Below are 127509 nucleotides of genomic sequence, written 5' to 3' on the forward strand. Positions count from 1 at the left end.
GGGGTGCGGGCCTGCCTCTCCCCCATCGCCCCCATCCTGCTCCCGATACCCCTTTCCCTGGAGATCTCGGGCAGGAGGGGCCGTGCTCCATCCCCACCCTGCTCCCCACCTGGGACCCCCAGTAAGGCCTCGTTGAGAATCATGTCCTGACTTGCAGCAGGGAGCCAGCCCGGGTGTCCTCCTTGCTGGCACTGAGTGCTGTTTCTCTCCAGGGGCCAGGTGTCTTCGGGCCGCCTGATCGTAAACACTAGGGTCTCACAGATAACCAGAGGGAAAGGTGCTTGAGCCACGAGAGGCACCAGGACCCCGAGGAAACCTCTGAGTCTTGTCTCCTATTCCAGCTCGTCCTGAGGCTCGAGTTCACCGTGTTGCTTACATTACTACTCTCTTCCTCTCTTCTGCAAGCAGGTGTGGGTGAAATATGCTTGTGGCATCAGATGTGCGCGCACTACGTGACCCCACTGTTTGTGGGCAGGGAGATCCAGGTCCCCAAAGTGAAGGTCACCCTGGAACCTAGGCCAAGTCAGCGGCAGCCATGGTTTGGAAGCCAAGCTGACGGCAATCCAGTTTACAGTGGACGGGATTAGCTTTAGCCCGTCCCACACCGTGATCTGATGAGAACATATTTATAAGAATGAAGTATGTCTCTAGGTCATTAGAAAGCACCCACCGTGAAATATAATATAAAATCAGCAGTAATTTTGGAAATGGTAACATGTCACGGAGGGATACTACATTGTGAGAAGTTTCTAGGGGCCAATGAGGAATCAAGAAGGAAAGTCAGAAAGAAGGAATGCGCAGATCTTCAGCCCCTCCGGGGGAGGGGAGCTCTATCTCTGGTGTGGCTATTGTCCCAGCCTGATGACTATTTCTTTCTTCAAGTTTCCTGACCCCTCCTGTGCCCCATGTACTGTGCTAGGTTCTGGAGCCCCTGCTGCTTCTCCAGCCTCCTTCTGTGCAGGGGCACACTGTGCACAGCACACCCTGGCCCGACTGGCCTTTCTGTTCCTTAAACAGTTGAACTCATCGCTGCCTCAGGGCCTTTGTACATGCTCTCCTCTTTCTGTCCAGGATGCGATTCCTTTCATCTTTTCACCCGTGGCTCCTTATCATATAGATCTCCACCCAAGTTACCTCTTTCTTAATGAATCTCGCTCACTCTGTACCCTGTTCTTATTTATTCTGCTTTATTTTCTTTACAGCTCTTGACCAGTCGCTGAAATTTTTATTTAGTTGTTTATCGTCTGGGACTCACGACCTGGGATGTAAGGTCCATGAGAACAGGAATTTTTGCTTGTCTTGTTCTCCGGTAGATCCTAAAAGCCATCCTAGAATAATGGCTCCTGGCACACAGTAAGTGGTCAGTAACTAGTCATTGATGAATCAAGTGCCACCACTCTCTCTTGAGCACCTCCTCGATGCCAGGCACTATGCAAGGCACGGTGGAACTGTAAGGAAATCGACAATTTCCTGTGCTGCCGGACATACTGGATTTCATCTCATCTTCACAAGTGCCTCGTTAGGAGGGAACTGATAACGTTTCCATACTGTAAACTAGAGAATGAAGTCCGTACATGTAGATAGGCTGCCGTAGTAGATGATATCATTGTTGCCAATTATTTGCTGCCTTAACTTGAAAGAGTTCCTACCTCCCTGCCCCAGTCACAGCAGGCCTGGCCAGGTGGCTTTCAAAAGTCATCCACCATGGTTCTTTCCCTCTGCCACGAGAGCATGTCCTGTTCCTTGAGGCTGGACCTCAGAAGGAGGATGGCTTGAATCAGCCTCGGCCGGCTGGCAGCTGATGCCCAACCCGAGGGAGAAATAACCTGTGGTGGTTGTAGGCCACTGGGAACCGGGGTTGTGTTACCACCGCAGAGCTTCGTGAGTGCTGGTCGATACCTTGGCTGTGAAAGTTTGGAGAAGGGAAAGCTTTCCCTTTAGCTAACCAGGGCACATCTCTGGCTAGCTCGAGGTGGCCTGAAGAAGAGATGGGAGGGGTTTATGAGACCAGGACGCTGGTGTCTTGTTTTCCTGTGCCCACCATGAAAGCAGGCATCTGGGAAAGTCATTTCATCTCCCCAAGCCTCGATTTCCCTGTCTGTAAGAGGGAGGATAAGGGCACCGCTGGGATTATTTTAAGGCTCAAACGAGCTAACGTGGGAGAGCGCTCAGCCCTCCGTAGAGGTTTGTTGCCTGAGTGAACGAATATACAAATGAATAAATAAACACTTGCAGTCTGGTGCCCAAGAATGATCTGGCTTATAAAACAGTCTCTTTTGATTTGGGTTATTACAAAAAGCGGTCTCCTCAGGGTTGAGCACTGCTGCGAAAGCTGATAAAGTGAGGGTTTCTGAGCCTGTGAAATCGAGGCAGTGGTGACCCCGGCAAGGGGCGGCCCTCGCACGAGTGTCATTCTGCAGTAGGCTCCGGCCTCTCCCACCCGAGGCAGGGGTAGAAGAGCGGGTGGCAGCTGGAGCCCCTGAAAAGAGAGAGGCAGGCTCGAGTGCCCCTGTTCTCTTCTGAATGCTGCTCCTCGGGATGCAGGCTCCCAGGAACAGGGCAATTGATTTCTGTATGGCAGACACAAAGGCCCACGCGACATGGGAGCTGGAGAGATGCTGCGACAGTCCATCAATGCTGGGCATGGTGTTTGACCTGCATCCTTTTCAAAGAAGGCAGCCCACCAGTCGGCTTGGTACCCCTTGGTGAATTCTGAAAACCCAGGCACTGAGAAATACTTCTTCTTGCCAATTAATTGAACCACAGATTCAGCTCAAGGAGCACATATTTGCTGCCATTGAATTGCCTGTGTAACAATGTCGGGTCAACCGACAATCCCAGGACTCGGTGAGATACACGGGAAAGGGGGAGATGGGCTAATATTTACTGAGCATCTACTACGTGCCAGAATCTTGTAGCCATATCTCCATTTGTAGTAACTGAGCGAGGTGGGTGCTATCGTGACACAGGGGAGGAACAGAGGCTTGGGAGTCCGAGTAGCAGGACTTGGGCTGCAGGGCCCAGAAGGGGCAGAGCCTGGACTCAGATCAGCATTGTCTGATCCCTGGAGCTGCGTTTCCCACTCTGCTGCTCCCCACCACCCTGCACAGCCACCCAATGGTTAAACGGTCATACAAGGGGGCTGGCTGCACATTCTGCTGCATCATTCTCTTGGGGCGGGACTGGATTGAGCCAGGTGGGTGCCTGGGGAAGGGGCTGCTTTTATTGAGATGTTTGTTCACATATGGGTAGATGAGAAGTTGTTGTGGGCTGAATTATATCCCCTAAAAATATGCTTTGGAGTCTTCGCCCCCAGGACCTCTGAATGTGACCTTATTTGGAAATAGGGCCTTTGCAGAGATAAGCACATGAAAATAAGGTCATTACAGTGGGCCCTAACCCAATATGATGTGTGTCCTTGCACAAAGGGGAAATTTGGACACAAACAGACATGCAAAAGGGGAGACATGTGAAGAGACACAGGGAAGTGGAGGGGGAGCACTGGAGGGAGGCTCTGTAAGCTAAGGAATGCCAAGGACTGTCGGGACCACTAGAAGCTGGGAGAGAGGCCTGGGAGGAACAGCCTCAGAAGGAACCAGCCCTGCCGACACCTTGAGCTCAGACTTCTGGCTTCCAGAACGGTGAGAGGATGCGTTTCTGTTATATTAAGCCACCAAGTTCATGGCACTTTGGTCTGGCGGCCCTAGGACACTAATATAGGGACCCAGGAGTGGCTTCAGCTTCCCCTATCTTGTCGGGGCATTCTGCTTAGACAGGCCACTTCCTCAGCAAAACCAAAGCCCTGCCACTTGAACAGCTTGACGTTCATCACGGGGCTTTGGTGACAACAGTGACACTGATATACCTCCTGGAATTCACCCCCACCCTGAGGGAGCTGTGCTGTAGGGGTGGGGGGGAGGGGGGACGTGAACCGATGCTCGGCCCGCAGGCTCTGCACAGGCTAGCTGTAGGGACAGAAGAGAGAGACCACAGAAAGACGCATGCTCACTCCTAACCCTGTCCTGTCCCTCGGATTATTATTAAAATCTCAAAATTAGGAATTTTAATTCATTGCTTATTAACATTCAAGCATCTCCATTTACTTAAGTTTTCCATGTGGTGAAGGCGAACGGCTGAGCAGCTGGAGGATCCCCCTTATGTTCCAATGTCAAACAGCAGAAGAGCACCTCGGTGGACCTCAGCACATTAGTCATTGAAATTCACCCTTTTCACGATCGTCATTTAGGTGTCTAGACAAAATCAGGACCAGAGCCACCCTCTCCTCCTTCAGCTCATCTCAGAAATGTGAGGTGGTCTGGTCTTTGTGTGATATTGTTTCCAATAACTAGCTTTTTAGGGGAAGGAGTGGAGATTAATGAGCCACATGAAAACACCAGTTTCCATATATTAGAGATGGTGAAATATGTTAATGGCTTAAATGAAACTAATCTATAAGATTAAGAATATAGAAGACAATTTTAAGGGCAGAGACTCCATACTGAGTTTTTGGCAGCTGATGAGAATCCTGAACCTTCCCTGTGTTTTAGGAAAGAGGCTGAAGGCGGCGTGGCCGGCCAGAGAGGATGCGTCTGGCATCAGAAACTTGGGGGAGGTGTCCCAGCCCTGCGGCTCAGCGCTGTGTGACCTTGAGCCCTGACTCAGCCTCTCTGAGGTCCCCATTTCTCCTCTGCCTTGCTCTCGGAAGCACTGTGAACAGAGACGCGTTCAAGGGCTTGCCAACTGTGAAGTGCTCCACGAACGGTAGGAAACGCAAGGCCAAGGGGATTTGAACAGCCTGAGCAGTGGAAACCCTCTGAGGTAACCAGGAAGCACAGCTTCCTAAAACACTCTAAAAGAGGAAACCTACAGGCCGCAGGGTGAGCTTTCCAGCCAATCCCTGCCCACATGGCAGGGGAGAGAACCTTCGGACTTTGTGTTCCTAAGCCGCCTGCCATTACTGTCCCCCCTTCAAAAGAGCGGTGACAACTGAGAAGCCACGTTGGCAGGGAGGCGCTCAGCTGCGCTTCTCAGCAGACAAGTAAGCTGGTGCGGATCTGGGACGGCTGTGCTCCGGGAAGGAGCGGAGCTCTGGAAGGCCACCTCCAGCCCTGTCCCATCCTCCCTGCGGGGTCCCATGGCCTCTGCAGACTCCTGTTTCTTTGTGGGCACACACGCGGATCTTGATGGGAGCGGTCGAGTCTCGTGTGTCTTCTGCAGGGGCCCTTTGCCTCTTGAATGTAGGGCATTTGGGTTTCAGGCTTCTTGACAGCTCCTCTTCTGGAGCCATGGCCTCTGTCACAGCTGCCAGGACGGAAAAGTGTGCCCGCTGGTACCTACCTGCAGTCCCGCGGGGCTCCACCGAGGCGGGCAGCCAGGGCTCCCAGCCTCCCTTGCAGACCTCCTACCCCTGCTCCCACCTCTTCAGCCTCACCTCAGCCTCTCAGTTATGTCCCATCCGCCTGCCTCCAAGAGCTCTTGAACTGCCGGCGGACGCCGTCTGCAGTGGGCCTGTCATGGACTTGCCCTTCCGCCCTCGCGACACAGACAGGCCAGGGAGCCACTTCCTTTCCCAGTCGCTCAGCTCGCTGGTCTCTGGGGGTCAGGTGCACCGAGGTTTTTTTCCCTCTGTTTGCTAGTTCCCTTAATCTCTGGAGTTTGTGCTTTTCAAGCTGGGTATTTATTCAGTGCTGTGTGACCTGTTTCTAGTTCCGTCCTTTCTATGTTTGTTGTTGTTGATTTTTGGAGAAATGGGGGCGGGGCATATGGGTGGAACAGGACCTGTTTAGGGTTAATTAAAACCAGATCTTCTGGGGGGTGGTGGCTGCTGTCTGGGACCCTTACACAGGGATGTGGAAGTAAAGCAAATACCCCATCTTTAGTGCCAGGGATGATGAAACTAATTGCACAGATACGTGACTAAGTGCCCCCACCACATTTTTTTTTTTTAAGAAATATGAACATATTACTGTTAGATGTAACCAAATTCAAAACAGATCTTTTCCTTGAGTTCTTGTTGGCTGTTTCTGGTTGCTCTGCGTGGTTTTCAAGTGCATATTCTACAGTCCAGGGCAGAGACCCGTGGTAGTAAGTGGAAGTTCACGGCTGCTAGGGAACAGTCCCCGCTTAAATCAGTGTGTGTGGCTCCATGACATTTCCCAGCTTTAAACAAATAAGAAAAAGAGAAATAGGGACAGTCTTTTCATGTCCAAACCGGCTCCTAACATGTTCTAGCTCTGCCCCAGCCTCCAGATGTGAGAGAAGGCAAGGGCCGGCTGGGGATGGGGGGGTGGAGGCAGATAGATCTTCAGAAACAGGCAAACCAACCAAGGAAGCTCCAGAGGGTCTGGGGTGGCAGCTTCGGCCACGCGATCCTCAGAGTCGGGGGGGTGACCAGCTGGAGAGCAGGATGTGAACGGGGAGGACAAGTGTGGAAGGCAGGGGTTCCAGCTGCCCCCAAAGCTGGGGACAGACAGGCTGGGCCTGCCATCTTCCCACTTTCCTGTCACAATCATTGGTGACACCGCCCACCTGGCTACCCTCACCTTGGACTGTGAGGCCCTGTGGCCACGTGGTGACACACACAAACTCGACACCAAGACAGACCAGGGCTCGAGGTGTCGCGTGGAGCCTTACTGCTTCCTGTGCGACTGTGGGCAAGTTCCTTAGCTTTTCTTAACTTAACTTCTGTTTTCTCATATGCAACGTGACAATACTAGAACCTTCCTGGTAGGGTTGTTGAGAGAATTAAAAAGTGCTTAGACCATTGTTAGCGTTCAATAAATGTCAACCATTATTAGTGTGGTTATTATATTACTATTAATAATAATAACAAACTAGAATTCTGGAGCTCATCCTTGATGCATTTCTCTCTCACGCCCTGTTTTTAATTAATCAGCACGTTCTAGAATGTCTACTTTCTGCATTTTGCTACTGGTGTTCTGTGTTATAGGAATGATGCAGTACACGGTATAGGGGACAAGTTTTCAATGCAGTGCAACTGAACACATAGATCATGATATTTTATAATGGAATTTCACTGTGTGAATGGCTGTGAACGCCTGAAGCCATAATTCTGCAATAATTACCATATCTTTGAGAACTTTCTGCACCATCAGTGAGAAAACAGAATTTGAAATTACCAAACAAAATCATCTTGAAAACCGGGTTTCTTCTGAGCCAATTTACTCTTTTCTAAGCCTGCCTGCTGATAAGAGGTGGTATATATATTCTGGCATAACAATAATATGCTTGGCCTCCTCAAATTACTTGTTCTGCAAGAAAGAAAAATCTCTCAATTCCACATATCTAAATCCTTTTATCACATCTCAGAATCCACTATATTAAGAATACAGTGAGACCTAGAAAAACAGTCCCCCATATCTGAGCATGTAACTGACTCACCAGGCTGTGCTCAGGACTCAGCTTCTCTTCAGAAGGAAGGCACACAAAGAAGACTCTCCTTGTACATCCAGAGCAAACCACTGTCACAACCATCCCATTTGTGAGGAAGATAAGTCACCAAGGTCTCAAAAAACAACAACAACGACAACAACAAAAAAAACCCCAAAAAACCCTATAAAGTCTATTTTTATCAGTTTGTGAATAGATTTTGGAAACCCCCAAATTTCTAGGACACTTCATGTTCAATAGGATCCATTTCCTTGTCATTCAGTCCTTTTCTGCTACTCAGTCGGTTAATACTACATAATACTAAGTAACCGTCACCGCGTCTCTGCATGAAGGGAAACCAAGGCACTCAAATCTCTGATCTACCAGCTTTGTCCAATCCTCAGTCTCACCTAGCTCCCCCTCCGGCTCCCAGCTTTTGTACCTGCTGTTCTCTCTGCCTAGAAAATTCTCTCTCTCCCCTCTCTTTGTTTGATGAACTCCTGCTTATCCTTCAGGATTCACTTTGTACTTCATTTTCTCCAGGAAGCACTCCCTGACCCTCACCTAAATCAGAGCTGGTTGTTCCTCTTTACCAGGCCCTCCCACACAATCCCCTGCTTCCTAAACTCTTAGGACTTACATATCACACTCTACCCACGAAACGGCAACTCTGAAGACAGGACTGCCCCCATCTTGTTCACCACTGTGTCCCCAGTGTCTAGCAAATTGCCTACTCATAGTAAGCGCTTAATAAATATCTAAAGGATGAACACATAAGTAATTTGACAATAGGTAAACTGTAAAATATTTTCATAACTGCCTTATAATAAAATCCTCAAGTCTCAAATAAAATACTTAATAGCATTTAATGACGTATTTTTAATCTGAGATAATTACGAAGTCAATCAGAATATACCCGTTCTTAATTTAAGCCAAGTTTGTTCTATTCATTTAATGGAGTTGGCTAAATAGAAACTCAAATAAGTGCTTGTTAATTATACTAATTAAAAAATGGTTGAATTAAAATATATGAGGCTACAAAAAACCTAGTTAAAATCTGAAGTTACTGGGTATGCAATGAGAGTGAATTAGAAATGAACCATCCTTTATGAGGAATTTAAGCCTGGGATTAACCTGGGTATTAGAGAGAAATTCAAGCTTCATTTACCTAACCACTATGGTGTTGCAATAGCACCAGGCACTTGGCAGAAGCAAAAACAAATTCTTGTATTAATCATATAAATACATTTTCAAGTGTCATGAGTAGCACATAGTCAAAGATAATCAGGTACACAAGGAAATAGAACATCATGAGCACAAATCAGCAGGGTAATAGATAACAAAAGCAGAAATATAAAAACTTGAGATGTTAAAATTATTACAGTTCAAATGCTGGGAAGTTAAGAAATATACTTCCACACTTCTTCATGAAGGAATTAGAATATTTTTTGAGCCAAAGGACACTGAAAATATTACATACCAATACTTGTGGTAAAATGGTGAAGCTACTTCAGAAAATAGTTTGGCAACTCCTCAAAAAGTTAAACATAAGAGTTACCATATGACCCAGAAATTCTACTCCTGGATATATATCCAAGAGAATGGAAAACATATGTTCACACAAATATTCATAGTAGCCAAGAAATGCAAACAACCTAAATGTCCCTCAACTGATGAATAGATAAACAAAATGTGGTATATCCATACAATGCAATATTATTCAGACATAAAAAGGAACGAAGAACTCATACATGCTACAACATACATGCTACAACATGATTGAGCCTCCAGAACATTATGCTAAGTGAAAGAAACCAGACACAAAAAGCCACAGATGATTCCATTTATATGAAATATCCAGAATAGGCAAATTCATGGAAACAGAAAGTAGATTAGGGGTTGCCAGGGGCTTGAAGGAGGGGAAAATGGGGAATGGCTGTTAATGAGTATGGGGTGTCTTTTTGTGGTGATGAAACAATTCTCGAATTAGATAGTAGTGATGGTTGTGCAACTCTGTGAATATACTAAAACCACTGAATTATATACCTTAAAAGGGTAAATTTTATGGTATGTGAATTATATCTCAATTTTAAATTTTGTGGGTTGCAGTAAAAGGAAATTTATAGCCTTAAATGCATATATTCTTGATAGTTTGCTGGTAAGAATGCTCTCTAGTTTACTTATTATTCTTACTAGTAAGAATTCTATACTAGTTTGCTTAATATTCTTACTAGTAAAGTTATGCTTGAAAATATGCAAGAAACCTGGACCTATGAAAAGTTTTTTTAAAAGAATATTTTAAAATATTTTAAAAGAACCAAGTAGAATTCTGGAAACAAAAAGAGGAATAACTGAATTAAAAACTGAATGGGAAGATTTAACAAAGGTTAGACACAGCTGAAGAGAGAACTGACTAACTGGAAGGTAGGTTGGAAAATCATCACCCCGATTCATGTAGTAAGTGTGTTGCAGTATTCTGTGGCCAAGTGTCAGGATATCTGAATCTGCCTTTCAAATGATTCAGCAACACATGTGTGTACCTATTTAACTGTCTACATAATAAAGATATAAACATGTTTAGCAAGAGAGGGAGATAAAGCAAACATTGTAGCATGTTAACTATTAGTGAATCTTGATGGAGATTTAGATTTCTATCAACTGTTATGTTCCAAAATTTAAAAACTAGCAAAAAGGTAGCACTTACAATAGCACAAAGATATCAAGCATGAAAGGATTAAGTCTTTAAAAAAGAAATAGAAGCCCTCTGTGGGGGAGATTATGAATCTACTGAAGAACACTAAGAGAAGACATAAATGAACATAGAGATATACCATGCCCATGGATCGGAAGACTAAATATAAAATTTATAAGACAAGACCCATAGAAACATACAGATATACCATGCTCCTAGATTAGAAGATTAAATTTATTTTAAAAAATTCCCTAAATTGAAGAATAAATTTAATGCAACTTCGATCAAAATCAAATAGAGCTTTGAATCACTATATTGTACACCTGAAAGTAATATTACACTGCATGTTAAGTAACTGGAATTTAAATAAAAACTTTTTAAAAAATCTAACAGGATTTGGGAAGAACTTGGAAAGGTGCTTCTGAAATGCATATAGAAGAGGAAAGGGCCAAGAAGAGAAAAACACCCTGGGCTTCTAAACACTACACACCATCGTTTTGTTCCTGCTTCAGTGGTAGCTCCTTCTCAGCCTCATTCATTGATTCCTCAACTTCTTCTTGATCTTCTTCTGTTAGAATGCCTCAGGGCTTAGGCTTTCAAATTCTCTCCACTATCACACTCACTCCTTTGGCAATTTTATCCAGTCTCATAGCTTTAAATAACCACAAATTACTAACCCCCAGCCTCCATTCCAGTCTAGATCTCTCTGACTCAACTCTCACATCCAGTTGTTTACTGGATATCTCCACCTGGGTTACCTAATAGATATCTGAGATTTTAACCTGTCTAAAACAGAATGCCTCCACATTTTCCCAATCTGAAACCTTCCTCATTCCAGTTGATAGCAAGTTCATCTTGAATTTCAACTACTCCATCCAATACCTTGGGTTTGGCTGTCACTCTTCTCTCTCATATATTTTATCCAACCTATCAGCAAATCCCTAAACAAATCACTTCTCATGTACCTTCACTATGCCTAACCTGGTTTGATCCACCATCAGCTCTTACCTGGGTAACTGCAATAGCCTTCTAATTGGCCTACCTGCCTCTCACCCCATGGCCCTGCATCCATCTCTCCCCCAAAGCCAGCATGATCATTTAGAGCCCTAAGATCATTTTTTGCCCTAAAACCTTGTCACAATTTTTATTTCATAGCGGAAAGGCCGAAATGTCTAACAATGGTCTTCTAGAACCTGTATCATCTGGCACTACTCCTTGCTCTTTCCTCCATGGCCTCAAATCTCCTACTAATCTCCCCTTTCCTCACTTCACCCCAGCCACAGTGACTTCCTTGCCCCTCCTCAAATATGCCAAACCTCCTCCCAGTTCAGTCTGCCCACTAACAGTTCCACTAGCAGTTCCGTCCGGTTCATAACCCAGTTTGCATGGTGAAAATCAGTTTTGGCGTGCGAGTGCACCCAGCATTAGAATATTTTTGAAAAAAAAAAAAAAAAGAATATTTTTGAAATGTCCCATATTTCTTCAAAATAATCAGGAATTATTTTAGCTTTTAGTTGGTAATTGTCGAAACTGAGTGATGGGTACACGGAGCCCTTGCACTGTCCTTTCAAATTAATATAAATCAGGAATAAAAGCATCTCTGGTGATTCTAATGTGCAGTAGGATTGAGAAGCACTGGTCTATGACCCCTAAACTAGATCATTTCCCCATAAATATAAAAATTGAGACATTTCTACTTGAAAGGCTGTCTTAACGAATTAAAAAAATACATATTAGATGAAAAATATCAAATTTATTTTCCAAATACAAGAAAAAAGTATGCATTTGAATTCACTTTGCAATATACATTAACAATAAAAACTGCTGTTCCGTGTCCTACTTGTCTCAACTTAACCCCTAACCAACGGTGGCAGCCACAAGAAGGGAAAGATGCTGGCCCTTGGTTTGGGGAATCTGAAACTTGGCATGAGACCATAGGAAACATCTAGCCAGGCTATGAAGGGCTTCCTACTGCCTGCTTATCCAAATGCTCTAGAATAGCCATTTGCAGTTTGTCTTCTCACAACTTCCACTAATGTTTAACATATTTTGAGGTAAAGTCCAAAGCGTGGAAGAATGAAATTTTCCTCAGTTTCAAAGGAACATTAGTTCATATCTAAGTCTGATAATATTATCAAAGGTGATACCTTTTCTCTTTAAAAAATAAACCAAATGAGATTATTGGTTTGAAAGAGATTTGTTAATAAGCCTGACAAGGAAAAATCAAACCACCACCCTATTTTTCCCATAATAATGAGAATCTATAGGAGGTTAACTTAGTCTTTGGGAAGTGGAACCACAGGAGTTCTACCAAAAATGGCTATGGAGCTTATTAGATGTGATCTGAGGTCCCCTCAGAAGACTGGGGAAGTGGTGAAGATTTGCTTAGTTGCGGACTATTCCCACTCATGCTCACCAGATGGCTATTGATGACATGAAGTTCCCGTATCACCATGCTCAGGTCTTCGTGTAGTTTGACTATGGCATTTTTCACCTCCCCGAGGAGAACCTTAATGGAATTGTTTCCTTCAGGCTCTTTCGGCAGACCTTCAGTTGTCTGAAAACTCAGACAGGACATAGAGGTGCAGTGGTCTACATGTGCGGTGGAAAACTCTGCCCAATTACTGCCAGAAGCAGGACTTGTCTGCTTCCTGGCAGACTCAGAGTTCTCTGGAAGACGTTCCAGGAGATTGAGGTTGTCATTTTCCTCCTCATCAGAAGACACTAGGCCCCTAAGAGCCAAGGGGTGATGAGCCCTGGCTGTCTTATCTTCATCCTTAAAGGAGGCAGAAGACTGTTGATGGGACAGAGTCCAGAAGGAAGGTCCCGCCAAAATCGGGTAGGAGAGGTGAACAGACTTCTCTGGAGAGGCTGAATCAGGAGGTGACACAGATAAAGTGGGAAAGGAGGATGTTCCTTCGGAGGTGGTTGAAACTAAAAGGTATAAACGGGAGAGAAAGTTTATGTAACATACAAATGAGAGTAATAGCTAAAATAATTTTACAATGTAAAGTCCTATGGGTAAGGTCTCAACATAAATATACTACTCATAATGTTATATGTTAAATATTCATAATAAGCCTAAATAAACCCAAAGCAGGAAGTGGAGAAAATCTGAAGATGTATCATATACCAATACCGCCATGGAAATGAAACTAACATAGAAATATCAATATTCGCCTTGACTCTGAACTGTGCCCAACATATTTTTACACTACACTTAACAGAGACGGCAGAAAAGTAAAGTATTACACCCTATTCTACTGGCTGGTGGCATTTTAAAAGTTGGCATTTAAGTGTGAGAAAGCTGTAACTTAGATTCCTTCGTCTTTTCTTTTTCTTCTACAAAGAATATTATGGCAAAATGAACAACCAACTACAAGTACCCAAAAGCTGTGAAACGAATCTCTTTCTCTAACTGCTCAAATACAGTTGAGACTGAACTCCAAACCACCTGAGACATGGAACATTTGAGTACACATATATAATTTTTTTTCACCAAGAAACAATAAATAAAATAAAAAGCATTTTAAACCTGTTTTCCGTAAAATTAAAAATATGATAACATTTTAACTCCATTTCAGGCAAAATCATACTCTCTTCTTTTTGCACTTCACTCTAACTCATTATTTCCCAGCCCATGCTCTGAGGAACACTGTGTTCCTTAAGATGTTAAAAGACGTTTTGTGAAAACAGGATTGTCGAGTCAGAGAAGACTGGGAAAATGCGTATTGTGCCTCTCTTTAAGAGATTAACAATGAACATTAGCACATTGAAAGTTCTGAGAAATCTACAGTAATTTATTCAAGTGGTTTCCAAACTTTCCTTGACACAGAACTGTTTCTTGTCTTGTAATAAGTATCTACACTCTTGCGTGTATTAGGTGGTACGCATGGTTCGAATGTCATCGCAGCCAACTATAGTTGTTACTTTAAAATAATAATTAAAAAAAAAAAGCTGAAGTCATAGAACAGGGAAATCAATGCTGATCCCTTAGCACACATGACTTATATATCATTTTATTTGCTTTACATCTGCATCTCCCTTTAAACTAAATTGAATCTCCTGTTAAAAAAAAAAAAAAAACATGGCTGGGGCAGGCGGCTTCTATTTTCTGCTTCAAAGCTCCCTGAGGCCCATCTCCAGCTTTTAGGAAAAATTCCAGTTACAAGACATTTCAGGGGTGATATGAGTATTCTCAGTCGATGCAGCAGCAGGACACGAAAAGGAAAACAGGAACTTCATCGGCACATGGTCGAGGCAAGAGGAGTGCACAGAAGAATCTAGGTCAGCCTTATCCCGACGTCTGTCCCTGGACTGAAAAGCGGGCATGATGGTGATGGGCATGCTAATGATGAGCGCCTCAACGCGCGTGCGTCCTAAGTCTGGGTGTGCGGTGTTTGGGTCACAGCTGTCACCTGACATGTCCCTGCCCCGTCCTCCTGTGTTGGTTCTCCTGTTTTCTATATCCCATGTCTCTTTCTTGGTGTACCCCCATTTTGGGGTAGCACATTCTCCAACAGTTCGCTGAAAAAGGATAACACAATTATGTTAGTCACATGGGCGTGATGTGATTAAGATAACCTGGTTAACTTTAACCTGGTTCCACTTGATGCTAGTGGTTCTCAAAGTGTGGTCCCCGGACACATTTGTTAGAAATGAGGTTCTTGGGCCCCATCACTCTAAACGAAATCAGAAATTGGGGTCGCGCCCAGGAAAGTGAGGTTCAGCAAGCCTCTGGGTGTTTCTGATGCCTGCCAAAGTCTGAGAATCACTGCTTTCTCCTCTCTGTCCACCTTTCTTTTGCTTTGCAGCTACAACTGCTGACTAACTGGCTTATCATTGTTTACAGTTTGGTAGCTTCCATTCACAGGCTTTTGCTCATAAAAAGCCACTTCATCTCTAATTGCTGCACACCAATTTACTTTTGTTTCCAAACACACCACAGCTGTAGCAGACACTTCAAGCTGCACTCCAGGACGCCTCTCCTGCCCATTTAGTTACCCTGCTCCTGCTCGCTTACTCCAGGAGGTATGTGACTATCTTGTTAACATTCATCCTTTTCATACAGTGTATCCACCAGGACTGAAATGCAGCAGATAAGCAGCAAGAAATGGCTGCATTTAAAAATGTCCCTGTGTGATAGATGCATGCCAATTAATGTTGCCCCTGCTTAAAGATAGCGCTGATAAAATTATTCCAAATGCTGATGTGTTAGCTCTAACTTTTTATACTCATGAAAAACATCAGACCAGTTAATTATTTCATTGTAACTTTAAATTTAAAAAGCATTTAGAAGAACTGCATTGCAAAAATATAATTACAAATGCATTTCTAGAAATATTTTTAAACTCTCCAGCTGTAGTTGTAAATTTTTGTTAGCAGCAGGTCCTTGGTCAACTAAACACTTCAAACTGCTCACTGTACAACAGAGGAACTTTTAGTTCTTTGTCCAATTCCTCCCTCTCAGTTTTCCTGATACATAATGACTGTCAGGTTAACAGTACACATGAATTAAAATATTCTGATTTTGTTCTGTGATATAAAAAGTAACATTTTACATAAACGTCCATAGCAAAATTATTCATAATAGCTAAAAAGTGGAAACCACTCAAATATCCATCAACTGATGAATGGATCAATAAAATGCGTTTCTCTCTACAGCGGAATATTACCCAGCCATAAGAAAGAGTGAAGTACTGATTCATGCGACAACATGGATGAATTCTGAAAACACTGTGTGAGGCAAAAGAAGCCAGACACAAAAGGCACATATTGTATGATTCCATGACATGAGATGTCCAGACTAGGCAAAAAGAGAAAGTAGATTACTGGTTGGGGGGGGAGGGGTGCTAGGGGGAGGGAGGAATGCGGAGTGACTGCTAATGGATGCAGGACTTCTTTGGGGTGATGAAAATGTTCTGGAATTAGTGGTCGTGATTGCACACCTCTGGGAATATACTAAAACCCACTAAATTGTACACTTTCATAGGGTCCATTTTCTGGTACATGAATTAGATCTCAGTTTTTAAAAACATAATATTTGAAAATTTACTTTAATGTCATTATTATAAATAAGCTACATGAAAGAAACGGATTTCGGAATAACATAGGATTAGAGAGAAATGCTAATGAGTCCACCTCTAATCACTAACACTAAATTGTTCTTGGGACGATTGGATTATTGGATCAATGATGACTTCTCTCTCGCTTACCTATCTATGAACTATAAATTTGGTTCACTGAATTTAAAAAATCACATCAGTGTGTCTTTTTGTCCGCAAGAAGGCAGGCAGGAGCTGAAGGGCCGGAGGAGCTGCCAGGGCCGCGTCTGGGGGCAGTGCAGGGGTGCCACTCTGACTTCCCTGCTGGGTCTGATGATACTCCTTCACCCTCCACTCTGTGTGCTGCTTCTGAACCAGCCCGACTGGGAGCTCAGGGTTAGCTGAGACTGTTTGCCGAGCTGTTTCCTACCATTCTCCCCATTTCTTTTTGGGAAATGTTCATTATTCTGGCTCTGAAGCCTTTTATAGACAAAAAGTTAAAGGGCGCACGCACGCACGCGTGTGTGTGTGTGTGTGTGTGTGTGTGTGATGTTTGGTTTCTTTCCTTAGCAAAGATGAACTGAGAAACAGCTCTACTGAACAACCACTACTGAAATCCAGAGTACAAAAATGGAATAAATGAGATATAAACAAAGGATGGAGCCAGTGAAAATGCTCACCACTATCCCAGCATGATAATGTATAGATTTTTTTTCCTCCCCCCAAATTAGAAAGTGAAGTCCTGCTCAGTCTAACACGCTTACCCGAACTGTGGCTCATGAATATAATGATTTGGCTTCTGTGCATCTACTAGCTCCCTTTTTCTTTTCAGTGTGCATGATAAACGATCTAATGACCTAAAGGAATAGTTTGACCTACAGGTAAATAACTTAAAATTTAAATGGAGGAGGAGGAGGAATGGACTGTTCTAGGAACAGAATTATTTAGCATCAAAAGGTCAAAGGAGGTGGCTGCAGCAAATCCGTCATTCAGTGAAAGTATCAGAATGAAAATATTAACCTGTATTTGGTGGCTGCCTTGGACAGCCCCCTGACCACTGAAATCTGCCACACTGTGAATGTGTAAATCGTTTTAAATTCACCCAGCTCTTTATCTCCAAAGAGTTTACACTACCAGGCCTGGACCCTTCATATACACAAATACTTCTTAAAACAATAAAATAGAAAAACAGAAAATAGATGCTGTCTTTTCTAGCCTCGATCATACAGCGTCCACTACGGATCATACAGTATCCGTAGGATACCAGCCTACCTCATCGTTTCCTGAATTCCTCCACCACGAGTCACCTTCAGCCATTCCTCTGAGCACTGCCTAGAACATGTCATCACTCAAGAACTGCCCTACTCTGAAATCTTGCTTTCCAAGATGACTTTTTCTCGATTACTTCCAGCCCTCTCGTTCTGTTTAATGCATCTATACTTTGGCCTCATTGAGCCAGTAGATCCAATAATCCTTTTATTCTCTCTCACTCCAACAATACCCACCTGACTCTCCTTTCCTGTCTAGTCTAGAATCCCATTATCCATCACTTGAACCACTTTCTTGCTCCATTCCCCCCGTCACCCCCTGCCACGTTCTCTGCTTTATCTGCTGCTAATTCCTAATCCAGGAGTCAGCAGACCTTTCCTGTAAAGAACCAGACTGTTAACTACTTTAGGCTTTATGGGACATACGGTCTCTACTGCAACTCCACTCTGCTGTGGTAGCACAAAAGCAAACAAAGATGACATGTAAACCAATTACTGTGGTTGTTCCAGTAAAACTTCACTTACGAAAACAGGGAGGGGACTCATTCCGCCCCAAAGCTATGGTTTGCAAGTTCCTGACCTAATCCTATTTCAATTCAAGTATCTACCTTTTTCATTCCTACCCCCAGGTGGCTCAGCACTATTGAAGAAAAGGATCCTGCAAATTGGGATTCCTACAAATTAACGGCTCCTGGCTCCTTTGTCAAATCAGTGTCTTACCGGCTCCTTCTTCCATTCTCTGGAGCGGCTATTCTAAATCCTACCGGCCCTTTCACTGCACTTCTACCACTCCAAACCCCTTGGTCTGGGCAGGTGACCTCAGACAATAAGATATGGAGGCCATGACATATAATGTGTGGTGCATGAAAGCTCAATACATCTTAATTATTAAAAACCACAAAACCCTTCTGTGACATCTGATACATCCTTTCCCCTCCTTCCGTACAGGCCCTCAGGATGAGGTGTTTTCTGTTCTGGATTCGAGCCCGCTTGGCCCCGGCCATGCTCCATCTCAGGCTAGCCCCACTCCCTCTCTCCCTTGCTCTTGTCTCCCAGCTCCCACTCCTGTTTCCTTCCAGGCAACAGCTCCCCTGCCGGGCTCCCTGCCTCAGTTTCACCCCCTCCACGACAATCCTCCACATTCCCTGACACAGTAATTTTTCTAAACACATTTGAAAAGCCACTTACCCGGCTTAACACCTTTAGTGACTTGCATCCTCTTCAAAATAAAGTCCAAGCTTCTTAACCTGGCCCACACAGCTCCTCATCATCTGTCCTGGCATAATTTTCCAGTGTTTTCTTCCATTATTTGTTCATGCACACGTTTCATCCCTGCTCTACTAGGCTGCTTTTAATTCACTTATTAAATATTGGGTACCTATTATGTCCAAGACACTGTGCCTGGTGCTGGGGATACAATAGTAAACAGGCAGACACGGTCCCTTCCCTCAGGAAGGGGCATTCCACTTGGGGGGTGGGGGTACATTAAACAATTCAATACATACGTAATTATATTGAATATAATTATATTGAATTACATAATAGAATTAAAATTAGACCATATGTGCTAGAAGGATACTTATAGGTACCAAGACAACATATAGTGGCAGGGGGATTTGAAATAATAGAGGGGGGTCAGGAAATCTTGCAGAAGGGCTCTCTGAGCTGACCCCTGAGGGATGAGTAGGAGGGATGAGGAAGGGGTGGATCAGAAGTATTCTGGTCTGAGGGAACAACAGTACAAAGGTGGCGAAGCAATTTGGTTTACTTGACAAAACAGAAAGAACACAGGTTGCTGGGAGAGGCAGAAGCTAGGCCGAGCAGGGTGTGGAAGGCTATTTGATCTCTAGGAACACAGTGAGAAGTCTGGGGTCTCAGTGGGGGAATTTAGTCCTCACGTCCTCTGGCTGTTCTGTGGAGAATGAATCGGAGCTCCTAGAATCTCTCTGGTCAGTCATAACTGTGCATTTTTCCTCAGCCTGGAATGCCCTTTCTGGAAGCATAGGAGTCTCCTCGTTCCTGAGAATAAAAGCAAGGAACTCCTGGGTACTTTTGGGAAATAACCAGAATGGATCTGGAGGGTTAGGAGGGGGCTGGGGGCCTAGAGCTCGAAAAGTGGAGCTAAAAATACGGACACTGGAGTAATAGCAAACTTTTCTATGGCACCTGCCTAGTACCAGATCCTACTCAGATCCGGTTCGTGTTTGTGGATTCATGGAACCCATCCAGCAGCTGCATGTGCCAGTGCCAGCCTGTTCCCATCCTGTAGATGAAGACGCTGATGCATATGGGTCACAAACCAGTGGCGGGGCTGAGATGATGAACCCCGGCTGTGTGACCCCAGAGCCTAAGCCGCTAACAATTCTGCAATTCATCACTCTCTGTGCTCTGTTGGAATATACACTCCATCTCCATGTTTTAAAACCCAAAATACAGTATGAAGATTTTTGCCTTAAACAGTCATATGCATTTAAAAAATTAGAATAAAAATCAAGTTTATATTTACCCACATATTTATCATTTCCAGTGCTCAGTTCCGCCCCCCCCCCCCCACCAAATGCACTGGGGTCTTCCCCTCCATGAATAGTTTGTCAGTCAAGGATTCAGGCAGAGTTTATAGACAGAATGTGGGGTGGGGCTCACCCCTTCCGAGTTTCCCTCCTTTTTGGGATTTCCTGCAGAACTGTCCAGCTCTTTTGCCAGTACTGAAGCTCTTTTTTTTTTTTAAAAGATTTTATTTATTTATTTGAGAACGAGAGAATGAGAGACAGAAAGCATGAGAGGGAAGAGGGTCAGAGGGAGAAGCAGACTCCCCGCTGAGCAGGGAGCCCGACGTGGGACTCGATCCCGGAACTCCAGGATCATGACCTGAGCCGAAGGCAGTCGCTTAACCAACTGAGCCACCCAGGCGCCCCGTGAAGCTCTCTTTTGATACCTCATATGACTGAAGTGTGCCCTCCCGGTCTTAACGTGGGCTACCGTATTTTTCATCTCTGGAACTCTCATTTCATTCTTTCTTTACAGATGATAGTATTCTGATGAAATTCTCCATCTTTCCCTCTGTGCTCCTGATCATATTAATCACAGTTATTTTAAAGTACCTATCTTATAGCGTCAGTATCTAGCTTATCTGTGGGTCTGTTTCTGCTGTCTGTTTTTCTCCTGGATTTTAAATGCCAAAAATTTTCCACGAAGTGACAGGAGCTCTTAAGAAAGGATTTCGTTGTCTTCTAGAAGACAGATGGGATACAAAGCAATGACATTGCTCTAGCTGGAGCTGGGTTGCCGCCTTTGTGAGGGCTAGTCTCGTTCTGGTTTGCCCTTCCCCCTAGACGGTAGTTCTGGTGCTTCGGGTGGGGCCTGTCGGCGGCCCCAGCTGAGAGCATGGAGTCCTTACCAGGGCCGCTACAACATGGCAGATCCTGAACTCTGACCTCTGTCTCCCAGCCCTAGGAGATGATCCAAATCTCTGCTTAGCGTGTTGGCCCCTTCGAAGCTGCTTCCCATGTAGTTTCTTGGCACCACATCCAGAACGTGTGCTGCTTTAGCAGGAGGCAGATGTTTCGGTAGGAAATTACACAAAGACTTTTCGGCTTTCTCCTCTGTGACTTCCTCTCCTCTGGAATATTGACTCCTGGAGTCCCTGCCACCTGGGAAGCCCCAAACTTCAAACCTAACTCCCAAGCTCAGTGAGACCGTGGAGAGTCCAGGCCTCTGACTTTCCCTCGGTTTCTATATCCTGCTCTGCTAACAGGCAAATGATCCACAGTGGGAAAACTGAGGTGAATGTGGGACCAACTAAAAGTAAACTAATTTCCTACTTTAGTCACATCACTTCTGACACCAAATGTATGGGTTTTACACACAAGGATTTCTCTCATTCTCTGTATGTGACACCAACTAGATGTCCTATAATTTAACTCCATTCTGACACTACCCAGAGTTAGTGCAGACCCCAGAGATTAAAAGCTCAATCCCTTAATCTCAAGACTCAAGTCTCAGGACTGCCCTCCACTTTAGATGCCAATCAAAAGTCTAGGCCTCCCGTATTTCTGACCTGCCGGCTATAAATTGAGGGATCCCATGATCCCTTCCTTGGGTCTGATAATTCACTACAATGGCTCATGGAACTTAGGAAAGTGCTTTACTTACTATTACTGGTTTATTATAAAGAATACAACTCAGAACAGCCAAATGGAAAGGATGCACAGGGCAAGGTATGGGGAAGGGGCCCAGAGCTTCCAAGCCTTCTCTGGGTATGCCACCCTCCCAGAAACTTCATGTGTGCACCAAACCTGGAAGCTGTCTAAACCCCACTGTCTAGGGCTTTTTATGGAGGTTCCATTACAGAGACATGATTGATCAAATCACTGGCCATGGGTGATTAATTCAACATACCTAGAGGTCAAGGCGTGGGGCTGAAAGTTCCAAACCTCTAACCACCTGATTGGTTACTCTGGCAAGCAGCCCCCAACCTCCAAGGGTTACCTCAGCGTAAACTCAGATATGGAAGAAGGGTCTTATTACAAATAACAAAAATATAACTCTTCTCACCCCTATCACTCAGGAAATTCCAAGGGTTTTAGGAGCTCTGTGCCAAGAGCTAGGGATGAAGACCAAATATGTATTTCTCATTATATCACAACATCACAGTCCTTTTCCGAAGGATCTTGACCCATTCCGTGTTTTCTATCTTGGCCGTTTTACAGGACTTCAAACCAGCTTTTAATAGTTTTCCAGCTTTAACCAGTATTTTTGGTGGGAGGTTAGAACAGTACTATCTACTTCATTATAAACAGAAGCAGGTCTTTCTTGCTAACTGGCTTTAGAGGAGCTTCTAGCTAATTTTTATAACTAAGTGTACTTAGTACACAGGCAGCGGCCAAAAACTATTTTCAATGATCTTTTGGGGGGTATTTGTGAAAGAAATGAAGTCAAAGTAACAACTTCCCAGGGGAACAGCCACGCACTGAAACCACCACACTCACCGTGACCAGTACTCAGTGGCTTCCACATTGGCAGTCTCTGCAGAAGAGTTAATTTGGTGACAAAACTAAGACTCTGTTTATTTTTAGGCTATTCGGTCCCCCCCAAGTTCTGGGAAGGGCAGCAAGGAGAATCTGCTATCATTCACTGACCTTACTAACACTGAGGTGAGTTTCTTTTTTTCTTTTTTAATTTTTTATTGTTATGTCAATCACCATACATTACATCATTAGTTTTTGATGCAGTGCTCCATGATTCATTGTTTGCGTATAACACCCAGTGCTCCACGCAGAACGTGCCCTCCTTAATACCCATCACCGGGCTAACCCATCCTCCCCACCCCCCTCCCTCTAGAACCCTCTGTTTGTTTTTCAGAGTTGAGGTGAGTTTCTTTAGCCTCAACATGTTGGCTTCCATTGTTGGTACATATATGGCACTTTTGACCTGAGTTTGAGGCAGTTTAAAATATTTTTATTAAAAACTTTATATTTATATGAGTTCGTCAGCATTATTATACATAACAATAAAACTACTTAGTCTTTGACAAATGCACGAACAAACAAATTCTTCTTTTACTAATTGACTTTAAAGAAGAAAGCATAATTATACAACGTAGGATTTGGTAACTGACAGCCAACAACCTGGATTCCCTTTACCATCCAGGCTCAAGAATACTGCGACCCTTTGAATGTTTTATAGGACAGAAAATGGAAGAGATTCTCCACCGTTGTTTTGCAATCAGTACACAGCCCTTTAAAAAAAGGCTGCATGTGCGCACGCGCGTGCACGTGCGCGCGCGTGCACACACACACATCTTGTGTGTATACACAGCAATATACATAATAACTAATTCTTTTTATACAGTCTCTTAATAAGTAACCTAAATGCCTAACAGGAAGCTCTTATTTAATGCTAATTCTTTCTAATTTGTTCGGCATTAGAATTGCTCAGAACTTGTGCTTCAACCAAGCACTTGGAGCCCCCAATGGAGAACTGCCTCTCAGGTCTTTAATAAAAGTGGTGCTTTGTGTGGACATTTTAATAATATTGGATGGAGAGTGAAAGTAGGGAGCCAAAACAGAGGCAGAAAGCACAGAAAAGTAACAGAAGAATGCTTCAAAAGAAGGGTGTGTGTGTGTGTGTGTGTGTGTGTGTGTGTGTAGACTCACCCCATGTGGTCACAGGCTTGAGGTTTTCCTCATCCATCTGAGCAATGCTGGATTGTGTTGGCTTCTGAAAGTCCTTGTTGCTTACAATCTCCTTCACTGGGTTAAATGTTTTAAATGAGGGAGAGACATAGAGTGTCTCTACAGAGACCTGATTACAGAAAGTAGAATCAGACTTTGACATCCTTAAATTAGGGCTGATAAACTCTTCTTTATCCGGTGACCAAAATGGCGGTAAAGCTGTCAACGTTTCAAAACTTCTTGCAGCTGACTGCATTTCTAGAGGCATTTGCAAAGGGCGTTCGGTCACAGTATTTGTAATGGTGTGGTCTGATGTCTTGTCCAAACTCACATTTGTCTGCAGAGATGGGCTCTTTTCTGAGGGAGCAGGCACAGCATCTGTAAAATAACAAATAAAAACTATGATCAAAAAATACAGCTGAAAGTATTCTATTCCAAGTCCGTTGCAATTTTATTTATTTTTTATTTTTATTTTTTTAAAGTCAACTCTACCACCACACGTGGGGCTCGAATTCATGACCCTGAGATCAAGAGCTACATGCTCCACTGACTGAGCCAGTCAGGCGCCTCCAAATCTGTTGCAATTTTAATAAATCAGATTTTTTAATGCCATAACAGGATTCTCTATTTAGTTCTTTCTACTTTCTTACTATGTTTCTCTTCTGCCTATATAAAGTATACCCCAGCTATTACTGATGCATTAGTCATTTGGTGGCTATTTCTCTCTCTCTCCTCACTGAAGCACAAGGCAAGGAAAGCTTCAAATAACTTGTCTTTAAATATTTCTCTCTTCACCCACTTAATCTGTCTCTGAAACCACTATATTTTTAGTACCTTCAAACATTCATCTTTTACAAGATAAACTAGAGAAAATATGCCACATCATACTGGTCTATCCCTATAGAACCCCCAGCTACAAAAAAAGTCTTTCCCCCCTATAATAAAAAAATGTCTTCTTGTCCCAGTGTCTAGGCAAAGCCCATGAAAGAAAACCCTACTTAGGTAGCAGCCTAATTTTAACGAACCGTTTGTCTATATGGGAGAGCAATCAATCTGTCAGAGCCACTGTGATGATTACCAAAATGTAAGTTCCATCAGGCTGGAATCTTTGTCCATTTCATTCATTACCATCACCACAGGGTACATAGACTATAACAAAGTACCTGGAATGTAATGGACAAGCAATATTTATTACAAATGGAAGAACTGAAAGGAACAGATATTTAAGGTGGATCTGATCTAGGAAGATCTACTGAATCTATAAATTATGAACCTGGTCCAAAGTTTTAGATGCGAATTGCTATCAACACTCAGTGCTAGGGCTTGCTCTCAAGTAGTTTTACCTGAAGTTGGATATGGAGGGAAAGAGAATTCTCTTAAGAGACAGAGTTGATGAAATGAGAGGCATCACGAGGTGAGAGTGGGCAAAAGGAAGATGAAATCATCTGAAGCTCCCAGAAGAGAAAAGAATACAGGAACTGTGTAAGCTGCTATCAAGGGCTGACATATCACAATGCACATCATAACCTACCTCACAAAGCACGTTTATAGCCGTCACCATCACTGTCAGGCTCTGAGTTATTAAAGAAAAACGATCTCCTTTGGCTCTAAAAACCTTCCTTCCCATTTTCACCCACCGTTGGAGGCCAGCCTGGGCAAAAGGGCTGCTGGGAGGCCACAGCATCAGACCTCACTGCCTCTGTCAGGAAGTCCAGTTCTTTCCGACCCTCTCAGCTGCAAGCTTTCTCATCTTTTCAAACTCAGTTCAAGCTTCACATTCTCCTGCCCCGATCCTTTCCTTTTCTTTCCCTGCCCTATCCTGTTCTTTGTCTTTCCTACCCACGCCCTGTTTGGGGCCCTGTGGGTCATCACTTCTCACCAGTCTGGCCCCTACCTGAGAGCAGGCCCCTGAAGGGACCTTAGAAGGAGTCTTGTTTGCGCCCCTTAATAGCGCGGCCCCACAGATGTGCTCAGTAAATGCTTGTTGAGGAAAAGGACAAACCGAAGCACAAGCATAAAGAAAAAGTAATGCCTTTGTTTTTTTTCAAATCAAATATAGTTTACTAAATAATAATTAAAAGAAACAGCAAATCAGTAGATGAAAATAACTTCCAAAATATCTCTAATTTGCATATGACCAAGTTATATCTAGTTGGTAAAAGGGTCTGTTAAAAATACTAATATATTCCTGGTAGAAAGCTAGATTCACAGTATTCCCAAGTACATGTGTATGTCACCATATTCACATAAAGGCATTCCTTAAAAATGAATTGTAGTCAAAGATTTCTCCATTGATTTCCATTTTACATCTGAGAAAAATGGGGGGAAAGCATTTTTCTATAGTAACAGAATCATCTTAAAATTTAGCAATATGGCAAGTAAAATAATTCCGAATGACAATGACTTTCTGATGGAAATACTCATAATAACACTCAATCTAAATCAAAACTGGGATGTATAAACTCATCTGTATAGACATCATTTTACTTTATTATTTTTTTTTTAAGTAATCTCTACACCCAACAAGGGGCTCCAACTCATGACCCCGAGGTCAAGAGTTGCATGCTCTATTGACTGAGCCAACCAGGTGCCCCTAGCCATCATGTTGATGTTTAGTACAAAAGCTTAAAATTATAAAAGAAAAAGTTATCTTAAAATTCAGTGAGACGGGGCGCGCCTGGGTGGCTTAGTAGGTTAAGCGTCTGACTCTTGATTTTGGCTCAGGTCCTGATCTCAGGGTTCTGTGATCTGAGCCCTGTGTTGGGCTGGGCTTGGAGTCTGCTTGGGATTCTCTCTCCCTCTGCCCCCCCACCCCCACCCCAGCCGCCCAGGTTCGGCTCTCTCTTGCTCTCTCCCCCTCTCAAAAAAAAAAAAATTTTTTTTTTCAATGAGACAAACCAGACTGAAGTCTAGCCACCCTCTTTCCCAATTGTCCAGGAGGCACAGAACGCAGTCTTCTAATCGCTTAGACTTTCTGTTTGTTTGTTTTAAAAAATTCATTTATCTGTTAGAGAGGGACAGAGCACAAGCAGGGGGAGCGGCAGGCAGAGGGAGAAGCAAGCTCCACTGAGCAAGGAGCCTAATGTGGGGCTCGATCCCAGGACTCTGGGATCATGACCTGAGCCAAAGGCAGATGCTTAACCAACTGAGCCACCCAGGTGTCCCTAGACTTTGCTTTTTAAACTGGTAATCTTTTTTTCTTTTTAAGATTTTATTCATGTGAGACAGAGAGAGACAGAGAAAACAAGCTGGGGGGAGGGGCAGAGGAAAAGGAAGAAGCAGACTCCTTGACGAGCAGGGAGCCTGATGTGGGGCTCGATCCCAGGACCCTGGGATCATGGCCTGAGCCGAAAGCAGATGCTTACCTGACTGAGTCACCCAGGCATTCCTAAACTGTAATCTTTTTAATGAATAAAACACTATGATCTAAAGAAGAAAGCATGACAAGAATTCAAAAATAATGATTTTAAATGCAGTGTAGATGACAGAGGAAAATGTTTACTGAACTAGAAGGCGGAAGAGGCCTGAAGAGTCCAGAGAGTAGTGTGCTGGGGGCCTCCGCCACCTCCTTGCTCCACCCGGCTTCCTGTGTGACACGCCAAACAAATCCTCCGCAGTCCTACCACTACTTTATTTATAGTTAATATTCACAAATCCTTCAAAACTCCCTCTTGTTTCAGTGACAAAGTCTAAATTCCTTGGGTTTTAAAGGCCCTCCATTGCTGCTTTTTTTTTTTTTAATTCGTTTTTCCTTTTCTTTTCTTTTTGGTTACAGTCACTCTAGAAAACTAATATACCTGCTAAGGCCTTTACTGAGTTAAGAAAGTCTGACCCACTTGCATCTGGCTCTACATGGTCTGGAGGTATTACATGGGGGTGTCAGCCATACCACAGAGTTTGGCTAGCTGCTAAATGCAAAGTGGAAGGTGGCAGAGTTATAGCTTGCAAATACTCTCCCAGCCAATCCTTCCACTTTCTGGAGAGCATGACCCTGATTAACAGCTCAATTTTTCATCAAAGGATCCACTGAAGACCCTTCAACTTGACTTCCATTTATATACACATTATCTAGAAACCTCTACTGCCTTCCAACTTTCAATAACTTCACTTTTTTATTGTTTCTTTTTTAAAAATTGAGCTACAATTGACATATAACATTGTATTAGTTTCAAGTGTACCACATAGTGATGTGATATGTGTGTATATTGTAAAATGATCACCACAGTAAGTCTCATTAACATCCACCACAGTTATATATTTTTTTCTTGTGATGAGAACTTGTAAGATCTACTCTCTTAGCAACTTTCAAATATACAACACAGCATTGTGAACCTTAGTCACCATGTTGTACATTACATCCCCAGGACTTATTTTATAACTGGAAGTTTGCACCTTTTGATCACCTTCACCCATTTCTTCTTTTCCCATTACTATTCTTCTATTGCTTGTTTTCTATTGCTACTCAACAGGAAACTAACCTCCAGTCAGGTCATCTCTTCCACACTCACATATCCCACATTCATTAGGGTACCTTTAGCTTCATTCCCCATGGTTCTTTAGCTTTACTACAATCGATTTCTCACCCTGCACTCCAACACTGGAATACCCTCCCCCTTCTCTATTTCAACCCTACCAACTTCTCAAGGCCCATCTCAACTACTTCTGGAAACTATTTCCAGTCATGTCTACCTAATCCTTCCCTTCTCTGCATAGTAAATATTAGTTTCTGTAAATTCATTTTTTTTTAAAGATTTTATTTATTTATTTGAGAGAGAGAGAATGAGAGATAGAGAGCACGAGAGGGAAGAGGGTCAGAGGGAGAAGCAGACTCCCCGCCAAGCAGGGAGCCCGATGTGGGACTCGATCCCGGGACTCCAGGATCATGACCTGAGCCGAAGGCAGTCGCTTAACCAACTGAGCCACCCAGGCGCCCCTCATTTTTTTTGTAAATTCAGTTTTTTCACTAATTATATGCTCTATAGAGCCTATAATACATCATATTAAGTTCCTTCATCATGACTTTCGCGCCTCCACCATGCTTTTGCATGTAGGAGGTATGCAAATATTTGTTAAATTTAATAATTTATAAATTATCTAATATAAATGTTGTATGTTGATTTTGTGTATAATAATGTACCCTGTATGTGAACGCTGAAAGGAAGAATAATCAATCAAGAAACACTCGCTGAGCACCTACTCTTTGCACTGGACTGTATCAGACTCTGGAGCCATACATAAATGCAAGTCACAGTTCCTACTGTCATTGAACATAAGATCAAGTGTGGATTTTATAGGGGTAGATAGGTAGACTATATATACGTACAAAAGTATATGTATGATAAACACATAGAAATAACTCATAATACAAGTTACCAGTTCAGTTTCATAATGTCTAAGAGATTGTAGTTTCTCAATAAGTGAGTGAACATAAAGAATACATTTGTATAATACAGTAAATTGAACATCTTCAGATTGGGTTCCCCCGAAAACCCCGAAAGCGGACTCTGAGAAACAGACTTGGAAGCCGGTAGCTCATGTGGCCAGTGATCCCAAGAGCATGAGTGAAGGAGTGCGAAAGGTCAAACAAAAAAGAGATAAAGTCAATAGAGTGTATTAATGTCCAGATGACCACTGTGGACAAATGAGGTTCGATCCAGCTGGGTGCTGCAGAGCTGTCCTTTCAGGAATGGGAAGGAGACTCTCGCCTTCATTGGTTCAGTGTTGCCCCCATGAGTAATAAATCTGTGGCATTTCTAGGCTGTCCCGCGCTTATGCTGAACAAGTCTCTGGGCTCCAGAGGAAACTCCGGTAGAGGACTTGGGAGACACGGGGACTCTCGGGGTATATGGGAACTAGTCGCCGGGACTGCAGTGGTCCTCAGAGGCAGGCCCAGAGACTATGGGGTAGGGCATTCACAGCATTGCTACAAACTATATTCATTTATCAGCTTTCCTCCCCCAAAACCCACTGAAGTGACAGAAATGGAACAAAGAGTATAAACCTAGAAGGGCAAACAGAACAGGAGAGAAGAGAGGACAACAGAAGATGAGAGATGTCAACAAATTGTTAGAAAAGAAACAGTTGATGGAGTAAGGAAGCAAACCCCCAGACACCTAGAGAGGGGAAGCCAATGTGAAAAAAATCAATTCCTACCACAGAACTCCAGAAGGTTTCAGGAAGGGGAGGGTGAGGCACCTTGGAAGGCTGGGGACTTTGTGCCTCATTATTTGGGGGAGAGGATCCTCATGTGCACAAACAGTGAGAGATGTTTTTGTTGCCTGGACATTCCAATACCTGTAGAAGAGTGTGGATAGATGCTGAGTAGCCAGGGGCTGGGCTGGGCCGGTTATAAAGCTATTGTCTCCTGGTTTTGTGACACTGGGGACGGGACACCACAGACCACATCTCTGCTTTGCTGCCTCATTTTGTAGCACAATTCTTCCTAAAACAGTCTCATCCTCCTATGCTTAATTTCTTTCAGTTCTTCAAATTTACCACGTTTCCTCTTTCTAACAAGCTTTCACCCATGCTGTTTTTGTGCCTGACATGCTCTTCCACCTCTTTATATCTGATTTCCAATTTCCAAGGTGATGTCCATTAGGTAGACATACATTTGCATATCTCTGTATTTTTGCTCATGCTGCTCCCTCAGCCTAGAATAGCCTTCATCCCTACCCTTCTCCTCTATCAAAAATGGTTTCATTTGTCTAAACTCAATTGAAAAACTACCTCTTTTGTGAAATCTTTATCCTCCAAGCTAAAACGAATCTCTCTTGTCTTTGTTTTTGCATAATACAATATGGATATTCGTATTTCTCACTTATTTCATTATTTCAAATATTAGTCACATTTGACAAATATTTATTAAGTACAAGGATGTGACAGGCACTATTCTAAGCTCTGTAAGCTTGGTAAACAAATTTGTTGTTTATGACTCAATTATAATTTCTTGTTTATAGATGCATCACCTCCAGGAGACTGCAAACTCCTTCAGGGCACACATCGTATCCAACTTGCTCAACCCGTAAGTGACTAGCAGAGTATGTGACAGTCATTTGACAAATGAATCATTATACGGATGGTCTAGTTCAACGAGTTATTATATGGATGGTCTAGTCATCAAAATAAACTCAACTGTCGAGAAAAAAGTCTTGGGGGGCATCCTAATTCAGTCCCTTTGCAGTATACACGAGAACCTGAGACTTCCAGGACCAGGAAGGGTAGAACCTCAGATTCTTGAATTCTAAATCAATGCTCTTTTTACTAGGGGCATAGAAGAAGAAATTGAAAGTGTGGTAGAACGAGCTGTACCTTGTACTTCTTCACTGACAATTCTTCTAGTGGTTCCTAACTGTGAAGTGACTGAAGTTTAACTTGGGGGTCACTCCTTTTGTCCCTGGTGCCACTTTTAAAGACACAGGGCCATGTGGGGGAGGACCAAGTTAAGTACACAATTGGCCCACATATCTGTGCCTATTTGTCTCCTCCCGGGAAAGGCTTTGGGGTGGATGTTTTCTTGGATCCATATAAATAATGCACAGCATTTATGGAAAAATTTCTGAAGCCCATGGGAACTCCTGGGGATTTGCTGGAGAACAGCAATAAATATTATTTCTACATGGATGAACACAAAGCACATAAATGTATACTCTGTAAACACTAAAACAATTGTTTCATGAGGGCTTCCCAACTTTCTCTGGGAGAGAATTTCTCTGAATTCCACTAAAAAGCAGAGAGGACTGCAGAGTGAATTAATTTGGTTGGCTTGCTTTATCTGGTTTCTCATTTTCTTTCAATTTAAACCTGAATGTCAAAGAGCTTTGTTCTCAAGTATCTATCTGGCAGACTCCTGGATGAAAAGCTCAATATTAAATTATGAGACTGTACCCAGTTTTCTTTATTGTACAGTGCTTTACACCTGCCAATATACTTGATTAATGCAAAATAGGACCTTGAAACATCAGTCAACGTAAAGCTGGTTTGATTACTCCTGATGGTTATCTTCAGGAAGAAGCTTATTCCTGTGTAACTGCAAATTTAAATATAGACTATCACTAAAATGCCTGAAGTAAGGGGAAAAAACCAAAACAAACAAACAAAAAAAACCCCAACACCTCTCCATGCTTTGAGCCTAAGGACAAAAGAGAAGAGCTACGCTGTAGAAGGTACTGAAAATGTTTTTGCTCGTTTGGAGACGATGATGAAATCATTTTTGAAAGGGAACATTGGATTTAATTCTGGAGTTAAGAGACTTTGCCTACAGATAGGAACATTCTATACTGGTAATTCTTTTTCATTTTCCAATAATTCCGCTGCCTTATTTCAGGTACTATAATCACCGCATATTATTTTATATTCCATTATATGGTGAATCTAATAATGGGTGCTAATTGCAGCAGAGCTAGGGCTGTGATCAATTCTGTTGGTCTGATACACTGTATCCAATTACAGCTACAAAGCAGAGAGCTGGCAAACCTGACAAAAGATGGATGCCAAAATATGTCTTCTGTAGTTTAAAAATGTGTAACCGAAGGAGCTTCTACTTTTGCAATTATGTTAAAGGAAATAGGATCTGACAATAAGAAGTCCATTTTGCTAAGACGCCACAGTTATAAATTATTAATATAGAGGGGTGATTTGAATTGCGCATTAATATATTGGTTTAAAGTAGACAGACAAGCCACTAATTTAAAATGGATACTGAGGGGCTCCTGGATGGCTCAATCAGTGAAGCGTCTGCCTTCGGCTCAGGTCGTGATCCCAGGGTCCTGGGATAGAGCCCCGTGTCAGGCTCTCTGCTCAGCAGGGAGCCTGCTTCTTCCTCTGTCTCTGCCAACCCCTCTGTCTGCCTCTCTGCCTACTTGTGCTCTCTCTCTCTATATCAAATAAATAAATAAAATGGATACTGAATGTGAAACTTGAATAACATGTTTGACATGACAATCTTAATATATATTTTCTTACAGTATATGCATGAAACCCCAAATAATCATAATAAGTTAGAAGAGCTATAATCTCCCTCTGATCTGTGTTAAGTGTGTGTACATAGTTGTCGGTTTTGAAAATTTCACTTCATCATATATCATTACATTTAACTGCAGAATATACTGCATCCAAGTTTTAAAAAAAGAAAATATTTTGGAAAATATGGCTATGAAATATGGCATGTATATTTACTACTTCTTTCAGTATAAATTTGAGATAATGGTTTAACTTCTCATAAGAAAATAGAGATTTAAGAGACACATTTAAAGGTCATTAAAAACCTCTTCAAGGGGCGCCTGGGTGGCTCAGTTGGTTAACTGTCTGTCTTTGGCTCAAGTCATGATCCTGGAGTCCCGGGATCGAGCCCCACATTGGGCTCCCTGCTCAGTGGGTAGTCTACTTCTCCCTCTGCCCTTCACCCTGCTCATGCTCTCTCACCCCATTCCTGCTCTCTGGCTCTCACTCTCTCAAATAAACAAATAAAATCTTAAAAACAAAAAACAAAAAACAACCTCTTCGAGTAGGACAGCTGAAGACTTTCAGGCCATGAAAATGGATCATAGTGAATGGATTATAAAATAGGTACCAAATGCTCATTATTAAATTTTATATCATAGTTATGGTTTAACCAACAATAAAAATTATAATTTCCCTTAGTAGATTATCATTATAAAAACTGAAGCTGAACATGTCCTTGGGAAGCTAGTGATCATTACCCTATTGCCACGTTTCCTGTTGTTTAGGTTAGGGTTGAAATGGAAACTAATCTCTGGCATGTGAAGGTCTCCCGTTTTACAGGGCACACTCCAGGATGAAGGGGACCAGCGGGTGCCTGAAGGCACAAGTGTTTGTGACCATCAGACCAAGACTTAGCATGCCAATAAAACCCTACGGGGCACCCCAAGAGAATAAAAAATTAAGGTAAGTTGGTCAGAGTTTCGATTCTGACATGAATTAAACATAGAACATGCTTTAAGTAGTACCTGGCACACAGTAATTGCGACAGGGTCCTGGGTATGGTTATTATGGAGCAGTCTGAAGAAGGGAATGACTTTCCCAGCCAGCCATGGCCCTGACTGGAAGCAGATGGGCATCGGCACGCACCCGGTACTCTCCCTTCCCCCTGGAAATTCCTGTTTATGTAAACCGCAAGCATGAGGTGTGTCCTTTGGGCCCAGTGTTCCTAGTAGGAGGTATTTGAGACCAAGAGAACTGATGTTCTATGGAAAGATGATGAGATGAAGACCTATCATTCTCAAACATTTTCCTCATTAGATGTACAGACCAGTAATTACCCTTGACTTCAGTATGACGTAAAAGTCATGTCTAAGTCTGCAACCCTGCAACAAACCTGAGAATATCATTTAAATTGTCAATTCAGATGAAGTGTTATTTTTCATGAAGTATGAATGCTTGATTTACCACAATAAGCCAAGAAAAAAAAACCTCACCTATTACAACTTCCTATGTCATATAATATACATCCCTTTGGAAAATACCTTCCTGAATACCTAAGAGGACACATACCATTTCTCTCTCCCAGGAAGAGTCAGTGTATAGTCCTTGCTCTTAGAGCTCTTTGCTTATATTTTTATAATATGGCTTACAGCACTATACTGTAATTTACCTATTAATGTTTCATTTGCTCTTTTTATTCCAGCACCTTCCACATATTTTCATTCATTCATTTTTGCAACAAATATATTGAGGATGGACCATGTACTATGCACTGTGCCTGAAAGTTCAAAAGCCAGAAAAGTCTTCCAACATGGTAATTCATTTCAATTACAAAACACAGAGGATAAAATAATCATTGATATCCTTAATATGTTTAAAGAAATACAAGCTTGAAAATATGAGCGAGGAATAAGAGATTATATAAACAAAACCAAGTAGAAAAATTCAAGTAGAACTTCTAAAAATTCTAAAAATAAATAACTGAAATTAAAAAAATAATTGGTGACTTACACAGCAGATTAACTCCAGTTGAAAATAAAACTGGGAACTGGAAGATAGATACAAAGAAATATTAAAAAACACAGCACAGATATCAAAGTGAAAGGAAATCTGGACGTGAGTTGAGGCAATATGGTGGATGGAGTGTTTTCACACTAACGCTATGTCCAGTCAGAGGGCAACCTTCCTTCTGGTCTCTAGTGACCCACCCCAACACACGTCAGCCATTCTGAATCACTAGAAAGAGTCCCCGCACACCTGGTGCTATCACACCTCTGGGCTTTTGGGCTGGCTGCTCTCCCTCCCTGGCCTGCTTTTACTCCTCTTTCCCTTCCCTCATCTGGAGGTTGACTTTGACCTACTTAAGGGACAAAGCTCCTTCCTCTGAGCTCAGCTCTCTTCAGTGTCAGAGCAGAGGAAGGGGAGTAAGAGACAAGTGTCTATCTCTTCATCGTCTGGCCGCTGTTACAGTCATGTATCTCTTGGTGGCGGCTACTGCTTTGGCTAAAATGGCCACATCCACAGCCGCTCTACAGCAGGCACCCAAATGCTGGCTCTCGTGTGGAGTGAATATGAGAATTCTTCAGTGCACCCTGAGGAGCCCCCTAACCACCATTCCCTAATGTGGGACATCCGGGTCTGGTCCAACCACCTCCCTGCTGCACCGTCCCCACGTGACTTTCAATGTTTGCATCTAGCACCTTGGGCCTGGCACACATTTGACTTCCCTCTTCCTCACCTGTCCGAGTGTTAGGAGTTAGCTGGACAGTTAAGTAGTCAGGGTCAGGGCTCCCAACAAGAAAAGATGGAGTCAGGACAGCTAAGGTAAAACCACTGCCATCCTGTTCTGCAGCTTAGACAGGACCCGCCCTCACATTCTGCTTTGCAGCCTTTGCAGAAGTGACTTCTACAAAACATCCTAAAATAAGACAATTAACCACAAAGCATTTGTCACCATCACGGGCATGGGGCAGTTAAGACCTAAGCCCCCAGATATCAGCCAAAAAAGACCATCAGCGTGTAGACATAAACCTAATAGGTAGACAGATACGTGACCAAAGCCCTGATTGGCATGACTCAGCACAGCCTGGCTGCTTAAGATAGTTCTGTAAGAGAGCTCATAAAAGCCCTAAACTTAGAAACTCCAAGGGCAACCCTCTTGGGCCCCCCTCCCTCTCGGGGAGCTTTGTACTAACGCTCAATAAATTTCGCTGCATACCATTCTTCATCTGGTCTACCTCTTCATTCTTCAAAGTGGCGTGACCAAGAGCTGCGGGCACTAAGAGGACAAAAAATCCTGTAACACCGGGTGACTGACTGCTCCTGGGGAAAATTCACAACTGTAAGTTCATGGTCTCCAAGCCCCATGGGTCTTCAGGACTGTCCATGAATCCTTTTGCTTGTCCTTTACTCTCCCATTTCTCTCAAAGACGATTCCAAACCTTCACTGCTCTCCTCAAGCACCCTTGTCAACCAGACCTTTTCTCTCTCGTTTTTAGTAGATGATCTTCCCTATTCCTCAAGAAAAGAGAGGCTTTTCAACGGATTTGTTTCAGCTTCTCATCGTCCTGCCAGCCAAGTGAACTACCATTCACAACTACTCCTCGCTCCCTTCCCTTCAGTCTTGAGGGTCAAAAACCCTTCCTATGACTGTTCGGGCCTGTCCTGCCATCTGTGTCACTGAAACGCCACCCAAGTTGCCTCCTCTCCTAATCTGCAACTCCTTTCTCCTTTTTTTTGTTAGCTTTCTCCTCTCGGCTCACAGAGGTGCCTGGTCTTTTCTATTTTAAATACTTCTCTGGGCCTCTCTGTCTCCTGCTCCCCTCCCTCAAACACACTGAAAAACAAATGTTTCCCCCCTTGAATTCACTTCCCTCTTTCCTGTTCTCCTCCTCAGACCACCACAATCTGGCTTCCATTCCTCCTCCTCGACTGAAGCTGTCCTCTCTGAGGACCACTGACCTTTTCACTGCTAATTCCAATGAACATTTTTCAGTCCTATGTCACAGGACGTCTCTGTGTCATTTCAGCTCGATTAGTCCCTCCTCCCTCCCTCTGCTCCCCTTCATTTCATACACCATCCTAAGAACTAAAAATACAACCGTGAACAAAATCACGACGTCTTTGCCCTGGAGCGCAGTTACAACGTGCGTTACAGGGGAAAATGTTAACAACCAAAGATTCATGCGTAGTACGTCAGACGGTGATGAATTCTGTGGAGGACAATGAAGTGGCTGGGGGGGCATAGGGGGGGCCGGGGGATGAGCAGGCCAGTGGGGGGTGGGCGGGAGGTCTCACTGTGAAGGTGGAGCTTGAGCAGAAAGCTGAAGGAGGTGGGCGAGAAAGGCAGGTAGGGGAGGGCAGTGTTCCAGTCGGAGGGAAGAGTCACTGCAGGTCCCAGAGGCAGGAGGGCAGCCGGCCAACCCTGGAACAGCCAGGGGTCTAAGATGGATGTGGCAAAATGAGCAAGGAGGAGAAGGGACAGAGGGGAAGTCAGGGAGGGAGCTGGGAGCTAGATCAGAGCTACTCTTATGCGAAATGACAAGTCCCTGGAGGGTTTTTAAGCAAAGCAATGATATGACTTCTTTTTAATAAAATCACTTTGGCTTTTAAGTGAAGAAATGCCAAGGGGCAATCGGAGAGGGGAGGTCCCAAGCGAGGAGACCGCTGCAGGCCCTGTGTGAGCGATAACTGCAGACAGTGAGGCACAGGCCAGGCCCTTGTGGCCTCACCTCCAAAGCTACAGGTCAGCTTGTGTCTCCGCCAGGCCAGAGTCAGATCCCGACTATGATCTCTGGCATGAGTCGGGCACGGGTCCTCCAATTCCAGGGAGCGTATGTCAAAGCCTCTCTCACTGGGGCTGGGTGCAAGCAGCAGGGTTCCCGTTCCCCCAGAGAGGATTTGGGTGTGGCCTCAAAGCCTGGCGACAGCCGCCCTCCCCAGAAGTCTCCTCACCAGATTCTTCTGTGCCACCACACTGTCCCCTTAAATCTTCCAATCTCTCTCTTTCTGTGTGTGTATGTATGTGTGTGTGTGTGTGTGTGTGTGGTGAGGGCAGGGCTGACGAGTTACAGAGCAGGTTTTCCTCCATTTTTTTAAAAAAATCTTCACACATGGATTGGATATCGGGTATCTACTTTATTATTAGCACCTGAAGCAAAAGAGAGTCAGAGAGAGTCCCACTGAACGTTCTAATACACATATGTAGCCTGGCAGAGTCTAAAGTTAATAGAGTAACCTAACACCTGAATTATTATTCAGAGACTTTAGAACCTGTAACCCTTAATTTACCCTCTCTCAGTTGCATGTTATTGCTATAAAAACTAGCATTTTAGTTCTTTTTCTAACACCACAAATTAGATGTAATTAATTTTAAAAGACTCCATTTGTTTAGATTGACGTACATATTTACCAATTTCTTTTGGGGGGGAGGGGCAGAGGGAGGGGGAAAGAGAGAATCCCAAGCAGATTCCATGCCCAACGCTGAGCCCAAAGCAGGGCTTGATCTCACAACCCTGAGATCAAGATCTGAGCCAAAATCAAGAGTTGGGTGCTCAACAGACCAAGCCATCCCAGGCGTTCCTACCAATTTCTTTGTTCACTATTCCTTCTCGCACTTCAGACCGTCCTTCTGGAATATTTCCTTCTTCCTGAAATAAATATTTACGAGTTCCTTTACTGAGAATCTGTGGCGATAAACTCAGTTTCGTTTATTTGAAGCATCTTTTCTCGGAAAATATCTTAATTTCACTCTTGTTCTTAAATGACTACCCACTTTAGTTTGGCAGATATTTTCCCCGAGAAAGCAGATGATATTCCCTGTCTTCTTGGCTTCTAATGTTGTTGTTGAGAAGTATGCTATTCTTTCATGGATAATGTGCCTTTCTCTCTATCTCTGGTGCTGTAGGCATTCATTATAACATGTGAGTTTGCAAATTTTTGTAGTTATTTATCCTATTTGTATATATTATGCTCCCTGTATCTTTGAATGCATGCCTTTCATCAGTTCTAGAAAAATGACCTCCTATTATCTCATCAAGTATTGCCTCCAATTGGCCATACTAAACTTTATTTATCATTTGTATTTCAGCTTTCAAAAAATATTTCTACCTTCTTGGCCTCTTTGCTGCATTCTGGGGAATTTCTTCGGATACACATTCCAATTCACTAATTCTCACTTCAGTTTTAGCAAATCTAGTGTTGAATCCATCCACATCCACTGAGTTTTTACTTTCACACAATTTTATTTTTCCTTTCTGAAAGTTTCATTTGGTTATTTTCCAAATTTATCTAGCCATCTGTCCCTCACTGATTCTATCCCTTTTTTTTCTTTAAACATTTCATAGCCAGCTAATATTGTGTAGCTAATAGTTCATACCTGAAATCCTTGGAGGTTAAATCTTTGGGCATCTTTGTAGACTCTCAGGCATGCAGGCTTATTCCATGTGTTTCTCGCAATCACGGATTGTGAGATCCTGTTTGGTTGAGGTTAATCTGTATGAGTCTTGGGTCTCAGTGGGGCCTTTAGAAAGGATCTGTATTTTGTCAAGATCTGGGACTGCACACCTGCAGCCCCCTTGAGTGCTCCACTGAAGGTCAAGTCTGAGGCTCCTCTTCTTCCCCGCTGCTGGCTCAGGGATGCCATCTCCGGGATGCTGATATCAGCATTTGCTTTCAGGGAAGCCTGCTTTTAGAGAGTCCTTCACACTTACAGCTCCCTGCTCCAAAGAGGTTCCAGGTCTCGGGTTTACACGGCACGGTTTTTGTTCTACTTTGCCCTTCGAGATTTCCTTTAGTTCCCACGAACCCAAAAATGTATTAAAAGGTATCTTTTATCCAGAATCTAGGTTGTTGGTTTTTTTCCCCCCATAGCAGGAGGCTCTTCAGAGCGTCTAGTCCACCACACTCCTGGAAATGGAAGAAGTCAGGAGTATAGTTTTTATCGGTAGATAATGAAAAGCCATTAGAGGCTGTTTTGAAGATTTATGTGTTAGATCTCTGTGAAGATTATGTGACTGATAGGAGTGAGGCTCAGGCACAAAGATCACTGACAAAGGTATCCTAATAGTGCAGGTGACAGATGACAAGAGCCCCCAAAGTAAGGACAGAGATGACAATTAAGATATGATTGTCATAGAACTGTCACAATTTAGTGATTGAATATTTCTGAATAATTCAGCTTTTCCCAAGTTCGTAGGTAGCAAAGAACTGGTAACTACCATTAGCAAAGCATTAAGTACTCCTTTCTGGATTTTTCTTTTCTAAATTAAATGAATCAAATACCTTCAAGGAAGCAAAACGCCCTTTTGATCTATATTTATTCAAAGTCTTTGACCTTGGCAGGAGCCACACGAAGCTATCAAGATTTGTAACTGCTGTAGCCCTTTGCTTATCTTGTCTCAAGGCCATACTGCATGCTGATCCAAAGTACAAAAGAAACACCTGCTGTCAAACTCTGAGGCACTTCCAGAATACCTTTGTAGTGCGGTAGTGCTACCATCTCTCTCGGTCTCTCTCACGCACACACATGTGCACACACGTGTGCGTGCACACACACACTATAAAATCTTTAAAAAGGGGAAAAGGACACTTGCAGGAGCCTCATCAACCCACCAGAAAGTAGGTCATTCATTGTCTACTTCGCCCAGTCGTCTAAACCTCTAAAGTTGTATGGAGGACAGCAATATGCAGAGGAAAAATCAAGTACCACTATTTACACTTTGTGAAAACTGCTAACTTCAGGGAAGGTGAAGCTGTGGTTTGAACATGTTGGGCATGGTGGACTGAAATCAGTAACAAGGGAAAAGAGATGAACTGCTAGATTGCTTTCAGAATTGTATTAAGGGATTAGGCATGTCTGGTGATGACCTACATTTGAGGTTTGCGGTGCCTTTTGTTTTTATAGTAATGGGAATGCTCAGACCTCTGAAATGCAGAGCAGACATACAACCAGCATCCTGAAAGCACAGTTAGAATTTTTAAAAAAATTAAGTGTCTCAAGGAAAGAGAGACTGATTCAAGAAGTAGGAAAAACAATCATCTAAGTTCCAATTTGGTTACTTTAGTGTACTGATATTCAGTATTTCCAGAATACAGGGATTTAGATGGATGTCTCACAAGTACCTCAAACATAACATATCCAAACCACAGCCCTTAACATATCCCCCAAACCCGTTCTCTCCCCACCGTCTTTCCCTTCTCAGTAACACCATCACACACTACTTCCCAAAGGCAGAACACTAGGGCTCATCCTCATTTCCACCCTTGTCCTCATTCCAACCACCAATCATCAGGAGTCCTGAGGGCTGAACTCCAAAACGAATCTCCAGTCTATACACCTTTCTCCACGGCCACCGCCTCTGCCCCCAGTCATGGTCACTTGGACAGTCTACCTACATTTTTCATTCATTTTTCTGCTTCTGTCTCCCCCCCATAATGCATTCTCCCCTAGTTTATATTTAAGTAAATACAAATCAGATGATAGCATTCCTGTGCTTCAAATGTTTCCACTGTGCTCACAATTCAGCCTGAAACCCTTCCCTATGACTGCACAGTCCTACGTGACATGGCTCCTGCCTACTCTTGTCTGATTTCCACTCATACCACCGTCCCCTCATTTGCTTGCAATTCTAGGAGCAAGCTAACCTCTTCTTCCTGCCCCTGGGCCTTTGAACTTGCTGTTCCCTCTGCTTGGAATACTCCTTCCAGGCCTCTTCATCCTTATCTCGGAGCACACCATCTCTGCATAGGGGCTTTCTCTTACTACCCTAACTAAAGCATACATGCTTCCATCACCTCTCTGAAGCTCCTGTGCATTTCCTTAATAGCACGCGTTACAGTCGGTAATATTTTATTTGTTTATTACTGGTTATCTTCACCAGAACAGAAGTTCCTTGAGGCAGGTAGGGCCTGCCTTGCTCACGGCCATATCCTTGTGCCTACCACTAGTGCCTGACACATGAGAGAAACTCGATAACTACCTATTGTATTAAAACCGAATTTCTCAATCTTCCCTTCTAGAATTTTACCCCCGTTTAGCAACCAATACCTACTTGTTGATAGTTTTCAGCTTATGCTATAAAAAGGTGGACAATCTCTGGGTTTTGGCTCAAATTTAGAGAGTTAGTTTACTAAGTTGGGGTCTAGGGAACACCTAGCATTACAATCAGTAAGAATTATAACAACACTCCTTATTAGTATTAAAATGAACAGATCATGTAGCTTTGTTGAATAGAGTTCTGTTTCAACAAAGAATCTACAATACTGAGCATTCCTTCCAGATCTCATTCCATCTTTACCCTGACGAGCCCCCACCAAACTGCTACTCTTTTCCCTTCAATATCTCATCAATTTCTGACTCATCCAATATTCCGTTCAGTAAAGATGAACTGAGAACCCACTCTGTGCCAGGCACCGTGCTAGGCACTGGGGCCACAAAGGTAAAAGGATGATGGATGAAGAACTAACAGACAGAGTCTTCCTCCCCACAAACTGAATCCCCAAGGCCCTTCGCCAGGCACAGTCACCTAAATACAGCTACGGCTGCCCAAGAAGAACTGTCTTGATGGGTCAGAGATGAAGACTTAGATTAAAAACAAAAGCCAGATTAACTGGTCACAGAGGGAGTTTGGGGACAATATTGCTTCCGCCTGTGTCTCCCTGTCCTACCCCTCTAAGAATCCACCTCAGACTAAAGATCCTCTGAGGGAGGAGACAAACAGAAGAAGCAAGAGTTAGATACTGGCAAGGAAGTCTTGTGCCCTGAGCCCGTCCAGGGCCCAGTCGTGGTAGGTGGGGAGACGAGGGAGAGGCCAGTCATCCCTCTATCCGCCAAGTATTTCTTGAGCACTTACTGTTGGCTAGCCACCCTACTAGGCCCTGAACAGTCAGCAGGGAAGAGAATAGAAAAAACATTCTTTCCCTCATGCTGCTTTCATTCTGAGGGTGAAGAGGATTTCTGCTTGTTCCCCAAGTGGAGCCCGGAAAAGTGAGTGACATTTAGAATTCCCCCATCTGTCTTTACCTCATGCCAGCGGCACAGGACGGAAGCAGCCAAACAGTAACACAGGCAGGTGGGTCTGGGGACAGAGCATCTCGGGCAGTCATTCGGAGGCCCCTCCTATGTGCGAGAGGTGTGGGAGAGCACCCAGCAGCGCCTGAAGGCTGCAGAATCAGCAGAGAGAGAGAGAGGCAGAAGGAAGAGGACCTCATTAGTGGGCCAGAGAGGACGCTCAAGGCACAGTCTCCCAACCTCATACCAGCGCAGTGCCATTAAGCTGCCAGTGGACTCCGGCAGAAAGAGATGTGGACAATTAGAGAACAGTGGGCTGTTTCCTCTCAGCAGAAGCCAGTGTGAAGAGATGCCCATCCGCAAAGTCATGATGCTAAGTTGGTCCCTAAACTTGGATGCCATCCTCGAGAGGAGGAAGGAGAAAAGGAAATCCTGAGTTGACTGAGTTTAAACCGGAAATGACTGAGAAAACAAAATAAGCTTATATTTTCTGTCCTCAGGAAATTTAAGACTATCTTGAATTGTAGAAAAATAGAGCTACCCCTTTGTGCACACTGGAGGTCATAGCTTGAAAATACCATGCCGATGACTCATGGATGAACAAGACCCACCTCTGCCTTTGAGAGGGCTCTTCCATCTCCCAGAAAGCCCTTGGTCTTGCCTCCCCACCTCTTCCCCACAAAGAGCTGCTCAGCTCTCTTTCTGCCTTCCAGACTTTCCTCCCTCTATAACCCACTACCTTGAGTAACACCATCCAGAAACTGAGGAGAAATCACCCATACTGTCTCTGGGCTCTTGCCACACCAGAGACAGATCCTGGTTTCAGACCAGACTTGAAGTGATATGAAAGGAAAAGCTAAATAAATAATAGCTGGACCAACACCAGTGCTCATGTGCGTTCCCTCTTTATATCCTTGAACCTGATTTCAAATTGTATGTGTTTTGAGCACTTCCTCCTTTTAAACAGACTCTCCTTTGGCTAATTTAACAATCAAGTGTCAACCAGGGATGAGGAAAATTCTACAAAATTTCAAAAGCTGACTCTGCTGGTAGTGAACCTCATCGGTGAACTTGGGAGTACACCCATGTGCTGCTCATGCTGCTCTTCTTTTATGAAACTATGATAACTCTTCTCTGAAGACACTTTTAAAGTATATGCAAAAAACACAGAAAGAGCACTGTGAGGATGACTGTCTTCAATTTAGGGGCACTTCAAATGACACTTATTTAGCCAACAAATATTTAGTGGATTCTTACTATGTGCTAAACACTGGTTTAGAGGCAAAGAATAAAACGATGAACAAGACACAGACCTTCTCAAAAAAAGAAATCATAGTCAAATCAATGGAACAGAATAGAGAGCCCAGAAATAAACCCACTCATATAATGGTCAACTAATTTACTACAAAGCAACCAAGAATGTACAATGGGGAAAGGACAGTCTCTTCAGGAAATGGTGCTGGGAAGACTGGACAGCCACATGCAAAAGAATGAGGCTGGACCACATTCTTCCACCATACACACAAATCAACTCAAAATGGCTCAAAGATTTCAAGGTAAGACCTGAAGCCCTGACACTCTTAAAGGAAGTATAGGTGGCAAGCTCTGTGACGGCAGTCTTGGTGAGGATTTTTTTAATTTGACACTAAAAGCAAAGACAACAAAAGCAAAAGACAGGAAATAACAAGCATTGGTGGAGATGTGGAGAAAAAGGGATCTTGTGCACTGTGCGTGGGAATGTGAGTTGGTGATTGCACTGTGGAAAACAGTGTGGAGGTGTCTCAAAAAATTAAAAACAGAAATACTGTATGATCCAGCAATTCCATGTTTGGGTATTTAACTGAAGAGAATGAAAACACTAGCTCGAAAAGATGTCTGCACCTCCATGTTCACTGCAGCATTATTTACAATAGCTAAGATATGGAAGCAATCTAATCTAAATGTCCACTGACGGAAGAATGGATACAGAAAATAGGACGGACGGACACACACACACCCACACCCACACCCACACCCACACACACACACACCCCACATACCCACACACACCCACACACCCACACCCACCCCCCACCCCCCCACACACACACCACATACCCACACACACCCACACACACCCACACCCCCCACACACCCACACACCCACACACCCACCCACCCACCCACACACACACACACCCCACATACCCACACCCCCCACACACCCACCCACACACACACCCACACACCCACCCACACACACACCCACCCACACCCACACACACACCCCACATACCCACACACACCCACACCCCCCCACACCCACACACCCACCCACACCCACCCCCACACACACCACACCCACACACACCCACACACACCCACACCCCCACACACCCACACACCCACCCACCCACACCCACCCACACCCCCCACACACCCACCCACACACACACCCCCCCACACACACACCCCCCACACACCCACACCCACACACACACACACACCCACACACACAGGATTATTTAGCTATAAAAAAGAAGGAAATCTTGCCATGTGCAACATGGATGGAACTTGAGTACAGTACACTAAGTGAAATAAGTCAGACAGGGAAAGACAAATTCCATATGATTTCACTTATATGTAGAATCTAAAAAACAAAACAAAGCCAACCAACCAAACAAACAAAACAAGCTCATGGATATAGAGAACAGATTGACAGTTGCCAGAGGTAGGGGGTAGAGGGTGGGCAAGATGGATGAAGGGGATTAAAAAGTACAAACTCTCAGCTATAAAATAAGTCAGTCAAGGGGATGTAATGTATGGCATGGGGGCTATTAGTTAATAACACTGTATTGTATATTTTAAAGTTGCCAACAGAATAAATCTTGAGGATCATCATTGTATTCTTTGCCCAAGAAAAAAATCTGTGACGATGTACTGGTGATGGATATTAACTAGACTTACTGTGGTGATCATTTTGCAATATACACAAATATTGAATCATTATGCTGTATACCTGAAGCTAATATAATGTTATATATCAGTTATATCTAAATTAAAAAAATCATGGCCTAGTTGGTTTGACAGCAGGGAGGAACAACAGGCAATTACAAGAGAAAATCAGCAATGGATCTGAAGCATGCAGAGTGCCATGAGAACCCAGAGGAAGAGCAGTAACCCCTGCCTTTGGTGTGTCAGGAAAGGCTTCCAGGAAGAAACAACATCTTAGCTGAATCTTAAGGATTCACATACATGAATTCACACGCAGGGGGCGGGGCTTCCCAGCCGAGGAAGGGCATATGCAAAGCACTGGAGACAACATGGCATTTAGGGCAAGTAGTTCGGCAACCATAGCTAGACCATCACATGTGAAGGGGAGGGGGGAGGTGATAGGTAAAGCTGGAGAGAAAACCAGGAGCTTATCTGTCATGCTAAGGTGTTAGGACTTCATCCTAGGGGAGCTTCTCAGAGTTGTGACCTGACTAGAGTTGCATTTTAGAAATGTCTGAAGTCTCTAATTCTGTTTTGACCTGACGGCTCTTTCTAACTTGCCTCCTCCAATCCTTTCTTTACACTACCTCCACAGCCACATTCTTAAAGCGAGATTATATCGCGTCCTTGCTTAAAACACTTCAGAGGCTCCCCATTGTTATTCAGACACACCTGACACCCCTCAGCATCGTTCATCAGGAAGACGGGGCACACACGCCGGTCTTAGTCTGTTAGGGTTGTAATAACAAAATACCACAGACTGGGCAGCTTATAAACAACAGAAATTTATTTCTCACAGTTCTGGAGGTTGAAGTCCAAGATCAGGGCGCCAGCACAGTCAGGTTCTGGTGAAGGCTGTCTTCTCAGTAGCAGACTGCCAACTTCTTACTGTGGGCTGACATGCTGGAAAGGGCTAGGCAGCTCTGTGGGGTCTCTTATAAATCACTGATTCCATTCATGAGGGCTCCATCCTCATGACCCAATCACCTCCCAAAGGCCCCACATCTAATACCATCACCTCGGGCATTAAGTTTTCAGCATATGAATTTGGGGAGCGGGGCACAAACACCCAGACCACAGCAATGTCACTTTGCCTAGGGACTCCAGCTTTACATCTGTGATCCTGCGTAATTATTCATTGTGCCGCCTTTCACATCGGAAGTGTCCTGGTCTGGGGGCTCCTGAGTGGCTCAGTCAGTTAAGTGTCTGCCTTCTGCTCGGGTCATGATCCTGGGGTCCTGGAATAGAGCCCCGCGTCGGGCTCCCCGCTCAGCAGGGAGTCTGCTTCTCCATATCTCTCGGCCCCTCCCCCTGGCTCACGCTTTCTCTCTCTCTCAAATAAATAAAACCTTAAAAAAAAAAAAGTGTCCTGGTTTGAACAATAAAGTACATGGTCACCTTTATTGATACAACTTTGCTTACCTTTCTCGCTCCATCTGGTACTCTCCCGCCATCCGCTTACTCCTCCAGCCCTGCTACATTTCTGTTGGTTGTTCAAACTGCCAAGCTTCCTCTTATCCCACACCCCTGGGCTCTTATACAGTGTTCACTCTGCCTAAGATAGTCTTCTCTTTTCTCCTCACTTGGTCTGGTTCCTTCTGCGTAGTGGGTAAAATAGTGTAGTGAACTGTTTTTCAAACCCATTAGTGGGTTGTGAAATGAAATTGTGGGTCACATCCAATTTTTTTTTAAGATCTTATTTATTTATTATTATTTGACACAGAGAGACACAGCGAGAGAGGGAACACAAGCAGGGGGAGTGGGAGAGGGAGAAGCAGGCTTCCCACCGAACAGGGAGCCCGATGCGGGGCTCGATCCCAGGACCCTGGGATCATGACCTGGGCTGAAGGCAGACGCTTAACGACTGAGCCACCCAGGCGCCCCACATCCACTATCTTTTTAAAAAAGTAAAACTGTGGGGCCATCTGGGAGGCTCAGTCAGTTAAACGTCGGACTCTTGATCTCAGCTCAGGTCTTGATTTCAGGGTCGTGTGTTTCAGCCCCGCATTGGGCTCCACGCTGGGTGTGGAACCTACTTAAAAAAAAAAAAAAACCAAACTGTCTAGAATAAAACAGAATAGATCAGAGTACATTGCCAAAACTATTGTTTTGTGAAACTACTGTTGCAGGTGTGTGTGAGTTATGTGTACTGGGTCATGGCATAAAAGGCATTTCTGACTTGATCACAGTCTAAAGGCTTGAAACACATTGGTGTAGGCTCTGGGATCAGATTATTTTGGTCTAAATTCTAACCCTGCCACTTCTAGCTCTGTGCCCTTGGGCAAGTTGTTTAGACACATTGGGTTTTCCTCATCTATCTCATAAGATTGGCATGAAGATGAAATGAATTAAAGTGTTTGAAAGTATAATCAGCACACACAGGGTAAGTGTTGGCCATTTTACCTATCCTTCAGGTTCCAGTTTGGACATCACTTTCTCCAGAAAGCCTCTCCTAACACCTGAAGTCAGGGACAGGTGCCCTCCTGGGGCTTCCCTGTCCTCTCCCTATCCTCAGACCTACCTCACTTGTCTGATCAGATTTGATTCCTGGGCTGGGGAGCTGCAGAAAGGCAGGGATCTTGTATATCACTGAGTATCAAGCAGTTAGCACCATGGCTGGCACATGGTAGGTATTCGGGAAATTTTTGTAGCACAAATAATTTACTCATTTTTAGAAAAAGATATACAGTCATTTGTTTCATTCAAATAATGTCCACTTGGGACTTATATATCTGAGAAGTCAGTCATTTTGATGAAGAACCTGTCACCTTACTTTAGATTAAGTTTGGTTCTCTTAATTTGGAATGTTGGAGGGGTTATGTGACATTTTTATAATACACACACTTGTTAGTAATGGAGAAAAGGATTTAGGCTGGACGGTTTCCTGACCTAAAATTCATAAATAATTCAAAAATCAGCATCTCTTAATATTTCTTTTAATTATCACAATGATGAAAAAATTTGGCCACCGTGTGACAAATAAAAGGTAACAACTTTATTTTATTTTATTGAAAGATTTTATTTATTTATTTGATAGAGAGAGACAGCGAGAGAGGGAACACAAGCAGGGGCAGTGGGAGAGGGAGAAGCAGGCTTCCCGCTGAGCAGGGAGCCCGATGCGGGGCTCGATCCCAGGACCCTGGGATCATGACCTGAGCCGAAGGCAGACGCTTAACGACTGAGCCACCCAAGGCGCCCCAAAGGTGACAACTTTAAAGGTAGTTACATCCTGCCAGCCTTTTAATTATTTAATTGACTTCTACAGCAAATGATTGTGATTTTGCTCTATTCATTCATTTCAATAGAAGCCTTTAATAGTTTCGTTTATGTCTGTTTTTCATGTGTGAAACACGTTTTCCTATATTTTTGAAGTAGAAAAGAGGGAACAATTAAGTTAAAAAAGGTTTTAATTGGATTTCTTTTTTTTTCATTTTTTAAATTTTACTTTATTATGCTATGTTAATTACCATACATTACATAATTGGATTTCTTAATACCAACCATATAATACACAGTCGCTATGTTGATAACCTCTCAAATTTCTATAGTCAGTTCTGTAATTCAAAGCATGCTTTGTAATGCTCTGATGACTGATATAAAGACTCTTTCGGAGAAATGTGAAAGCATACAGCAACTGCCCTCAAAACGGAAGACACCAATACAATGCACCCAATTCATGAGCAGCGTACAAAAACAGTACGCAACTGCTTGAAAAGCATAATATATACCTAGAAGTGGCAAAGAGCAGAGCCCAGATTCACTATGATACCTGTGGGTGGTCTGGGGAACTCCCGTATCACACTAGTCTCTTACTAAATCAAATAGAGGCGTACTTCAGATGATGGTTGGTGCTACTGAAGAAGCAGAGTGGGGACGAGGCACAGGGAGTGCCAGTGGTGGTGGTGGTGGTGTGTCAATTTTTAATAAAATGTTCAGCAAAGCCTCCCAAGACTCCTACATTTCAGCAGGACTGGAAAAAAGAGAGAGAGAGAGAGAGAGCACCAGAGAGTGAAAGAGCACTGTGTACAGGATTCAAGAATGGTGTTCAGAACAAAAGGTACTTCTCTGGCACCCTGGGAAAGAAGCTTCAAGGCTCCACAAGAGGGGACTGCTGGGAGGGATCTATTATGTACAACATGCTCAGCCACAGTCTAATCGTCCCGGAGGACACTTGCTTCACCAAGGCATTCAGAATGTACCGTGACGGGGCACCAGCCTCACCAAAGAGCTTTGTTGTGCTTGTCTTCTGTAGGCTGACGATGACCCCAGGGATAATGCAGAGGTGACAAGACTGGTAACAAAGAAATATGCGGATGGAGCTCTTGGGGTGTATATGTGAAGATATTCATGTTCCACAGAAATGCCCACCATGGGACATTCCCTGTGGAAGAGGCTCTCAAATGATTGGCCGCCAATCATCCTCTTTCCTTGGTCACTCCAGTGGCTGTCCCATAGGCTTTGACCACGTGGCGGGGATGGAGGCTATGCACAGGCTCCCTGACAAGGACTCCGCCTGACCAAAGTGACCTGGCTACCCAGCTGCTGAATGCCAAAGCTGTCAAGAGTAGAGGTTACTGCTACATCCCTAGCCTGGTACCATTTTCCAGGGCAAACAGCCAGTGACCTGGTGTCAGCTTGGTTATATTGGACCTCTCCACTATAGAGGGAGCAGGGCTTTGCACATAAAGGGACGCACATATTCTGGGTGCAGACTTGCCTTCTCTGCCTGCAGCCCTTCAGGTGGCAGCATGAGTGAACTTACAGAAGACCTCATCTATTTTGGCATCATCTCACAAACAATTCTACACAAACTGGAATATTAAAAAAAAGAGCAAATGTTTCCAACTCTTTTTATGAGTCTAGCAAAATCTCGGTATCAAAACGTGACAAAGAGAATATTAGAAAAGATAATCCCATTTAACTTCACTCCTAGATGTAGAAGCAAAACTCGCAAACAAAACATCAGCAAGTCAAAGCCAGCAACATATCCATAAGAAAGTATAGCACGGCCAAATTGAGCGTATTCCAGGAATTCAAGGTGGTTTTAATTTTGGGAAATCAACTACTTTACAAATTAATATCTCAAAGGAGAAAAACCTATAACCATTAATACAGACGCTAAAAATGGAGAAAATTCAACATATACTCATGAGAAAACTGTTAATGAATTAGGAATGGAGATCTGCAAAATATATAGCAAACCCGTCTTAATGGCAAAATGTTGAAAGAATGCTCTTAAGATACAGACCAAGTATAGGAAGCCCACGATCACACTTTCATTCAACACTGAGGGGCTCTACTTCGCATGGGGTGGTAAGAAGACAATACAAAGGCTATGGTTTATAAACGAAGAAACAATTTTGCCATCATTCACAGATGATATGATTTTCAACATAAAAAACCCAGAGAATCTACAGATAAATTAGGAAAATTAGTGAGAGTTAATTAAGCAAGATTGCTGGCTACAAAATCAATATACAAAAATTAATTCCACTCCTTTTCACCATCAACGGTTAGAAAATGCAATTTATAAAATATCTTTCACGGTAGCAACAAAAATACATAAACACCTAGGACTAAATCTGGTAAGAGAGATAGGAAATTTGTGTGGGGAAAAACTATAAAATATATTAAAGAAGACTTAGTTGAAGAGAATGATGTGATGTTGTAAAGATGTTACTTCTCCAAGTTGATTTAAAGATCTGAGACAGTAGGGGACCTGAGGGACAAGTCCCTTTGTACCTGCGACACTCCCTGCTGGCTGTTACCACTTTTCTTGAATAGCAAAGCACCAGCCAGGGAGCAAGCCTAGACCGGATGAAACTAGTCCAAGACACGATGACGCACCAAATTTGACTTTTCACCAACTTTTCCCCTCATTATAATGCCAAAAATCACACCCAGAGATGGAGACTTAACATGCAAATGAAACGGACAACGTATGAAGAAGTTCTGCCAACGTGCCTGCACGCTCAATTCTCCGTACTGTCCCACCCCTCCAAGATTAGATGTCACTCCTCGTCTGTCTCAGGTCCTTTAAAACTTTCCCAGGCTATTGTTCAGGTCGGGCTCCTTTGTCCTGGCTGTTTCCCTTTAGCTGCAGCTGTTGCCCCAATTAAGCCTTGCCCGTGCCTTTAAATTTGGGATTCAGCCTTGTTTCTACCATTGCTGGGTCCAAGGACCCAGTCTGGTAACAGATTGGCAGTGCCAATCAAAACTAATAGGTGTTTTTTTTTTTTTCAAAGAACTTGACAAGCTTTTGTGTGGGAAAGCAAAGGACCAAAAAGAGACAAAAACACTCCTGATGAGGGAAAAGTCACCAAGAATTATTACAAAGGTAGGGTAATTAAAACTATTTGGTGGTGCTGGGATAGTCATACAACTTTTGGACGAGAATGGAGTCCAGAAACAAATCCATACGTATGGGTAAACTTGCTTTAGAATATAAATAGCATCGCAGCTCAGTGGAGAAAAAGCAAACTTTTCAATTAATGATGCTGGGACAGCTGGTTATCCATTTAGCAGTAAAACTGGACTCCTGTTTCAACCACACATAAAAACCAATTCTAGTGGCATTAAAATTTTAACTGTGGAAAGCAAAACTAGGAAAATTTTAGCCTCAGTAGAAGTAGGCTATACGGTCTTGAGACAAGAAAGAAGTTTTAAAAATAACAGGATACAAAAAGTACAATCTATAAAGAATAAAATTCTACCTCATTAAAATTGAGAATTTCTATTATTCAAAAGACTCCTTACAGAGCGAAAAGATAAGTCACAAACTGGAAAAACTTTACAAAATGAAATGTTTAGCTTTCAGATTAGATACAGAATTCCTAGAAATCAGTTAAGAAAACGACAAGCAACCAAATGGAAAAACGGCCAAAAGACACGAACAGACATTTCACAGACCAGGAAACATGAATTAACCACGCATATATGAAAATGTGCTCCATTTCATTATTAAAAAAACATTTTAGAACAAATGCTATACCAATTCTCACTCAATAGATTGGCAATTTTTCTTTTTCCAAAAGTGACAACATGAAGGCTGGGTGAGGGCGTGGGACAACTAGAACTCTGGAAAACAACTGGGCATTATCTAGTAAAGTGAAGATGCTTATACTGAACCACCAGCAATCTCACTTCCAAATGGATGCCCTAGAGCAACTCTTATTCATGAGAAGCAGAAGGCTTATACAAGTATGTTCACAATACAAGAAACCTGAACATGGTACTGATGATAGTGGAGCAGATAAATACACTCAATTATATGCCTACAGGAAATACTGTACAGCATTTGTGAAAACAAATGACAACCATCTATATGCATAGATGAATCTCAAGACCATATTATTGAGTGATAAAAGGAAGTCACCAAAAATCAATTCAAAATGACTCCATTTAGGTAAAGTTTAAAAGCCTGTAAAACTAAGTAACATATTGTTTAGAGAATAAGCGTAGGCAGTAAAACTATAAAGAAAGCAAAGAATGATGAGCACAAAATTCGAAAGAGTGGCCGCTCAGGCAGTGAGAGAAAGGGACGGGATCGGCCACGATGGAGGACTAGTGAGGGCGTAAGTACTCCCACACGCTGCAGGCCCCTGTGAGCAGCAGATCGCTGTGTGCCCAAGGAGGGAGAAGGCACGGGAGAAGAGGATGTTGTACAGAATGACCTCCCTCCTTTATTTTTTTTTTGAAAAATTTTTTTATTTTATTATGTTGTGTTAATCACCACACATTACATCATTAGTTTTTGATGCAGTGCTCCATGATTCATTGTTTGCGAATAACACCCAGTGCTCCATGCAGTACGTGCCCTCCTTAATACCCATCAGCGGGCTAACCCATCCCCCCACCCCCCTCCCCTCTAGAACCCTCAGTTTGTTTCTCAGAGTCCACCGTCTCTCATGGTTCGTCTCCCCCTCCGATTTCCACCCCTTCATTTTCCCCTTCCGCTACCTTCTTCTTTTTTTTTCTTAACATATAATGTATTTTTTGTTTCAGAGGTACAGGTCTGTGATTCAACAGTCTTGCACAATTCACAGCGCTCACCGTCGCACATACCCTCCCCAAGGTCTATCACCCAGCCACCCCATCCCTCCCGCCCCCCACCACTCCAGCAACCCTCAGTTTGTTTCCTGAGATCAAGAATTCCTCATATCAGTGAGATCATATGATACATATCTTTCTCTGATTGACTTATTTCACTCAGCATAACACCCTCCAGTTCCATCCACGCTGTTGCAAATGGCAAGATTTCATTCCTTTTGATGGCTGCATAATATTCCATTGTATATATATACCACATCTTCTTTATCCATTCATCTGTCGATGGACATCTTGGCTCTTTCTATAGTCTGGCTATTGTGGACATTGCTGCTATAAACAACAGAGTGTACACACCCCTTTGGATCCCTACATTTGTATCTTTGGGGTAAATACCCAGTAGTGCAGTTGCTGGGTCATATGGTAGCTCTATTTTCAACTGTTTGAGGAACCTCCATACTGTTTTCCAGAGTGGCTGCACCAGCTTGCATTCCCACCAACAGTGTAGGAGGGTTCCCCTTTCTCCGCATCCCTGCCAACATCTGTCGTTTCCTGACTTGGTAATTTTAGCCATTCTGACTGGTGTGAGGTGGTATCTCATTGAGGTTTTGATTTGGATTTCCCTGATGCCGAGCGATGTGGAGCACTTTTTCATGTGTCTGTTGGCCATTTGGAAGTCTTCTTTGGGAAAATGTCTGTTCATGTCTTCTGCCCATTTCTTGATTGGATCATTTGTTCTTTGGGTGTTGAGTTTGGTAAGTTCTTTATGGATTTTGGATACTAGCCCTTTATCTGATATGTCATTTGCAAATATCTTCTCCCATTCTGTTGGTTGTCTTTTGGCTTTGTTGACTGTTTCTTTTGCTGTGCAAAAGCTTTTTATCTTGATGAAGTCCCAATAGTTCATTTTTGCCCTGGCTTCCCTTGCCTCTGGCGATGTTTCTAGGAAGAAGTTGCTGCGGCTGAGGTCGAAGAGGTTGTTGCCTGTGCTGTCCTTTAGGATTCTGATGGACTCCTGTCTCACACTGAGGTCTTTCAACCATTTTGAGTCTATTTTTGTGTAAGGAAATGGTCCAGTTTCATTCTTCTGCATGTGGCTGTCCAATTTTCCCAACACCATTTGTTGAAGAGACTGTCTTTTTTCCATTGGACATTCTTTCCTGCTTTGTTGAAGATTAGTTGACCGTAGAGTTGAGGGTCCATTTCTGGGCTCTTTATCCCGTTCCATTGATCTATGTGTCTGTTTTTGTGCCAGTACCATACTGTCTTCATGATTACAGCTTTGTAATAGAGCTTGAAGTCCAGAATTGTGATGCCACCAGCTTTGCTTTTCTTTTTCAACATTCCTCTGGCTAATTGGGGTCTTTTCCGGTTCCATACAAATTTTAAGATTATTTGTTCCATTTCTTTGAAAAAAGTTGATGGCATTTTGATAGGGATTGCATTAAATGTGTAGATTGCTCTAGGTAGCATTGACATCGTCACAATATTTGTTCTTCTAATCCATGAGCATGGAACGTTTTTCCATTTCTTTGTGTCTTCCTCAATTTCTTTCATGAGTATTTTATAGTTTTCTGAGTACAGATCCTTTGCCTCTTTGGTTAGATTTATTCCTAGGTATCTTATGGTTTTGGCTGCAATTATAAATGGGATTGACACCTTAATTTCTCTTTCTTCTGTCTTGTTGTTGGTGTATAGGAATGCCACTGATTTCTGTGCATTGATTTTATATCCTGCCACTTTACTGAATTCCTGTATGAGTTGTAGCAGTTTTGGGGTGGAGTCTTTTGGGTTTTCCACATGAAGTATCATATCACGGCAAAGAGTGAGAGTTTGACTTCTTCTTTGCCAATTCGGATGCCTTTGATTTCTTTTTGTTGTCTGATTGCTGTGGCTAGGACTTCTAATACTATGTTGAATAGCAGTGGTGACAGTGGACATCCCTGCCGTGTTCCTGACCTTAGGGGGAAAGCTCTCAGTTTTTCCCCATTGAGAATGATATTCGTTGTGGGTTTTTCATAGATGGCTTTTATGATATTGAGGTATGTACCCTCTATCCCTATGCTCTGAAGAGTTTTGATCAAGAAAGGATGCTGTACTTTGTCAAATGCTTTTTCTGCATCTATTGAGAGGATCATATGGTTCTTGTTCTTTCTTTTATTGATGTATTATATCACACTGACTGATTTGCGGATGTTGAACCAGCCTTGCAGCTCAGGGATAAATCCCACTTGGTCGTGGTGAATAATCCTTTTAATGGACTGTTGGATCCTATTGGCTAGTATTTTGGTGAGAATTTTTGCATCCATGTTCATCAAGGGTATTGGTCCATAATTCTCCCTTTTGATGGGGTCTTTGTCTGGTTTTGGGATCAAGGTAATTGTGGCCTCATAAAACGAGTTTGGAAGTTTTCCTTCCATTTCTATTTTTTGGAACAGTTTCAGAAGAATAGGTATTAATTCTTCTTTAAATGTTTGGTAGAATTCCCCTGGGAAGCCATCTGGCCCTGGGCTTTTGTTTGTTGGGGGATTTTTGATGACTGCTTCAATTTCCTTAGTGGTTATAGGTCTGTTCAGGTTTTCTATTTCTTCCTGGTTCAGTTTTGGTAGTTGATGCATCTCTAGGAATGCATCAATTTCTTCCAGATTATCTAATTTGCTGGCATAGAGTTGCTCATAATATGTTCTTATAATCGTTTGCATTTCTTTGGTGTTGGTTGTGATCTCTCCTCTTTCATTCATGATTTTATTTATTTGGGTCATTTCTCTTTTCTTTTTGATAAGTCTGGCCAGGGTTTTATTAATCTTATTAATTCTTTCAAAGAACCAGCTCCTAGTTTCATTGATCTGTTCTACTGTTCTTTTGGTTTCTATTTCATTGATTTCTGCTCTGATCTTTATTATTTCTCTTCTCCTGCTGGGTTTAGGCTTTATTTGCTGTTCTTTCTCTAACTCCTTTAGGTGTAGGGTTACGTTGTGTATTTGAAACCTTTCTTGTTTCTTGAGAAAGGCTTGTATTGCTATATACTTTCCTCTTAGGACCGCCTTTGCTGCAACCCAAAGATTTTGAACAGTTGTGTTTTCATTTTCATTGGTTTCCATGAATTTTTTTAATTCTTCTTTAATTTCCTGGTTGACCCATTCATTCTTTAGTAGGATGCTCTTTAGTCTCCATGTATTTGAGTTCTTTCCAACTTTCCTCTTGTGATTGAGTTCCAGTTTCAAAGCATTGTGGTCTGAAAATATGCAGGGAATGATCCCAATCTTTTGGTACCCGTTAAGACCTGATTTGTGACCTAGGATGTGATCTATTCTGGAGAATGTTCCATGGGCACTAGAGAAGAATGTGTATTCTGTTGCTTTGGGATGGAATGTTCTGAATATATCTGTGAAGTCCATTTGGTCCAGTGTGTCATTTAAAGTCTTTATTTCCTTGTTGATCTTTTGCTTAGATGATCTGTCCATTTCAGTGAGGGAGGTGCTAAATTCCCCCATTATTATTATATTGTTGTCAATGTGTTTCTTTGCTTTTGTTATTAATTGGCTTATATAATTGGCTGCTCCCATGTTAGGGGCATAGATATTTACAATTGTTAGATCTTCTTGTTGGATAGACCCTTTAAGTATGATATAGTGTCCTTCCTCATCTCTTATTATAGTCTTTGTTTTAAAATCTAATTTGTCTGATATAGGGATTGCCACCCCAGCTTTCTTTTGGTGTCCATTAGCGTGGTAAATCGTTTTCCACCCCCTCACTTCTAATCTGGGGGTGTTTTGGGGTCTAAAATGAGTCTCTTGCAGACAGCATATCGACGGGTCTTGTTTTTTTTATCCAATCTGACACGCTGTGTCTTTTGATTGGGGCATTTAGCCCATTTACATTCAGGGTAACTTTTGAAAGATATGAATTTAGTGCCATTGTATTGCCTGTAAGGTGACTGTTACTGTATATTGTCTGTGTTCCTTTCTGGTCTATGTTACTTTTAGGCTCTCTCTTTGCTTAGGGGACCCCTTTCAATATTTCTTGGAGGGCTGGTTTCGTGTTTGCAAATTCCTTTAGTTTTTGTTTGTCCTGGAAGCTTTTAGTCTCTCCTTCTATTTGCAATGACAGCCTAACTGGATATAGTATTCTTGCCTGCATATTTCTCTCATTTAGTGCTCTGAAGATATCATGCCAGTCCTTTCTGGCCTGCCAGGTCTCTGTGGATAGGTCTGTTGCCAATCTAATGTTTCTACCATTGTAGGTTACAGATCTCTTATCCCGAGTGGCTTTCAGGATTTTCTCTTTGTCTCTGAGACTCGTAAGTTTTACTATTAGATGTCAGGGTGTTGACCTATTTTTATTGATTTTGAGCGGGGTTCTCTGTGCCTCCTGGATTTTGATGCCTGTTTCCTTCCTCAAATTAGGGAAGTTCTCTGCTATAATTTGCTCCAATATACCTTCTGCCCCTCTCTTTCTTCTTCTTCTGGGGTCCCAATTATTCTAATATTGTTTCATCTTATGGCATCATTTCTCTCTCAAATTCTGCCCTCATGATCCAGTAGTTATCTCTTTTTCCCAGCTTCTTTATTTTCCATCATTTGGTCTTCTATATCACTAATTCTCTCTTCTGCCTCATTTATCCTAGCAGTTAGAGCCTCCATTTTTGATTGTACCTCATTAATAGCCTTTTTTATTTTTTTTTAAGATTTTATTTATTTATTTGAGAGAGAGAATATGAGAGAGAGCACAAGAGGGGAGAGGGTCAGAGGCAGAAGCAGACTCCCTGCTGAGCAAGGAGCCTGATGCGGGACTCGATCCCGGGACTCCAGGATCATGACCTGAGCCGAAGGCAGTCGCTTAACCAACTGAGCCACCCAGGCGCCCTAGCCTTTTTTATTTTGACTTGGTTAGATTTTAGTTCTTTTATTTCTCCAGAAAGGGTTTCTCTAATATCTTCCATGCTTTTTTCAAGCCAAGCTAGTATCTTTAAAATCGTCATTCTGAACTCTAGTTCCAACATCTTACTAATGTCCGTAGTGATTAGGTCCCTGGCAGTCAGTACTGCCTCTTGTTTTGTTTTTTTTTTGAGGTGATTTTTTTTCCGTCTTGTCATTTTGTCCAGAGGAGAAGAGATGAATGGGAGAACAAAATGCTACCAAGGTAACAACGACCCCAGAAAAATATACACTAAACAAATCAGAAGAGACCTTCCAGAAAGTGGTTGCTTTTCTGTTCAGAGAGTTGCTGCTATTCTTTTCTTCGATCTCCTGTTGAGTTTGTGGGTGTTCAGAATGGTTTGATCCCTATCTAGCTGAATTCCTGGGACCAGATGAAATTTAGGTCTCCTACTCCTCTGCCATCTTGCTCCTCTCCTCCTTTATTTTTGCCTTGGGCTGAAGTCGCCAAAATTATAACATGAAAAGTAGAACCATTTGACGACAGGATAAGTTGTAAACTGGACAGAAATTCAGAATAATGTATCTTAGAATCTGCGTCCAATTGTGAAAAAATAAAATAATAATATAAATAATAAATAATGATGAAATAAATAAAAAACCTACTTTATTTGAGAGGGGAGAAAGATATCATTTCATCATTATTTATAATAGTACAAATATGGAAAAAACCTAAGTTACCATTAATGTAATATTGATTAAGTAAAATAGAATACATTCGTGGCGTATTATTATAGTAGTTACAAAAACTTAAACAGACCAGGACCAGAAGAATGGACCAACAGAACAGAACAGAGTTGTTAAACAGATACTATTTAGTACAGGTTAAAGAGTCATTTCAAAACAGTAGAGAAAAATGAACTAGTCAATAAATATTCTTGAGACAACTGGCTGCCCATCATATCTAGAACCAATAACAAATACTTTAAATCTAGATGGATTAAAGCACTAAAACAAAATGGAAAATGGGTGAATATGTACTATGAATTTGGTGTAGGGGAAGCCTTCTTTAAAACACACAAAGGGCCATGTGGGTGGCCCAGTTGGTTGGGCATCCAACTCTTGATTTCGGCTTGGGTCATGATCTCAGGGTCCTGGGATTGAGCCCCGAGTTGGGCTTCCCATGCAGCAGAGTGTCTGCTCAAGGAGTCTCTCCCTGTACCTCTGCTCCCCTGCCCTGCCACTTGCATGCATGTGCACATGCTCTCTCTCTCTCTCTCTCTCTCTCTCTCTAAAACAAAACAAAACACAACACACACACATACATACATACAAAATATGGTATTTGTCTTCTTCTACTTATTTCACTTAGCATTATACCCTGTAGGTCCATCCATGTTGTTGCAAATGGCGAGATCTCTTTCTTTTTTATGACTGTATACACACACACACACACACACACACACACACACGCACGCACACACACACACTGGAATATATATATATATGTGTGTGTGTGTATGTGTGTATATATATATATGCAATGGAATATTATTCATATGCATATGAACATATATATGAATATATAAATATGTACATACACATACCACATCTTCTTTATACATTCATTTATTTATGGACCCTTGGGATGCTTCCATATCTTGGACATTGTAAATAATACTGCAGTAAACATAGGGGTGCAAGTGTCTTTTTTGAATTTCTGTTTTTGTCCTCTTTGGGTAAATACCAGTAGTGGAATTGCTGGATCATATGGTATTTCTATTTTTAATTTTTTGAGGAACCTCCATATTGTTTTCCACAGTGGCTGCGCCAATTTACATTCCCACCAACAGTGCACACAGATTCCTTTTTCTCCACATCCTTGCCAACACTTGTTATTTCTTGCCTTTTTTATTCTAGCCATCTGACAGGTGTGAAGCGATATTTCATTGTGATTTTGATTTGCATTTCCCTGATGATTACTGATGTTGAGCATCTTTTCATGTGTCTGTTGGCCATCTGTGTGCCTTCTTTGGAAAGTTAGACCAAAAAAGACAAATACCATATGATTTAACTCATATGTGGAATCTAAGAAATGAAACAAAGAAACGGACAAACAAACAAACAAAAAACAGATGCTTAAATACAGAGAACAAACTGGTGGTTTCCAGAGGGGAGGTGGGTGGGGGGATGGAATAGATAAAGGGCATTAAGAGGTACAGACCTCTAGTTATAAAACAAATAAGTCACAGAGATGAATAGTACAGCACAGGAAATATAGTCAATAAGATTGTAATAATGTTGTCTGGTGACAGAAGGACTATACTTATCGTGATGAGCACTACTGAATAGCGTACAGAATTGTTGGATCATTATGTTGTACACCTGAAACTTATATAACATTGTATGTTAATTATACTTCAATATAAAATAAATTTATAAAAAACACAAGCTCTGGAGGGAATAAATAATACATCTGACTACATAAAACATAAAACTTCTACAAAACCAACAAAACAAAAATCTTCTATAAAGAAATCTGAAAGACAATTCATAGCCTAGAAGATGATATTTGCAACATAAATAACAGAAAGGATTAGTAACTTTGGAAATTAGTAATGGGGAACCCTCACTAAAACGGAGTCTGGAGGTTTCCCCAGGGAGCTCTCATGCCCTATCACTCCAGTCAGTTGCAGGTGCAACAGGAAGAGTCTGAGTTGATCTTGCATGTGCACATTACTCTACCATTTAGGTGGAGGAAGAGACGCTTTCCTTATCCCCCTCCCCTCCAACAACAGCTCAGCCAATGAGAAGCCCCTACACTTGTAACTCTCAGTTTACTCCAGTGGACTTTTTAGCTTATAACAGCCTTCCCAACTACCCCTTTTCTCCTTAAGAAAGTGTACCTCTCCTTTGTTCCTTGGACTTGCCTATGTTTTGCCACCACTTGTTTATCCTGGATTGCAATTCTTTTATTCCCAAATAACCCCATCTTTTGCTGGTAAAATAACTGGCAGGTTTTGTTCTTAAGGTTAACAGTATATATAAAAATGTTACAAAGTCATTTAATTTAAATGAATACAACACACAATCCAAAAGAAACACAGAGTAAGGATATAAGCAGGCAATGCACAGAAGAGGAAATACATGGAGATATGCAAATTATACCTACCACACAATGCAACCTTTTCCAAATGATAAAAATATAAGACTTGAAAAATATCAGGTACCAGTGAGGTTATGAGTGAAAGTGCTTTTGTAAACTGCAAGCCAGTGTAAATTGGTACCGATATTTTGAGGGGCTATTTGGCAGTATTAACTAAAATGAAAATGGGCATACGTTATGACCCAGGGATTCCATTTCTAGGAATCCACCCTAAAGAAACACCCACATATGTGCACAGAGCTATTCAGTGAAGCATCATTTGTAATAGTGAAAAATATAAAACACCAACTGTCTATTAGCAGGGAAATAAACTATAATATCCAGGCGATGTAGGAGTTAAGAAAATATGTGGTAAATCTCTAAATATTGACATACACTGAAGGGTCGCCAAGTGCTATTGCTTTAAAAAGTTCCAGAAAAATACAGAACAACATTCTAAATCAAAATAAAGTCAGTTCTCCATACTTTTAAAGGTACAGGTACGTACATAAATGCAGAGAAAGACCTGGAGGGTAACCAACAAATTGATAATAACAGTTAACTCTGGGGAGGGGACTGTATTGGGGTAAGGGACAGTCAAGGAGGATTTTGATTCTATATGGCTTGAATTTTAAAAAATAAGAGTACATTCACTTCTTATTTATCTAATTAAAAATAGATAAAACTTATAAAATGATACACAACTATAAATTCGTATCTAAGGTTATAGGCAAAGTCCCATGGGAACACAGTGAATGAAAAATTGGTATGTAGAAAAGATTTTATAGCATCGTGACATTTGAGCTGGGCCTCGCTGTTTAAATAGGATTTTGTAAAGCATCCATAATTTGGTGGAGGACTGTGGCAGACTGTATTTTCCAAAGATGACCGCACTAACACACACACCAGCCTGTGTGCTCTTCTTTCAATATGACATTGACACTTGTCCAAAGAGTGTGGGGGTCTACATTCCCTCCCCTTGAACGTGGGCAAGATTTTGTGATTGCTTGGATGAACTGAATGGGAAGGAAGTGTCACAGCATGGTTTCTGAGATTATTCAGCTTATGCCTGGTCCTTTCTTTTACAGGATGCTCACCCTTGGAACCCAGCCACCATGCTGTGAGAAAGCCCAAACTACCCCATGTGGAGAGACCACAAGAAGAGGCCCATGTGGAGAAAAACTGAGGCCCCCAACCGAGAGTGGGCACCAACTACCAGACACATGAGTGAACCCGCCTTCAGATGATTCCCGTCCCCAGGCTTTGTGTTCTCGGGCTGAGGCCCAAACATACGTCATGGGGCAGAGATAAGTCATCCCCACTGTGCCCTGTCCCAATTCCTGACCCAGAGCATCCATGAGCAGAATAAATGGTTATTTTATGCCACAAAGTTTTAGAGCAATGTGTTACACAGTCGAAGTAACTGCAACAAAGACTTTCTAAGGAGAAGAAACTATACAAGTAATAGAACTTTGCAGAGCATTGTGAATATTGTTAGTACTGGGTGATGAGGTAACAAAGGTTGGCTGGGACCAGGCCATGAAAAGTCTCTAATGACAGTCTCACATGTCTAAAAAAATTAGACATCCTATTGGCAGTGGGAAACTGTGGAAAGTTTTTCAGCTGGGAAGTGAAATGCTTAAAACTGCACTTGAGCAAGATATCTCTGAGATTGGTGTGAAGTAAAGACGGGAGAAAAGGAAGACTCAAAAATAAGAAAAGCTCCTCCATTTATGATGAGTTCCAACCAAGTAACATGGTGGAATCATCCCTCACCCAACATGTTTTGTGACTTTTTTCCTCTTAAGGGCTGCCTCTTAGGCTCATTTATATTCCATTTCACTTGTATTACAATGTTGGCAGGGGAAACATTTCCACACAAAAACGTGCACGTGGATATTTACAGCAGCTTTATTTATAAATGCCCAAACTTAGACACAACGAAGATGTTCTTCAGCAGGTGAATGGATAAATACCTTAGCATATCCTATTCAGCACTAAGAAGAAATGGGCTATCAAGACATGAAAAGACATGGAGGAGCCTTAAATGCATGCTGCTGAATAAAAGAAGACAGTCTGAAAAGGCTATATCCTGTATGAGTCCAACTATATGACTTTCTAGAAAAGGCAAAACTATGGAGACAGTTAAAATATCAGCGGTTGCCAGGGGTTAGGAGGAAGGGAGGAACGGCAGGCAGAACACAGAAGTTTTGCAGGGCAGTGAAATACTCGTATGATACTATAGTGGTGGATACATGTCTTTATACACTCATCCAAACCCACAGAATACACAACACCAAGAATGACCCCTAATGTAAACTATGGTCTTTGGGTGACGATAAAGCATTAATGTAGGTTCGCTGACTGCAACAAATGTGAGGTGTTGGTAGTGGGGGAAGTTGTGCTTGTTTGGGGCAGGGGTATATGGGAAAATCTCTGTACCTTACACTCAATTTTACTGTGAACCTAAAAATGCTTTAAAAAGTGGAAGTCTATTTCAAAAAGGTTGGGGGGGGTAATATGAGGGGACATTAGATCACAAAAACGTTTTCCTTACCATTCTTCTTTCAAGCTTCTGGATCTGGATCAGTTTACATAAAGTGTATTCTAAGAATACAGAGCAAGCTGTCTTAAAAATGGTAACCACTTACAACTAATTATCCATGTGAGTAATACCATCCTTGTACTACAAATATCACCATAACCCACAACTTCATGTTCCGTGTTTACTGAAATACCCTCATCATCATTCTCACGACTAGTTTATAAGAAAATTATATAAATGTGAGTCTGTAAAATAAATCTATTCTAATCAAGTACAGTTTTTATATTTTGGATATTGGGGATCTATATAAGGAGAAAATCACAGTACGTGGCCCAAAGATGAGGGAGAAGATGAAACACAGAACATAAGGAGCCACCTCTGCAGTAAGGGAAAGGATGCTTGGACGAATATAAAAGCAAAGAAAAATGAAGGGATGAAAGATACTAATGAGAATGTTTCATTCTCCTCTTGGCAGAGGGTCCTGAGAGTCCTAGAGTCCTATATTTTGAGAAAAGTAAGAGGAAGAATGTATTAAAAATTGAGTTTCTGAAGAATAGGGACAGTATGGAGTGGCTCCACTGTGAATCAATCAGATCTCGAGTAGCAGCAGAGCCCAGTTGGAATTGGATAGTGTAATTTATTGGAGGCCAGTTTGTGTCATTTTCTACTGTGCCTTCTCTAATGTTAATTACTCAAGAGGTGATTAGCCAATTTGTGGGATGCCATACATCTTGCTTTTCACATTTTGGTCTAATGCTTGCTTATGAAAAATTAATTTAAACTCTTTATCAAAGAGAAGTTAGTACAAATGAAAAAAGGAACTCTTATTTTTCTGCATTTTAAACCATTCATAAGAGATTTGAGATTTGCAGTTAATAATTTTTGAAACAATGAAAAAGAAAAAAAAAGCAAAATAGAGGGAATAGAACCCCACTGAAACAAATGGTAAAATAAAATTACAGGATCATGTGTGGGTTGAATTCACCCATGCTGGTCCCATCCCTCATTATCAAAGTTAAATTAAAACCATTGCTGCCATATTTCACAAAATAAAATCTGATGTAAAGCAATTCCTGCCCAATGTTTCTTATTCATTTTTCTGAGTGACCTTTCTATTCTTTAACCAATTTACCTGCATCCCAGAGGTTACAAACGTCTGCTAGCCCTTCTGATAACCATTTAGTTGACGAGATAATGGAAGGAGGAATTGTCGGCAAAAGTGGCTTTGGATCATCCTCACAAAATAACATCAGGTCCTTAGAGAAAACAGGAGAGCACATGAAGGTTGAAAAAAATAATTGATCCCAGTGCTTCATTTTGCTAAAGTAGATGGACAATTTATGGAGATATAATGCGTCTATACGTGCTAACATAAACACATTTAACTGAAAGAACTCAAATATAAGTTAGCTATGTGTCCATTGAGTACAGGGTGGTTTTCTACCCTAGGAGAGCCTCACTCCTTGATGAAGACAGCTGGGGCAGGCAAGCAAGATTCTGTTTGAGGCATTAACTGTCCCTATCAGCCCTTGAGCATCCTTAGAGCACACTATCTCAAAAGCCAATTTTTCTGTTTTACTGGTAATAATAAAGCAACCTATGTATAACTTTTATTCACATTTTAAAACTTTTTTTAATCATGGAGTAAAAAAATAGATGATAATTAACCCAGTCGTGCAGGTTAAACAAATCAATGCATGGCCAGTCTTGTTTCATTTATATTCTCCCACTCCTCATCTGTTTTACTGTGAAGCAAATCCCAGATATATTACTTTTTCAGTATATCTCTCTAAATGACAAAAACTCTTTAACATAATAATTATTATTTTATACTTAGAAACTTCACAACTCCCCAGTGTCATCAATTATAAACTCATCTTTCCAATTTCTCCTAAGTGCCATAAATAGGTTTCTCCATAGCTTATCTAAGAGAGGATTCAAATAAAGTCTACACAGTGGGATCAGTTGACATGTCTTTTTCCCCAATGAACAGAGATTTGTTCTACAGTAAATAAATAAAGTTTATGTAAGATATAATTAACATAGAATGCATAGAGCTCAATAAATTTTAACATTATATGTATACCTGTGTAGCCACATTTCTGTCACTCCAGAAAGTTCCCTCAAGTTTCTTTCCAGTTGATACCAGCCCCCCCCGTTACCAGTACACAGTATTCTACCTTCTACCATAATGAATTTGCCTATTCTTGAGCTTCCTGTGAATGTAATCATATACTATGTGCTCTTTTGTATTCAATTCCCGTTGCTTAATGTTTCTGAGATTCATCCATATTTTGTGTGTATCAGTTCCTTTTCTTTTCATAAGAAGTATTCCATTGTACGAATATACCACAATTTGTTTATCCATTCTCCTCCATATGGACATGTGGATTGTTTCCAAATTTCGGGTACTACGAATAAAGCTACTAAGAACATTCTTATACAAATCTTTTTACGGACAAATGCACTCATTACTCCTGGATATTTACACAGGAGTAGAATGGCCAGGTCATAGGATAGGTTAATTTTTTAACTTCATTGAAACTGCCAAACCATTTTCCAAATGATTTGCCACTTTTTATATTTTCAACTTTTATTTTAAAATCATTGTAGATTCATGTTCAGTTGTACGAAATAGTACAGACGGATCCTGTGTATCCTTTAACCCGGTTTTCCCTAAAGGTAACATTTTAAAAATTGTAGTACAATATTATCCAGGATATTGACATTGATAGTCAAAATAGAGAACACTCGCATCACTGTAAAGATCCTTCCTGATATTTTATTACCATAGCCTGCGCCCCCCACAACTACTAATCTGTTCTCCATTTCTATAATTCTGACATTTGAAGAATGTTATATAAATGGAATCATACAGGATGTAACCTTTTGGAATTGGCTTCTTTCACCTGGCATAATTCCCGGAAATTCATCCAAGTTGTTCCATGTATTAATAACTTGTTCCTTTTTATTGCCCTGTAGTATCCATGGTGTAGATGTATCACAGTTTGTTTAACCTGTCAAAGGAAATCTGGATTGTTTCCAGATTTTGGCTATTATAAACAAAGTTGCTGTGAACACTGTGTACAGGTTTTTGTACGAAAATAAATTTTCCTATCACTGGGATAGATGCCTAAGAATGCAATTGCTGGGATGTATGGTAGTTGCATGGTTAGTTTTATAAGACCCTGCCAAACCACTTTTCCAAAGTAGCCATACAATTTCACGTTTCCAGTAGTAATATTTGAGTGATCCAGTTTCTCCACATGTCCACCAGCATTTGGTGTTGTCATTATTTTTTATTTCAGCCATTTTGGTATTTCATTATGTGTTTAAATTACATATTCCTAATAGGTAATGATGTTGAACAGCTTTTCATGTGCTTATTTGCCATCTGTATTTGCTGAAGTGACTGTTCTATTTGCTGAAGTGACTGTTCTTGTCATTTGCCCATTTCCTAATTGGATTGTTTGGTTTTTAACTATTGGGTTTTGAGGGTTTTTTCTAATTTTTAAATTTTTTAAAAATAGGCTCCCCACCTAAAGTGGAGTTTAAACTCATGACCCTGGGATTAAGACTCACATGCTCTACCAACTGAGCCAGTCAGGAACCCTGAAAGATTTTTTTTTTTTTTTTTTTTTTTATGCTCCAGGTATTAGTCCTTTGCTGGATGTGGGTTACAAATATTTTCTCCCAGGCTGTAACTTGTTTATACCCTTGTGTGATGAAGTCTAACTTTTTTTTCTTTTAGGGATCATGTTTTTGGTCAGTCCTAGAGCCCAAAGATTTTTCTCCATTATTTTTAAAAAGTTTTATAGTTTTACATTTTACATTTAAGCCCATGATCCACGTGGACTGAATTTCTATGAGGTTTAAATTGAGGTTCATGGTTTTGCCTATGAATGTCCAGTTGTTCCAATATCGTTTGTTGAAAAGGTTATCTTTCCTCCATTGAATTCCTTTTGTTCCTCTGTTAAAAATCGATTGACTATATTTGTGTGGGTCTATTTCTTGGTTCTCTATCCTGTTCCACTGACCTAGGTATCTATCTCTCCACCAATATCACACTCTCTTCATTACAGTAGCTCTACAGTAGGCTTTAATATTAGGCAGAGTGATTAGTTCCACTTTATTCTTTTTCAAGATGGTTTTAGCTATTCTAGGGTCTGTGCCTTTCCATATAAATTTTATAATAACCTTATTATCTCTGTATAAAAAAACTGCTGGAATTTTGATAGGAATTGCATTAAACTTTATATAGAGTAATTAGGGGCATCTTTACTATGACAAGTCTTTCAATCCATGAACATGGTATGTTTGACTGGTCTTTAGGTTCCTTCATCAGTATTTTATAATTAATTTTATGTATTTTATAATTTTCAGCATACTGATTCTATACATGTTTTGTTACAATTATACCTAAGGATTTCATTTTGGAGCATTAACTGTAAATTGCATGTGTCTTAATTTCAGTTTCCACATGTTCACTATTAGTATATAAAAATGCAACTCATGGAAGAATGAAGGGGGGGAAATCGGAGGGGGAGACGAACCATGAGAGATGACGGACTCTGAAAAACAAACTGAGGGTTCTAGAGGGGAGGGGAAGAGGGGGATGGGTTAGCCTGGTGATGGGTATTAAAGAGGGCACGTTCTGCACGGAGCACTGGGTATTATGCACAAACAATGAATCATGGAACACTACATCAAAAACTAATGATGTAATGTATGGTGATTAACATAACAATAAAAATTTAAAGATAAAAAAATAAAAATAAAAATGCAACTCATTTATGTATGTTGATCTTGTATCCTATAACCCTGCTGAATTCACTTCCTGGTTCTAGGAGGGGTTTTTCTGTTGTTGTTTTTAAGATTTATTTATTTATTTTAGAGAGAGTGCACGCATGTAGGGGGAGGAGCAGAGGGAGAGGGATAAAGAATCCCTGAGGCAGACCCTGCACCAAGTGTAGAGCTCTACACGGAGCTTGATCCCATGACCACAAGATCATGACCTGAACCTAAACCAAGAGTCAGATGCTCAACCAACTCAGCCACCCAGGCACCTGAGGATTGTTTTTGACTTCTGTTTGAGATTTTCTGTACAGACAATCTATAAATAAGGACAATTTTATTTTTTCCTCTACGCTTCACATACCTTTTCTTATCGCAGTGGCTGGAACTTCCAGTGCTATGTTGAATAAGTCCTGGCCTTGTTCCTGATCTTGAAAGGAAAGCATTCACTGTTAAGAAGATGCTATTTTAGGTTTTTATAGATTATCTTTATCAATTTAAGGAAATTCCTTATTTCTAGTTGCTGACTTTTTATCATAAATGGGTGTTGAATTTTGCTAATAAATGTTTTTCTGCATTAATTGACAAAATCCTATGATTTTTCTTCTTTAATTTGTTGATATGATGAATTGCATTGATTGGCTTTCAAATGTTGAACCACACCTGGATTAAATCCCACTTCGACCTGGTGTGTAATTTTTTTTTAATACATTGCTGGATTTAATTGGATAATTTTTTTGAGAATTTTTGCACCTAATTTCATGAGAGATAATAGTCTATATTATATATATTTTTTGTACTGTCTTTTTCTGGGTTTGGTAGCAGAATAATACTTGCCTCATACAATGAACTGGGAAGTATTCCCTCCTATTTTCTGAAAGACATTTGTGTGAAAATAGGGTCAATTCTTATTTAAATGTTTGATAGAATTCTCCAGTAAAACCATCTGGGCTTAGAGATTTCTTTTTCAGGAGACTGATATTACAAATTCCCTTAAAAAAGTGGTTATAGGGCACCTGGGTGGCTCAGTCGTTAAGCATCTGCCTTCGGCTCAGGTCATGATCCCAGGGCCCTGGGATCGAGCCCTGCATCGGGCTCCCTGCTCAGTGGGGAGCCTGCTTCTCCCTCTCCTACTCCCCCTGCTTGTGTTCCCTCTCTCGCCGTGTCTCTCTGTCAAATAAATAAATAAAATCTTTAAAAAAAAATGGTTATAGAACTATTCAGGTTCTTTTTCATCTGCTTTGAATTTTGGTAGTTTGTGCTTTCTGAGAAATTGTTATAGTTCTTCTAAATTGTCAAATTTATGAGCATAAAGTTGTTGGCAGTAATTCTTTATTATCCTTTTATAGCTACAGGAACTGCAGGAATATCCCCTTTCATCCTGATATTGGTGATTTAGGTCTCCTCTCTTTGTCAGTCTTGCTAGAGGTTTATCAATTTTATATTTTCAAAGAACTAGCTTTATGTGTCATTCGTTTTCTCTGTTAACAGTTTTCCTGCTTTCAATTTCACTAATTTCTCTTCTTTATTATTTTCTTTCTTCTGTTTCATGTAGATTTATTTTGCTTTTCTTAGTTTTTTTAAAGAAAATTAGATTATTGATTTTACACCTTTTCTCTTTTCTAATATAAGCATTTAGTGCTATAAATTTCCCTATCACCACTATTTTACCTGCATCTTATATATTTTGATATGTTGTGCTCCCTTCTCAATCAGTTCTATGCATTTTAACATTTTCTCTGAGACTTCCCCTTTGACCTATGAATAATTTAGAAGTTTATTTTCCAAAAAGTTTCAGGTAAGATTCCTCATTAGTTTATACTGATACACTTTCAATCCAATTCAGGTCTATTAGGTCATGACAATCTCTTCTATCTTACATTCATATCTCCTTTCCCCCATGCTGAGAATCCCAGTTCTCAAGGATACCAAAGATGATACAAATAAGAGTATCACATGATCACTCATTTGATTCATTCCACATTATACTCACAAATCTCGGGTCAAAAATAACAACATCTTAGAAAAAAAACACCAACTGAATGCAAGGAACATTTGTTTAATTTTATTTTACATTTTAAAGGATTACTTTCTTTAGTGTAATCTTGTTTTATAATGATGCAAAAATATTTCCAGGATTCCAATGACAAATCTAAAAACATGGTATAATCAAAGAAATCTAGCTTCTATTTCTCCTCTCCATCTTATTCCCCTCTTTCCCTTTATGAATAACCTCTTTTTCTTTCTTTATTTTTAATGTTATAGCTGATCTTTAAAATGGTACATCTTTAATATAAACAAATGGAAAATACAAGAATGGACCCAAGCATAAATGGGAATTTATTATGTAATAGAAACCACAATTCAAGTCAATGGGAGGAAGATGGATTGTTCAACAAATGATATTCAGACAACTGATTATCATTTGTAAAAATACAATTTAAAAGGTGGATCTTTACCACTCTCCATTCATCTGGTAAATTCTTGATGGATAACATTTAAATATATATTTTAAATTAAATCATAAAAGAAGTAGGGTAGTTTTTTACAAAACTAAACACACGCTTATCACACAACCTAGCAATTGCACCCCTTGGCATTTACACAAAGGAGTTGAAAACTTATGTCCACAGAAAAACCTACACAAAATTGTTCACAGTAGCTTTATTTATAATTACCAAAAGTTGGAAGCAATCAAGATGTCGTTCGGGAGGTGAATGGGTTAATAATCTTTATATCCAGACAATGGCATATTATTCAGTGTTAAAAAGAAATGAACAATCCAGCCATAAAGAGACATAGAGGAATCTTAAATGTATGTTACTAAATGAAAGAAGCAGTTTGAAAAGGCTACATACTGTATGATTCCAACCATATGACTTTGGAAAAGGCAAAACTAAGGAGACAGTAAAAGGATCAGTGGTTGCCAGGGGTTAGCAGGCAGAGGAATGAATAAATGGAGCACAGAGGATTTTTAGTACAATGAAATTATTCTCTGTGATACTATAATGGTAGATACATAACATTATACATTTGTCAAAACCCAGAGAATACATAACACAAGAGTGAACCCTAATGTAAACTATGGTTTTTGGATGGTAATGAGCATTGATTAAGGTTCATTGATTATAATAAATGACCACTCTGGTGTGGTTGTTAATAGTGGGGGAGGTCATATGGGACAAAGGCAGGTGGGGGTACGCATGGGGTGTATGGGACAGTTAAGCGTCCAACTCTTGATGTTAAGCATCCGACTCTTGGTTTTGACTCAGGTTCTGACCTCGGGGTCATGAGATTGAGTCAAGCACAAGCCCACCTGGGACTCTCTCACCCTCTCTCTGTGCCCGCCCCCACTCTCTCTCTTTAAAATAAATAAATAAATAAATAAATAAATCTTTAAAAAAAACAAATAAAAAGCCAGGGTGATATTTAATAAAATCTTAGACTACAGAAAGTCTTTCTAAGAATGACTTAAAATCTAGAAGCCATAATGGAAAGGCAAATTTGATTACTTTTTAATAAAAATTGAAGACTTCTTTAAGGTTATGGTATTGTGATTTATAATAAATATATACTTGGGTTTTGTCCATGGTTCGTGGCACAGAGCTCCTAAACTCTTGTAATTTCCTAAGTGATAAGAGCACTAGGAGCATCTTTTGTTTTAATATTTGGTCTTTGACCCCCATTCCTGACACAGAGCTCTGAAATCCGTTCAAATTCTCAGGATGATCAGAGTGTCTTTTGTTCCATGAGGTGACTCTTGGTAGGCTCCTAGATAGCTTCAGGGTGGGGACTGGTCACCAGAAAGACCAAGCCATGATTAGAAGCCTGGAAGTTTCAGCCCCACAACACATCCTCCTGGAAGGGGAGAGATACTGGAGATGGAGTAAATGATCAATCATGCCTATGTGATGAAGCCACCATAAATATTCCAAATATATGGGGTTCAAGGAGCTTTTGGGTTGGTGAATACACATACATGCCAGGAGGGTGATATAGCCCAAAACCATGGGTACAGAAACTTGCACTTGGGAAACTTTTGGGCCTTGCCCTGTGCATTTCTTCATCTGGCAATTCATCTGCATCCTTTCTCATATCCTTTATTATATAATAAACCAGCAACTGTAAGTAAATATTTCCATGAGTTCTGTAAGCTGTTCTAGCAAGTGATCAAACCCAAGGAAGGGGTGATGGGAACCCCAATTTCTAGTGGTAGGTCAGAAGAACAGGAGACAACCCAGGACCTGCAACTGGCATCTGAAATGGGAGGTGGGGGAAAGGGAGCTTTGGGGACTGAGCACTCAGCTTGTGAAATCTGATGCTATCTTCAGGTAGACAGTGTCAGAATTGAGTTAAATGGCAGGACACCCAGCTGGTGTAGCAGAGAATAGCCTGGTGTGTGGAAAGCCCACATCTCTGCTGTCAGAAGTGAAGTGTGACCACAGTGTGAGAGGAAAAAAGAGACAAAGGAAGAGCAGTGTGTTTTCCCTTCACAAAGGCAAAAAAAAAAAAAAAGCCATAAATAAAGTCAAAAATCAAATGAGAAACTGAAAATGAATAGACAGATAAAGAAGCAGACAATGGGCTAATCATTTAATAGCCAAATAGCTCTTAGAAACTGGTAAGAAAAAGATGAGAAACCAAACAGAAAAAAAGGAGCAAAGGACATGAATAGAGTTAATAATAAAAAAGAAACACAAATTCCAAAAAAATGCACGAAAAGTTGTTCTAATCTTACCTATAATTATCATGGGACAAAGTAAAACAAACTTCTCCCATCTCTCAGACTGAGAAAAATGTACAATTTGATAACACTCAGTATTTGCGAAGATGAGGGGATACGCTTTTGGTGGATATAAATTGGTGCAACTTCGGGGAGGACAATTTAGGAGGACTTTTCAAAAGGAAAAATAAATATAACCTTTTGGTGATCCCACTTCCAGGACAGCATCATATAAAATATGTATAGGAGCCGTTATTACATTATTACTTTTAATAGATAAGAACGTAAAAATTGGGGCACCTGGGTGGCTCAGATGGTTAAGTATCTACGTTCGGCTCAGGTCATGATCCCAGGGTCCTGCTCAGCGGGGGGCCTGCTTCTCCCCCTTCCTCTGCTTCTCCCCCTGCTCATATTCTCTCTTTCTCTCTGTATCTCTGTGTCTCTAATGAATAAATAAAAAAATCTTTTAAAAAAAAGATTCTAAAAAAACCCAAAATATTCCTAAATGGGGCTCCTGCGTGGCTCAGTTGGTTAAGTGACAGCCTTCAGCTCAGGCCATGATCCTGGAGTCCCACATCGGGCTCCCCGCTCAGTGGGGAGTCTGCTTCTCCCTCTGACTCTCCCCCCTCTCATGCTCTCTCTCTCAAATAAATAAATAAAATCTTAAAAAAATATTCCTAAATGATTACCAACAGGGGGTGGGGAAATAGATGAAGAGTGATTTCTGTATCAAGAATACAGCAGTTATACGTACTGATAGAGAAAGGTATCCGTAATCTACAGTTTAGTGAAAAAAGATTTGGGACAATATACATTAAATAATTGCATTGTTTACATAAAAAGAGGTCCAAGATGTATTGCTTAGTTCAAAGCATGCTGTAGAGCAGTATATAATGAACAGATCCCTTTAGGTAAAAGAAATGCATGGACACAGAAAATTTCCCTCCCAAATCTCTAAGAACCTAGTTAGTAATGGATGCCTCTGAGGAAAGGAAAAGAAGATGTATAGGGAAGTAAGAAGAAACTTCTGTTTTTCACTCTTTACCCTTTCCCCCCTATTGTTTAAACTTTATCCCGTAATTATCTTCCAACTTAAAAAGAAAAAAATACAAACATGAAAATAAAAAAGGACTTTTAAGCATGAAGTAATGACGCAGAAAAAAGTAAAGGGATGATGGATTAGCATGATTAGAACAGGTATAATTTCCATTTCCTAACAGCTTTGATGAGCTCAAATTTTTGCAAATATAATAAATGATATGCTGATAAGCCCGAGGACGAAAACTGTTTACTCTTCATTTGGCAAAATAATAAACAGAGGCAGTAGGAAATAAACATTTATCTTCCATCACTAGCAATTTAGCAACTCACAACTAGACTGAAGGCTTTGGTCAGCTTTAATTTTGTGTGAACCAATTTGTAGCATCCCTATCTGTTGCTATAGAAACAACTGTGACCAAAAAAATCCTAACACTTATTGTTGAATCTCCTCAAACAGGAAGAGAAGAAGGTCTTTTGAGGTGGTGAAAAGCTATATATAACCTTATTAATTAACAAATTTAATAATAAGGATTCTGGACAGTATGCAGAAAGAAAACATATCCGTGTCTAAGTGTCATACATTTGCAGGCTTTTCTTAATTTTGAAAGTACCACAGGCAAGCACTGTTCTGCTTTTGAAAGCCCTATTCTGTTAAGAATTTTATTTACTGCTTTTAGATCATTCTTTCATTTGTAGAAAGAGAATAAAGAGGTTTCTATTTAAAGTTTTTAAAAGATATTTTTAAGCACCCCTCATCTGCCAAAGCAATCAACGGTATCATTTCTATCTCATTCTTATTAAGAATATGAGAATTTTAATGTAGATGTAGTACATTTGGCAACAACAACTAGATTTTACTGTTCAGCTTGGTAGGTGTTGTCTTCTGCCACAAAAGCCGATTTCTGAAGAGGACATATTGGGCTGCATCAAATGTTCCTGACAGTAATAAGAGGAGGTGCTTGTCAATAGAATGATGGAATCGTGCCACGATATAGTAGTAATGCACTGAAAAAGGAAAATCCAGCTTTAAACTTCTTTTGAGAGGGTACCATTTTTTTGCTGATATAAGATGCTGAATGATGTAAATCAATTACAGTGGGTTCCTCTCAAGTAAGAAAAAACAATAATAATGAGAATTTGAAGACTGATACAAAAAAGCTGGGTGGCATTTTATGCCTTTGTTAGGGTCCAAAGCATAGAAGATTATTCAAGTCTATTTTCTCCCTTATAAGCCAGCAGCAGCAAATAAAACTGATCTCAAATTTAAAAATCATTTTGACTTAATGTCATATCTTTTAAAATAATCTAATATAGGAAAGACATTAGGGTTTGAAGCCAACAGCCAAGAAAGAAATCTTGAGGGGCGCCTGGGTGGCTCAGTCGTTAAGCATCTGCCTTCAGCTCAGGTCAGGATCCCAGGGTCCTGGGATCGAGCCCCGCATCGGGCTCCCTGTTCGGCGGGAAGCCTGCTTCTCTCTCTCCCACTCCCCCTGCTTGTGTTCCCTCTCTCGCTGTGTCCCTCTCTGTCAAATAAATAAATAAAATCTTTAAAAAAAAAAAGAAATCTTGAGACATCTTTGGTTCAAAAAGGTGGTTTTATGAAAGCGCAGGGACGGGACCCGTGGGCAGAAAGAGCCACACGGGGGTCATGAGGAGTGGCCCATTACAGACTTTCAAGTTGGGAGGGGGTTAGGGATAGTGTAAGCCTCCCAGGTATTTTGGGAAGCAAGGTTTCTAGGATCCTGAGGGGGTTAACTATTGTTGGGAAAGGTCATTTATTATCGTTTAGTAAATCCTCAGTCATAAGACCCTTCAGATGTATATCGGTGGGTCATATGCTTGGAGGATGATTGCTAACATGTATCTGGGGTGGTGGTGGCTGGGTAGAGGTAAAGGTAAAGGAAGTTTTCAAAGGAATTTTTATATGTTAAAGTAGACTTACAGGGTCCTGGAGGATGGGCTAAGATTACCTTTTGCCCTTGGCAAAGTATTAACATCTAGGCAGCTGAGTCCCTAGAGGGAGGTCACTCTGCCTGTTTCAAGGATTTGTCAATGGGCTGTAAGTAATAAGGAATTTAATAATTTTTCTTCTGCTTTTGTTTCCCACATCATAATCTACATATTTTCAGTCGGTGGGCTACTATGCAATTAAGGAACAGTGAAATTTTAATTTTATGTACTTTTCCGAGCTGCTAGAAAATCAGGTAAATCCAGTACCAACTGGGTTCAGGAAAAGGGTTGGGAACAGAAGGTCAATAAATAATTCCAGCCACTCTCATAGGAACAGTGGCAGCGAATACTAAACAAAGCTCTCCAAGCAGGAGACCAAACAAGCCTCTTTCACAAGAAAGGGAGAGAAGGAAGTTAATATGGAGTTTCTACTATTCAATCATTTCTTCATTAACAAATATCTGGCAAATGAAGATTCAGTAACGAATAAGACTAAAATGGTCTCTACTCTCAAGGAGCTTTCCTTAAAAGGAGAAACACACATAAAACAGAAAAACAAATGAGTGAATGAGATAATTGCAAATAGTCTTGAGCGGAACAGATTTCCAGTCAAGATGGTTCTCTAAGTTCACACTTTGGGGATACCATCTTTCCCCAAACACACAGCAACGACAGAGAAAATACAAATGTGAATATTAAAGACACAGGCCGTGCTCAGAAACAAGATGAACATCTTCATGGATGAGAGCACGAGTAGAAACAATGGTATCCTGAACATAAAAAGAACTCTCAAAAGGTCAAAAATGGTAATAAACAAACAGTCCAATTAGAAAATGGGCAAAAGATCTGAACATATATTTCACCAAAGAGAAGTTATGATGGTACAAACGAGCACATGAAAAAATGCTCGACATCATTAGCCACTTGGGAAACACAAATTAAAACCACAATGAGATATCACCCCAAACTTATTCGAATAGCTAAAATAAAAACGGTAATGGCAAAAGTTGGTGAGGATGCAAAGAAACTGGATCTCTCATACACTGCTGGTGGGAATGTAAAATGTTATAGCCACTCTAGAAAACAGTTTGACAATTTTTTTAAACCTAATTTCGTATGCATTTACCACACACCCCAGCAATCACGCCCTTAGACATTTATCCCAGAGATATGAAAACTTCACAACCTGAATGGATCTCAAGAGTATTATGGGGAGCGGGGGGAAAAAAAAAAGCTATCTCAAAAGGTTACATATTGTCCGAGTCCATTTACATAACATTCTAGAAATAATAAAACTATAGAGATGGAGAAAAGATTGGGGTTATCAGGGGATGAGGTGGTTGGGGGGTGGGGAAGAGATGGGCTGGACAGCACGATAGACCTCTTTGTGTGGACATAACATTTCTGTATCTTGATTTTGGTGCTGGTTACATGAATCTATACTTGGAATAAAATTGCATAGAAAAACTGCCCCCACCCCCCCAACACACACACATAAATGCAAGTTAAAAAACTGAATACTGAACTGAAAATTTGGAAACTGAATAAGGTCTGTAGTCAGTCAGAAGTAACATATGGACAGCCATCTCCTTGTTTCGATATTGTACTACGGTCAGAGAAGATGCCAGCCGGGGGGATGCTGGGTACTCGGTACGTGGGATTCTGTACTTTATCTGCAGCTTCCTCCGAGTCTATCATTTTATTTCACAATAAAAAGGTTTTTTATAGATGAGGAGAGAAAGATGACTGTTCAATAAATAAAATATTGTTTATCCGCAGGGGTGCAAAGACAATAAAACCCCTATCTTACACTATATGGTAAAATTCTAGAGGGCACAAGGATTCCATTTAGAAGAAAAAGTAAGAGATCTTTATTATATTAGGATAAAAAGAATTTCTTAAATAAGATGTTTTTAAAAGCATCAGCTATAAAGGAAAACTTTGATAATCTAACCTTATTCTTACTTAAAACTGAATATAACAGAAACAACACAAACAGAATTCAAAGACAAGCACCGTTTCTCTTAGAACACATGAAGCTGAAGCTGGAAAGGACAAGGAAACAAATTCTCCCTTCGGGGCCTCCAGAAAGGAATGCAGCCTGCAGATGCCTTGTGAGCCCAGCGACACCTGTGTCAGACTTCTAACCTACAGAACTGTAAAATAACACATCTGTGCTGATTTAAGGCACTGGGTTGGTGGTGATTTGTTACAGCAGCAACAGGAAACTGCTACAAGTGACTTACCTCTGTGGATTTCCAAGTATTAATCTTGACTGGTAGTGTTTCCTGGGACAACACAGTCCCACTACGCAGCTGAGTGTCTTGGCACTGCTCTTGTTTCAATCCTGCCTTGGAAGCGTTTTCTGTCAACAACATAAAGCTAAGATTTTACTTTGGCAAAAAATAGCAATGTTTTTACATTAGCTCACAATTTTTAAGTTAATTGCTTCTGAAGATCCATTTCGTTTGCAACATATACATCATCTGCCGACAGTCATTTTAATATATCCCTTTGTAAAAATTGACAAATTCAGGCCCATTTAAAACTACAACTTTGATTCTAGCCTTTTCTCCCATCAACAATTTTATTGTGTGTTTTATTATTTGAAACATCTTTTTTAAAATACGGCACAATACAGTGTAGAAAATGAAAGTCTGAAAATTATCCCTAGCAATGACAACTAGGATCATTCTAATTAATATTTAAAAGACCTTTATTACTGCAGTGTGAATTTCATGTGTTCACATATATGAGGTATAGGGTGTATGATGAGAAAGCACTTTTAAACAAAATTTTTAAAAATTTTAAACATAAAAGAATATGCCAGTGAAAATAGAGATCTCTGCTTGTATATCTGTACTGAATTTAATGATTTTGTAGTTGCCATTTTCCTTTCTATCTTTTTTTTTTCCTGGGTAGGGGAGGGGCAGAGGAAGAGGGAGAGAGAGAATCCCAAACAGGCTCTACCCTCAGTGTGGAGCCCGTCGTGGGGCTTGATCTCAGGACCCGGAGACCTTGACCTGAGCCAAAATCAAAACTCAGATGCTTAAACGACTGAGCCACCCAGGCACTTCTCCTTTCTTTCTATCTGAATTACTGTGTAAATGAAGTATTAGCCCCAACTATCTCTCGACATATTATTGTGTAAAATAAGAAGTGTAAGAAAGCGATCTTCAAACTGGTGTCTGCACACCACTGGGGATACTTAACGACTTCCCAAGGGCCAGGTGGGCATAGATAGTTTTAAAGGAATCAATGTCCAGATGTACCACTTTCATATATACTCTTTCCAAAAACGGATCTCCCTGAGAATGCGACTGTGTGCAAGCATCAGGCTAGTTCTTTCCTCTTCCCCTTTCATAATCAACTTCCTCCCACTTTACAAACAAAGACCCATCCTCCACCCATCTTATTATGGTGCATCTTCCTTTATGGACAGAAGGAAAGCACAAGCACGGGAGGCAGGGCAGCTTATTTCATCAATGCAACAGACTTACGACAAGGCCCCAGCCTTAGCCATCTCCCCTAGGAAAAGAATTCAGGAATGTGAGCGCAACCACAGTGATGTTTATTTGAACGAATTAAGATGTTTTCTGAAAGAAAGTTGAAATCTGATCTGGCCTACCGTTCTGACAATAAGGGCTGGCTTTGCCAACTAGGTAAACATAGTCAGTATTTTCCAAAAATGGAACGAACCAAATCTGTGGCTCTGAAGAGTTGCTGAAACATATTTAAAGCATAAGAAACAATAAAATAATTATCTCAAAAATTATTATACTGACAGATATACAGCAATGAATGTTTTTCTTTTTCCCACTTTCTGAGTATATTGCGTTAAAGTGTAACTGGCCATAATTAATAATCATCTGATAAATGTTAGTAAAGGTCTTTTTGATATTATTCCCAGAAATTGAGAAAGTCTATTACTCCTAATGACGGTTTAACAAATCTTTTTCTAAGTGGGTTTTTCCAATTCTTTGCTTTTGACAACACTGAAGATAGACCTAATCGAGTCAATAGCTGACAAGAGATGAAAACCATTTTTATAATAAATTACTATATAATTCTGGAGTATTACTTGAAAGGAATTCATAGAACTGACTGACGTTGCTATAATAAAACACCTTCTATTCCCACCTACAATTTTATGTGAACAAGGCTTCTCAGCATTTCCATCCATAAAAATGTAAAAGAGAAACAGAATTTATGCTGAACCCTGCTTATTTCCAGCAATAAGTAATATTCATAGGTGGGTAAATAAGCAGTTCCATGTATCTCATAGAAACATATATTTCCAATAAAATGGTATTCTTTATGTTTAATAAGTGTTTATAAAAATTTATAATACACTTATGTAGTTTTGGTTTTAATCAATTGTGTGGTAAAAGTAATTGTAATGATAAATCGATCTAGAAAGAACATTTTACCACTTAAAAGCCTCTGGTCCTAGAAAATGTAGAAAAATAATTTCAATTTATATACATGTTTGATGTAGAGAAGACTTTCAGGCATCAAAATACTTTCTATTAGGATGAAATCCTTTGAGGGATGTGGAGTAGAAATATGACTTCAAGGAGAAAAGGAAATTACATGATGCAAAGCTTCCAACAGTTAAAGACTGTGGTTTTTCAAACAAATGGCCGCAGGTAGCAGTCACACAGTGCCTAAGTTCCTTTAGATATGCTTAAAAGTCTCATGGAACTGTTTCATTTTGTTTTCTTTTGTCCTTAATGTCAATATTTTGAATTATGTCCTTTGCAGTGACTTATGATACAGTCACATGTCAACTTAAAAATGCATCAGGAGGTATATAATTTTTCAAAATCATTTTGGGGGCTATGCAATAAAAATAGCTTGAAAACCAATGGTATAGGATATGGTGGTCCTCGCCTTCAGAAAATTTATAGCCTGACTCTGGAGATAAGACTGACACATAGACTTATGGGAAACAATTAGAGGAAAACAAGACCATGCCGAACTTTCTTAAATTAACTAACTTTAGGAATAAACATTCTAAGGAGGGAACAAAACGGTGTGCACTAGAGTGATCAGAAAGTGCCTCAAGTAGGAAGTAAAATCTGAACAAGGCTTTGAAGGATGGCTAGGATGTAGAATGAGAAATTATCCCAAGTAGAAGGAACTACGTGGGCAAAAGCAGCGAGTATGATACATGCCAAAGACGCTGAAAAAAGAATAAGAACTTTGCAATTATGGCTCTAACTTTTCATCTTCTCCTGATGTCACATGAAAATGAATAATTAAAATGAGCTTATTTTGGGGCCTGGAGATTTTATAATGAATACTGGCAAACAGTAGTGGTTTGAGGCTTAGATCATCTATGTACTTTCATGTGATTCATTGGGAACTACCTTTATGATCACTCTGAATATTCAGCAACAAAATTATCCTTGAAGTGATATGGACTTAGGTTTAGACATCATAGAGGTAGATTAATAACAATTGCAGGAAGTCAAGTTTGAAGTAAAGTATGAGGAAAACTGAAGGATAGCAAGAACTGTGAAAGAAAAAAATATCTTGAATATTTAGACACATATTTTAGGCTAGAATAGCTAAATATTCTAAACCTGTATTAAATGATCTTCTAGGGGCAAGAAGGCAGGCAGTTAGAGCCTGGTGAGTCTATGGAAATTCATTGAGACTCTTTTTTTTAGAACCAGCACAACACTGGAAGTGAGGTGTGCTTAATTAAATTAGGCGATTACACAAGATTTATTTCGGGGATTTTCACAAGCAAACGGAAGGGGAGAGCACACGTTTCGTTTCTTAGTGGAAATGAAGTCCCTTTGGTATCAGAAGCTATTTATCAGTTGAGATGGTGAAATCACAAGCCAGGAGGACTCGTGTGCAAATGTGAAACCCCAGAGGGAAAAGTGAAGACGCTGAGGCGGTGATGCTATCGGGTCATTTGAAGATGAGAGGTTAGATACCAAGGCTGGAGGTGCTGAGAGGAAACCATCGAGAGAGAGGCTGCAGATTTCATTGAGCCTGTACAACGCAGATAATACCACAGAGCAAAACTGGCAGGTGCTGTGATATTTCTCAGATGAGATATCAAACTGACATTCAAACAATCAGACATTAACAAGGCAAGAGCACACTTTGGAATCGAAATGCGGCATAAACTGAGTAAATTCCCAAATTGCTCCACTTATTATTTGGTATCTAATAAATATTGTTGCTATGTATTGGCAGTGTCCTTTCAGGTGTAAGGTGTTTACTTAACAAAATCAGCTTTAAAAAGCTGGGTGCTGAGTCACTAAGCGTCTGCCTTTGACTCACTCAGGTCATGATCCCAGGGTCACCTAAGAAATGGAGCACATGGGGCGCCTGGGTGGCTCAAGTCGTTAAGCGTCTGCCTTCGGCTCAGGTCATGGTCCCAGGGTCCTGGGATCGAGCCCCACATCAGGCTCCCTGCTCTGTAGGAAGTCTGCTTCTCCTTCCCCGACTCCCCCTGCTTGTGTTCCCTCTCTCACTGTGTCTCTCTGTCAAATAAATAAATCTTAAAAAAAAAAAGAAAAGAAAATGCATCCACCAAAGAAAACACTGTGGGCTAATGAACTGATAAGATATGGAAGTCTCATAGTGATTATCTTTTTATCTAACTTCTGCAGAATCACGAGTTGGGAACCTTAACAACTTCACTGTCTTGGAGCATAATTGCACTTAAGCATCTTCAAGTAATTGATATTTGTCCTAATTTTTTAAACTTCCATTTTGTAATCATTTCAAACTTACGGAAATATTGCTGCAAGAATAGTACACAGAACTCCTATAAACTTCATCCAGGTTTACCCATTATTAACATTTTGCTCCATTTGCTTTATAATTCTCTTTCTTCATGGATATACACATATTATGATACGCCTCTATTTTAAACCTTGAGGAAAAACCATTGTCATAGGTGGGGTTCCCCAGGAAACAGATCCCAAGGCTCATGTTTGTATGAGGGAGATTCATTAGGGAGTACTCTCTGTAACAGGACCCGTGCGGAGCTTGGAAGGCAGGACTGGGCCATGGGAGAAACTGATGCGGCTGCAGTAGAGGCTGCGACCCATCCTGCCAGGAGCTGGGGAGCTGGGATGGCTCTTCCCGGTTGTCCTGCCTTGAAGCAAGGGAGCAGCCCAGCCACAACCACAGGTCACTGGATGTGTTTCCCTCAGGAAGGGGTTGTGACCTTGGGCAAAGAGATTTTCTTCAACTGTTAGGAATTCCCAGAGAAAGACTGCGCTGAGACCCCTCAGACGCCAACCCTCCCAGCAGCCGAGGGAAGAAGGAGTGTCTTGCTCTTAAAGAAGGGGTGCTGTGGGGGCACCACAACGTTCACTATTAGACCCCACCTCTATGCTCCTATTCACTTCTGAGAAATGCTGCAGAGGGACTGGAGGTAGAGTGTGAGTACTGTAAGTCTTTTTTGAAAGGTGGATTTTGAGATTAGTGGAGAAAAGCCTTTTTTTTTTTTCAACGAAAACAGGAAAAGAGAATAAGAAAGCAGAGATGTTTAAGCACTTTTAAAAATTAAATTTTAAATCGGTAGATAAGAAAAGGTGAGAAAGGACAAACTTTTGTTGCAGTAAATCTTAAAAAGGGAGTTAAGGCAATTTTATTTCTGTGTTTTGCTAACAATAGCATACAGAATTTGAGACACTGCCAGTAGTTCTTACTTAAGAACAACAGGGAACAGGAAAACGCACAGACTGTGTTAAGCACTCAGCCACAGAGACAAGGAGCACAGAGTCACTACACAAGCAGGATTAAGTATGCGGGGGCTGGATCCTAGGCTGACAGTACATTGAAACTGCAACACATCTTTACTGCCTGCAAAACACACACTTCCATTGCCTAAAACTTAAGAACTTTAAAAAAAGTCAAAACTAATCCAAAAAAATTTACAACAGCGATCTAACACGGAAACAGGTACAACTAAAAATTTTTTAAAGGAAAATGACTGGTGGCCAAAGAAAGCATCCCCTGTTCCCCAAAGGTGATAGCGATGAGTTGACAAGATTCTGAGATTTCTCATCACTATCCGCATGTCTGGAACAAGGAGAACTGAGCGGACAATGCTTTTCTCACTCCTTATGACTGAGAAGAGGTGGAAATTGGTAAAGGGAAAAAAAGAGGTGTACCAGAGTGAGTAAATACAGATGCTAACACTTTCACGGAAGTGAAAGCTACAGTTTCACACTGAATTGGGTGGATGATCTGAAGTTCAAGAGCATCTCCCCGTCCCACGGCGGCAGGACACCTTTCCCAGCTGGACAGGATGAGCAGGATCCCGTACAAAAGGCTCAGAGGACAGAGCAGAGTCCAGGTACTCTAAACGAGATCGCGTATGGCCTCATGAAGGCTCCCATTCCTCACTGCTGCAGAAAAATGAATAAAATAAGAAACAGAACACAAATTGCAACTTGGTGAAGAAAACAAACCGGTCTCAGACATGGTGGGAAGAGTCAAGAAATCACTAAGTGCATCTGAGCCAGTGACTGCCAAATATGACTGTGCTGTACCTATATCACCTCCTTTACTTACGACAACTCTGTAATAGAAACCATATTATTCCCATTTGACAGAAGATAAAACTGGGGCGCCAAAGGCTTGCATGTGCAAGGGCACACAGCCCACACAGTCTGAATCAGGATTCAAGTCCAGTCGGTAAGGTGCCAGGACCTAAGCGCTTAACCCTTACTCTTCACTGCCTTCAAAACACACTGCCTGGGGCGAGCTGTCGAAGCATCAGCAAGATGGAAAGAGCCCCGGCAACTAAACAAACACATTCCAGGAGGAAAATAGGAAAAGAGAAGGAGGAAGGGAGGGGGAAGCGAGAGAGAGAGGGGAAGATGGCATGCAAAAAATAGACTCCAAATGTACAAGAGAATGTACTTCAAGGAACAGAAGGACGTTCCTCACAATATGGCATTAGATGGTTTTGGAAGTTATTGTAAATGGCGTATTTTCATATATTTCATTTTAGAATTGTTGCTACTGTATATAACAATACAAGGTTGAGCATTTTTAAAAAAATGTTTCTTGGCCTTACATGTTTCCTCCTCTTTTTTTTAGGAAATGCTTTCCGTGTCTCCTTCCTATTTTTCCGTTGGGCTGTCCTTTTCTCCCTGATTTGCAGAAATTCTTTATATATTCTGGATAATCCTTTGTCACTTACATATGCTAGAAATTTTTCTCCTAGTTTGGGACTGTCTTCTTCACTTTTTATAGGGTGTTTTTTGACAAAGAGACAATTCTTAAATTTAATATAGTTTTAGAAGTTTTCTATTGCTGCCAAAAATTACAACAAACTTAGTGGCTTAAAACAATGCCCATTTATTATGCCACCATTCTATAGCTCAGCAGCCCAGGCAGGCTTGACCGGGTTCTCTGCTTTGGGTCTCACAAGGCCAAAATCACGGTGTCAGCCAAGCTGGACTCTTCTCTGAAGACTCTGAGAGGCAAGCCACTTCCAAGATCATTCAGGTTGTTGGCAGAATTTGGTTTCCTTGTGGTTGTACGACTGAGGTTCCCGTTTCCTTGCTGGCTGGCAACCAGGGATCACTCAGCTTCTAGAAGCCATTTGCATTCCTTATCACTCCATTTTCAAGCCAGTATGGGTGCATCAAATCCTTCTCAACTTGGAATCTGTGACTTCCTCTTCTGCCGCCAGCTGGGGAAAACTCTGTTTTTATAGGGTGTGTGATTGGATTAAGCCCACCTGGATACTCCCTTTTTTTTTTGGAATGTTAAGTGACTTCATTAAAAAGTTTGTTTAATTGAAAATGACTACCAAATGGTAAGCATTTTATACCAGTAAACAAAGGATATCCATTATTTTTATGTTTATTTATAATTAATTAATTAACATATAGTGTATTATTAGTTTCAGAGGCAGAATTTAGTGATTCATCAGTCCCATATAACACCAGTGCTCATTACGTCAAGGGCCCTCCTCATGCCCATCACCCAGTTACCCCATCCCCCACCCACCTCCCCTGCAGCGAACCTCAGTTTGTTTCTTATAGTTAAGAGTCTCTTTTGGTTTGTCCCCCTCTCTGATTTTATCTTACTTTATTTTTCCTTCCCTTCCCCCCTATGTTCATCTGTTTTGTTTCTTAAAATCCACATGAATGAAATCATATGATATTTGTCATTCTCTGACTTATTTTGTTTAGCAAAATACTCTCTAGTTCCATCCATGTCATTGCAAATGGCAAGATTTCATTCTTTCTGACGGCTGTTTTGACATATAATGTAACATAATCATGGGAGTGAGAACTCTTCCCATTCACAGGTAATGCCCACCTTTCAAAGGGGAGGGGAATTACATAGAGACAAGGATCATTGGGACTTTTTCTCAGAATTCTCCCTACCACAAGAGTCAAACTTACAAATGCTTTTTTAATAGTTGGCACTTTTTTTGGTTATGTTTAAGAAATCCTTCCCTATCCCAACGTAAAAAAGATTTCTTCTTTATTTTCTTCTAAACATTCTGACGTCTATTTTTTCTCCTTTAAGTCTTTAATTCCTCTAGAATTTGTTTTTGTGCATATGAGGTAGAGACCTAATTTCACTTTTTTCAATATGAATAAATAATTGCCCCAGCATTATTTATGAATTAACTCATCCTCTCCCCACCAATGTGGAACACCACTTCTGTCACATACACTAAGATAACCTAGTTGCACAGTCTGTTTGCTGGGCTCTACAGTTCGTTCCATTGGCCCAGGCACCTATCCCTCCATCCATACCACACTGTCGTGATGACTCTTGCTTTAGTCATGTCACCCAGAAAGGCAAGCCTTCCACCTTATTCTTTTTCAGGAATGTTTTGGATATTCTTGACCTTTTGATTCTTCCAGATAAATCCGGGATTCAGCCCATCAAATTCAATTTTTAAGATCCTTTTTGGATTTTGATTATAATTGCACTGAATCAGTGGTTCTCAACTGGGGGCAATTTTGGACCTCAGGAAACCTTTGACAATGTCTGCAGACAGTTTGGGTTCTCACAACAGGAAGAGATGTGTACTAATAGCATCTGGTGGGTAGAGGCCAGGGATAATGCTAAATATCCTACATTGTACAGGACAGCCCCCACAACAAAGAATTATCTGGCTTAAAATGTCACTATTGCCAAGCTTGAGGAAAACCTCCACTAAATTTGTGCAATTTGGAGAGAATTGATATTTACATTTCTGAGTATTTCTATTAACAAACATGAATATCATTCCATTTATATAGGTCATCTTTAATGTATTTCAGTTAAGTGTTATAATTTTCAGTGTACAGGTCTTGTACATCTTTTTTTTAAAGATTTATCCCTAAGTAGATAATGATTTTTTACTATTATAAATGGTATTTTTAAAAAATTATGTTTACTGTTTGGTGCCGACACATAAAAATATAACTTGATTTACATATTTTGATCTTGTAGCCAGCCATCTTGCTAAAACTCTATTTCTAATATGTCTGTAGATCCTTTCAAGTTGTCTATATGAAGATCCTATCATCTGCAAATACATTTTTCTTCCATTTCTATACTTTCGCTTTTAATTTCTCTTACTTTATTGTGATGGCTAGGGACAGTACAAAGCTGAACAGAAGCAAGGAGAATGGGCACATTTTTTCTACCTGATTCTCAATGGAATACTTCCACATTTAAGTGTCTGAAAATTTTTGATTTACATTTTTAAAATTCAAACTTAATTGCATTTTTGCTAGAAAAAGTGGTCTGTGCAATATCGATTCTTTGAAATGTTAAGACTTTCTTTATAATATAATCAATTATAAAATCCATATTTTAAAAAGATGTTTTATCTACTTGATCTATCAATAATTGAGAGAGAGATTTTAAAATCATTACTATAATGGGATATGTTTCAATTTCTTCCTGTAGTCCTACCATTTTCTGCTCTTTATACTTTGAAGTTATTTTATTCGGTATACTCACATTTAGAAATGTTATGTCTTCCTGGGGATTTAAGCCTGTTATCATTGTCCTTAATAATGCTTTTGGCTTTAAATTCTATTTATCTGACATTAATATAGCCACATCAGCTTTCTTTAGTATATGTCTGGTTTATCTTTTTCCACCCATTTGCTTTTAATCTTTATGTGAACTTATGTGTACAGTATATATCCGGACTTCTTTTCCCCCAATCTGATAATCTCTGCCTTAAAATGAGTTTAATCCACTAATATTTATCATGATTGTTAATATATTTGGACTTATTTCTACGATTTTACCTTTTTTATTTCCATCCATCCCACTTTATCTATGCTTCTTGCTCTTTTTTTTAAGATTTTATTTATTTGACTGAGAGAGAGAGAGAGAGAACGAGCACACAAGCAGGGGAAGCAGCAGGCAGAGGGGGAGAGAAGCAACCTCCCTGCAGAGCGGGGAGCCTAATGCGGAGCTTGATCCCAGGACCCTGAGATCATGACCTGAGTCGAAGGCAGATGCTTGATCCACTGAGCTACCCAGGAGCCCCATGCTTCTTGCTCTTTATAAACTTGTATTTTCTCATTCTATTTTTTCACTAGTTTGGAATTTATGCACGCTACTTCTCTTCTTTTGGGGTTAAACCTTTCAAGTTTATCATGCACATTTACTTTTAAAAGTTGAGAGTTGGGACACCTGGGTGGCTCAGTCAGTTAAGTGTCTGCCTTTAGCTCAGGTCATGACCCCAGAGTCCTGCGATCGAGTCCAGGATGGGGCTCCTTGCTCAGTGAGAAGCCTGCTTCTCCCTCTGCCTGCCACTCCCCTGCTTGTGCTCTCTGACAAATAAATAAAATCTTTAAAAAAAATAAAAATAAAATAAAAGTTGAGGGTCAAATAATATCCTTCCCCTTCTCTCAAAAAATATAAGGATCTTAGAACACTGAATTCTGTAGACTCACTTCCAACTTAAATACCATGGCTACCCCCTACTTTAGTTGTTTTTCAAACTCAAAAGTTAGACATTACTATTTTACACAGAAAGTGTTTATTTTATATACAAGTTTATTATTTGTTAGTCACTCCCTCTTGCATTTCCAACCATTCTTCCGGAATAATTTTCCTTCTTTTTGAAGTATATCCTTTAATGAAGGTCTCTTGGTGGTAAGCTCTCGGATTTTTATTTATCTGTAAGTGAAATATTTCACCCTTATCTCTGAATGACGGTTTTGCTGGGTACATAATCACAGGCTGTTATTTTCTCTCAGCACTTTGAAAATGCTGTATCACTGTCATCTGGCCTCCACTGTAGCTGAAGAGGAGAGGTCACTGTCATTCTCCTGCAGATGTGTCCTGTATGTCTTAACACTGCTTTTGTGTTTTCTTTTTCCTTTGGACAGATCTTCTAGTTCACTAAATTAAGTTTTTTATTTCAAATTAAGTTTTTGATTTCAATGGTTTCTCTCATTTCCGTAAGTGTCCATTTTTCAAATTCAGATATGCGTGACTAATGTTCTGTTTTTCAGAAGATTTTATTTATTTATTTATTTGAGAGAGAGAGCACAAGCAGGGGAGAAGCAGAGGGAGAAGCAGACTCGCCGTTGAGCAGGGAGCCCAATGTGGGGCTCGATCCCAGGACCCCGGAATCATGACCTGAGTCAAAGGCAGACATTTCACCAACTGAGCCACCCAGGTTCCCCATAATCTTTTTTTTTTTTTTTTAAGTAAAACAGTTTTAATTTTTAGAGTTTGGTTTGGCCCAAGGAGCCAGGCGATGACAGATATAACTGACATTTGAATAGCTAGATTAATTTAGAGAAGGATAAATTCAGTTTTGACGCTTTTGCTTGTGTGTATGTCTTTTTAAGACTTTATTTTTCAGAGCAATTTTAGGTTTACAACAAAATTGAGAGGGAAGTACAGAGATTTTCTTTCTACCCCTCTCTGACACATGCATCACCTCCCCATATCAACACTGTGCCTTTATTTATTTAGATATATCCTTTATTTATTTAGATATTTAAATGCATAGCTATTCTACATCATGTATCTGACCTTTCTACTATCTACAATCTTTGGGGGCTACTCATTTTTTCCTGGGTTGGTAATATGGATTGTGAGCTCATTGCCTGACTTTAATTAGTGGGAATCCTATGGACCTAACTTGTGAACTGACCTTTTTTCTTCCAGAGAAAACTACCTTGAATCACTTCAGTCCCACCTGGAGTGTCTGGGTTCAGCACAGCAAACCCAGGCTTTCCTTCCCAATGCTCCAGTCACGCCCCAAACCATTTTCTTAACTATTGACAAGTGCCCCTAAATAATTCAACTCCAACAGGCACCTGCCGTGTCCTACAGGCACCAGCTCCAAGTCACTCTGACTCTAGCTCACATGTCCTGTTCTTATTTTGTTAATTAAATTAAATTAATTAATTAATTAAAATTTTTGGAAGGCAAGATCTTTGAAGATTTCCCATGCCCCTAGTGAGGCCAGAAATGTCGTGATGGTCCATCATTTACAGCCTTTGGTTACTATGCAATAAATGAGTTTCTTGGCGCCCCTAGTAAGTCTTATCACTAGAAGTAGACTTAAAATATCTTTTAGTAAAAAAAAAAAAAATGCCTCTAGTACAATGTCATTTTTATAAAAATAAGTTCTGTCTAGTTATCCATTTTCTATATGTATATATGCACAAAAAGATGCCTGGAATTTATGCTCATCTGACATGAATTATGGCTGTTTCTGAGTGATGAGATTGGAAATGATTGATTCTTTAGTGTTTTTGAGCCTGTATTGTTTTTACAAGAATAATTTTTTTCTGAAACAAAAATAAAAGAAGGAAAATAGGGGCACTTGGCTGGCTCAGTTGGTAAAGCCTGCAACTCTGGATCTCTTGATCTTGGGGTTGTGAGTTTGGGCCCCCCACTGAGTGTAGAGATTACTTAAAAATAAAAAAATAAAATAAAAAAATAAAAGAAGAAGGAAAAGAACCAGACTGAAAGTGAATATTCTAAGATGTTAATGGTGGTTGGTTTAGGGTGATAGAGATGAAACTACTGTTATTTTGTTATTTTCTTTATTGTACATTTGTTTAAGTTGAAAAAAATCACTGCTTGACATTCATCAGTGCAGTGTTTTAGTAGGAACTGCCATTTGTACCGTAAGCCCTGGCATCTAGACTGTGTGTGACACAGCAACCAAGTATGACTCCACATCGGCTCTGTTAGTACAAGGTTCACCGTAGGAAGTAACTGGTGTTTGTGCTTATAAAAGCATGAAGACTACTTTGAAGTTTTACTTTTGGTCCAACAGGAAACATACATGATTTTTAGGGAAATATATCCCTGATACAGAGTGCTACTACATTTAACCTAGACCAGAGTAATCCTTCTCTGATACAAGTAAAGTTCCAGGGGCGCCTGGGTGGCTCAGTTGGTTAAGCAACTGCTTTCGGCTCAGGTCATGATCCTGGAGTCCCGGGATCGAGTCCCACATCGGGCTCCCTGCTCAGCGGGAAGCCTGCTTCTCCCTCTGACCCTCTTCCCTCTCGTGCTATCTCTCATTCTCTCTCTCTCAAATAAATAAATAAAATCTTAAAAAAAAGTTTAAAAAAAAAAACAAGTAAAGTTCCATTGCAAAGAATAATAGTGAATAATAGCTCTTTAGTGAAAGAGCTCTTTATGGAAGATTGGATGACCAACAGAGGTAATGCTTTGCTGGTCTGGTTGTAAGCAATGTCTCTGGTGATGGTTTTTATAATTATCACCTCTAAGGAAAGGGTGTGACACTGATGCTTACAGCTCAGAGAAGCCGAGTTTAACTGTGCACATGTAGTTTTTGTGTATTTCTGCTCTCTTGGAGGTTATAGCTAGTGATAGCTTTCAGTCTGTTTTTAAGAAAAGATGTTCAAGGGGCATCTGGGTGGCTCAGTCATTAAGCGTGTGCCTTCGGCTCAGGTCATGATCCCAGGGTCCTGGGATCGAGCCCCACATCGGGCTCCCTGCTCAAGGGAAGCCTGCTTCTCCCTCTCCCACTCCCCCTGCTTGTGTTCCCTCTCTTGCTGTGTCTCTCTGTCAAAAAAATAAATAAAATATTTATAAATAAATAAATAAATAAATAAGATGTTCAAAACGAGTTTTGGTGAATGATGGCATCATGGAGATGAATTTGTAGTAGGAGTACATGTACATCAAACAACAATTATCATTCAATCCATCTCTTCCTTCAAACAATAAAATCACCTAAACAAAAAATTTCCCAAGCCATCTACCACAATTAAAACTTGGGGAAAACATTTAGGAATAGAAAAAAAAAAAAAAAGGAGTAGAGGTAGTAATGTGTGCATAACACCTTCTCCAAAGTACATTTTCCCCTTGCTAATTTACCACAAAGAAGCTAGGCACAGCTGTTTCAGCTCTAGATCCTAAAGCCTGGGAATCAGATTTCTAGCAATGCATTCAACTTTACATTTCAATATAACTAAATAATTTAGAGATGTCTTTAAATACCGCCTGATGGAAATGCACCTGTGTAATATCATCACTTGCCTCTCTAACTGAAATGTTAGTCGTTTTCAATTTCTCTTTCTTCTCCAATACATCATCTACTTACCCCATTTCCTCTCTATATTCTGTCTTTACACATTACCTTTCCCTCGTTTCCATAACCCTAGAGCGAGATGCTGGATTGAAACAACTGTCTCTTACAGAGCTTCCCCCCAATTCATATCGCCTTCATTTCTACACAAAGCAATAAGAATTATCTTCCACCAACAGCTGTTTTCAGTGATAAGAAAGCTAAGTTCTGTGACTAAGCTAAACATCCCTTCTGTTCTCTGAGGCCTACAGTGGTTCCTAGTTGCTAGTGGTACTGATGTGAACTCTCCAAATACTGCTCATTATGTCCTTTATGAACTCTCAATGACCTGTCTACATTTTCCGACATATTCAAATTTATGTTTTCTATTCCATTTAGTCCGACAACCATGTATTAACATGATTAATTCGTTTCTTGTTTTCTTTACCATTATAGTAGGAACTATTTATTCTCCCGTATACTTATTCTCTCCTTCCTTAACAATAGATATTCTAATTTTAATCCGGGCATATTGGCTGTCCAGGATAAAGATTTTTCAGCCTCTCTTGCAGCTAGGAGTGACGAGTGACTAAGTGCTAAAGCATAATATGCAAGCCAACACGTTATGAGCAACTTCAATAAGTGTCTTTAAGGGGAATGAGTACTCATACTTTTTTTTCGATTTTATTTATTTATTTGGGAGAGAGAGAACACAAGCAGAGGGAAGGGCAGAGGGAGAAGCAGACTCTCCACTGAGCAGGGAGCCCGACCCAGGGCTCGATCCCAGGACCCCAGGATCATGACCTGAGCTGAAGGCAGAGAGTTAACTGACTGAGCCACCCAAGTACCCCCAGAATATTCATATTTTTAAGCTCTTCTCCTTCCTACTGGCTAGAAGTCAGATGTGATGGCTGGAGCTCAAACAGCTATCTTGGATTATGAAGTGGAAGTCACATGATGAGTCTGGTGGAGTGACAAGACAGAAAGACCCCTGGGTCCCTGACATCATGAAGAGCCGTATCGTAGCAGTCCTAGAATATCTAGTTCTGGATAATTTCTAGAAGAGAGAAAAAAATCCTATTATGTTTAAGCTGTTAACATTTTTGTGGCCTCTTCTACCATCACTTCTGGGAATGCCTAATTCTAATCGATCCATCTATCTTCAAGTTTTCATTTGCTACTTCTGTCCCACTAAGAATGCTCCCCCAATTTATTTTCTTATCTCCCTCAGCACCCCACACACACCAAATTGTCAGTTTTCTTTCTTCCTTTAAAATACAGCTTCTGGGGGCGCCTGGGTGGCTCGGTTGTTAAGCATCTGCCTTCAGCTCAGGTCATGATCCCAGGGTCCTGGGATCGAGCCCCACATTGGGCTCCCTGCTCAGCGGGAAGCCTGCTTCTCCCTCTCCCACTCCCTCTGCTTGTGTTCCCTCTCTTGCTGTGTCTCTGTCAAATAAATCAATTAATTAAATAAAAAATCTTAAAAAAATACAGCTTCTGGGGTGCCTGGGTGGCTTAGTCGGCTAAGCACCCAACTCTTGGTTTCAGCTCAGGTCATGATCTCATGGTTGTGAGATCCAGCCCCACGTTGGGCTCCATGCTCAGCAGGGAGTCTGCTTGAAGATTCTTTCCCTTTGCCCCTCCCCCTCTGTGCGCACTTGCTCTCTCTCTCTAAAATAAATAAATCTTTGAAAATAAATAAATAAATAAATAAAATACAGCTTCAGATTCAATGTCTACATGGAAACGGTTAGTATTGCTAAGCTTAATACAATTACTCTTTTTTGAATGCAAACACACACATCTATGTATCTAGTATGTGTATGTGTATATATACATAGTGATGGATAAACGAAGTTTTTATTTATTTTTATTTATTTTTAAATTTTATGTTATGTCACCATACATTACATCGTTAGTTTTTGATGTAGTGTTCCATGATTCATTGTTTGCATATAACCCTCAGTGCTCCATGCAATACGTGCCCTCCTTAATACCCATCACCGGGCTAACCCATCCCCCCAACCCCCTCCTTCTAAAAGCCTCAGTTTGTTTCTCAGAGTCTATAGTCTCTCATGGTTCATTTCCCCCACTGATTTCCCCCCCTTCATTTTTCCCTTCCTACTATCTTCTTCTTTTTTTTTTTTAACATATAATGTATTATTTGTTTCAGAGGTACAGGTCTGTGATTCATCAGTCTTACACAAGTCACAGTGCTCACCATAGCACATACCCTCCCCAGTGTCCATCACTCAGCCCCCCCATCCCTCCCACCCCCCCTCCGCTCCAGCAACCCTCAGTTTGTTTCCTAAGATTAAGAGTTTCTTACGGTCTGTCTCACTCTCCAGTTGAAGTTTTTAAATAATTTAATAGATTTTTAACAAATTTACTAACTTTTTACACCCAAACATTCACTATTCACTTTTAAATAGTACTCTTACTACAAATTCATTTTGATGATGCCATCATTCACCAAAACTCCTTTTGAACATCTTTTTTTTTTTAAACAGGCTGAAAGCCATCACTAGATATAACTTCCAAGAGCGCAGAAATACACCCAATTTGGTTACCAGTCCTGGAACAGTGTCTGGCATTTAGTTAAGTAGTCAATACATGTTTACTGATATGAAAAAAAAATTAATTGTAGCAAAACTTCACTTGAAGGTAGACTGACTTTTTAAAAATAGTTAAAAGTCATTCCAAGCTCAGTTTAGTGAATAAGATGTGTCATAAAGCTATAGCAAATATCATTTGGGCTTAAAAAAAAAAAAAAGCAGTGACTATAAAGCAATAAACTTGATTTCCTTGTATGAATCATAAAAATGGCTCAGAGCTGGGCTACTTCTTTGGCAATTTAAAGATTCATTTCCTAAGCTTACAGGTAAGTAAGCCAAGCTCCCTCCAGTTTGCACCCGGAGTTCCCTTTTCCCGGAACACCCCAGATATACATGGATTGTCCCCTCACTTCATTTGGGTCTCTGTCTAAATTTCCACCTCCTCCAAAAGGCCTTCCTTCACTCCCTGACCTAAAGTAAAGCCATCCTTGTCACTCTCTGTCCCCTAATACTGCTTTCCTTTTATTTATAGGACTTGTTCCTAACATAATATTTTATATCTATTTTGTTTATGTATGGTTAGTAGCTGTCTCTGTCACTAGAATATTTGCTCCATGATGAAAGGGACTATGTTGGGCGCCTGGGTGGCTCAGTTGGTTAAGCGACTGCCTTCGGCTCAGGTCATGATCCTGGAGTCCCGGGATCGAGTCCCGCATCAGGCTTCCTGCTCAGCAGGGAGTCTGCTTCTCCCTCTGACCCTCCCCCCTCTCCTGTGCTCTCTCTCCGTCTCTCATTCTTGCTCTCTCAAATAAATAAATAAAATCTTTAAGAAAAAAAGAAAGAAAGAAAGGGACTATGTTTTCCTCACTGCTATAGCTTCAAATTTCTGCTTGATATCCAAATTTCAAATAAATTCCATAAATGTAAGTTTAAAATGAAAGAGAAAGGAAGAGAGAAAAGCAGTGGAGGGAGAACAAGAAAGGCAACAGAGAAGTAGCAAAAGGAGTGAAGAAACTCTGGGTGAATTATAATTGGTGATTTTACTCTGTAACTCCTTTTCTGTATTAGTTTGAACCGAAGGCTTCCATGAGAAAATTTCGGAATGGGTCTCTTACCACTCCTGGAGATTTATTTCAAAATAAAATGGCTACCCTAAAGAAAGAGGTTTCACTACATTTAGAAGGACGTAGATGGCATTTGCTGTCTTTTACTGTCTTTCCATCTCTCCAGTCCACACAAGCACAAACTGAGTGAACATTTAACTCTTGACTGAGTCAGAGAAGTACTTTAGTGATTTTTAGCAAGATTGCTCCATGTTGGTATTACTATTAACATTCTTAATTTCCATACTTAACTGACATTTGGAACATCTGTTCATACTGAATACCTGCAGTTCTTTCAGGATCTTGCTTAATAGAGTTACATGATAAAGCTAGGAGACAAGCCTCTGAAAATACTTTCAACTCTATGTTACTCCTGCTGTGCCCCTCACTTACAGCACCCGAAGTTTAGTTCCTTTCAAGGAACAGTGAGTCAAGTCACATTTCTTTAATGCTTTTTGCCTCCTCAAACTGTCCATTTCTTATACAAAACTTATCAACAGGGTTTGTACTGGAGAAGATAGAGCACAATGGCATTCCTTTATATTTTAGCAAATTTAATAGAAAAGATAATTTCATTTTCCTACTGACTTCTATAACATTACAAAAAAAAATCCCTTTTTTAAAAAAAAGTTCAGTTCATATTTAAAATTTTAGGCAAAGGAAAGAGTTATATAATATGAGGCACTGTCGTCCTGTAGGAGTTTTAGAGACTTCCAGAATTGTGAGGCACATTTAAGAAAATGTTAATTTCTTGATTGGTAGGATCAAACAGCACAAAATGCACAGATACCCGGACCTTGAGTCTCACATTCCAGTTATGATTAAAATCTTAAAATGAATCATGATGCCAAATAAGTAGTCACTACTTTAATACCATTTAAGCTCAAAAATCCCGTTTTATTTGAAACCCAGATAAACTGCATTCAGAAAATAGTCATAAAATTTTCTACTATTATTCTTCATCTTTGTTTTGTACAGTACAATGTCTAACATAATAATAGGAATACTCATATAGTATTAATATTTCAGTACTAAAACCTAATTTTATATTTTTTAATTGTTCTTAAATGATACCTACTACACTGTAGGACAGTGTTCATTATACGTACTTTTATTATGTAGCCTTGCAACCTTAAGAAGTTTACGTTTCTTCTCTGAAGCAGGAGTTTCTGGTGTGTGGGCAGAAGCACATGCTGTTGGTGAGTTAGCTGTACCAGGTAATCTTTTAGGAAATGTCATAGAGTAGGAGGTGCGCTGTCTTGTCCGACATGCTACTTCCCTCTCTCTACGCAGCAACTGTTCATCCATCAGCAATGTTATGACTTGCTTAGACTTTTCCCGGATATAATAACCTGAAAAATACGTTGAATTTGCGTAGGTAAGGAAATATTCATTGAGGTTACAATTAATTTTTATTCTAAAGAAAATTAGGGAAAAAAATGTAAGCAACGTAGCAAAGCAAAAAAATCTGTAGCAAATGTACAGGGAAAACTAAGTTTCACTGGAATTGTCAGTAAGTACTCCATTTCTTACACCCTAAGAAGAAAATAAATGTATGCTGAAATCATATCACATATGGACATGAAATTTTTCACTTTAAATATGCTATTTTCTTTTAAAAGCAATATACACTCTGCAATAAATCAAACAATACAGGCATAAAAGAGAAATGAATTAGATCTAGATATATTACCATGACATACAGCTAAAGATTTAAAGTAATAGGCATGGTATGATTCAAATTGGTAAAGCACAGAGGAAAATCAATCATTATGTATGTATAGGAGAGAGAAGTTGATAGAGAAGTACATGGGTGGGTGGGTGGGTGGATGGATGGATGGATGGGCAGGCAGACGACCAGCTGGGTCCCCACATGTTAATATCTGCTACCTTAAAGGAGTACAATTGGGGTGGAACAAGAGTAGGGAGGGCCATTAGATTTTCTTTGACATAACAGCTTTTCAAAACAACTTGATGCCATTAATAGAGTGCCAGAGCACAGTCTAAGACCAGAATCCTAACGGCAATGCTGTCTTTAACCATCTGTGTGACTCTGATATGTTAGGCGGTCTGTCTGTGCTTGAGTTTTCTATGTGAAAACCAGTAGAAGCATATCTGTTCAGTGTAATTTACAGATATAAAAGTATACTCACTCCAATATATGGCATTATTGTTACTATTCTCAATCCCCTCCCATGAAAAATGATAAAGGAAAACCACTTCCCTCTCCACATCTTCGGACCAACTCATATTATAACATCTTATGTTTTCCCAAGTCTTCTTTCAGAAGTAAAATGAAAAGTCCCTAAAGATCCACTACTACGTTCATTTTGGGCTCTAAGCATGATGAATTGAAATGTTAATACATCCAACTATAAATTACTAGCAGTGGAAGTAATGAGAAATGGTCAAATGTAGGGTGCATTTAGACAAAAGAGGCCAACCTGTTCTCTGCCCGTCATTTCATTAAGGATTGCTATGGACAGTGGCAGAAACCTTTGCTCAAGTTGCCGTCTTTCCCAAGATTATTTTATCTACTCTTAATCTCATTTCTTAGTCACTTCCACCTTCCAAACTTCTTGTATAACTGCTGTGAACTGTATTATTCTTGATACCCTTAATTTCCTATGAGTAATTTGTAGTCCATAAACAAAAAAATCCCGCAGTGTTTTGGGTTACCACTCAGTGTCGCCTGATAGAAGCCTGCTGGAACTGTCAGCCCTTGGGGACGACGTGCCAGACACTACTTTTTCCCTGGAAAACTGCTGTAGCTTGGTTTGGGGAAGGGGTGAAAAACTTGTTTTTCCATTTCTAACTTCACAAAAACTCATCTCCTTCTGCTTCCTCTCTCTCCCTCTACCCTAGCCACTCTGACTGCCTTCTTCTGTAATCACACCAGGCTCTGTGTCTCCTTCAAGCTGTGTGCTAGCTGTTGCTGCCAGGGACTCTGCATGGTTAGGTCTCTAATTCATTCAAGTCTCTACTCAAATGTCACCTCCTCAGAGAAGCCTTCCTTCTGCCCACCCTCTCTAAAATAGCCCCATTCCCATCACTCTCTATTCCCTTACCTACATATGTATGTGTATATATAAATGCATATTTTTGTGTATATTTATTTGTATATATACATAATAATACATAATAATATTTTTATATATACATTTGTTTACTTGTTTACTGTTTGTTTCCTCACCTACAATACCAGTTCCATGAGGGCAGAGAGCCTCATTCACCCAGTATCTCCAAGTGTCCGGAAGAATGATTGGCACATAGGAGATACTCAATAAATCTTTACTCTGTAAATGAATTGATAAAGGAGCAAATTATCAAAAGTCTCCATTTTCTCCCTGACATAGTGCAAATGGAACCAGATGGATGAAAGATACTGAATACCAATTTACAATGGAGCTGCCTGAGAAAGTTGCCTGGCCTGAAAGAGTTTCTTGCAACACCCTTGATTACAAAAGGTCAGAACTAGAAATTATGGGACAGATGTGGATTATTTCGCTTGGAGTCTGCATGAATTGGTGGGACTTGAAAGCAGATACAAAAGTTCAAAGGTCCAAGCAGGTACATCAAGCAGAAACTCAGCCGCAGTGACAAAGCACTTCTCCCTGAAATATCAGGGCTCCTCCCTGAGGGAGCAGGTTGACAGATGGGGAAGGTCAAGCCACAGCGATTTACTTCTTACTTGAGGCTGTGTACTGCCCTGGCTACCTCCCCACCACCCTCGAGATGCTGGAGAGTAGAAACCTGGCTGTTCTAAAGCATCGAAGTTGAAAGTGAAAAAAAATCCAAGAACCCAATAAATGTGCTTCAAGGATGAGTTAAATAATAACAATAGTACTAACAAGATGGCATCTCCTCCTTACTAAGGCAGAATTGTACCGGAATAGAACACATGTAGGAAGTAACCCTTTGTGTCTGGGAGAGAGAAAGAAAAAGGGGGGAAGAAGGTGGGAGGGAGAGGGAGAGGGAGAGGGAGAGGGCAGACAAAGGGAGGGAGGGAACATGGATTCTCTGAAATGAGAAATCAAACTGTGAACCAGATCAATACCCAAAGATATATCAAGACGTAAAGCTTGTGACTGAGGTGAAGGGTAAAGTAAAAATAAAGCTATATTCTGTTTTAATTAGGATCTTTGGGTTTTAAGTGACAGAAACTCAAATGGAACTGGCCATGGGAAAACCAGGGGTTGTGAAGCTGGGCCTCAAGTACAAAAGAGGCAGAGACTGGAGAACTACCAGGACTCCCTTTCCCTCTCCCAGCCCTTCTTTCCTTTGTGTAATACCTTCATTCTCTCCTCCTGCACACTGGCTTCCTCCATCTGAATGTGGACATGGCCACAGACAGCTCATGCCTCACACTCTGCCACTGAGAAGCCTCCCTCTTCCTTCATTCAAGTTGGAAAAACCCAGGAGAATGACTTGGCTTGGCCCAGCTTGAAAGTCACACGCCCATCCCCTTGGCCAGAGGGTGGTATGCTCCCATCAGCAACCCCCATCAGAAAGGCCCAGTGGAGGGGAGAGTCAACAGGATAAAAAAATGAACGAACAGAAAGCCAACTTGAGGAGGCATCCCCAACTCAGACAACGGACAAGGACATACAAATTACTAGAGCAACTATGTGCCAGACCAATACCCAAGATACTCACTTATTCACTTAGGCAGTCATTTGATCATTTCTTGAACACGTAAGTCAGGAATTGTTCTAGAAGCACAAGTGAGGAAAAAATAGACGAGATTCCCCAAACAAGATAATTTCAGATAAAAATAAATGCTCTGAAGGAAATAAAGAACAGTGAGGTGCTAAACATCAAGTTGTGGTGCAGTGAAGAAAAGTTGTATCACCTGCATCTTGAGCAGCAAGAAAAAGCCAGCCCTGCAGACATCCAGGCAGAGGGACCAGCTTGGACTTCACTTCTTCAGGAAGCCTCCTGCTGAGAGAGAGCAAGCCCCTCCCAGCTCGCCCTGCACATACATGCTCAGGCCTGGTTTCCACACTCTTCAGGCACCTGCACTTGTCTCTTACAGCACTTCCACAGCCTGTAATTGCTTATTGATTGGTAAGTGTCTTCTTCCTCCATTACAGCATAACATCCATGAAGGCCAGAATTATACCTGTTTGCTTAAGAGTTACTTCAGAAATGTCTGTTAAATAAATGAAGGAACATGCTGAGGAAAAATGTCCCAGATGCTGGGGAGGAGTGTCTGTAAATGCATAAATGAGCATCATGTAAAGGGATCTGGAAATACGGTAAATTCACAGATGTTGGGCAATGAGATGCGCCAGCAGCAAAGACACACACCAGACTTCTAGAAAAACATGTATTAGGCTTGAAACTGTGGTCATAAAATATCTAACACCCCTCCCTCCATACCTGACCCACTAACCAATCAAAATTTCTTCTTCTTCTTATATTCCTTTCTCAATGAATTTTATCTCCATTCTAAGCCTGAAATATGAACATTCACCTTCCCACACTCAGTACCCCATGTCTACTGATGGTACCAACTAGGTACCTTCTAACACATCCTCTCTTCTCCATCTCCCTTAGTTCAGGCCCAGCTCGTATCTTGCTTGTGGAGTTCTGAATTGTTTACTTATCTCAAGTCTCCCTTACCCTCTATCGTCCACAATGTCTCTGAAGGTGAGGGTGGGCGTAGGGAGGGAGGGGAAGAGTATCCCCAACAGTGTTATTTTCAAGTTAAAAAAAACCTTCAGTCAAGCTGGCCCAGTAAGTTCATGCTTCAAAGTACCCCTCTGCTCTGCTCCAAATACACAGCAATAATAGACATTACCAGTCTCAAAAACAAGATAAAAACCTCCACAAACCAGAAATGTATGAGAAATGAAAAGGTGATGAGCAGAGCTGAAGCCCCAGGGCTGCTGGGCTCTTGATCTAGCAGCCAGGAGCTCAGCTCCTCAGGTGTTAGGGAACCAGAGCTGGTCTCACTCTTTGATGTTAGGGGGTATCCGTGTTTGTGAGAAAAGACTGAGAAGAAAAGAAAAAGAAGGGGAAAAAAACCAGCTGCTAATTGCTTCCTGGGCTGTCACATATTTGTAGCTGTGGGTCCGGAAGCCAGGAGACAGGAGTGCAGCCTTAAGGCTGGGAACTAAACCGGGCCACCCCCCGCCTCTGTGACTGCATCTAAGACACTCTGGTTCTATCACAGGGCATGAGCCCTGAGATGCCTTTGTAAGGGCTATACTGGAGCCTCTAAGGACCTGGGTGGCAAGAACTGAAAACCAACATAAGAGGGTGAACATAGATGATGGAGGAAGACTCTCCCAGTCAAAATAAGATAGAAGACTAACATTCCAACATAGTTTTTTACAAAAAATCTAATGCTTATGAAAGATGGCTGATAAAAGCAGCAATCAAAACACAACTTCACTCCAAATGAAATCAATGTTCTATAGGATATGCTGTAAGATCTTCTATAAATCAATATTCTATATTGTTAGATTTTAAAATTGTAAATGAAGATTTTTATTTTTATGTATTTATGCATTTACTTATGTATGTATGTATGTATGTATTTGAGAGGGAAAGAAAGATCACGCATGCATGAAGCAGGCGTGGAGGGGTGGAGGGGCAGAGGGAGAAGGGAAGACAAAATCCCAAGCAGGTACCATGCCCAGCGTGAGCCCGATGTGGCACTTGATCTCAAGACCCTGAAATCATAACCTGAGCTGAAATCAAGAGTCAGACGTTTAACCACCTGAGCCACCCAGCCGCCTCCTAAACAAAGATTTTTAAGTAAATGCGATTAAGAGAGGTTAATACAGGAATCATATCCACAACAAGAAATATGAGATTGTGAAACAAAACAAAAATAGGCAGAAATGAAATAAAAATAGATGGATATGAAAAGAGCCAATTAAAAATCCTAGAAATGAAAATTATAGTCAGTGGGATTAAAAAGAAAAAAACCCTCCACATCCAAGATAAACTCCAGAATTTAACAGTTGGAGAGATAATCGAAGAATAGTTGGTAATTGAAGAAGAGTATTAAGGAATTCTTCCAAAATACAACGCAGAGAGGCAACAAGATTAAAAAGATTAATTAAAAGTCATAAAGGACAGATTCCAAGGCCCCGTACTCACTTAGAAGAAGTTTCAAAAGAAGAAAATTATGGTAATCACAAAAAAGCAATATTCAGAGCAAAAGGGGCTGGAAATTTTACAGAAAAGACATGAATCCTTACATCAGAAATGATCTCCAAAGACTAAACAGGATAAATAAAAATAAACCTAGATATAGAAACACTGTAGAAAAACAGAAGAACATTTAGGATAATGAGAAGCTCTTAAAACCTACCAATGAAAAAAAAAATGAAAAAGTTACCGAGCCCAACTTCGGACCTACAGTAGCCCACTAGTCAGCTGTTCAGCCAGCAAACATGTATTTGGCATCTCCACCAAACCGGGTGAAGAAACAGAGATACCAGTAAAGTAACTTCAGCTCTCTAAACCCTGCAGTCCAGTGAAGGAGACTGACATGTACTTGGGTCATACAGCAGCGTGCTTCAACAGATGTGTGGGCAAGGTGCATCGGATGGGCAGAAACTGTGGAAACAGGGCAAAGCCCTTCCTAGTGAATGGTTGCACTGAGCGTTATTTGGACATGAACATACATTGCAGGAAATAAAAGTAATAAAAGTAAAAATATGCCAAGGATTAATAGTATTAGTCAATACTGACTGATGACTTACTAGGTGCCTGACTTTCAGACATTATCTCCAGTCCTCACTAAGTCCATTTTGCAGATGAGAAGAGTAAGTTTAGGGGCAGTAAAAAAATTTCCCAAAGTCATAAAGTTAATAATAAGCTAGAAAGTAGAGACTGGCTCTATATAGAAAGACCACAATATAGACTTTAATTTCTTTGACTGAATTTATCATACAAATGTAAGCTTTTTCATTTGATGAGAACCTTGAGAAGAGAATGATTGTGTTGACACAGCACCAAAGTGCTAAACTGGTTATTCTCCCTTGTTTGTTTACTGTACTCCGCTGTCCACGTGTGTACAATGTGTAAAGAGGAACGTGGGAAGACTGGCTGGACTAGCATATTTAAGTTTAAATAGAATCACGGTTTGTTTCTTGCTGTTGTGATGACCAATGACTATATTTGTTCAAAGGAGCAAAAGGTGATCCAAAATATTCAACTGTTTTAGGTATAAAGATTTTGTTTGAACTCACAGTAATATAACTTTTAAGTAACTTTTAACAATAACAGAACAGGCTTATGATGACCCATAGCCTGTATGTTTGTTTAAAGGAAATTCATTTGTTCATCAAAACTATAAGAATGTTTGTTACAGGAGCTCACATTTGTTCAGCGGCCTTGTGTTAATTAACCCACCTCTCTGAAAATGAGCACATCTACCTCACACTAATGAATCCAACCACCACCAACCATCTCGCACTAATGAATCCACCCACCACCATCCATGGGGGCAGGGGGTCTGTTAAAGAATTCTGACTACTGCCATAGAGAGAAAATCAAGTCTGATGCACCGGGAAGCTAGATTCTTCCCACAGCGCTTACTTAGCCACTACCCCACACGCCTGGGAACGGCCTGCCTCCCACTGCCCTCCCGCCCCCTCCCACCACCTTCTGTCCCTCCTGTAAAAGAAGGAATATCCTCAGATTTCAGTTATTCAACTTGTAGTGTCTTAACTCAGCTAACCAAAAATCTAAAGCAACTCTTTTACACTTTTAAATATTTTCTTTTTCTTGAACTCACTCTTTCCAGATATCTTGGCTCTGTTTAATTTATTATAATCACCTTGAAAGGGAAATTCCAATCATTCCTTTTTTCTCCTACTTGCCCACTTCCCCTCTTTCTCTAAACCCTTTCATTGCCCAAATACCTGGTATTTTCTCCCCTTCTGTGAGAACCTGAATTCAAAAAACAACCTCCTCCTCCTCCTCAAAATATATGTAAATATATGAATGTATATTATATTGTAAATGTAAATATATAAATATATAAATGAATCACATCTTCCAGAGTCTTTGCTTTTTACATTTTGGTTTGTATCTCTTAACTCTGGCTTACAAGGCTTACTTCCTACTCTAAGGCATTCAGACTTCAGTGAGCAAATGGGTAAGGCCAATCCTGGAGGCAGAGAGGTAGGGTGTACAAAATCAGCCATGGATATAAGTGTGAAGCATCTAATTCCCCAAATTAGATGACTGACAATGATGGTGGAAAACTAAAATGGCAGTAATATCACCAGTGCATACTAAGTTACTTCTAGTAAAACTGCTTAACATAACCTTTTTTAATACAGATTTTATTTACTTTATTTGAGAGAGAGTGAGCAAGAGAGAGAGAAGGAGCAGGGGGGAGAGGGAGAAGCAGACTCCCCGCTGAACAGGGAGCCCAATGTGGGGCTCAATCCCAGGACCCTGGGATCATGACCTGAGTGGAAGGCAGATGCCTAACCGACTGAGCCACCCTGGCGCCCCGACATAACTTTAACAACACTGAAAATCTGTACCTTTTTTTTCTTTTAAGATTTTATTTATTTATTTGACAGAGAGCACAAGCAGGGAGAGTGGAAGGCAGAGGGAGAGGGAGAAGCAGGCTCCCCGTGGAGCAGGGAGCCCAACGTGGGGCTCGATCCCAGAATCCTGGAATCATGACCTGAGCCGAAGGCAGTCGCTTAACCGACTGAGCCACCCAGGTGCCCGAAAATGTGTACCTTTTAAAAAAAAAATCTACTTTTAATTTAAATATGAGTGTATGTACATATAAAATGGCCCATTTAAACAAAATTAACTGCAACCTCATGACTTACCTAATTGAGAATAAAGTAATACATAAATCTATAATGCACACATTTCCAAGAACCTGAATTGGTTTTATAAAAAGAATACCACAATTTGTATAAATAAATAATTTAATGGAATGAAGCATTCAACTGGGTACTTTTCAGACAATTTTAATTAAGTTCACTCTAGTAGTTCAGTGAAACTTTGTTAGGATATTTTTAAAAACTCAATTAGGAGAGGCTGTGTAGCATAATAATAGAATAGGACTAAATAGTATTAAGATATATGAACTTTAATCATGTTCAGTCATCAATTCGCTGTGCAACCTTACCTAAATAATTAATTCTGTCTGAGTGTTAGCTCCTCATCTCTGTAAGAGAGATAACACATATCCTTCATTCCTTTAAGATGTTGTAAGGCTCAAATGAGATACCAAACATGAAAATGCTCTATTATTAAAATCTAATAACTCAAACAACTAGATACCTCATGGAAAAGAATGAACTTTACTTCTACCTCACAATATACACAGAAGTTAATTCTAGATCAATCACAGACCTAGCTAAAACTGTAAGATGTTTGGAAGAAAACATAAGAGAATTCCTTCATGGCCTTGGGGTAGGCAAGTTTCTCAGACAAGATACAAAAGCATTCAGCCATAAAGGGAAAAAACACTGCACTTCATCAAAAGACATTTAGAAAGTGAAAAGACAAGCCACAAACTTGGGAGAAAATACTTGTAATCCATATATCTGACAAAGGACTCATATCCAAAATGTATAAAGAAACCTTATTAAATCAAAAATAAGCAAAGAAAATTAAAAATTGATAATAGGCAACATGCTTGAATAGGGAAAAGATGCTCATATGTCCACAAATCATACAAAAAGATGCTCAACAACTCTTCAGGGAAATGGAGATTGAAACAACGCCATATACCCATCAGATTGGTAAAACAAAAAAGGAATAACAGTATTGAAGTACTAACAAAGATGGGGAGCAACAAACTCTCAAACACTGCTGGTGGAAGTACGAAATGGTAAAAACCTCTTTAGAAGAATGAATATACACCTGCTCTATGACCCAGAAATGCCTCTCCTAAGCATACGCCCAACAGAACTGAATATGTATGGCCACGAAAGGACTTACGTAAGAATGTTCATAATAGCTTTATTCATAATAGCCAAGAACTATACACACAACAAATGCCCATCAACAGAAGATGGGCAAACAAACTGTGAGATGTTCATATAATGGAATAGGACTCACCAATAAATTGGATACTACTGATATATGCAACAACATACAGGAGTCTCAAAATCATTAGTGGAGATAAAGGAGCCAGAGGCAAAAGAATACATATGTTTCCATCTGTGTGAATTTCAAGAACAAACACAACTAATTTATGCAGCAGAAGAAATTAGAAGAGCAGTTGCCTCTAGGAAGGAGGGAGAATTGACTAGAAAGGGGGATAAAGGAACTTTCTGGGATGATGGAGATGTTCTTTATCTTGATATGGGTGATTGGTTATACTTACCAACATTCATCAAATTGTACACTCAAGAGCTGCACATTTTATAGTATATAAACTATATCTCAATAAAGCACTGTTAACATTAAAAATCTATTTTAAAAAGTAATTTATAGTAAAGAGACGGAAATTTTATGGTTAAAGGAGTCAACTTTGACATTTATATTTTTTATATTCCTAAGAGAAAGTCAATTGCTATAAATCCACTAAAAGTATAAAAGTATTAAGGTATTAGTCATCCATTCATCTAATATCTATTGAGTGATCCTACTCCCAGGCAATGTAGTAAGTGCTAGGGATGATGTTCTTGCCCTTTAGAAATTCAGTTGTGCAAGAGATATGGGCATGTATATGAATGTGCTCTGACAGAGGCATGACAGAGGTCTAGAGATGCTGTGCACATAAGGGAGAGAATGTCAAGGAGATTCGGGACTATCAGTTGGAGACCTGAATCACCTGTAGGAACATGGCACCCTTTCTGATGAGTTTGAATCTAACTTGTAATGGGCCCTAAAACTGAGATAAAAGAAACGGGCCCAGCCATGCCAACTGCATCTAGCTATTTGTCCAAGACCACAAAACTAGTTAGATTTGAGTGAAGGGTATTTTAAGCCATGACTGCCGCAAGTAAAGAGTATTAAGTATACATGTCTTGTACCATCTTTGGCCTAAAATAACTCCGAAACAGATGAAAAAAAGGATAAACTTCTCAGTTCCTGTCCCAGATTAATGAACACAACTAGTTCAGTTCTCAGGTCCTTCCTGTGTGCTCCATCCTGCTATATATAACTAGTTAAACACTTGGCCAAGTCTGGAGACGTGACACATGTTGACAGCGTGCAGCAGAAGAATGAACAGCACGAGCAGAATGGGGATAACATCATTCATTCATTCAATCATTCATTCAACAATATAGTATTAAGAACATGGATTCTAGAGTCAAAACGTCTAGTTAATAATCTTGGCTCTGCCACTAACTAACAGTGTGAACTAGCTATTCAACCTCTTTGTATCTTACTTTCCTCATCAGTAAAATGGGGCCAATACTGCAACCTGTCTCAAAGGGTTATTATGAAGATTAAATGAGTTAATACGTACAAAGTGTTTAGAAGAGTCTTTGTCATGTAGTTAAATGCTATAGACTTGTTTGCTAATATAGGGGGTCCAAAAAGTTGGGGAATACAGAATAACCTTATTCTTAAACAGTATGTTGGTTACATTTTAAATTAATATGTTCAATGTTTTTCTATAGATTCTAGACACTGTTTCAGGTAAAGTACCTCTAAATTTAAAGCAATGTGTTCAATTGTCAACCTAAAAAAACCCCAAAACTATAATACAATAGAGTGTCCCCAAGATCTGGAAACATAATGAAAGTCATGTATTTATTGTAAATTTTTTCAGTTTAATAATTAGACTCATTGCTTTGAATTTACTTTATCTGAAAAGCTGTCTGGAGGTTGAAGAAAAGCATACTGAGAATCTTATTTGAAATGTTAACTAACAAACTATTTGAAAACAAGTTTCTCCTGTTCTCCAAGTTTTCTGAATTGTTTTCTCAACTTTTCCCCCCTATAATACGGTTGCCTCCCCTTAGCCATAGGGAATACTTTCCAAGACCCCTAGTGGATACCTGAAACTGTGGGTAGTATCAAACCCTACGTGTGTTTTTTTCCTACACATGCGTACCTACAATGAAGTTTAATTTCTGAATTAAGCACAGTAACAGATTAACAACAATAAAATAGAACAATTATAACAATATACCATAATAAAAGTTATGATAGAATGGGGTCTCTCTCTCAGAATATCTTATTGTACTCTACTCACCTTTCTTCGTGTGATGATGTGAGATAATACAATGTCTATGTGATGAGATGAAATGAAGCAAATGGTGCAGGCATTGTGATATGGCACTAGGCCTTACCAACCTTCTGAACAATATGTCAGAAGGTGGATCATCTGCTTCTGGACCACGGTGGACCACAGGTAACTGAAACTGTGGAAATCGAAACCACAGATAAGGGGAGACTACTGTAATACTTCTATTAATTACTGGGCAGGCACTGTGTGATAGGCACTGTTGTAATGTTGGCGACAGAACATGGACAAAGCAGACATAAAATAACCCTGCCCTCGTGAAACTTACATTCTAGTAGGAAGAGATAGAAAACAAATAAATAATAAAATAAAATGTGCCCTATGTCAGAGAAGAAAAACTATGAAGAAAAATAAAGCAGAAGGTGGCTAGGGTGTATCAGTGCAAAGAGAGGGATAGGGCTGATTATTCATAAATAGGGTAGATATAAAGGGCCTCTCTAATAAGATGACTTTCCCAGCAGAGAGCTGAAGTATGTGAGAAAGCAGTGCAGGTATCTGGGGATAAGCACTCTAGGCAGAGTAAAAACCAATCAAGGAAACAAACAAACAAAAAGATCTTTTTTCTATAATTTCTTCTGCTTTTATCTTTTTTGTCTCTTCTTCTTCTTTTTTATTTTCTTTGTCTCTTCTTGATAACCTGTATCTCAGGTAGGATCCAGCTATAGATTACTTGGATCACTGCAATTTCTCTCTCATTAATTTCTCAGTATAAACTTCACTCTCTTTTTTTCTTTTCTGATCCAAGATCACAAAAGAAAGATCATTCTTATTGAGTAGTTTTTCTTTTTTTTTTTAAATGTTTTATTTATTTATTCATGAGAGTCAGAGAGAGAGAGAGAGAGAGAGAGAGAGGCAGAGGCAGAGGGAGAAGCAGGCTCCCCACCTAGCAGGGAGCCCGATGCGGGGCTCGATCCCAGGACCCTGGGATCATGACCTGAGCCGAAGGCAGACGCTTAACCATCTGAGCCACCCAGGCGCCCTTGAGTAGTTTTTCAATGATCACATTTCTTACTTCAAGCCTCCTGCTTTTTTGACTTCTACTCAATAAAAATTTACTGATGTCTAGTATGTACCAAGGCCTGATGGTAAAAAGATGATTTATCATATGACATAAACCATTCAGAATCTAGTCAAGGATATACCTGTACACATATATGTATATGTATACACACATGCACACATATATAACATACACATATACATCAAATGGATATACTGTAAAAATCACGCACTGATATTATTAATGAAGTGCTGCAGCTCTTAATTCTGCCCAGTGAGGAAAAGAAGAGATGGTTGGAGATAGAGAGGAAAAGACCTCTGAGCTAGGACTTGATGACTAAGTAGGAACTCAACAAACAAATAGCAAGAAACGACTATTATAAGGAAGAAGAAACATCTTAAGCATCAGCACAGAGAAGTGGAAGCAAATAATACATTAGTAATGCTAGATGTAATGTATTAGATTGAAGACTAAGGAAATAAGAGTAGAAAGGTCAATTGGGAATATGCTAAGGAGCCTGACTTAAACCTGAAAGCCAGTGGTTCCCAAATTATTTTGACCACATACCCGATCAGTAACAAATTTTTGTGCATGCATCCACCCCCAATATATATATATATACATCTGCTTATGAATAAATTAAATTATGCCAAGAGCTACTATTCTAAGAAGTTACACTCATTAGAAAACAAACACAAAAAGATAAATGCATAAAAGATAAAAATAAAATAAGTAATATTATTCTTGTCCTCTTGGTGCTACCAAATCATCAGGAGTATTTACAAAGTCCAAGATAGTATACTTGCGCTTACTTCTTTGATCCTAAGCTCAACTGTTAGGAAATCTGAAAGACCTCTATGATAGTGAGTTTAAGCATATCCAAATATACCATACTTTGTACATATAAAAGGTATAAATGCATAAATAAGCTTGTTTATAATTTCATACTTATCTATTTTATCTCTCAAAATAGCTCATAAACTCTTTTTTTAAAAAGATTTTATTTATTTATTTGAGAGAGAGAGAATGAGAGATAGAGAGCACGAGAGGGAAGAGGCTCAGAGGGAGAAGCAGACTCCCTGCTGAGCAGGGAGCCCGATGTGGGACTTGATCCCGGGACTCCAGGATCATGACCTGAGCTGAAGGCAGTCGCTCAACCAACTGAGCCACCCAGGCACCCAATAGCTCATAAACTCTTTAGAGCAGGGGCTGATCCTCTCTTTCCACTTAAAAATCATCAAAGTACTTAGTACAGTGATAAAATAGCTGCTCTGTGAAGTAAAAAAAATGATTATATTCCATTCACTATCATCCAAAATATTATGCCTTTTTTTAAAACCTAATTCTTGGGGATGCAAAATCTTAAGAGTCTTTTATTTTAATTTTTTTTAGATTTTATTTATTTATTTGAGACAGAGAGAATGAGAGAGAGAGAGCACACGAGAGGGGGGAGGGTCAGAGGGAGAAGCAGACTCCCTGCCGAGCAGGGAGCCCGATGCGGGACTCGATCCAGGGACTCCAGGATCATGACCTGAGCCAAAGGCAGTTGCTTAACCAACTGAGCCACCAGGCGCCCTTTTATTTTAATTTTTAATAATAAATTTAATCCTCATGGAGGTTGAAGCCTTTACAATTTCTAGACTAAGAAGCACAGCATGATCAAAACCCAAGAAGATTTTCTCTAATTTCATCATTAAACTTCGAACCTGGGGCACCTGGGTGGCTCAGTCGGTTAAGCAACTGACTCTTGATTTCAGCTCAGGTCATGATCTCAGGGTCGTGATATCAAGCCCTGTGTTGGGCTCCACACTCAGTGTGGAGTCTGCTTGAGATTCTCTGCCTCTCCCTCTGCCCCTCCCCCTTGCTCATGCTCTCTCATGCATGCGCGTGCTCTCTCTCTAAAAAAAATAAAAATCTTTAAACCTCAAACCTGACCTTAAGTAAACAGTTCAAAAATAAAGAGGATATACATCATGACCAAGTGAGATTTATGCTAGGGATGCAAGGCTGGTGCCCATATGGAAATCAATCAATGTAATACACCAGATTAATAGAATAAAGGGGGGAAACACATAATCATTTCAATAGATGCAGAAAAAGCACTTGACAAAAGTCAGCAGCCTTTCCTCATAAAAACACTCAACAAACTAGGCATAGAACTCCAACAACCTTATGATAAAAAACATCTATAAAAACCTACACCTAACATCATGCCTAATGGTGAAAGACTGAAAGCTTCCTTCTTAAGATCAGGAACAAGACACGAATGTCTGCTCTCACCACTTCTATTCAACATTGTACAGGAAGTTTTAGGCAGGGAAATTAAGCAAAAAGAGAAATAAAAGACATCCATATTGGAAAGGAAAAGTAAAACTTATCTCTATTTGCAGATGACATGATCTTGCATGTAGGAAGTCCTAAGGAATCTTTAAAAAAAGATACTATTACAGCTAATAAACGAGTTCAGCAAGTAGCAGAACACAAGACCAATATACAAAAATAACTTGGTCAGTTGTATTTCTATACATTAGCAATGAATAATCTGAAAATGGAATTAAGAAAACAATTCCACTTACAAGAGCATCAAAGAGAATAAAATACTTACAAATAAATTTACCAAAAGAAATGTTAAGACTTGTGCACTGAAAACTACAAAACATGTATGAAAAAAATGAAAGAAGACCCTAAATAAAAGGGAAGACATCTTGTGTTCTTGGATTGGAGGAACGGATGTTGTTAAGATGGCAATATTCTCAAAACTGATCTACAGATTCAATGCAATCTCGATCAAAATTCTAGTTGTGTTTGTTACAGAAATTGACAAGCTCATGCTAAACTTGATACGGAAATGCATGAGGCCCAGAAAGGCCACAACAATATTGAAAAAGGACAAAGCTGGAGGACTCAACTTTATTTCGAAATTCACTACAAAGCTATAGTAATCAAAATTGTGTGGAACATAAGGATAGACACAGAGATCGGTAGCACAGAAATGAGAGTACAGAAATAAACCCTTACATCTATGGTCAACTGATTTTCATAAGGCTGCCAATATAATTCAATGAGGGAAAGAATAGTCTTTTCAGCAAGTAGTAGTGCGACAACAGGATATCCACATGCAAAAGAATGAGGTTGGACCTCTACCTCACATCATACACACAAATTAACTCAAAATGCATCTAAGATCTATTTGGAAGAGCTAAAACTATAAAACTCTTAAGGAAAAAAAACATAGGTATGAATCTTCATGAGCTTAGATTAGGCAGTGATTTCTTACATATGACACTTAAAGCATAAGCACCAAAGGGAAAATTGATAAATTGGACTTCATGAAAATTTAATAAGAAAGTAAAAAGACACCCTATAGAATGGGAGAAGATATTTACAAATCACCATCTGGTAGGGGTCTTGTATCCAGAATATACAAACCCTTAAAACTCAACAATTAAAAAAAAAAAAACAGTTAAAAATGGACAAAGGATTTCTACAGACATTTCTCCAAAGATCTATAAATGGGCAACAAGGGCATATAAAGATGCTCAACATCATTAGTCTTTAGGGAAATGTGAATTGAAACCACAATGAGATACTACTTTTCACATTCAGTAGAATGGCTACAATCAGAAAGCTGGACAATAACAAGTGTTGACAAGGATGTGGAAAAACAGGAACCCTCTTACATCCTTGGTAAGAATGTAAAATGGTGCAGCTGCTAAAGAAAACAAGTTACTGGTCCCTCAAAAAACCAACCATAGAATTGCCATTTGATCCAGCAATTTCACTCTTAAATATACACCCAAAGGGATCAAAGGAATTGAAAGCAGAGACTCAAACTGACACTTGAACGTTTTCATTCATTGCAGCAATATTCACACGAGCCAAAAGGTGAAAACCACCCAAGAATCTACCAACCAATGAAGAGACAAACAAAATGTGGTATGTTATACAATGGAATGTTGTACAACTATAAAAGGAATGAAGTTTTTTGATACATCCCACAACACAGATGATCTGGAGGACATTATGGTATGTGAAATAAGCCAGACAGAACAGGGCAAATCCTATATGATTCCACTTATGTGAGGTACTCAGAATAGGCAAAGTATAGAGACAGAAAGTAGGTAAGAGGTCAGCAGGAGGGTCATTGCTTAATGGTTATGGAGCTTCTGTCTGGGCTGATGAAAAGCTTTGGGAACAGTGGTGATAGTTGGGCAACACTGTGAATGGAATCAATGCCACTGAACTGCACACTTAAAATAACAAATTTTGTTATTTACATTTTATCACAATTTTTAAAAATTAATAATATACCTAAAGCCACAGGATCGTATACTCTAAATGGGTGAACTGTATGGTAGGTTGAATTGTATCACAATAAATTTGATTTTTAAAACATGAAGAAAAAAAAGAAAGGCACTCCGGGGCCATAAAAGGACACGGGAGAACCTTAAATGCATACTGTCAAGGAAAGAAACAAGTCTGAAAAAGCTACATATTGTATGATTCCAACTATAGGACATTCTGGAAAAGGCAAAACAATAAGGACAATAAAAAGATCCGCGGTTGCCAAGGGTTCTAGGCAGGGGAGAAAGAACCAACAGGTGGAGCACAGAGCATTCTCAAGGCAGTGAAACCATTCTGTATGATACTGGAAGGGTACCTACATGACAAGTATTTTTCAAAACCCACAGAACTGGAGAACACAAAGAGTGAGCCTTAAGGTAAACAAAGGACTTTAATGTATTAACACTGGTTTGTCAACTGTAACAAATGCACCACACTAATGCAAGATGTTAATAGGAGAAACAACGCATGGATAGGGAAGGGTTATGCGGGAGCTCTGCTCCTTCTGTGTAATTTTTCTGTAAACCTAAAACTGCTCTTTAAAAAGTCTATTCTAAAAATGTACACTTAACACAAAGACTGCGCTGAATTTTATCCTCTTCTCATGATTCATAAGACTATTCACTTTAAGCACAGATTATAATTTTACATTAGACAAGGAGGAAGTGCTGATTCTTTTAGCATTGTAGATCTCAGACACTACCAAATCATCTCAGTTCAGTATTCCACACACCCTTCCCCTACTTCACCTCCTCCTCCACCCCCGACAAGATTATTTTATGACCTAAATTCTTGTATTCATATAAGTATTCCATCTAGATAGTCTTTGAAGATTCTATAGTCTTTGGAAACACTTCCTTACACTTATGACTGAATTCCAGTCTAATTATAATTACAAATTACAGTGACATTATTATACCAAGCCGCCATGCCTCCTGTTTTATTCCCTTTGTTCATTTTCTATGAGGTATCATTTTATCAGGAACCTCGGTATGTTAGTTTTACACATCTTTTGGGGGGAAAAAATTGTTCTCGAAGGCCCTCAAGAGTCAACACAAAAGGAAACTATAACTGTCCCAGAAGAAAGATGGCCAACACATTTAAGAACTTTTCCCCAGCTCCTGGTTTAAAATGATCCCCTCCCAAACCTCTAATCTTTATTGGCACACTGTATGCATTTCTTTTACCTTGGTCTTTTCCAGCTTCATCTATGTGTTGAAAATCTTTTAGTGTTTGAAGGTTACAGAACCCCTCTCTGCAATGCTGAATAACTTTCTTTGATCCATTCTTGATGAGATAATCCATTAGCGTAAGGGATTTATACACATGGCGCCAGTTCTTCCCGTGATCATTGAGTCTCTGCCATAGCATATTCATAATCTCTGACAGAGAAATTGTGTTGAAGGTCAGGTCACTGATATCTAACATCAGAGAACTAGAAGGACCCCAAGGGTCATTAGAAGTTGCTTCTCTGACTTTTATTTCAGCATCTGAGTAATTTTTCATGAAGTTTTTCACTTGCCTCCTGAATGCCATAGGTAAGACAAGTTTGAAGGTGAAATGGGGATGAGAGCAATGGAATAGGAGTTAATATAATTGGTTTATAAAACTCTTGAGAGGTAACTGATCCCCAGTTCTGCCGCTCCCAAACACAAATGATTAATCTCCATTTTGACAAGGCATCAATTTCCTGCAAAGCAAAGCACAAAATATATGTAAGTTAAATACTTTTCGAAATGTCTACAGAAGACTATGTCAGTCTGAAAAATCTAGGTTTACTTAGAAATCAGCCCCTCACTTACATCAGCCAGAATTGAGGGCACTATCTAAATTCTCCTAGCATCAGTATGGGAAAATCTCTCATAAGGGATTGGCCTATATTAAAGAATTATAGGTGGTCTTCCTAGTCCTTAAAGTTTCTGCAGAAAATATCATTCAACTTCTTTGGCCAGGAATAAAATAATTCTAAAGCATTACAGGACAGTGGGCAAGTTAGGAGAAGAAAATGGGACACGCTCTCTGACATCTCATGCTTAAGATTTGTTGTCATGTATAAAAACAGTATGTCCTGAAGGTAATTAGGATGGTAACATCTGAGTCTTGGAGTCATCAAGTGACCCTAAGGTTGTATTCTTAGAACTACAAGTCACTAGAATTGGATCTAAATACGTTCTGCTTTCTTGTTAATCTGAAAGTAGGAGGGTTGTCAACTGTAACACAAGTAGTTGTACCACAGCGGACTCCACATCTAACTCATGGTACCCTTGACCAGTATTTCAGTCCTGATAAGGTTAGTAAGTTCAAAGAAAAGGTTAAATTACTTTCTTTACTGGGTCTTAGAACAGTATGTGTTTAAGGAGTAAACAATGTCAATAGTAGGGTTCAAATTGGGTAACAATTTCCCTAAAACCTGGAGGGATCAGCATGTTATCTGTCACATTCCAAAACAAGTGTACACAAAGAGAGGCCCATTTAGGTTGATACAAAATACATTAAAACCTAAAGGAGGTCTGCAGCCCCCAAACCTTAAATGATGCTTATGAAACCATTCCCTTCCTTCTTTTTCATTGCTTTGAATTAAGGTGGGTCAGTTAGTTTGTAATTTCCCTGGTGATTCACCCCGATGGCCACCAAGAGAGTGCACTAAATTGATTTCAAGCCTTGACAAGCATCCAGGCCCAATGAAGCCTTGGCGATCTATAATCAGATTTTACTAGAGAAACTGCATGCACAAAAAAGACAGACATTAAAATCCATAACAAATTTGTCATTTTCAGTTTTGTTTCTCTTCTTTGACCTTCGCAATTCCTAGCTCAGGTTTGATTAATTTCTGTGTGTGTATTTAAGGAAGACAAATTTTCAGAAGCAAACTAAATGAGCTATCCTTTCTTTTTCAAAAAATAAGAGAAGGGGTAATTAACCTTTTTTTTTTGTAAAATACAACACATCCTCAAATGAGCAAGATGGAAAATGTATCAGTTTAATTAACATTTCTCAAAAAGAGACTATCATCAACACTAGGAAGAAAAAGAGAAGTTGCGTGTTTTTACAATTTTCTGATTTTCTCTCTTGTTTGCACTTCAAACACAGGCATTTTTATCTGACTCATTCCTGCAGCGAAAACCAGATTTATCATGTGTTTCAATAAGCCATTAAAATTTTCAATCATGAGGGTTTTTTCTATTGTCCTTTTTTCCCTTCTACCAAGCTCACGCAATGCAGAGATGCACTGTGACATTGGCTTAGAGCAACAAATATTGATCTGTTTCCTCACAAGTCTATTAGGAAAAAAACAAACAAACCTGTTAGAATCATAACCTGCTGGACTTAAACAACAGTCACCAAAACGCTATTTTTTTTTTATTTTTTGGTGAGCTGACTATCTATATTTGGAGAGACAAAATCCTAATTTTTAGGTTTTCCTATATTCTCTATCTTGTATTTAAAAAATGTTATCTTAAATGAATTTTCTACCCCAGGAAAGTATCAAATAATGGGCTTCAATCCACTAGGGTAGTTTAAAATGGATGTGCTTAACATCATACTGAAATTAAATACATTCCCAACCATTAGAAAAACCACGGAGCAAAAAGTCTGGATGAGTGAATTAATACCATTTACGAATGCACAGTACTTTGTGACATGTCCACAGAATATGTAAGACACCATTCTACTATTGTTATCTTTTCAGATTAACAAGGAGTTCGACTGCTGTTAGTTGTAAATTATACGTTGGTTTTCTGTGTTTTAAACATCTGACTACATACAAATGTTGTTTACTCATACCATCAGAAACTTGAGATTGTAATTCCAGTATGTGACATCTGAAACAAAAGTGGTGCCCAAGTGAGTACATTTTCACACCTGAATCTTGGTTGTCTGGCTACCCAAATCCCTAGAATACTTAGAAACGGAGGTGAACGAACCATGAGAGACGATGGACTCTGAAAAACAAACTGAGGGTTCTAGGGGGAGGAGGGTGGGGGGATGGGTTAGCCTGGTGATGGGTATTAAAGAGGGCACATTCTGCGTGGAGCACTGGGTGTTATGCACAAACAATGCATCATGGGACACTACATCAAGAACGAATGATGTAATGTATGGTGATTAACATAACAATAAAAAATTAAAAAAAAAAAAGAAACGGAGGCGAGTTAAGATATTCCATGTCACCAATCTGGGTCACCTCCTCTGAGAGGCCTTCAGCTAGCACACTAGCTACTTAGATCTTCCCAACATATTCTTTCCGTCCCGATTTATTTCCTTCATGGCACTCACCATGATCTGTACCTGTGTATTTGTCATTTGCTTTCTTCACCACCAGACCAGAAACTCCATGACAGCATGGTCCATGACCATCTTATTTACAAGGCAATATAATCTTATTGCCTAGTAAGTACCTAGAACATAGTAGGTACTCAAGAAACAGGTGTTGAGTGAATGCCCAAATGACTGAATGAATCTGCTTGGGATACACCTGCATTGATTCTACAGCTTTGGATTATAAACATGACATTTTAAAAACATATTCCAGCCTTGCAATTGTCAAGTAAAATTCTGGAGTTGGGAGTAATTATTTTCAAATCAATCAATCAGTATTTCTTGAGTATCTACCATTTGTGCCGCTTTGTGGATGACATAAGAAATATAAAACATGATTCCAACATTCAAAAACCAGTGTTTGGGGGCTGGTGGCGGTGCCCGGCGGGCCTCCTCTGTCAGGAGCCAAAAGCCAGTGTTTGATTAAGGAGCTTTCTCCCTCAATAATTCCAAAATAAACACATAATGAGATAGAAAAGATCTCTTGGTTTCCTTTTTAGGCTTACTCACTTCCACAATACTTTGGCAAAGGCTGTTTCCTCTCCCAACTTCACTTTAATCATAACAGGAAATCATTTAAGTTATCAAGTGACATTGTGGAATTCAAACTCAAGGTTTTTTTCAGACTTCTGAAGGGTAACACAGTGCCTATACCATATGTTACTTGATACCCACAGTAAGGTGTGGGGCCACTCTGAACAAGCAAACACCTTAACGTGACTGCAAAAAAAAATTGTAAATATTTGGAATATACAAAAACGAATGCCTCATTTCAATTCAGGTTTTGCTGCCAAATGAGCTGGGGGGGAAACTGGTCTTCAAAATTCTTTGGCTATCAGAATTGAGAATAAGGAATTGAGGAGCTGAACTGACTTTACCCAAAGACCTAGGACAATAACAGCAACATCTAAGAGCCAGAGTGTGAGAGGCATCTGGAAAGATGCATTTAGAGTAGAGAAAAGCTTTCCTCTTTGTACAGTTTCTGCCTATAGACTTAAGTTTACTCAGGAGAAAATAAGCTCTCTGGCCAAGATTGTTGTGGGAGAATGATTATAAAGAATACCATGGCATTAGGAGGTGGTATTATTTGGATGGGAAGATTACTACAAGAGGCAGAGAAATCAACTTTTTGGAGCCCTCCTGTGTGTTCATTAATTCATTCAACTATTAGCTCTCTAGAGTTCACTACATGGCGTACTCCATTCTACCAAATGGAGAAACGGGTGCACAAGACACAGTCCCCATTCTCTGGAATAAAGGGCTACTCTTTTTTTGAATGCTCACAATGTGCTCACACCTAGGCATTCACCTACCTCATCTCATTACTTTAATTAGGATTCCAAAGGCATGGACTTGAGGTCCTGCTCTGCCATTTCTTAATTAAGGCTCAACAACTTCGCTGAGCCTCAGTTCCCTCATCTGCAGCATAAGGACTAATCACCACATAGAAAGAACAGCTGAGAGGAAGAAATGAGATGCTTGAGAAAGAATTTGGAACATGAAGGGTGAAGGCTGAAAGAATCAACTTCCTGTAGACAGGGTCTTTCCTTGGCATCCATTTCTTCAGAACAACCACTGTGTACAAGGCAGGCCCCATGCCAGGCCCAGAGCCACACAGATAAGCCCGACCACCGACTCCCCTCGGAAAGCACGCAGTTTACTTGGAGCAGAAGGCTGGGCCACACAGAAGCTTCTAGAAGGAGGGAGTGTGACACGATGGCGTCACACAATGGGGACCTTCCCTCACGCAGACCGTGGTGACCTCGGCCCCCTCTCGCCCGCACCCAGTCAGCGACGACACCAGCCTGGGACAAGAGGCGGGGAGCAGGCCCCTCCATGCCCGCCTGTACCCGCAAACAAGAATCTACTACCTGAGGGGAAAGTCCAGCCACAGCGTCAGGACCTTTTCCCGCTCAAATTCAAGCCCCTCGTTCCTAGGCTGATCCCCTCCTGCAGCCAGGCCCAAGCGCCCACGCCCTTCCCCACTTCCGCTTCCTCACTTCCGGTCCCTCACTTCCGGCCTCTCCAAGGTCGGGTGTCCACTGCTCCCAGGGCATCAAGCAAGAGGGACGTGAGGCGTTAGGCTTAAAATGACCCAGCTTTGGGGCAGGGGAAGGGGGGCCGTGGGGGCAGCGGATATCAAATGTAATGAAATCACATGTCTTCATTTAACAATCCTTGGAGCTGTGGTGCTGCTCTCAAGATCTTTTCAAAGAAAAATTTTACAATTTGTGTTACTAATGTATTTTAACTGACTGGAAACAGCACCCGCAGCTGATCGCCTCCTCAAAGGACAAAGAAGGTAATGTAGTTTGCTAGGGATGAAAAGAGTAGTGTGTGTGAGGGGCAGTGATGGAGTGCCTCCAGGGAGGGCCTCGGGTACCAGTGATGGGTCATCGTTGAAATATTCAACCGATCTTCAGTGAGCGCCCCCTATGTGCCAGGCACCCCACCAAGCTGTAAGGACCCGGAGATAAAGCATGAGTCCGGTGCTCCAGGAGTTTACAGGTTAGTGGGGGTGACAGGCACGGTCACAGAAGATTGTGACAAGATATGTATCTTGTAGAAAGAGAGGAGAGAGCATCTAATTCTGCCAAGGAATATTTAAGGGCAGGTTTCAGAGAAGACTTTACATCTGTATCTTAAGGGATGACAGGGAGTTCAGTGGATAGACAAAGTGGAGGAGGCCATTAGAGGCAAAGGACACATCATGTGTAAAGGCTTGAAAGCTGAGAGAGCCTATTATCTTGGTAAAACTACAAGTACTGTAGTTACTATGGCTGTCTCAAAGGCTATTAGTGGAACAGCAGAGGGAGAGGAAGTGGCAGAAGAAAGTCAGATCATGAAAGACCTTGTCCGTGCTGCTAGGTGATTTTATCTGGTAGGCATTGAAAATATAATCAAACCCATGTTTTAAAAGCGTATGCTTCGCTGCGTGCGCTATGTCAATATTCCACCAGGGTGGAGGGAAAAGACTTAGACAATAGAAAAACTCTTCCTAGATGAAAGTAACATTTGTTTTTAGCTCCTACTACTTCAATCATAATTATTATAACAGACGTCATGATCAATACTGACATGTAGTTAGCTAATTATAATATAAAGTTGTGGAAAATATGAAAGAAATTGGTGTGTTTGAAATACGGCTTGGCTGGCTATCATATAGAATAATGGGCATAGTAGCCAGAGGGAATTTAGAAAGGTGGCCGGGAAACAGATTGTTCAGAGCCTTGAATGCCAAGCTAAGGTGTTATTCTATAAAATAGTGGGGGACAAACAACAAGTATTTTGTTTATATAGTTATAGTTTATGAAGTTTTTTTTGAGTCATAGCTTATGTAAATTTCAAAAGAACTCTAGAAAGTAGGTATAATTATTCCATTTTACAAATGAGGAAGCTGATTTGGGGGAACATGCATTCATTCTATATTATTGAGCACCTGCTAAGTCCCAGGCACTATGCTGAGCTATGGGAATACAAAGAAGTAATAGTCTAATTAAAAGACAAAAATAGGGGCGCCTGGGTGGCTCAGTCATTAAGCGTCTGCCTTTGGCTCAGGTCGTGATCCTAGGGTCCTGGGATCGAGCCCCATGTCGGGCTCCCTGCTCCGCAGGAAGCCTGCTTCTCCCTCTCCTGCTCCCCCTGCTTGTGTTCCCTCTCTCGCTGTGTCTCTCTCTGGCAAATAAATAAATAAAATCTTTAAAAAAAATAAAGACAAAAATAAATTAGCATTTATAATAAGTTTCTGTGATAAAAATGCTTTGGGAGTAAAAAGAGGATTTGTCTGAACCTACATAATTCGTCTTCCTGGAAGAGGTGAACTTGAGCTGAGTTTGAAGGAACAAATAGGTTATGTGAATTGCTCAGAAATACTCAACTAGCAAGCAATTTAGCTAGAACTTGACCCAAATTTGCAGTGTCCAATTCTATGCCCTTTCCTCTACCCTAAGGACCCATTTTTGGGTTCTTGATGTTGAGCTCCACTGACATTCTTTTTTATTTTTTTAAGATTTTATTTTTAAGTAATCTCTACACCCAGTGTGGGGCTCAAACTCACAGCCCCAAGATAAAGAGCCGCACGCTCCACCAGCTGAGCCAGCCAGGCACCCCCTCCATTGACATTCTCAGTCACAAATCTACCTGTTGTATTTTGAAAACATTGGAGATCCCAGTTTTTCCTTTTTAAACCCATTCATTTCCTCCTTTTAGAATGAATCTTTGGGTGTATCTGAAAGGTTGTTGACTAGGCTCAGCAAAACTGTAAAGTGTTACCTACCTAGTGGAATTAACTTCGTTAAAGTAACATTATGTGAGAGGTTCTTCTTCTCTGCTTTCTTCCATTTGGGGGCACCATAATTTAGTTGCACTCACCAAATACAGATATGGTTTTACAATAATAACTTGGTGTGTTTTTCCCCTGAACTCAGAGTTTGATAAAAGTGAACAAAGTTTTCTTCACTTGGTTTTCAGGAAACCATTGCTCCTTCTCGTCTCCTTGGCTGGTTTCTTCTCATTTCTCTGACCTCTCGACTTTGAAGCGGTCTGTTCTCTATCAATATTCATTCCCTGGTTGGCTTTATCCAGCTTCATAACTTTAAATAACCTGTCTGTCTCTCAGCAGCCCTCAAGTTTTTATCTCCAGCCCTAACGTCTCCTGACCTCCAGACTCATATCTATCTTGACATCCCCACTGGTATTTCTCATAGACATCTCAAATTTAATATGCCCCAAACCAAACTTCTTTTTTTTAATTAATTAATTTATTTATTTGAGAGAGCAAGAATGAGAGAGAGAGAAAGAGAGAGAGCACATGAGAGGGGGAAGGATCAGAGGGAGAAGCAGACTCCCTGCTGAGCAGGGAGCCCGATGTGGGGCTCGATCCCGGGACTCCAGGATCATGACCTGAGCTGAAGGCAGTCGCTTAACTGACTGAGCCACCCAGGCACCCCCAAACCAAACTTCTGATCTTCCAAGCTTGTTCCCTGTCTCAGTAAGGACACATTCTTGCTTCTGGTTTCTCAGGCCATGAACCTGGAAGTCATCGTTGGCACCCCTCTGTCTCTCAGACTTCACATCATATAATCAGCTCGCCTTTAATGCAGAGTGGCCACCAATGAGGGTTGGTAGGTGATAAATGGCTTATTGATGCCACATTCTAATTCATGATAAAATAATAACACTTATGTTTCCAGACTTTATGGTTACCCCGTATATTCAGAATTCAGTCACTTCCCAACACCTCCAATTGCCGCCACCTGTCCTAAGGTGCAACCTTCTCTTGCCAGGACTATTGCAGTAGCCTTCTAACTGGTCTCCCTGCTTCTGCGTTTGCTCCCTTACAATTTAATCTCAACACAACAATCAGAGCTATTCTTCTAAGACCTAAAACCCAAATTAGATCACGTTCAAAATCTTCCATTGGCTCCCATCTTCCTCAGAATGAACTCAAAGACCTTGCCATGGCCAACAAGGCCCTATGTGTTCCAGCCCCTGCTCCCTCACTGACCTCCATCATAACTCCTCTCCTCCTCACTCATTGCATCAAGCTTGCTCCCACCATAAGGCTTTACACTTGCTAGTCCCTATACCTGCAAACTATTTCCCCAGAGAGCCATCAAGCTGGTTGCCTCACTTTGTTCTGGACTTAGCTTAAATGTTCTTTGACCTCCCAATGAAATCACAACCCCCCACCTCCTACACTTCCTCTAACTCTTGCCCCATTTTATGATTCTCTGTAGTAGTACAACCATCTGACATACCTAATTATTTCTCTCTCTGCCAGAACATAAGATCCAGGAGGGCAAGGACTATGTTTTGTTCACTGCTATATTCCCAGCACTTAGAACAGGCCTAACACAGACTAGGTATTCAAACATTTAATGAATGAATGAAACGAGAATGTCTGAATCTGTACTATTGAATGAAAAGTACACATTTTACCATAAAGGTAAATTAAACATAATTACGTACAAGAGATTCTGATATTAACAATGACCCCTCGGGGTTCCTGGGTGGCTCAGTCGTTGGGCGTCTGCCTTCGGCTTGGGTCATGATCCCGAGGTCCTGGGATCGAGCCCCGCATCGGGCTCCCTGCTCTGCAGGGGGCCTGCTTCTCCCTCTCCCACTCCCTCTGCTTGTGTTCCCTCTCTCACTGTGTCTCTCTCTGTCAAATAAATAAATAAAATCTTTAAAAAACAAAACAAAACAAAACAAAAATGATGACCCCTCTAAAGGAATTGCTGAAAAATTGTAAATGAGTATGGTTTTAAAGAAAATTCTCCATTATGAGTAAGTCCACATGTCACAGATTCTTGAATCCTCACAATTTTGCTGATATTTTCTGCGAATCCCATGATTGCGAGGACTGAAATGATGGCATTCTCACGTTAGAGTCTTTATTCTTAGATTCTGCCTTTGCACTTGTTCAATTACAGAGCATCCATGAAATAAGCCACTAGAGTGGCCTTGCTCCCCTGTCAGTATGCTCTATAACACGTCTGTTGATCATTATTTGCTGCTTCTGAAATAACTTCTCCTTGAGATTCTCCTGTTCTGCCCCACACTTGTAAGGGGAGGGGTTCTGTTCTGCTCCCTAGGGGGATAGTACCCTGTGGAAAAGTAGCCTCCTCATTGGGGTGCAAGCTGAGAACTCCATGATACTTTCTACAGAACACTACTTATCTTTTCTCCTTTCTTCACACTCCCCAGCCGTGCGAGTTCAGGGCCTCACTGTTCAACCACTTCAATACCACTGACTTGGGATTCGGAGTGTGGCCGGAGGACTTCGGTGTCTGACATCTAGCTATGAAGCTGCCGGCCATAATTATGGGATCCAAGAACGTCCTTAGACCATGAAGACTGAAAAACACTGAGGGCCACATTAAGATGTTTATTGTTTAAAATCAGGGACACGCTGTTACCGTTAAAATTCTATCTTTATAATATGTGGAAATAGTGAGGACCCTGTTGAGACACAACTCGGATTTAAGAAAATTGAACAAACCTGCATTAACAAAAAGAAAAGCCTGTATTAAGGAGTTAGGAGTAGCAAATTCCTTCCTTTAACTCGTTCAATAAATATTTATTGAGCACCTACGACTGTGACCAAAATTCTCTGATGATTCCAAACCAGATTCTTTTCTATTTCAATAAAAGTGGTTCGCAAAAGAGAAATCCTACCCCAAAAAAGGAAATTTTGAACAAGATTTAGGATAAAGGGGTGAAAAGATAAAAAAAAAAAAGATATCATCTCATAATGTAGAATGAGTTTAAATTTTAGAACTCCAAACTGAGTCTTATATGCTACCCTCCTTCTTAGCCTTCAAGGGATTCATGCTGGGAGCATCCTGTGAGCCAACATTTCCCTCTTTCTCTTGGGCCCAAATTCTGACTGGTGCCACTTAGCAGGTAGCAATGTTTCTTATTTTGTGCAAAAGATGCATCATTGGCAATCCATTTCTAGTAAGGGCAAAGAGAGGGAGAGGCCTTCACAAGTTGCACTTGGTATGGAAACCTAAAGGGGAAGGAGGGTTTTCACAAAATCGAAGGTAAGAACTAAGGAAGTTGGCAGGGACAAAAACCTTAGGTCAGTGAAAAATCTTTAAATCCCAGGAATCCTTTAGCCCAACCAACTCAGGAGAAAGGGAAATCCCCAAGATCTAAAGAACCAGTCTCTGCTCTTGCCTGACTGGCCAAACTGAGGTTAGAAGTCATCCTGGCTCAGAGCTTTTCTTCTTTCATTTTTTGTTAAGGGTAATGTTATGGATTAAGAGTAAATATTATGGCTGAGTGTACTAAGAAAGCATTTTCTCTGGGATTTTAGCTTCGTGCATGATCCCAGGGT

General features: G+C 40.5%; 1 protein-coding gene across 1 annotated transcript; it reads right to left on the minus strand.

The window, feature by feature from the left end:
- Window positions 1–11867: 11867 nt before the first annotated feature.
- On the minus strand, window positions 11868–116882 carry ENTHD1 (ENTH domain containing 1). Its single transcript, XM_028115568.1, has 6 exons — window positions 116534–116882; window positions 97908–98150; window positions 78859–78977; window positions 65237–65360; window positions 23549–23944; window positions 11868–13015 (listed from the first exon to the last, which is right to left on the minus strand). The coding sequence occupies exons 1-6, from the start codon at window positions 116880–116882 to the stop codon at window positions 12414–12416; spliced, it is 1833 nt and encodes a 610-aa protein (XP_027971369.1). The 3' UTR covers window positions 11868–12413.
- Between the last annotated feature and the right edge of the window lie 10627 nt (window positions 116883–127509).

The sequence above is a fragment of the Eumetopias jubatus genome, unplaced genomic scaffold (assembly GCF_037043125.1).
Source record: "Eumetopias jubatus isolate StellerSeaLion01/CBP00866 unplaced genomic scaffold, mEumJub1_p1.0 scaffold_8, whole genome shotgun sequence".
Lineage (NCBI taxonomy): Eukaryota > Metazoa > Chordata > Mammalia > Carnivora > Otariidae > Eumetopias > Eumetopias jubatus.

Excerpts from the sequence above, each read along its gene's own strand:
- ENTHD1 (XM_028115568.1), bottom strand. The coding sequence starts at position 116,882 with ATGGCATTCAGGAGGCAAGTGAAAAACTTCATGAAAAATTACTCAGAT. Across the intron at positions 78,978-97,907 it reads TGCAAGGCTACATAATAAAA|AAAACGCTTCCAAGGCAGGA; the intron begins GTACGTATAATG and ends TGTTGTTGACAG. Across the intron at positions 65,361-78,858 it reads ATACTTGGAAATCCACAGAG|GACCTGATGTTATTTTGTGA; the intron begins GTAAGTCACTTG and ends GTTTTCTCTAAG.